This window comes from Biomphalaria glabrata, chromosome 5, assembly GCF_947242115.1.
Source record: "Biomphalaria glabrata chromosome 5, xgBioGlab47.1, whole genome shotgun sequence".
Lineage (NCBI taxonomy): Eukaryota > Metazoa > Mollusca > Gastropoda > Planorbidae > Biomphalaria > Biomphalaria glabrata.
The window spans coordinates 51,142,286-51,261,078 of record NC_074715.1 but is presented as its reverse complement, the minus strand read 5'-3'; the positions used below and the strand labels follow the sequence as shown (position 1 = coordinate 51,261,078).

General features: G+C 35.5%; 3 protein-coding genes across 3 annotated transcripts; 2 read left to right on the top strand and 1 right to left on the bottom strand.

The window, feature by feature from the left end:
* The first annotated feature begins 5,305 nt into the window (after positions 1-5,305).
* LOC106051907 (uncharacterized) lies at positions 5,306-37,411 on the top strand. The gene is made up of 11 exons (XM_056031126.1): positions 5,306-5,526; positions 8,742-8,885; positions 10,912-11,040; positions 12,026-12,217; positions 15,328-15,552; positions 18,986-19,162; positions 24,939-25,082; positions 28,191-28,331; positions 32,426-32,566; positions 33,009-36,606; positions 37,366-37,411. The coding sequence occupies exons 1-10, from the start codon at positions 5,454-5,456 to the stop codon at positions 33,188-33,190; spliced, it is 1,548 nt and encodes a 515-aa protein (XP_055887101.1). The 5' UTR covers positions 5,306-5,453; the 3' UTR covers positions 33,191-36,606; positions 37,366-37,411.
* Positions 37,412-38,895: 1,484 nt separating this feature from the next.
* LOC106050444 (dihydropyrimidine dehydrogenase [NADP(+)]-like) lies at positions 38,896-71,791 on the top strand. Its single transcript, XM_056030882.1, has 21 exons — positions 38,896-39,054; positions 51,439-51,549; positions 52,499-52,678; positions 53,574-53,735; positions 55,027-55,223; positions 56,422-56,503; positions 56,740-56,827; positions 57,058-57,165; positions 58,301-58,470; positions 58,983-59,193; positions 59,556-59,740; positions 60,919-61,134; positions 62,289-62,453; positions 62,573-62,641; positions 63,129-63,212; positions 63,585-63,705; positions 64,704-64,966; positions 65,963-66,142; positions 67,926-68,156; positions 69,069-69,183; positions 69,789-71,791. The coding sequence occupies exons 1-21, from the start codon at positions 38,989-38,991 to the stop codon at positions 69,923-69,925; spliced, it is 3,141 nt and encodes a 1,046-aa protein (XP_055886857.1). The 5' UTR covers positions 38,896-38,988; the 3' UTR covers positions 69,926-71,791.
* Positions 71,792-72,496: 705 nt separating this feature from the next.
* Positions 72,497-114,046, bottom strand: LOC106052058 (receptor-type tyrosine-protein phosphatase T-like). Its single transcript, XM_056029690.1, has 25 exons — positions 114,031-114,046; positions 113,421-113,549; positions 111,750-111,887; positions 109,912-110,043; positions 106,262-106,396; positions 105,178-105,318; positions 103,511-103,696; positions 98,321-98,423; positions 96,673-96,782; positions 95,411-95,574; positions 94,924-95,011; positions 94,713-94,789; positions 94,544-94,580; positions 93,752-93,849; positions 88,027-88,146; positions 87,450-87,595; positions 86,974-87,109; positions 85,899-86,045; positions 85,376-85,511; positions 84,580-84,653; positions 84,165-84,302; positions 83,132-83,293; positions 82,492-82,625; positions 82,201-82,336; positions 72,497-78,199 (listed from the first exon to the last, which is right to left on the bottom strand). Exons 1-25 carry the CDS (start codon positions 114,044-114,046, stop codon positions 78,041-78,043), a joined length of 3,042 nt encoding a protein of 1,013 aa, XP_055885665.1. The 3' UTR covers positions 72,497-78,040.
* Positions 114,047-118,793: the final 4,747 nt, after the last annotated feature.

Here is a 118,793-nt window from a genome sequence, read left to right as displayed (position 1 = left end):
ATATATATATATATATATATATATATATATATTACCAAGAAAAGATGTTTATTACAACACATTATGTCTGGTAAAAAAGTTTGTACACGTTATTTCACCTAATCTCACCTAAGCTGAAAATTTTCCACAATTATTTCATTATAATGAGTATCTAATTGATCTAATTGTTTTGTAAAGGGTTGGGGCCAATCTCTTATTCAAAGCCTCAAGAAAAAAACTACTTTAAAAAAAATTCCTTTAGTTTTGTATCCCTTGATGTTGCGTTCAAACGATAATATGAAAACTACTTATTAATTGTTGTTTTAAATTATGTCCAACTTATTTGCATAGTAAATAGATTTTCCTCTTTAAAATAAAAAGTTTTTTAAAAAATTTGTAAATGTAGTATTTAGTATAACATAACTTACATAATTTAGTAATACAATTGTAAAAAATAAATATTATTATTTTTTTTAAATCTAAAACTGTTTGCATAACTTTTTATAAACAATTGTAAATAGTAATTTCCCTTACTAAAACGTCTCCAGTGTTTGTTACTTGTCACGAGTCGAGTCTGTGACCTATTTCGACCAGTTTCTAGAAGCGAGTTCAAACCAGTGCAAGTGTCTAGCGTAAACAAGTTAATTTTAGGTATCCAATCAAAGAAAGAGGTTAAGGGAAAAAAAAAAGCACACGTCAGCTTCTAGAAGGTAAAAGTTACTAAATTAATTATGGGAGAAGCTTCCATGATTCTGGAATGTACGATTTAAAAAAGTATAAATCGGGGGAAAGTCAGTTAGACGGGGTCCTCGCATAGTAGTAGTTCTTGTAGAGCGATGGTCCTCGCTTAGTCCTCGATTAGTAATGGTTATAAGTTTTGTGATATTAGCGGGTCCATTAGTTAAAGTTTTATTAGTTGAAGTTGAAGTTATACTAAGTGAAGTTTCATGTATCTTTAAGTTTTATTTATGAAGTTTCATGTATCTTTAAGTTTTATTTATGAAGTATCAAGTCAAGTTGTTATTGAATTGAGAAGTCATTTTATGTGAAAGTTGAAGAAGTATTAGTAAAGAAGTTTTAAGAAAATACAGAGAGATGTTTCTTTCTTCTCTTCATATGAATTCATCAACTTATTAATACAATCCTCGGCATGTACATTACACTTATAAATAGTGAATAGTTGTAAAAATGTTGTATTTTTATGGAAAAAAATGCTTGCATAATTGATTTTAAAATTAGATTTTTTAGCTTTCAGAAAAGAAAAAAGTAACCCTTGCATCAGAACTTTGAATGATCTAAAATATCATGATGTCCGATTTCCATTTTCTCTTCTAGTTTTTGAGATCTAAATCTGACTAAAATCTTTTAATCCCATTTTATGACATTCTTAAGGATTTTTTTCCTGTGTGAAGATTTTCTGTAAGATAACTTATGTGTGATTTTGGAAATCGAGAGAGGGGTGATAGAGTGGAGCAGGAGGGAGAGAGGGAAAGACAGATATAAGAGGAAAGTGGGGAGAGAGAGGAGAGGAGAGACATGACCTCCAGTGGGCTACCACAGTTCTGCTCTAGCCTGTGTACTTGCACGTGGTGAGGATGTAAGAAAGGCTGACCAGTACGCATCCATTGCACCGTTCGCCAGCGGGGGGTCATACAGGCGGGTATGACTCTCCCGCTGAACGCAATGGTACATAATAGGTATATGCATTGCCCCTCCCGTGGTCTCGGTCTCCGGCCTGGCATAGGTCGGTGGAACCCATTGCGTTGGCATAAGGTACCTTGACATTATAGGTATATGGATTGCCCCTCCCGTGGTCTCGTCCTTCGTTGGCTTAAGGTACCGTGAACCATAACCAAAAAGGTTGTGATCAAATGATCATATAGTGGATAGGGTCTTCTGACATAAGGGGTTGGTGAAGAGACAATTCTTCATCCTGGCCACGGGATAAAATCTACTTCCGGGTCAAAAGGTTCATAAAAGGGATTCGTTTATCGCAAACGTTATGGACATCTCAACGAGGGGAAAGACAGGTGCCTCACGGAAACAAATCTAATTAGCAAGTAAATATTGTAGTATTGTAGATTTAATTCAGATTATCAATTATTACTTACAACATCACAGGTACCCCACGGAACCTAAACTAATTAGCAAGGAACAAGATGTAAATATTGTAGTATTGTAGATTTAATTCAGATTATCAATTATTACTTAAAACCTCACAGGTACCTCACGGAACCTAAACTAATTAGCAAGGAACAAGATGTAAATATTGTAGTATTGTAGATTTAATTCAGATTATCAATTATTACTTACAACCTCACAGGTACCCCACGGAACCTAAACTAATTAGTAAGGAACAAGATGTAAATATTGTAGTATTGTAGATTTAATTCAGATTATCAATTATTACTTACAACCTCACAGGTACCCCACGGAACCTAAACTAATTAGCAAGGAACAAGATGTAAATATTGTAGAATTTATTCATATTATCAATTACTAGATACAACCTTGTAACGATATGAGTGTATAAGTATATCAATATGTGTCAGTTCAATATAAAATATTTAATGATATGACCATTGCTTCTTTATACAATGTATTATTATTAAATCGACTTAGAATACAATGGACGATGATATTGAGTTCCCCAAGATCGTTGAGTCCATGAGTCACTTTTGACACCAGGCCATCTTAAATAAAGACTACATCAATAGAACAAGTGAAGGCATATAAATATGTAGGCGTTATCATTAATAACAACCTCTCATGGGAAGACCATCTTGGAACTCTGACAAAGAAAACAGCCCAGCGACTATTTTTTCTATACAAACTCACTAGCTTTAAACTAAATAAGAAGTTCCTTGACACTTTTTACGGCGCGACTATACAAAATCTGTTAACATACGGAATAACTTGTTGGCAAGGCAACGCCTCATCTAAACTGTTGCGACATCTACAAAACATCATTAAAAAAGCATCAAAAATTAAACTCACAACATTACCACATTTAAAGGAACTTTTTGAACAAAAGTGCCTAACGAAAATCGAAAAAATCTTAGAAGACAACGCCCACCCGCTCCATCAGAACTACGTCAGGTCGTCGCGAAGTGGGCGACTTCTGTCAATCAAAACAAGAACAGAACGGTAGAAAAGCTCGTTTGTATCTCACTCGGTCAGACTCTATCAACGCCACCCATTGATCAGGAAACATGAAAAAGACAAATATGCCTGTGTAGTCGCTGAATGAACTCTTTATGTTGTGTCTGTTTTATTTATGAGTATGTTTCCGTTGTGTTCTTTATATGAGAAAGAAGTCCTTGTAGTCACAACACATTTCCAAAAGGATCAATAAAGCAGTCTTAGTCTTAGTCTTAATGGTTGGCTTTGTATTTATGGGCCTAGGCAACTGAATGGTGAGACCTATGTGAATCTGCAATGTTCGACTGCAAATTAGACATGCTATTGTAGCCAGAACAAAGTTTATATCAACTCACGCTGTCTGTCTTTTTATCTATCTTTCTGTCTGTCAGTCTGATAAAAAGTGTGTACACATTATTTCTCCCAAACCCATTCTCGGATCATGTGAAATTTTTTTTTCGTAGACAAGACATGAATAAATAAAAAAATAAAAACAATTAATCTATTTATTAATGGTGATCACTTTTTCGTTTGATACCAACAAGTGAACTTAATCCTACAGTATTCACAGACACGGCTTAATATACGTTATTATATTCTGACCCTTCATTCTTGTGGAAGACGTTTATGTACTATAGAATAAGTTATTTATGGAGTTAGTGGACACCCTGCCCTTGCCAACTAGGGGTCGGGGGGGGGGCGCTGGGAGAGCGGATGCCAAGCATTATTTTCGGTGTTTAAAACAAAAAAAATGCATATTCTGAGGTATGTACAGCACATTATCCTGCTATTAAAATGTTTAGTTCAAAAACAAAATCTACTATTCACTGCATCTTATTAATGCATCCCAGCAACTGGTAGAAATATGTAACCTCTCTTGGCAACGCTAATGGTGAGTAGTTTGATTTAGATTTTATATCGAAAAGGGACGTTTTATCGTTAAAACCATCTGTTTTGGTGGGGGGGGGGGTTAAACTAAAAAATCTCTGAATGTTGTTTTTTTTCTAAAACAAACTCAAAACCACTTTAGCTACGTTCGTAGAATTTGGTGACTGTTGTTTGCATTAGAATAATATTGAAGAGGTTTTTTTTAACCACAAAACTATCTGTATGGGCGAGGGCATTAAACTCAGAACCATCTGGAGGGGTTTTAAACTTAGAACCCTGGGGGATGGTTAAAGTCACCCCCCCCCCCGGCTACACTCATAGAATTTTGTGTGTTTAGTTTGCTTTAATTTATTTTCGAAGAGGTGCTTTTTAGCTTCAATCCCCGCTGGAGGGGGTTTTAAACTCAAAACTATTTGGAGGGGATTTAATGTCTTGGGGAGTGGGTTTTTTAACACAAAGCCCCTCTTGGCAACGCTCATAGAATCTCATGACTGTCGTAAGCTTAAGTCTTATATTGAATAGGGGATTTTGTGGTAAAGAAATGTAGGAGGGGTTTTAAACTCCAAATCCCCTTTGTTACGCTCATTGAATTTGGCGACCGACGTTTGCATTTTTTTTTATAGGAGAGAAGGTTTTAACCTCAAACCCACCTTGAAGGAATTTAAACTCAAAACCCTCTTGGCTGCGCTTGGGCAAGTGATGATTTTAAACAAAATAAAAGCAAAAAATCAGTCACATAACTCCACTTCGGGGGGGGGGGGCGGGGGGGTTAAACCTAAGAACACAAACACCCTGGCTACGCCGATGGTTTAACTACCTTAGATAACTAAGCACGTTATTTCTGCCACACCAATTCTCCAATCAAATTAAACTTTAAACAATTATTTATTTCACCTAACAAAACATGAATCAAGGAAAAAAAAACAAAAAACAATTAGTCAATTAATTATTGGTACTTAATTATTTTGCTTGATATCGAATAAGGGTAATAACTTCTACATTACTGAGAGGTACAGTTGTAAGTGTGGAGTACTTTCCCTTAGATAACCTTTGTTTTGTTTAAAAAGACCATGTATTTGTTTTGTTTAAAAGACAACTCTTCCCGTTAAATGTCTAGAATTTGTGAATGTTGAGATTCGGACGTCGGCGAACTAAGGCTTGAAATAGTCGGAGATAATGTCTCCATGAGATGCTATTTTTAAGTTGCGCTTCTGTGTAAATGTCGCCACCACTCGCATACTTTGAAAGCGGATGTTTAAGCGCTTTCTAAATGAGTTTAATATTAACAGCAGTTGAACTGTCGGTTGTTATAACGCTACACTACATTCTCTGCGGCTTTACTTGTTAAATCACTGAGCATACCACACAGAAAGTCAACCCACATATGGATTACGACTGCTGAATATTCTTTGTTGTTGTTGTTTTTTCATCTCATTTTGTAAATAATGACGCAACTGGTTACCCGTAGAAAATTTCAGCTTACATTCACATTACTCTTCGTATTCTATCAATTTCCAGGTAAGGTTTAGAGAGTATTTTATAAATTCTGTAATTCAGTGATGCCCAACCTTATTCATCCTGCGGGCCATTTATATTTCCGACACTCGTGTCGCGGGCCACATGACCGATAAGGTACAAAAACGAAATGAAAATGACTTGAAACTATTTGATTAGAAACTTACATTAATGATTAGACATTGGAAGTTTTTCTTTTTTTTTCGCGTCCGAAAGTGGCTTCATTTCTCTACTTTAAATGTGAGCAACATTGTAGCTAGCTTTACCACCAACTCATTTTCTTTTCACTTTTTCATAACTTTCCCCATGAATCCTCCAATCTCCAAGTAGTTAAACAATCTTTTATTTGCGGCTCATACCAAGAGTGCCGTCATATTTGTTCATAATACTGTTATACATGTGGTTATTTTTTGAAACAGCCACATTTTATTTACAAATCAAATATGTTGGCATATTATCATGTTTCAATAGCAAAGATCAGTTCACTTTTCCTGGTAAATTCTACATTTAGAGTCCCATTTCGTAAACGAAAAATGATAAAGGTCATGCTACAAACCTATCAGAGAAAAGTGAGAGCCCTAACATTTGTAAAAATACATTTTTCAACTATTTTTTTATAAAGGGGGTATTGTCTACAATTTGTACTGACGTCTCAGCGGGCCGGATAGAACTACGTCGCGGGCCGGATCTGGCCCTCTGGCCGTACTTTGAGCACCACTGGTGTAATTAATTTTGATGACTTTTAAACTCCATGCTTTTAGCGGTTTAAAATTTACACACACACACACACAAAACAACTTAAAAATTAATAGGCAATTAATGATAGGCTAATGCTGTTGACGTATACAACCAAAGACGCTTGCGCTCCATCATGGACATACAGTGGCAAGACCGCACTACAAACAGCGATGTCCGTGCAAAAGCCGGAATGGACAGTATAGAGGGACTTCTTATGGTAGGACAGTTACGATGGGCAGTTCACGTAACCCGTTTGTCTTTTTTGGTGAGCTGAAAGGTGGTCGACGTAATTGAAACGGCTTAAATACTAGCTTAGGCGCTACCTTGCCTTAGCGGACATAGAAGAGAGCACCTGGCTGCATGCGGCTTCAGAACGAGACAGCTGGAGGTCACTCACAAAGGCCGCGGGATACACATTTGGGACCAAAAGAAAATCCGCTACCAAGGATAAACGTAGAAGGCGAAAAGAAAATCTAGCATTGGTTATTCCGGCGTTAGTGTGGCAAAATATGTAGGTCACGGTTTGGGCTGCTTTTTTATACAACCAGAATATTTCTACACATCAATATGTTTTTATTAGAACGAAAAGAGATGAATTTCCATTTGTAATTTCTTAAAAATAGGAAATTATACTAGATCTAGTTTTTGTTGATTTTTAACCAAAAGGGAAAAAGCTGATTTAGCTAAATGTAAATATTGTAATCTCTTATTAACATTTAAAAATGTAGTATAAATGTTTCAATGTAAAAATATAGCTAATTCTGATAGAGGAAATACAAATAATAGATACTTTTAATTTGATCAGGAAAACCTGTGACTTAGCCGAATTTAAGTCATTGCTTAATATGCATGGCTGAATGCAAGACGCGTAGGACGTAATCATCTTCTTTCTTGAAGTAACGTCTGTATTATATAAGATAAGAAGATAAGAGAAGAGAACCACTAAAAAAACAAGTAAACGTATTACGGAACTGTTGTGTTTTATGTTCAACTTGTGAATGTTGACTGAACTAGTAGTGTTATATGTAACAATATTCTTCATCTTAGGGTTAGAAAAGATGTTGAATTCTTTAAGAATAGAGTCTAGCTTTTTGCCCATTTCTTTTCCGGTATGTTTGTTTTTCAAACTTCTGTACGTCAAAACTGAAGACGAGTGTAACTGGATTGATCAAGTGAAGTGATGCCTAAAATACGGCCCGCGGGCCAAAATCCGGCCCGCGACGTTGTTCTATCCGGCCAGATGAAACGTCGGCACTAAGTGTAGAATATCGCACACACACACCCCCCCCCCCCCCCAAACCAAAAAAAAAAAGAATGAAAATGTGAGGACTCTCAATTTTTCTCTGACGGATTGGTACCATGACCTATAACACTTTGATGTAAACTCTACCATGTAAACAGATATATTTTTTTATGGACCATGATAATAAGTCAACTATTTGTTTTATAAAGAAAGTGTGACTGTTTAAAAAAATAGCAATATATAAACGCATTTTTTAAATAAATATGGCGGCGTTCATGGGGGTATTTTCCAAAAAGAGATAATTAAATTAAAAGACCAAACATACATTATACAATATTGTTATAAACCTGGTGGTGGCACAGATGGGGGTAGTGGTGTGTGTGTAGTCAGCCGACGCAAATCGCCCCAGGCCAGCGCTAGACGAGCGGTCAACCGTGACGAGTTACGACGATCGGCCGAGACGAGTGTCAACAAGAGAGTTAGGGAAGGATCGCCGACGTGAACATAGCTCAGGGGCGTCACGAGAGTTGTAGTCATCTGACCACCTAGAAACGTCGAGCGGCGTTCTGTCCGGTTCGAGAAGGCCAGTAGGGGACCCTATATAAGAGCGGAGGTGACGCAGTCAAAACTGTTGAGAAAAGGGGCTCAATACAGCAAGGTTCACGACAGAAGGTTCAGAAAGGAGGTTTACGACAGAAGGTCCACTACAGTCCGGTCGACTACAGCACAGTTCAGCGGTGTGGTTCTGTACGGAGCATTACGACGGTTCGGTGCGGAGTACTGTCAAGTACAGTTGAGACGGCTGGCGTCTTGATCTTGGTCTGCGATCGAGTCCGACACAACGAGCCTAGTGTGTGAAGTCAGTCCTGAACTGTTGAACCCAGTGCAAGCCCGGAACGAGACGGAGAGGCCAGTGCAAGAGTCGATACGGCGGAACGGCTATTAACAAGAGAGATATTTGTACAGTATACGTGCTGCCAATTGTACAGTATTGGCTGTTACTTATTCAACTATTAAAGTGTTACGTTACTTTGGAGCCCTGAGTTGTCAAGTTCTTTAAGTTGGTGGTGTATGGTGCAGTTTGCAGAGAGCCTGGATAGTGAGATTCGTAACAATATAACAAACTCTGAGAGATCTAGTTTACATAATAATTTTTTTAAGGTATATTATAGGCTACTTATGTCTGTAAACCATGTTATAAAATGATCCTTTAATTAACATATCCTATGCCATATAGAATGTATTGCTACAAAATGTCCAGAGAACTGGTTTGGATCGAGATGCCAGTACAAATGCCATTGCAGGGGAAATAATTGTACTAGTGAAGGATTATGTCCATTGGGCTGTCATGAGGATTGGTTCGGTCCTGAGTGCCAGTATGGTAAGCTGACTTCATATTCTAAAAAATTATAAAGTAAAAGAACTTAGTCAAATTTATACATAAATTTAGAATTTTTACAAAGCTAATATTAATTCACTCTGTTTGTCTGGTAAAAAGTTTGAACATGTTTTTTTCTCCCATTTCCCATTCTCGAATCAAGTTAAAACTTTACACAACCATTCATTGAAGCTTACAAGACTTGAATCAATAAAAAAATAACCAATTAGTTAATTAATTGTTGGTGATTAATTATTTTGTCTGATATCGAATTAATGGGAATAAATGCTACAAACAAAGCATTTAGGGTTTATTAAAAGAAATTTCTATAAATCAAATAAGAACATCAAACTAAAATGTTATTTTACCTTGGTTAGGCCAATAATACAATATGTATCCTCCGTTTGGGACCCCTCAACTCAAGAAAACATTAAGAAACTGGAACAGACACAAAATAGAGCAGTTAGATTCATAAAAAACGAATGTACACAAATGACTAGAGTAACACCTTTAGTAAAATCACTAAATTTAGAAAGCCTTCAGGAGAGAAGACCTATAAGTAAAGTAGCAATTATACATAAAACACTGAACCATAATCTTCAAATACAAAAACAAAATTTAATAAAATACTTAGAAAGACACTGAGTTAAAGGCACATTCCTCGTTCCATACGCTAGGACAAATTTATATAAAAGCTCCTTCTTCCCTAGCGCTATTAGAGCATGGAATGGGTTGCCTGAACTAACCAGGAAAACCAGTGACTTGGCAGAATTTAGGTCATTGGTTAATATGCATGACTATATGCATGACACGTAGGACGTAATCATCTTCTTTTTTGAAGTAACGTCTGTATCATATAAGATAAGATAAGATAAGATAATGAGACATATGGATGTATGTATGGATTTAATCCCCTTATTACGTTCTAACGTTTTTGTCCTCCACTTTCCAATGTCAAATCAAGCTGAAATATTTCTTTCATTTGACAACAAAACAATACAAAAACAAAATAATTAGCCAATTAGTTATTTAGGCGCCTTCGATTGGAAGTTTTACCAAAGGTGTACCTGTTTTCTTTTTTTTTTTCTTGTTTAAATCTATCAATAATTAAATATTATGAGAATTAAATGAACGCCGTTCTAAATTAAAACAAACAATATATTATACAATCTTCCATAGTCATAAATACCTCACTAGAAAAGTGGATTGCATGTCGGAGGAGTGAGTCTAGAGTTCGAATTCAGGTCGTACTTCTGTTTAAAAAAAAAGCAATCACAGTAAAATCCACCCAGACATTTCTTTCTGCCCCTCCCCCCCCCTTTCCGATTTTCCCATCTGGACCATATAAGTGATAGGCCATACAGTCCATACCCATAGACTTATATATTATATCTAGACTGGAAAGCTGGAAATACATTCTTATTCGCGACTGATCGATTCACAGACCTATACATATATAGATTTTTATGTACGTAAACTCTTTTTTCAGGCTCTAGGGCAGGGGTTCTCAACCTGTGGGTCGCGACCCCCTTGGGGGTCGATTGACGATTTGCCAGGGGTCGCCTAAGACCATCAGAAATATGGATTGTTTTTGTCTATTCCTCTATTGTTGTGTGGGTGGGGGTCGCGGCAGAGTGGGGGATTGTAAAAAAGGGTCGCCGAGATTAAAAGGTTGAGAACCGCTGCTCTAGGGGGAGTCGCCCCATTCAATCTTTTCTGTCTTAGAAAACTAATGATCTTTAATTTTCAAAGTTTAGATATAATGCAAAATCATTTCTCGGATATTCACCCCAATATAGGAAACAATCTGGCCAGTGATTCTTAACCAGTTTGCGATTTGCATTTCCAAAATAATCTATACATTGGTCGTTTTTAAGTAAATCGAACCTTGGTCAACAAAATGACCGTCCAAAGTGGAAAGTGACACAATCCTGGCATGCACCGTAAAATTGACAGTTTCTATACTTTGAAGCACACTCTGCTACACTAGTCAGATATTTGTGTTCAACTTGAGTTTCTTTAATTTCAGTCAATGTGGCCGACGGGATATCTGAAGCGGATGATCAAGGCTGTAACAGAGTTGAAACAATCCACTCAAAACTGGAAGTACGTTTCCGTTTAGAAACAAATTTCACCTGGATGAGGCTTCGATTCAAAGGTAAATAATTGTTGGTTTTTTTTAACAGCTGGGAATGTTATCCAATTGTCAGTTTCTTAAAATTTTTTAAATCTTTCGTTCAAGTATATTTAAAAAGTCGTTAATAGATTTTTTTTTGTAGTTGCTTTTTAGCATTGATAATGGTAACGTTTATGTGTGCTTATGTGTTTGAAGTGGAGTTACGGTTCAGGGAAACTAAAAAAAAATGCATTTGGTTGCTCTTTTAATTTCAAAGCTTTTATCAACTCACTCCGTCTGTCTGGTATAATGGTTTGTACACGTTATTTCTACCACACCCATTTTCTGATGAAGTTGAAACTTTGCACAATTATACTTTGACATAGACAATTACTAGTAATTATTTTTTTTTTGGATTGATATCAAAAAGGGTAATTAATCCTTCAGTATTCACAGATATAGCTAAATATGTAGTTTTTGTGCCCTTAGATAATTAAACGCGTTATATCTCTCACACCTATTGTAGATCAAGTTGAAGCTTTAAGCAATTATTTATTTATTTTACCTAACAATACATGAAACAATTTTTAAAAATATACAATAAGCAAATTAATTATCGGTAATTAATTATTTTATCTGATATCAAATAAGGGACATAGCTTCTACGTTTCTGTGAGATAAAGTTGTGGAGCTCTCTTCCTTAGATAAGTTTTGCTTTTAAAAAAAGATTTTTTTTATATTTTGCTTTTTTTTATATAATTTTGTTAATCTACCTTAAGCAGTGGCGCTAAATCGAGATGGCTACCTGGTTGTGTGACGGCTAGCTTTCGGACGTTGACACGAAAGACCCCAGTAAGAGCCCTGCCCTCAATCCCTCCCCTGCAGTCCTTCAGGAACCATGGGCTAGAACTTAATAATATTCATTCCCGAAGCAACATGTTGACCTTACAAAAATAATTGAATTGATATATAAATCTAGTTTTGTTGCTTTTTTATTAACAACTATTTTATTGATTTGTATTCACAGAGAATATAAAGACAGTCAACTTTCAGCTGCTAACGATGAATGATATTTGGACACCTTGTAGCAGTTCTGACATCCTCCAAATTGATGACGCAACTTTGGACATTTTCTGTCAGGACACAACTCATATTTCCAAACGTGTTTTCATCGAAGTCACCGCGGCTGTCACCTTGTGTTCAATATATGTCAGTGGAGGTACGCTCTGGAGAAATGTGTAAAATAAGTATTGAATAGGGAACGTTTTATCCATCCATCCAGCCCTTCGTCTTAACATCTTTCCATCATTGACGGTAGTTTAAGAAGTAGAATCACATAGATCTACGTAGCTCATAGCCTATAACATATTGTATTGTATATTGAGGCAACTCAACGAGGCACATATATCTTTATTTACACGACATCACAAGTTCATAAAACATCATCTTTCTTAGGCACAGTCTTTTCACTTTGGCTCTCAACTTGGGCGGAAATCGTTCTCTTCTCTTCCTAATGTTGACATCCTTCTCAGTCTAGTTTATCACAGTGCGCACCTTCTAGCTTAGATGTCGGTGCGCATGGCGTGAGTTGTAACATATTAATGACATGTTCAGAGTTTAATATTGTTACAGAACATAGTTTCTGCTATGGTTACTAACGAAGGGAGCACACTCGTGCATTACGAATAAGAGCGGGAAGCGGAAGTGAAAGATAGATAGATAGAGAGAACATGAGAGAGATCGAGAGATAGAAAGAATGCATCTATCTTAGCAGACATGAAGTGGATATTGTTTAAAAAATAGTTTTAGTACATCCGAGTTGCAAAGAAGCGTGGATAGATCTGTAAAGTATATGTCATCGATAAATGCAGTAATTATTATAAGTAATAATATATTGTGGCAGGAACAGGGGCCTACTAGCTATATGGGCATTCGGGCAAATGTCTTTTGGGCCGGTACCCAATTAGGCCGGTAAGGCCACCGAAAGGGCCGCATGAAGCAAGTAAATTGTTATAAGATTTAATAATATTCTTTTTAAAAGCAACACTTAGAACTTAGAGCGTCGTGATTAAAAAAAAAAAAAGAAGACATCTTATACACATTAAAGTCTAATACTAATCTAAAGCTCTGTCGTAAATATCCAACATCCGTGTATAGTTCTTCTAATAGACATCAATTCCTTATACATACTAAAAGATAAACAAGAAACTTAAGGCCTTTATTTCTTATAGAGATCGACGTTAGTGTGAATCTATTCGGATGAGTCTATAAAGGGACCAACAATAACGCTCCAAGTCCAGTCATATACGAGTTCATATTGGCCTGAATTGTGTTGTCGCACGATATCCCACATACCTAAGGGTAAAACTATATAATAATAATAATAATCTTTATTATCCATAAGGAATTTGTCTAACAATTTGTGCATTACACCACAATTTGATTAGGGCTTTTGAAGCCCACACCCAATGCCATGGATGAACGGACCATCCCAAAACAAATCAGGCTTGAATCCCAAGCCTGCGTCCCTAAACAAGAAAAATGCCTATTCCTTGAGACCTCCATTCACAATATTATATTAATAGCGATTTTAAAACTTCAACGCGAAGAATAAAGCAAATAAACAAGCTTACCTAATACTGGGGAAGAAGACAACAAAAGAAAGCTCCAGAAAAAGATCCGCCATTTGAAAAAAAACACAACATTCGACCAGGAAACATGAAAAGGACCAAGATACCTGTGTGTAGTCTCTGAATGAACTCATTATGTAATGTCTGTTCTATTTATGTGTATGTTTCTGTTGTGTTGTCTGCATATGAGAAAAGAGTCCTTGCAATCACAACAAATTTCCATAAGGATCAATAAAGCAGTCTTAATCTTAGTCTTAATCTTAGTCTTAGAGGACGACCATACCAACAAATAACGTACTCCAAATAATTCGAAAATAAAAGAAGCAAAAACTCTGCGCTAAATATTAATTTATTGAACAATTGAAACAAATATAAACAGATTCTCTAAGATAGCTTCAGTGCTAAATTTCAATAGAAGTCAATTGATAAACAATAAACTTTGGCATACGTGTATTTTTGGGGGAGACGGCAGCAGCACTGCAGCTTATATTTCCTGGTCGGAAAGAAGCAATCACAAATGCTTTTTTTTCGTAATAGGTTCATGAATACATACTTACTATCTACTCTTTAGGTATTGATTAAAAGTAATTGGACTAGTCCTCGAGACTTAACAAGTTTAATATTTATAATCACCTAGTTATGGTTTCCAGGCCACAAAAGCATCATGGGAAATAAAAAGGCGGACAAATTATCAAAAGCGGAGTCATCCATGAAACAGCCGGACAGATCAGTAAATTACACAATTTTAAATCAATGTTAGCCAGCAACCATAAAGAAAGTTGGATCTTTTTACAAAGAAATGACCAGGCCTAACAAAGCATCAATTTTCTTCATTGCAAAAAGCAATTTGCAATCTTTCAACTAAAATTAGAACAAACGTCTTTAAATTATCATCTAATCAGAATAAGCAACACATATAAATCCCGCTGTAGACACTGCGCCCACATTTACAAAACTATTGACCATATGCATTATGCAATGTATTGTGGAGCATGACACCGTTCATTGTCTTGTGATTACCGTACATTGCCTATTGACTACCTTACATTTTCTTGTGATTACCGTACATTGCCTTGTGATTACCGTGAAATGTCTAGTGATTAAGGTGAATTGTCTTGTAATTACAATGAATTTTCTAGTGATAACAATACATTGTCTAGTAAATACCATGCATTGCCTTGTGATTACCATATAATGTCTTATGATTACTGTGAATTGTCTTGTGATTACCGTGCATTGTCGTGAGATTACCAAACATTGTGACTTATTCATTATTAAAGTATATTAACATTTACTTTGCAATTGAGTGGATCATTTTGATTTTACATTTAAAAAGTAAAGTAAGTTCCTCTTTCAGACCTTGTGGTCTATAGGACAGATGATTTTAAGGTCATCTGTTTCTGTGGCCTACGGTTAACGAGGGTGTCATGTGGCCAGCACAACGACCAACCGCCTTTACTTTTCCCCAACTAATGTCAGGTACTCATTAGAGCTGGGTGGACCCAGAGGCGCCCGATGATCCCGAAATTAAAAATCTTATTTTTCACCAGGATTCGAACCCCGGTCCCCTGTTCGGAAGCCAAGCGCTTTAACGCTCAGCCACCGCGCCTCCTCTTTTTAACTTAGATTAAATGAAACTCTGTGATCCTGTGTTCTTTCTTTCCGTATTTACGATGTTTTGTTTGTTCTCGTGTTTCAGGTCGTAACGTCGCTCTGAAAGCTTCCACGGAACAATCACCGATTTTTTCCAATGGTACATACGACGAGTCTTTTGCAAGATCAGAGAACTCTGTTGACGGAAACACGTCACTGGAGTTCAAGGACAAAAGTTGTAGCCGAACCAAAGAGTCTAAACGAGCTAGATATGAAATTACGTTTGAAGAACTTCACACAATTCATGCATGCAGGCTTTATGCAAATTTCTGTAAGTTTTTAACTATTTAATAGATTACTTTGTCTTGAGAGAAGCGACACTCTTGGAAGATACCTAAATATGTACTAAGCAGAATAGTACAACTGTATAGAAACAAGGTTACAAAGACAGTTCGTGTGGAAACACAAATGCTAAATCGGCCCCCGAAATGGCCCGCTCTGACAGGTACAAAGGCAAGATTGAATTTTTTTTCAGCAATAATATCAGAAACTATGAACAACAAACTATAAACAACTAAATGCCAATCTTCGTCGTTACCAAATAGAAGAGACGTGCTCGTGTCGAAAGTGTTGCCGATTCTGTTGTATTGTTAGTTCAACTATCGACTTGATACCGCAGGTTATGAATGGCATTGTTAATATTCATATGTATTTAACTAACTGATGGTTATAAAGATGCGGTCCGATGTGAACCTGGCCTAACAGATGTTATTGAATGATTACCTAATTGATATGTTTTGTTAGGGCCAATCTATCATTCAAGGCCTCAAGGAAGAAACTTTTCCATTTGGTTAAATGTCTAAATAGGTGGTAGGTGGCTTAGTGGTTAAGCTCTTGGATCCAAACCGGAGGTTTCCTGGTTCGAATCTTGGTGAATACTAATATCTTTAGGGCGCTTTTGAGTCCACCCAGCTCTAATGGGTACCTGACATTATTTGGAGAAAGTAAAGACGGTTGGTCGTTGTGCTGGTCACATGACACCCTCGTTAACCGTGGGCTACAGAAACAGTTGACCTTTACATCGTCTGCAATATAGACCGCATGGTCTGAAAGGGGAACTTTACTTTCTACTTTCAGCGTTGCGATCATGAATACTGCAATTTACGTGTATAATATTGTTACGTATTTCTAAATCTTCTGGCTAAATGTATTAGTAGGCACACAAATAAAAACACTGCAAAGAACTTGACGACTAAACTTTCAGTTTCATATAACTTTAATGACTATTAACTCTAACAATTTATTACTGTAACATGTAGCGTAGAAGACTGTACAATATCTGTCAGTTTACAGTTAGCTATACTTCGTTGCAATTCATCTCTTCTCAACTTGCATAGAGTCGTATTCCACAGAACAGACCAACGACACACTTCCCAGTGTCGCTCCAGGTGTCCCAAAGCTGAACCAAGTCGTACTCAAGTCTACCGAATCAGAGCCGCACACGTCTTACATCGACTGTATCGACTGTAACGGCTCAAGTCCACTGTAGTTCGCTGTATAGACTTTTACGACAGTAGTCCACTCCAGTTAACTCTACCCTAGTTAACTTGCATCGAGTCATACACATTTCTCTTCAACTAGAGCCGCACACGTCTTACATCGTCTGTATCGACTGTAACGGCTCACTCACGACTGACTTTCACATTAACTCTCTGGCTTATATAGAGTCCCTAATCACTCCTCCATAGTTGCACAAACACTGCTAGTATCTTCTGGAACAACACGTGAGGAAACGTCACATCCTGTCTTTATTTATACATGTAGATTCCAGAGAACACCCGCTGCAGTGTCATCAAGCCGGGGTCACACGTACTGACCTCTATCTGTCACTGTTCATTGGTAACTGCCCCCTTCTTAGATCTGTTCGTCCCCTGGAACAACACGTGAGGACACGTCACATCCTGTCTTTGTTTATACATGTAGATTCCAGAGAACACTCGCTGCTGTGTCATCTCGCCGGGGTCATACGTTGACCTCTACCTATCACTGTTCATTTGTAACACTATGAAACAATGTTTATTAGTTGTTTTAAATTATGTTCCACTTATAAATACTAAATGGATTCCTTCACTTCTAAAAAGAAATATTTTTTCAAAATGTAGGCAGCTAGTCTATATATATATATATATAATTCTCTTCTTGGCTCAACAGTTTGGACAAGAAGAAGTAATGGAAAGATTACTCTTTTATTTCTGGAAGTCGAACTAGAGTTACCCCCACGTAACTTTAGCGGCGAAAAAAAGAGGGGGGGGGAGGGGAAACAAGTAGTATTCACCCGTCACTAAATAGCAGGGCCGGATTGAACTAATGGAAATATCACTCTTTTATTTCTGCAAGTCGGACTAGAGTTACGTAACTTTAGATGAGAAAAAAAAGGAGGGGGGAGAACAAGTAAACTACTCTGTATTCACCAGTCAGTAAATAGCAGAGCTGGACAACCGTTGTGGTGCTCTATGCAAAAACGGATTTCGCGGGACCAAGTTTGGGTAGGGACACAGATAATAATTTAAAATTAAGAGTTTGTATTAAAAAATAAATTCGTTTTGCATTTTATTCATTCTTTTATACGTACAGAATTACTTTACGAGCCTTGCGTGTAGCGAAGTCATACAGTATATCATAATAATTCTGTTTCCTATATAGATCACGCTCAATAGCAAGAATTACCAAATGTTTCAATCTATCTACGAGAATTGTTGACCTCGAGTATTTCTTCATTAGTTTGAGGTGCGAGAAGCTTCTTTCACTAGATTCCACACTTACGGGTATTGCATAATGCCGTTTTTTTATCGCGCGTAGGATTGGCATTTCCCATATTGAATGACACCCAAACCAACAATTTCTGTATATATATTACAGGAGATTTGTATGAGTTTTCAAAAGTTTTTAATAATTTCCGGAGATTTACAGGACTTTTTCGTTTATTTTGCAATTTCATGAGATTTCCAGGAGCTCCTGGTCACGGGAAATCTGTTATTAGTTATAAAATAGTTTAATTTGATAATTTATACACCTAGAATTAGCGCGTCCTATGAAAGTGAGGAGCCACTGCGGTCGCATAAGTTGCAGTGGTCTAGGGCCGGCTCTGCAAAATAGCGGCTCATGCTACGCCTTGGGTCGACTAGTATGACTTAAAGTACTTAATTTTATTATATAATTATTTTTAAAAATCTGTTTGAAAGAAAAAAAAAACACAAACGTTTGCATTAATGTGTTAAAAATATTCAAAAAATTAATCTCCCTCACCTAATAGTCTCCCTATTTTTATTTTTTTTTCCCTACAAATAGTGAATAGTTGTAAAAATGTTGCATTTGTATGAAAAAAACACTACTTGAATAGTTAATTTAAAAACAACAAATTTTTGCTTTCAGAAAACAAAAAGTAGCCATAGCATCAGCACTTTAAAAGATCTAAAATATCATGATATGTTTTTCAATATCTTTTATAGTTTTTTGAAATCTAAAAGGGACAGACGGACAGACCACATCAATGATATAGCGACTATTGCCGGTAATAGAAGAGGCAAAAAAATATTTAAAAAGAGGCAGAGAAAAAAACACCAGAAATATACAAAATGACAATTATTAATTAATTATTTCTCTTCTTTGTTTTTAAGCAGACTAAGGTGTCTTAGTCCAGCATAAGTATAATATATTATTCTTTATTTCACTTTGTCAACTCGTCACATTTTCTCCCACACCAGCTACAACATATAGATTGCACCTGAAAGATGCTAAAGGTGAAGTTTTTTCTGTAGCCTACGAGATGATATTGACAGGTACTTCAAACTATACAGCATTTGTCCCGAATGAACCTGCCAAAAGTGTTTTTCTTCGAAATAACAAATTTATTTTTATCTGTGAAATTGAGATTTTTGGGGGTAAGTAAACTGAATACTGTTTCTAATATTAGATGTACGTAGTTTGTTAGAAGATCTATTGATATTATAGCATGCAAATTATGTTGGGAGTAAGAGTAAAACACATACACATGCTTACTGGGGAGGCGATAAAAAAAAATTATATCCAACGGTCACTCCGAAGAGGAATTTATTTAATAATTTTGGACTTAGCTGTCATCTGTTGTATTTTTAAAGGATCTTTTTCCTTTGCAACTCCTCATGTGACTAAAGAGGCAAATCATTGATACACAGCTGCAGTCACAGGTTGGGCATTAGTAGTCACCAGACACCTAAGTATTTTTATCTTACTTTCTAATTCTGTTGAGTGTTCCATCCGCAATCCAGGACCCTTGCTTTATGCTTGCTCTTTAAGTCGATCTATCCAGTGCTTCTTTTTCCGTACTGTTTGTGTCGATTCTGAAGAGCTTCGTGTCGCGCATGCACACATCAGTGTATGTTAAAAGTGGACGAACTGCAGCTCTCCAACCTTCTGTTAGATCACCATACAAATTATCTAGTTGTAGTCAACCTTGCGGCATTATATGAACATGTCCAAGACATTTAGTGCCTGAACTGCTGATAACAGTGCTGATGTCCTGGAACCCTGCTCTTTGCAAATCTTCCTTGTTGGTTATTTTTTCTTGCCCCCTTCTTCAAAGAATCGACCTTAAGCATTTGGGAAGGAAGATATTTGCTTTTGTATTGATAGCCAGCTATGTATTGTTCCACACTCATTTCTGCAGCCGTGACACGGTCTTTATTGTCTTGGCAATACTATAGTTGGCGTCTTTGTATAACCCAATCATCTAGCTCAGTCGTGCTACATAGCCTGCTTCAGAACCTCCTTTCATTCAGATCTGTCTAGAGCTTTTCGTAGACATGCCCTAACTTTGAGTTTTTGTAGATCTGCCTCTTCAAGTCATTAATCCATCGTATAAATGATCTGCCATTGGGTCGCCTAACTTTTTTTGTTGTTGTTGTCGGTATACAATTTTTGCTCCTCTGTTCTCTGAACTTCTTTCAAGTTGACAAGCACAGTGCAATGTGTTCTTTTTTGTTTCAGTCACTATCCTTAGGTCTTCATATAATTGATGTATACATCTCTTGTCATCCATCCAGTTTCCTATAATATACTACCATAAAATGTTCTGAGTATTTACGTTTCCAAGTATTTAGTAGAGGTCGGTTGTCTTTGTCAGTATCCAGGTCTCACTTACATTGTTTGTTACTGGTCTTAATATGGTTTTATATGTCGTTTTCTTTGTTTTCCTTGATGACGTTTTGCTCTTAAGTAAAATGTTGCTGCTCTGCCCAGATAGTGAGAATGGAGCCACGAAAACAAAATGATCAACTGTTTCCAGACTTTGTGCCATTAATGGTCATGTGAGGTGCACTTCATCTGGTTTGAACCATCATTTTGGTCTTGCTTTGACTTATGTTTAAGCCATACTTCTGACATGCAACAGACTAATAGATTCAGCAGCAAAAGCTGCACCCTCCTTGAAGTGGAGTTCCCTGATTACTACGTTTCTAACTTAAGATTTTCTGCACTCAATCTAGAGTTGTCAAGAGGATCTTGTACAAAAAAAAAATCCATCTTCCTTGATGTCGATATAAGCATAATGCAGGAAAAGATTATATGCAAAAACAAAAGATTATGTGCGAGCATAAATCCCTGATGATACCGCTGTTAAAGTGATACCATAGACTATATATATACAGGAGTGCCAACACCAAGGGTAACTAAGCATAAGTTTCGTAACTCCAAAATGTGAGTCGAGTTACTTCCGGTATAAACTTATGACATTCACGATGTTTGAATGATGCTGCCAGCTTGGATAATATATTTCTCTTTCATCACATTTGACAATTTCTTTTTACATTGTATACTATTAATATGAGTTAAATAAACGATTAATGAAAGAGTCAATACAGTTTTGAGAGTATCATTTATTACTTAGGTAGCCTATAGGCCTATAATGGGTGATAGAAGTTAAGTCTGTGAGTGAGTCAATCTAAAAAAAAATAACAATAGTGAGTCCCTGAGCCTACACACTGACATCTTTACAAACTTTTATTTACATCTAGATTCTATACCTATTTTTTAAAATTTATTTGTAGTTTTTTTTAAAGATAGCATGCAGTATGCACTATATATATATAAACTAGTTAGAACACTATGTAAATGCTCTTTTTTTATCTTATCTTATCTTCTTATCTTATATAATACAGACGTTACTTGAAAAAAGAAGATGATTACGTCCTACGCGTCATGCATTCAGTCATGCATATTAACCAATGACTTAAATTCAGCCAAGTCACTGGTTTTCCTGGCTAACTCAGGCAACCCATTCCATGCTCTAATAGCACTAGGGAAGAAGGAGTGTTTGTACAAATTTGTCCTAGCATATGGGACGAGGAATGTGCCTTTATCTTTGTGTCTTTCAGAGTATTTTATTAAATTTTGTTTTTGTATTTGAAGATTATGGTTCAGTGTTTTATGTATGATTGCTACTTTACTTTTGAGCCTTCTGTCCTGAAGGCTTTCTAAATTAAGTGATTTACTCTAGTCAAATGTGAATATTCGTTTCTTATGAATCTCACTGCTCTATTTTGTGTCTGTTCCAGTTTTTTAATGTTTTCTTGAGTTTTCTTGAGTTGAGGGGTCCCAAACGGAGGATGCATATTCTATTATTGGCCTAACCAAGGTTAAATAACATTTTAGTTTTATGTTCTTATTTTATTTATAGAAATTTCTTTTAATAAATCCTAATGCTTTGTTTGATTTTTTTGTAGTTTCATCAATATGTGGATTCCATGACAGTTTTTCATTTATTATAACACCTAGGTATTTTGCGTTTTTAGTCTGTGTTACTGGTTTGCCATGAATAAGATAAGTGGAATTAATTTGTTTTAGTTTTTTTGTTACTCTTAACAACTGACATTTTTCTGGGTGGAAAGACATGCTCCAATTTGATTCCCATTTCTGTAATTCATCTAATTCTCTTTGTAAAATATCTGTGTCCTGTGTTGTTTTTATTGTTCTATATATTATGCAATCGTCTGCAAATAATCTGACTTTTGTTCCTGAAGTAATGCAATTTGGTAAATCATTTATGTAAATTAAAAATAGTAGTGGACCTAAGACTGTTCCTTGAGGTACACCAGAGTTTACTGTTATCGGTGTTGATTTAGAGCCATTTATTATTACAGTTTGTTCTCTCCCTATCAGAAAATCTTTAATCCACTGATGCAGTGGACCATTAATGCCGAAATATTTTAATTTTTTAAGCAAACTATGGTGGTGGACTTTGTCAAAAGCCTTAGAAAAATCTAGTAAGATAGCATCTATTTGTTCACTATTATCTAAACCTTTTGAAAAATCATCAATTAGTCCTATCAGTTGTGTTTCACATGATCTATATTTCCTAAAGCCATGTTGGTATGGTGTGAGGACATTATGTTTGTCTAAGTGGTTTATGATGTTGCTACATATTGTGTTCTAGGATTTTACATGTGATGCTGGTAAGTGATACTGGTCTGTAGTTTCCTGGGTCAGATTTTTCTCCTTTTTTAAATAGGGGGGTGACATTAGCTTCTTTCCAGTCCTTTGGTACTCTGCCCTGGTTAAGTGAAGCCTGAAAGAGTATTTTGAACACTGGGGCTAGCTCATTGCTTAGTTCTTTGAGTAATCTAGCTGGAATACCATCAGGTCCAGAAGCTTTATTTGGTTTGGTGTTGGCTAATAGTTTTTGAATTCCATTTTCTTGTACTACTATATCTTCTATGTTGTTTACTTGGTTCAAATTCAGTAATATGTCTTTGTCTCCTGGGGCTGAGAATGCTGATGCAAAGTATTTGTTTAGGATGTTTGCTTTAGTTTTATTATCATTATGTATTATGTTATGTTCATCTTTTAATGGCGCTATGCCTGTTGTTTCCATTTTCTTAGACTTAATGTATGACCATAGGTTTTTGTTGTTATCTTTAGATATTACATTGTTTATGTATTCACTCTGCAGCTTTAAGTTGGTAAATCAGATTTTGTTGTTATAAAAATCTGGCTATGTCTATCGCACTGTTAACAAAATTATGACCATAGACATAAATAAATATAGACTGGTCGATTAAAGAGTTTTATGAAACGAAAATTTGTGACTTGCAATTTTGTGTACTTTATTCTAATGCATTTATGAGCAGTATAAAAGTTAAGTATTCATATCTATTTCAGCCATAACCTATATAAGTATTACAATATTTTCACTAGTGTTTTGTTTAATATCTAATAATGAAGGTCATGTAATTTTTCATAATTCGGAAATCCGAATACAATAGATATACATGTTTTCAAGTTACATGAAGTTACTTCCTTCGGCCAGTCTATATTTTTTTATATCTATGATTATGACTAAGAAATATTTTTAACATAGTGTTTATCTTTAGTGATGGTTTCTTTATATAGTAAACTAATTCACCGGAAGTCATTCTTATAACACTACACTGCAACCAAGGACGCCTCGGTGTACGGGACTTATTTAATTGAATAATATTGGCGTGGTGCGCACAGTTGGCAGTCCTGTATATATATAGTCTATGGTGATACTTATTGAGCTCGTTAAATTTTAATGTACATTTTGTACCTCCATGAAAACAATTAATGAACTTAAGTAGTTCGGGAGGGTAGCCTATTTTTCTTAAAAGCTTCTTCTGCTGACCATGCCAAAAACTTTCGCCAGATCAACCAATACGATGATAGGGGTGTGTCTCTCTCAAGGAATTTCTCCTTAGAGAGGGTATCATGTCTTCTACCACTCCTGACTCCTCGTTGAGAATCTGGATTGACTGTAAAAAACTATCACATGCGACCTGGATAATGACTCTCAAGCAAATATTTTTGAAAACCTATGCTGAGGAGAGAGACAGCTCTATAAATGGATGTTTGCTTGGCCTCAATTACCTGTAGACAAGACACATTATCATTTAATCTGTTGATTTTCGTTTTTCCTTGTGGTATTATGGCATGGAATGGATTGCCTGAATCAGCCAGGAAAACCAACGACTCATCAGAGTTTAAGTCATTGATTAATAAGCATGACTACATTAACACGTGAAATACTTAGGGTGTAATTATCTTCTTTTTTTGTAAGATAAGATAAAGATAAGATAAAGATAAGATAAAGATAAGATAAAGATAAGATAAAGATAAGATAAAGATAAGATAAAGATAAGATAAAGATAAGATAAAGATAAGATAAAGATAAGATAAAGATAAGATAAAGATAATATAAAGATAATATAAAGATAATATAAAGATAATATAAAGATAATATAAAGATAAGATAAAGATAAGATAAAGATAAGATAAGATAAGATAAGATAAAGATAAGATAAAGATAAGATAAAGATAAGATAAAGATAAGATAAAGATAAGATAAAGATAAGATAAAGATAAGATAAAGATAAAGATAAAGATAAGATAAAGATAAGATAAAGATAAGATAAAGATAAGATAAAGATAAGATAAAGATAAGATAAAGATAAGATAAAGATAAGATAAAGATAAGATAAAGATAAGGATAAGATAACATAAAGATAAGACTAAGACTAAGACATACGGCAGTAGTGCGGCTACCTATATCTAGTGGGTTATACTTTTTGGTCAGATGGGCGTGTCTGTCCGCACACCAACGGGCCATGACTGCATCACACATGCTACAATCGGGGCAGATTAGCAATGTTTCTTATTTGCTCACAGATATCCTCTGTAACGGGAGCAAATATGGTCGTGAATGTGAAAAAGACTGCTTTTGTTTCGACCAATCAGAAAAGTGTAAGGTCAGTACAGGAGGCTGTGTGTCAGGTTGTCCTGTTGGCTACTCTGGGGAAGAGTGCAAGTCGGGTAAGATTTTCTACTTTTAGATATGTATTAAGTAGCTCTAGACCTCATCTAGTCTATACAAATTCGATTGGCCTGGTCATTTTGAAACGTTGAAATACGTATGGCAGATCTAGATCTATGGTCAATATCATATAGATACAAAGATAGATCTAGTAGTAGAATCTAGATTCTAGATCTGTTTTAGACAGAAATCTTGTAACACTCTAGACCAGTGGTTCCCTAACTTTTTTGTCTTGTAGACCCCTTGCCATGTTTTCTGGCTTTCGGTAGACCCCCTGCTTAACTTGCAAATTTTGCAAATTCATTAACATTTTATTTAAACTAATTTCTATCTGTAGTGAGTTGAAAAGAAAAAAAGTGATTGAAAGCTACATATTAAGATCTATATAGAGATCTATCTTTATTATTGACAAAATTCAAATTAAAGCCAATAAAATAACAATATTTATTGATGGAATCTCCAAACACACTATACATTTTTTTGTAAGTTTATCATTCGTTGCTTTGGATATTATGTTTCAGATAGGAATTTGTTGCTTTATGAAGTAGTGCTTCAAACACTAAATATAAATTAATTAATAATTTGCCTTAATTACCATTGTTAAAGTTTTTGCAAAGAGCAGTTTCTTGTGTATTTCTTGATCTTTCACGTCTGGCACAAATATTGAGTCCGCGAAGATTTTCTCACTAACAAGAGCAGGGGCATAGGCGAGCAACTGTCGCCTAAACCAGGAAGCTTCAAACATGAAGGCTCATTAGCCTTGGCTGGCTACCCACATAGCAGAAGTAAAACTGAATTCAAAACTTGTCTGCCTTAGAAATATACTCAAACATGGGAAAGGTTAGGTGGGTTAACCCTCAGGAAAACTAAGGAGCCGGTGACCCTTAGGCAGTTTGCAGCACATAATCACTACACCCTGTCAGAGCCGGTGACGCTGCTGATCCCAAACTGTATATATCTCGTTTGCAAAGAATTACATTGGATACCTTTAATTTTATAACTCATGCTACCGAAGTGCCCTTGAACTGTATTGTTGCTAAAAGAAATGTTTTTTAATAATATCAGATGTGGGTTTGTGTAAAACAGTTTTTAAAACTACAACGGCTGGTAAAAATCTAACTATGGTGTTTTCCGTATTTTGCTTTAAAAAAAAAAAAAAGTAAAGTTTCCCTTTCACACCTTGTGATGATGTTAAGGTCATCTGTTTTTTGTTTATTTTTGGCCAATGGTTAACTAGCTGGGTGTCATGCGGGCAGCACAACGACCAGATGCCTTGACTTTTCTTAACTTAAGTCAGGATTCCCATTAGAGTTGGGTGGTCTCGGGAGCCCTTAAAATCCTGAAATTCAAAATTTAATGAGAGTCTAACCCAGAAAACCAGGTTCGAAGCTAAGCGCTTAACCACTACCACCGCGCTCCCTATTTTGTTATAAGTAAAAAGATATTGTAAGACGTCCACAAACCATCATCTTCTCTTTATGGTGTTGAAGAGAGATTTTGAACTTTATCTTTGAATGTTCGAAAGAGTTTCAAATCTTTATCTTTTTATCAGTGTGACATTTGTCTCAGATGATCCTCCAGCGCAATTAGTTTCATATATTTATAAAAAAGGCAATGGGCTTGTTTGACAAAGAAGAAATGAACAATTTGAACTAATCAGCCGCTAGACAGTTGACATCTCTTTTGCTTAACATTACTTACATGTAGACAAAATGAAGTTATTTAAATAAATATTGAAATTAAATGCAACAATTTTTCGTTTGAATAGCAGGATAAATATTTTAAGAATTAACTTGGGTACAAATCATATCTTAGTGTGAAGAACTACATTAATGGAATTTAAAAATTAAAGTCACGACCTGCTTAGATGAAATCTACTGTCGTAGATCCCCGTGGACATCTCATAGACCCCAATTTGTTTTTTCACTTTCGTAGACCCATTGCAGGTCTTCATAGACCCCTGGGGGTCTATATAGACCACTTTGGGAATCACTGCTCTAGACACTAGAGGATCCAGAACTTTTGAGTGGGGGGGGGCGATTTTTTTCTAACCCTAACCCTAACACCCAGTACGTGGATGGGCCTTTTCTTGTCAGCTAGGGGGTTTGAAACATTAATTTTGACCCCAGGTTAAAGTTGACAGGTGTGGAATCGTCCATTATTTTTCACGTACCAGGAGAACAGCGTAGGCCAGGGCTGCGTATACGTCAAGATCATTGACAGAAACAGAGTGCAGATATGCACAAATAGAAAAGGAAATGTTAGCTATAGTGTTTGCAGCTGAACATTTTCACCATTATATTTTTGGAAGAACTGTGACTGTACAATCAGATCACAAACCTTTGCAAACTATTGTGACGAAGCCTTTACACAAGGTTTCACCAAGACTTCAGTTGATGATGTTAAGACTGTTGAGATATCAATTAACAGTAACTTACACTTCAAGGTTCAAAATGCGTGCGTACATCAATGGTCAATAACAGTACAATTCAAATGATGACATGGTTATTGTCAGGATTTTATTTATATTAATTACTGAATTATTATTAAATATTAATGTGTCTATGTATTACAGTAATTTTGAATTACAAATGTGTGCTTTATATTATTTTATAAATTGTAATATTTTAGGCCCAAATTCAGCCCGTGAGCCACACCATACACACTCTGTTATACATAAATTAATAAACGAGGTGCATGATGGTTTAAATAAAATTATGAATTTAATCTAATGATATATTTACAAATGAACTGATATATGAATAATTATAATGGTATGAATATCAATAGATATATATAATAAGATGTATTGGTCATTGTGCTGGCCACATAACAACCCTGTTAACCTCGGTCTTCAGAAATAGAGGATCAATACATCATCTTCCCTATAGATAGCAAGATCGAAAAAAGAAATTTCACTCAAATATCTTAAATTTATAGCGTAACAACTAAATTTAATTTATAGTCAAACTAGCAATTTAGCTAATACATGTTCTTACATACGGTACTAAAAAAAATATATAGAAACTTAATGACGTGTGCTGAATATTTATATATTGAAATCAAGTCTAGGATTTAGGGCTATATGTATGACAAATATTTTTCAGAATGTCCATCTGGTCTGTATGGTCAGAGTTGCAAACTAGTCTGCAGTGTAAATTGTGTAGGAATTAAAAACTGTAATCACATCAATGGCTCATGTCTGGAAGGATGTCGAGACGGCTACATGGGACATAACTGCACAGAGAGTAAGTTTGTATTTGTATTGAGATTGACTTGCCCCTGCTTCTTGCAGGTTGTTTTCTTTAAGGGTATAAAGGAGAGTGTACACCAGTGATGCTCAACCGAATTCAACCTGCGGGCCATTTTAACTTTCGACACGCGTGTCGCGGGCCACATCAATAAAAGGTAAAATAATGAAATCCAAATTCTCCAAAAACTATTTGAAAATATTGGATCTAGTATTAATTAATGGGATATTTAAAGTCATCATTTTTTACGCGTCTAAAAATGGGATCATTTCTCTACTTAAAATGTGAGCGACATTGTAGCTACCTTTACCACCAACTTATTTTCTTGTCTCTTTTTGATTAATATTCCCATCGACCCTCCAATCTCTAGGCGTAGTTTGACCAATCTGTTATACGCGGCTCAAACCAAAAAGGCCTTCATATTTGTTTTATAATGCCGCTGTATATGTTCTTGTTTTTGAAACAGCCAGACTTTCTTTACAAAACAAATATGCTGGCTAATTATCATGTTCCACAAAAAAAGATCCATTCACTTTTCTCGGTAGATTCCCATTTCATAAACTCATAAACGCACAATCGTTAAAGGTCATGGTACCAATCCTTCAGAGAAAAAGTGGAGGCCCTAACAGTTTTGAAGGGGTGAGGATTTGATTTTCTACTTTTGTGCCGACGTTTCGGCGGGCCGGATGAAACTACGTCGCGGGCCGGTTCTGGCCCGCGGGCCGTACTTTGGGCATCACTGGACTGTACACAATGTGTGGCAGAGAATATCTTACATGGGACGTAACTAATGAAAGATGAATTAAAAGAATTTATTTGGTCTTGATCTTTTAGATTTTAATCTTTACTAATCTTCTCAACCTAATATTTTAACAAAGAGAGTTTGTATCATATGCGTAACCTTTTTTTTTTTTTTTTTTTTTTGTGTGTGTTTGTGTGTGTGTACATAATTAAAGTTTATATTCTGAACCTTCATTTTTTCGAAAGACATTTATTGTACCCTAGAATAGATTCTTTCTGGAGGTAATGGAAAAAGTATACACTCCCCGCCATTGCCACTGGCAATTAGCCAGCATGGGGTCTGGGGGTGTGCTGTGAGCAATATTTTCGGTATTAAAAGCCAACGAAAAGCATATTCTGTGGAATCTACACTACATTATCCTGCTATTAAAAGTTTTATTTTAAAAACCTTATGTGCTATTCTTACTGACTTAGATCCTCCCGCGTTGTTCGGCGCATTGGGCGGATGGCTGCTTCCACAAAAATCTGTCACTGGCAATGTCTTAAGCCTCTTTGCACCTGCTCTGAGGACCTCCATAAGAGTGTGGCGCCAAGTTTTACTATGATGTTGGCGCTTTCCTCGTAATGGCCTCCATGTCATCGCAACTCTTATTATGCGTAATTAATTTTGTCTGAGAACAAATTATAGAGAATGAAAATGTGCAGGATACCTTTGCATACATGGACAACGTAACAGTATGTGGTCATGATAAAGAGTCGCACGATGAGAATCTGCAAAGATTTCTAGATGCTTCTAGAAAGTATGGGATCACATTTAATGAAGACAAAAGTACGATAGCCACTGACAAAGTTTGCCTATTGGGATACGAAATTTCTAAAGGCCTACTCAAGCCAGACCCTGAAAGATTCCAGGCTTTAAGAAACCTTCCTCCTCCTCATGATATGCGCTCACAAAAACGAATCGTGGGGCATGTTGGCGTACTACTCACAGTGGATCCCAAATTTTTCTAACAAAATAAATGTTTTGGCAAATAACACGTCGTTCCCTCTTTCAGAAACAGTAAAGACAGCCCTTAACGAATTAAAGCAGGAGTTAGAGAAAGCTGCCATCTTCACCATCGACTATACTCGACCTCTGACGGTTGAAACAGACGCTTCGAATGTTGCAATAGTTGCCACCCTCAACCAGGATGGCCGTCCCGTAGCGTTCTTTTCAAGAACACTCTCCAAAAGTGAAAGGCGGCACTCAGCAATAGAAAAAGAAGCCTACGCCATTGTAGAATCTTTAAGGAAATGGTATCACTACTTAGCAGGAAATCACTTTACCCTTGTCACGGATCGACGCTCTGTGGCCCTCATGTATGACAAACAGAGCAAAGGGAAAACAAAGAATGAGAAAATTCAAAGGTGGAGACTGGAACTGAGCTGTTTCCACTACGATGTCTTGTATAGACCTGGCAAACACAATGTAGCGGCTGATACGTTTTCTAGAAACGGGTTTGTGTCAGCTATGAGTTGAAATGAATTGAAACTGCTCAATGACTCTCTGTGTCATCCAGGAGTAACAAAACTATGGCATTTAGTGCGAGCGAAAAACTTACCTTTCTCTTGTGAAGATGTCAGGCTGGTTTACAACCAGTGCAGAATTTGTGCCGAAGTAGAACCCAGATATTTCAGTAATTTTAATGGAACTCTGATTAAGGCGATGCAGCCTTTCCAGAGACTAAGTATGGACTTCAAAGGACCGCTCCCTTCTACATCTCGGAACACATACCTGCTAACCATAGTTGACGAATTTTCAAGATTCCCGTTTGCATACGCCATTTCTGATATGTCGGCTTCAACAGTAATCAGATGTCTAGATAATTTATTTGGACCATTCGGAATGCCTGACAATGTATACTCTGATAGAGGTACCTCATTCATGTCAAGAGGGTGCAGGAATTTTTACACGAGAGAGGGGTGGCCACAAGCAAGACGACCACTTATCCCAGAGGGAACTCTCAAGTAGAAAGGCTAAACGGCTCATTATGGAAAGCTATAACCCTGGCCTTAAAAACTCAAGGACTCCCGGTTTCCAAATGGGAGCAGGTGTTAAACGAAGCCCTGTCCTCTCTTCGTTCTCTGCTCTGTACCGCTACAAACGAGACACCGCACGAGAGAATATTCAAGTTCTATCGCAGGTCCACCTTCGGCAAATCACTCCCGACATGGTTAACTCAACCAGGGAAAGTGTTTAAAAAAAAGGAGTTCGTGCATCAAAATATGATGGTACAATAGCTGTGGGGTAACTCTGTAAGTATCCTATAGCGATACTTGACCTCCTATATCGTTGTCCTTCACTATTATTTACATGTTTATGTTCCTATAACTTTTAGGCGGGGTGATTGTAGTGTAACTGAGTTGATTTTCTGCGTCCAGCGTGTCAGAAGGTCATGTCCAGTGTGTGTGTTTCATGTCTAGTGTGTGTGTGTGTGTGTGTATAATACTTCATCAGTGTTATGTGAGACGTGCTGGTTTCATTCACCATTAATGGTTACGTGAGGTGCAGTATTTGTGTTCTGATCTAGTATCTTAGTCTTGCTTTGACTAATATTTAAGCCGAACTTCTGGCAAGCGGCAGATAGTTTGTCAACCAGGGACTGAAGCTGAGTATCAGAATCAGCCACAGTAGCTGCATCATCAGTATACAGGAGTTCCCTGATGAGTAACTTCCTAACCTTGGTTTTTGCCTACAGCCTTGATACATTAAATAGTTTTCCAGAAAATCTTGTATGAAGAAATTCACCTTCGTTGATATCGTTGTATGCATAATGCAGTAGGCAGGAGAAGAATGTGCCAAAACAGAGTAGGTGCGAGCACACATCCCTGCTTGACACCACTGCTACATTGATACTTTTTCCATTGTGACCTTAGATGCAAATGTTTGTACCAATGCGTGAATCTATGAGTTAAGCTTGAGTTATTAATGAAGAAGCCTGTGACCTTTTTAATAAGCTTATCTCCCCTGAAGTTTTTCATTTCAAAGTGGTGAATTTTATTTTTTTTTAAATCTGCTTGCATATATAATTTTTAAAATTAAATGGTTCACTTTCGGAAATGGACAAATTAGCCGTTGTATCAGAACTTTAAATGATCTTAAATATTATGATGTTTGATTTTCATTTTCTCTTTTAGTTTCTGAGATCTAAACAGACCACACAAAGCTAATAGCGTCTATTCCCCTTTCGAGGGCCGCTAAAAAGACTGTTTTTATATAGTAAAGGTATCAAAAACAAAAAAAAAATCTAAGTTTCACCACAAATGGTTTATTGCATATATTTTTTTTTCTATGACCTAAATATTTTCAGAGTGCCCATCTGGTTATTATGGTTCACAATGCCAAGAAAGATGCAGCCTCAATTGCCTAGGAAATGAAAAATGTCACCATATAAATGGCTCATGTCTGGAAGGCTGTAAAGACGGATTCAAGGGACATAACTGTACTGAAAGTAAGTTGAAATTAAAAGAATATATTTGAATCTTTCAGCCATTAATCTTTATAACCATAACAACTAGACATAATATAGAGACTACGTCTTAGTCAGCTGGGATTAGATAATTTCAAGATCTTCTGGATGTCCACCAAGCTCTAATGGTCAACTTTAGTTGGGGAAATGTAAAGGCGCTAGCCACCATGACTGATTTTGTGTATAAATATTGATATGCTGAATGTTATCTACAGCACAGGATGTATTACGAATTCATGAGTTTGAATCCTGATTTGGGTTAATTAGTTTTTGCTTAAAGGAAGCACTGAAATCTTCTCCCAGATCCAACCTTCTCTACATGTCCACAAAAGAGCATGGACAATAGCTCACTGAAGATGTTCTATTCATTTATTTTACCAGAGGCTAGTATGTTGGGATATATAAATGACCTAAATATTTTCAGTTCATGTCGACAAGGGTCACTATGGTCAGAGTTTCCAACACTTCTGCAGTGTAAATTGTGCAGGAACTAAAAATTGTAATCACATCACTGGCTCATGTTTGGAAGGATGTCAAGACGGTTACATGGGACATAACTGCACAGAGAGTAAGTTTGTATTTGTACTGAGATTGACTTGTATTTGATTCTTACGATTTTATTTTGTTTTATTAAGCGAATGTATAAATATACTACCTTTTATAATATTCCAATGATCTGCTTTAAGATCTAGACTTAGATGACGGTTCGCAAAATATTCTATACTATTAATTTATTAAACTCTTTACTCTTTAACGACTAAGGCCTACATGCGGAAATACCAGAAGAGGTGTAGTCTGTTGAACATAGTCAACATGTAGTTCTCTAGTTCTCTAGTTCTCTATTTTTTTTCATTATACCGGTCAAACTAGAGTTTACCCAGTTTGGCCAACGAGCTTTTTTTTTTAAACCTATACACAAGTGTCACATTTCTAGGAAAATCGTTAAAACTGTTTTCTTGAAACGTTTCAAAACAATGAGGTTCCTGGTTCTGCCCACTCCGAATTTGTGACTTCAAAATAGTAAAAACAATCTTTTTCTTTACCTGTTTTTGTAAACGAAGCTTTAGGCTTATGTCGTTCATAAAAAAAGGGGGCTAATTTTTATCCTCTTGAAAATGTAAAAAATAATGGCTCAAAGAAAATTTAAAAGAATCTGTTTATCAATAGCTTGGATCTTATGTGGTGATAATATACAATGAAGTTGGAAAGGGATACGAGTTGTTTTGAAACTTCAATGACAGGAAATGATGAATTTCCTGGTTTCAAGACTAGACAAACACATCAACAAAACCCCTTTTAAAATGCTGCATTGAAATGTTGTTTTTTTTTATTTGTAATATTACGGACCGGCAATTAAGAACCTTGTGAACCAAGGGGACCTCGTGAGTAGTTGTCTCTTTTTGACAATATCCAGCAGGCCATCGTGGGTCCCAATGTCTTTGTGATCTTGTTTTGAATCTACTCTTTTGTGATGCAGTATATCAACTTTGCATGTGATAAATGGGATCCTTCTGTAGCTTCTCAATTCCATTGCAAGGATCCTCCTCTGTAGTTCTGCAGTTTGCGACCAGGATTTGCAAAGCATACAAGAATGTGCCCACGACCAAGAAGTGCACGGGTGTAATGCGTTATATTATCTTACACATTACAGAGGTGTTTTTTTTTTAAAGAATATAACTAAGCCCTATCGTATCCACGTGTTAATCTAGTCGTGAATGCCTTTGATTTTCCTGACTGATTCGGGCAAGAAAGAGCATATGGAATAATAAAATATGCCTTTATCTTTACTTAGTGTTTTGTGTTTGTAATGCATTCCTCTGGGGGCGTGGTGGCTGTGTGATTAAGCCTTGGCTTCCGAACCTGGGGGTCCTGAGTTCAAATTTAGATAAAGATTCTAATGTTGAATTTCGGTATTTTTCGAACGCTCATCCAACTATAATGGGTAGCTGACTTAAGCAGGAGAAAGTAAAGACGGTTGGTCTGACTTGGTCGTTGTGCTGGCCACATAACACCCTGCTTTTAACCGTTGGCCAAATAAACAGATGACCTTAACATCATCTGCCCCATAGATTGTAGGGTTTGAAAGGGGAAAACTTTAATCTTTTACTTTACTTTAATTCATTCTCTCTAGGTAAATGTAATTTCCATCACCGCTTATTCTGCTATATCTAAGTTAATTCGTGCTTTCTCCTCAATAAAAAAATATTTTCATCTGTTAATTAATGTGTAATTAAAAGCATTTCTTTTACAAATGTTAAATGAAACCCTTGTCGACATGAACTGAACCCTACTACACTTAAAAAAAAACACATCTTATGCTTCCCTTGTGCTTTGATAAATTTGACCTACCAAATCTAATTAAATGGTTTCATTTGTCTTACTTTAATACCCTTCTGTAAATGTAAACTTTTAGATTCACTCTTGTGCAAAACAACCTCTGTAATGTGGTAGATCATGGAACTATACTAATGGAACATCAGCTTTGAGTTTTTTTATAAGCGGAATGCCGTCGCGCATGTTTTTTCGCGCATCGTACCTTTTTGAGAAATCAATGATGATGCCAAAGAAGAAATTTACTCCACGAGCCACTTGGATCGACCTGCATTGAGAGTAAAACTTCCTTACATTATATTTGATTAGATTTAAAAAACTTCATCCATTTTCTGACTAACTGACTAACTGGTATGATAGATAAAATTTTCCTTAAAAAGGGATCGTCCCAAAAGTTTCATTAAAATAAATGTTTTCAGTACTTCCATATTTTGGTATTTTATACAGATACAGATTTTTTTAATGAACATGTCATCCTTATCATTTGTCCAGTGTAACCAAATCAGCCACTTTCCCGGTCAGTTGTTGTTCTTAACAGAATGTCAATAGAGAGGCCGGTCCTTTCTTTTCCATTGTCTAGCCAGTTTTCTTTGGACAACCTTTTTTTTTTCGTGCTTCCTCCACTGTAGATCTGTATCCTGAAGGATGATTTTTGGCAGCTAGGGTTACAAAATACTATATGACCGATCCGACCCAGTTTTCGTCTCTTCACAGTATTGAGGACTTCCTCCCTGGTCATGCATGTTAACCAATGACCTAAATTCTGCCAAGTCATTGGTTTTCCTGGCTTGGTCGGGCAACCCTTTCCATGTGGTCTACTAGGGTAGATATCTTATATCTAGATAGTATATAGATCTATATACGTTGTGATATAGATATATGTCTGGACCTTATAGTAACTATGGTTTAGTAAAGACAAATTGAGTAAAAAAAAATTAGATCTTAATATAGGCCTATTTAGACTATTTTAGATCTACTCTACATCTAGATGATACTGACAGTGATAATCATGATCCCCAAAGCGCGATTTATGATTAGATCTCATCTAATCGCTGGTGGAACTTAAACTTGAATGTTTATTTTGTATGTTTCTAACTTGCATGTCAATTTATTCAATTATGATGTAGATCTAGCTCAATGGACATCATTAACCATTCGTAAACAAACACCATTTAGCCACGTGATTCTCTATCTCTTCAATAAAAATTACGTAATACACAATGGCTATCACGTGAAACGTTTTTTTTTCGTTGTTTTATCAATATTATCACGTGGCTTTTCTCAAAAGCTGGAGTACTTACATTTGAAAACTATCTTTTCCATGAAAACTAAATCATAATATATGTTATAGTTGCTTTAAGATTAGTGCAACGTAAATCAAATCAACTTAATATCTGCTTTCATCTATAGTAATAATTCATAATTGAGGCCCACGGCCATACCAGTGTATACACATTAACTCAGTCGCTCATTTTAGGTACAGATTATTTTTAGAACGGCAAAATTATATAATTATACTTAATAACATATATATTTAGAATAATCAACACATAAATCGCAGATATTTAAAAAATTCATTTTGCATCCCTTTTTTTTTTTATTACCTAGATAACTAGCTGTTACAAGAAAGATGAAATTCTTGGACTCCTGCATCGCATCGCTATGAAAATCCCTTATGTTGCAAAATAAAGGTATTGGACCAATTTTAATGTTAAATTAGGCTGTAAACTTTGTACATATTTATGTATATCCTGTCATTCAGTCAACAGGTTTGGATTTAGTTGTTTTTTTTTTTTTAAACTATTATTTTGAGCCGCATTAAAACAAGATGGAGGGGCGGTGGCTGAGTGTTAAAGTGCTTGGCTTACGAACCGAGAGGTTCTGTGTGAAGACTGGGATTTTCAATTTAAGGCGCCTCTGAGACCACCCAGCTCTAATGGGTACCTGACATTAGCTGGGGAAAGGTAAAGGCGGTTGGTCGTTGTGTTGGTCACATGACATCCTTGCTAACCGTGGGCCACAGAAACAAAAAACCTTTACATCAACTGCCCCATAGATCGCAAGGTCTGAAAGGGGAACTTTACTTTTTTTTTAGTACAACAAGAATCTAATGTACTAAATATGGTAAAGACATTTAAAATTATATGGGGGGGGGGGGGAAGGGGGCATAGATTCTTTTGAAATAAAAGTAAAGTAAATCTCTATCAAACATTTGTAAATGATAAAGGACTTTAAAAATTACTTTCCATCATATTAGAACTCGACCTTTATGTTCTTTAACTTAAGATCTTGTATTTTATACTAATGTTGACAACACAAAACAGAAGTGAATGAAATACAAGAAAAATTATATATCATCAAAGCTATTTATGTCAGTGTTATTTCTTGTTATCTTGTTTAGTGGAGTACAATTTAAGTGACTATTAATTTCATTGATCATTCCCTCTTAGCTGAAAAGCCAGTGTTGTCTCTTTGAAACCTAAGCTTATTTTCTTGGTAAGTGGAAGTCCAGAAATTTGATTTTAAATACCTGTACTTTCCGAAGTGGCCGTCCTGTAGGCAAACCTTTTTGCTTAGCATGTCATATGTACTTGACACCACTTTTAAACATAATATGTATCTTCTGAAAATGCATGAGCACTCGTCACAAATGACACAAGTTCCTTGTGAGTTTGATGGCTTATAAGCATCTTATTTCTTTGCGTTATGTTATGGTCCTTCTCTATCCCACTGAGTGCTTATATTCAATCAAATACCATATCGTATCATGTCATTGCTTACAAAATCAAAGCAAGGATCGTTGCAACGTGTGTACAAGTCAGATGTCATCAATAACACTTGCAATTTTTTTTTAAAATGAATTTAGATTATTGATTGACTAGTAGCATACGCCGCTATTATGCAGGGCCGGTCTTAGGCCACTGCAACCTATGCGACCGAAGGATCCGCACTTTCATGGGACCCGCGCTAATTCAAGGTGTATAAATTATTAAATTAAACCATTTTATAACTTAAAAACAGATTTCCCGCGCCCTCCTGTCGATTTACCAGGGGCTCCTGGAAATCTCCCGAAATCGTAAAATATATGAAAAAGTCCTTAAAATATACGGAAATATATACACAAAAATTGTCATTTTGGGTTGTCATTCAATATGGAAAACCAATCTTACGCGCGGCATTATGCATCAGCCGTAATTGTTTAATCTGGTGAAACAAGCTTCTACCGCCTCAAACTAATGAAGAATTACTTGAGGTCAACAATTCTCAAAGATAGATTGAAACATTTGGTAATTCTTGCTATTGAGCGGGATCTATGTAGGAAACAGAATTTTTATGATATACTCTATGACTTATACTCTAATCCGTTTCGCATAGGGCCCCACAATGGTTAAGTCCGGCCCTGCTATTTACATATATATATATATACATAGTAGATTACTTAGATTAGTTCCTAGTCCAAACCTCCCACATGACAAAGGGGGATGGGAGCGGGCAGGGTTTGATAAATTTAAACGACAGTCATGCGCGCAGTCAGTCATCCGTAGTGTGAATACTACTCTTGTTAGGACTATCCACAGAAATAAGAGAGTGATCTTTCCTTTACTTCTCGTCCAAACTCTTGAGGGAAGAAGAGAATTATATATATAAATCAGTCGATCTATTTATAGGGTATAATCGGCATTGAAAATGCGTGAGCTCAATGTGGAAATAACCGTCAAGAAGTAGTGCAATTTTATTTGAAGGTCAACAGCCCCAACCCAACCCCAAGCAAACACGTTGAAACTGTTGAAAATTAATTACTGACTGACCGAATTTCCCTCTCCGTAAAGTCTACTGTAATACATTCACTTTTTGTTCCAATGATTTAAACTTTTACAACCTTCGCTCTGTTTCTTGGGGCAGGCAATGGTAGGACAGCGCAACCCAAAACAAGGTCATTACAATGTAAACTATACAAGAGGGGGGAAAAAAAAAACCCTTAAATCTAGTGGTAAGACTCAGTTGTAAACTCTACTGCCTTCGTAGCGCGTTTTCCAGAAAAAAAATTTTAACACGTCTGCAGTAGTGTGTGTATGCGTTATTGTGAGATATCAAACATGGCGTATAGTAATGTTAGCAGGGATTTGCCCGATATTGAGGTAAGGAAAGTATTTACGTCCTGGTTCTATTAATTAGCAGACGATTTGTTTCTTAAGTTTGTTGTTTTCATAGCTGCTTTAGGTTTGCCTGTTGTTAAAATGTTTAGGGAAGCTCGTGTAGCAAAAACATTCCAGTGCACACTGCAAGTCAGCTGATCTAGATCTAGGACTAGAAAATAGATGTTGCAGACGGCAATGTAATCTTGGTTTTTATCCAATCCTTAAATAGGTTTGAATTGTCAGATGCTAGCAGTACACCATTTATAATTATTTTATTTTCACTCTTTGTCTAGCATATCATTGCAATGGAAAACAAAACATGAGTGCTCATATTGAAGATTTATAAAAATGGTTATAGAGTCTAGGTTCTACACAGTTAAAATAACCAGTTCTTGCGGCAAGGGCGTTTAAATCACTGCCGAAAAAAAAGACAAAACAATGTTATTAACAAAATAGGTCAGAAAAGTCGTTCAAGGCCATGAGATGGGTCAGAACGTGGAAGGTGGAGGCACAATATGCGTGTGGGCTAAAAATAGACTTTGCTCACAAAACAAAGTGGGTCAAAGATTAGATGGACCAAAAGTGAGTGCTCCTATATTTAGTTTCTTACCACAGAGGCTCTTACACTGTACACCGCTTACCACACACGATGGCTTCCTGGTCGTGTGGGATTCCCTCTGGAATCAGCCTCAATGGTCCCGGGTTCGAACCCTGCCCGTCGCAATCCTCGCCGTTCTGGGGAAGTTTTTGGGCTAGGAACATCCGAAACATGTTAAACAAAACAAAACAAGACAATGACTAGTTTAAGCATATTATTTCATGTATCATTTGGTTTGGTTGTTTTCACCCAAATGATTGATATCTTATAGAATACAGACGTTACTTCAAAAAAGATGATGACTACGTCCTACGCGTCATGCAATTTATAAATTATATATATATATATAATGTGATAAACATGTTAGTTGGAATAATGTAGTTACTATCAGGGCCGGCCTTAGGCATAGGCAGCCACCTAGGGCCTCCATAGGACTAGAAATATTTTTGTAGAGAAAAAACAGCGAAACTTGGAACAGATTTAAAACATAGCAAAGCTCTATTGCTCTATGCCTGCTAGACTACCTCTAAGTTTTTACCATAACACTGGGTTTATTAAAGAAAGTTTAGATTTACTGGTTAGCCATGGGCGTAGCCAGGGGGGGGTTCTTGGGGTTCAAACCCCCCCCCCGAAATGAAATCCCCCCCCCTGGGATTAAGTGACTGATTTTTGCTTTCATTTGTTTATTTTAGGTGAGATTTTAATACTAAATCATCACTTACCACAGCACAGCCGAGGCAGTTTTGAGTTAAAAACCCTCTACCAGGGGGTTTTGAGTTTAAATCCCCCTACCAGGGGGTTTTGAGATTTTAAAAACCCCTATCATGGGGTTTTGAGATACAAATCCCTCTACCAGGGGGTTTTGAATTTTTAAACCCCCTACCACAGGTTTTTGAAGTTAAATCCCCCTCTTCTATAAAACAAAACAAAAAAAAATGCAAACAACAATCCCCAAATTCCAACAGCACAGTTGAGGAAGATTTTGATTTTAAAACCCCATCCAAAATTTACGATAACCCCATCTTCAATATAATAAAAGCAAATTATACACTCAAAATTCTATGAGCGTAGCCAAAGGGGTTTTGAGTTTAACCCCCCTCCCCCTTCCAGTTGGGGTTTGAAGCTAAAAAGTACCTCTTCAATATAAAAAAAAAGCAAATTACACACTATAAAATCTATGAGCGTAGCCAAAGGGGTTTTGAGTTTAAACACCCCTCCTCCAGAGGGCTTTTTCTTTAAAGTTTAAAACCCCTCCAGATGGTTTTGAGTTTAAAATTCCCCTACAGAGCGTTAAGAGTTGAAAACCTCTCTCTTCAATATTATTTTAAAGCAAACTACAGTCACCAAATTCTATGATCGTAGCTAAATGGGATTTTGAATTAAAAAAAAAACAAAAAAAAACCGAGAGATTTTTTAGTTTAAAACCCCTCAACAGATGATTTGACGAAAAAACTTTCCTTTTCGATATAAAATCTAAAGCGAAATACAGGCATGTAATTCCATGAGCGTAGTCAAGAAAGGTTACAATTTCTACCAGTGGCTTGGGCTCCATTAATTAAGTGTGAATAGTCTTCTGCCGAAATTGAAAATCATTAAATGTGTCTCAACAAAGATGGCTAAGACAGATTTTAGGAGTCAGTCATAGAGATCAGGTCTAAATCAAAGAAATCATATGCCGAACTGGGAGTTGAATCCTTAGTAAGGTTGTGACAGAGCGTCGCATGAGGTTTTGCGGGACATGTTTTCCGACAAAATGAATTACGCAAAAGAGTTGCGGATACAGCTTGCCGGAAAATGCGCCGAACGGCGCGAGAGGGTCTAAGTCAGTAAGAATAGCCCATTAGGTTTTTGAAATAAAACTTTTTAATAGCAAGATAATGCACTGTAGATACCTCAGAATATGCATTTTGTTGGCTTTCAATACCAGAAATAGTGCTCAGCGGCGGGGCGAAGCCCCGCGCTGGGGGAGATGCGAACTCCCCCAGACCCCCTTGCTAGCAAGGGCGGGGAGTCTACAATAAACAATAAACGTCTTCCGAAAGGGTCAGAATGTATTAAAGATTAATTATGTACACACACACATATATTTATATATATAATTTTTTTTTCGCGGGGGGGGGGAGGTCGGGGGGGGATTCCCAAAACCCTCCCGAAAAAAAATCCTGGCTACGCCCATGGGTTAGACTATCAATTTTAGAAGACCTGTTGGTGAAAAGTCGAGTCGTTAGATTGTGTACGGTGTATCGAAAGGCAAACAAATAGCGGATGGCTTGAGAAGAAGTGGCCAATCGGCTAATTTGATGGAGGAAGTCGTGAACACGGTCACGGAAGATGTAGGTTCAAGCCTTTAAGGCGAGGAGAGTTAGCGGATCTGTTTCGACTGTTCATCTTTAATGGACCTCATTCACCAATCGTAAACAAACAACATTTAGTCACGTGATCTTATTGATAAAACAACGGGGGGGAAAAACGGTCACGTGACAACCATCATGAATTGCACATGAGATCGTAAATTATATAGAAGAGATAGAGCACCACGTGGCTAAATGTTGTTTGTTTACGATTGGTGAATAAGGTCCATTAGCAGTTAAGAACGAGACGAGAACATATTGATTCATACAGATATGTTTTTAATCATTATTTTTTTCGTTGTTTATATTTATCTTTCATTTGGGGCCACCCAATTCACTTCGCTTAGGGCCTCCGATTACCTAAGTCCGGCTCTGTTACTGTGTACTATGTATTAATCTAATTAAATCTGCCTTTAAGACAAGAAATCCAAATAGGAACCCGAAAGTGAATCACCGCCTGCTTATTCAAGGGAAATAATACAATGTGTCTCAAAACGAGTACATGAAAAGGTCAAGGTAAATGCACGTAGCTTCTTCGGTGGCACAGATCAATCTGTTCAACACTACACAGTAAATTATGGACATGCAAAGGCGAAGCCCTTTCTTTTTTCCTGGAGTGATAAAAATGGGAAAGATAAGGGTAGGGTTCCCCTTTCAGAACTTCCAATCTCCGTGGGCAGTGTTATGATATGTATTTAGAGTAATTTTGTGTATCAATCTCGAGACAAAAAAAGAGTAGATAGAACTAGACAGGAAATACGTCATGTTAGGGGACGCTGGGAAGGAAGGAAGATAGAGACGCCTAGAGAGAAGACTCGACGACCATTTTTCCCTTGTCATTAAACGTTTGAAAAGTTTGAAAAGCGTACCTTAGTTATTTCAAGAGCCTCTGTAAAGCCGAGCAGCTGTGGGAACTCGCATAGGATAGCATAGTTCTGATTGGAGCACAACAGCAGATAATGTAAAGGTCATCTGTTTTTATGACCTACGGTTAACGAGGGCGTCATGTGGCCAGCACAACAAGGCTAGTAGTAAAAGTAATGCACCCCTTTCAGACCTTGCGATCTATAGGGTAGAGGGTAGGTATATGACACGTAAACGAGACCATTGATCTAATTACTACCTACTATTGCAAAGCTCTTTTTTTTTTTTTTTACTGTATTGCAATGCTCTATATCAGTGGTTCCCAAACTTTTTTGCCTCATAGACCCCTTGCTATGCTTTCTTGTTTTCGGTAGACCCCCTGCTTAACTTGCTAAAATTAAAATTTAAACCAATTAAAATAACAATTAATATTTGTTACTGGAATCACTAAACAAACTGAAATTTATTTTTTAAATGCTTATCATCCGTTGCTACGGAAATCATGTTTCATATAGGAATTTACTGTTCTATAAAATAGTCCTTCAAATATTAAATATTAATTAATTAATTTGTTTTAAGTATCACTGTCAAAGTTTCCGCAAAGAACAGTTTCTTGTGTATTTCTTGATCTTTGACCCGTGGCTCAAATATTGGGTCCAAGGAACTGTTTTTGCTATCAGAAGGGGCGAAGGTGAGTAACTGGCACCTAAATAAGCTTTGAGCAGGAAGGGCTCATTAGCCATGGCTTGCTACTCACCTAGCAGAAGGAAAACTAAATTCAAAACTCTGCTGCCTTGCAGTTATACCCAAACATGGGAAAGGTTTCGTAGGTCAACCCTGAGGAAAAAAATAAGGAGCCGGGGACCCTTAGGCAGTGTGCAGCACACAGCAGCTACACCCTGTCAGAGCCTGTGAGGCCGCTGATCCCAAACTGTGTATATATGTTGTTCGCAAAGAATAGCATAAAAAGCTATTAATTTTATAACTAATGCTATTGATATGCTCTTGAACTATTTGTTGCTTAAAGAAATTCTTTTAATAATATCAGATGTAGGATTGTGTAAATCAGTTTTTAAAACTATAGGCCCTTAACGGCTGGTAAAATTAACTTTTTTTCTATAGTTTTTTCCGTATGTTGCTATCTTCTTCTTCTTCTTAAACTGTCAGGTAGAGTTGAGCCTTCGGCTCTTGGAACTCTAGGCCAGCAAAAGTGAACAAGAGCTCCCTCTCACCGGCCTGAATGAGAACAGTGTACACTGTTCTGTCTGACGGGTGGGTCAGACTAGTGGCAAGAGACCGCGTACACTAAGACTCCCGCCATTTTCCTTTTCTATACCAGGCTAACAGTGCAGGACACGCCATTTATGTAACGGCCCCTTGAGGAACAGCGCCTGGATTGTGACGAGGTTGTGGGAGCTTTTTAAAACTGCGCGCAGTGCAATGAAGATGCTCTCGCACCCCCTTAGGCACCCCCACGGGAGTCTTGTTTTGCTACCCTTTAGCCTAATCGTTTCCTCCTACAATCGCTTCCACCCGGGCGCCACTATGAGGCAGGGCAGCATGCCCGGGGTATGTTGCTATAAGTAAAGAGATATTGAAGTAACGTCTGTATTATATAAGATAAGAAGACTCTCACAAACCACCTATTTCTCTATATGGTGTCGAAGACAGATTTTGTGGGTCTAATCAGAACTTTATCAGGCTTTGAAATCTTTATCTATTTTGTCAGGGTGACATTGTCTCAGATGATCCTCCAGTGTGATTGGTTTCATATCAGCATAAAAAGGCACGTAGGCAACCGCTTATTTGACAAGGAAGGAATGAAGACTTAAATAATCAACGCTGCACAGTCTGCATTTCTTTTTATTGAACATTAGTTACAAGTAGACAAAATTAAGCTATTTAAATAAGTATTGAAATTAAATACAACAATTTTTTTGTTTGAATAGCAGGATACATATTTAAAGGATGAACTAAGGTGCAAACCATATATTTAGTGTATTAAAGAGTTACGTTAATGGGATGTAAAAATTAAAGTCACGACCTTCGTAAATCAGATCTATTCTCTCATAGACCCCCAATTTATTTTCTCACTTTTGTAGACCCCTTAGAAGTCTTCGTAGACCCCTGGGGGTCTATATAGACCACTTTGGGAATCACTGCTCTATATAAACTCACTGTCTGTCTGATACAAATCTTGTAGGCCCCGAGACGTTAGTTCTCCCACATCCCATTCTCGGGTCAAGTTGAAACTTTGCAGAATCATTTTAAAAATGGAACCTATGTGTTCATTAATTAGTGGAAATTAATTTTGTTTTTATATAGAAAAGGGGGATAAATCTTGCAGTATTTTGATATACAGCAGTAATGTGAGGTTCTTCTTTTTATATATACTTTGTTGTTGTTCTTTAGTATTTAAGTATTTATTCTGAAATATAGATACTGGCTTTGAGCCAAAATCAGTAAACTTTAACAAGAACCAACAGAGAAAATACTTTTTTTTTTTTTTTTACAATTCTAGTAATATTCTATCATATTGTTTTTGTTGTTTTGTTTTGGTGATGATTAAAGTATCTTAATGAGTACCTATGTTTTTCCCCTGTGTTTTCAAATCATTGAAAGATCTGGATGTGTTGTTTCATTATTAAACCCGGAGTTACTGCAGTAGCCTACTCCAACATACGTAAAGAACGTATAGGTATTATTCCCACGCAAGCGAGTTAAACATGTTTTGAATGTTTCGGGTGTTCCTTCTAAGATGAAAATATTCTTTTCCATAGGTCCAAAGCTCCTGAGGGACGACGGGGGGGATGGCGGTGGGCCGGTTAGGAACCCGGGACCATGGAGACGACCGAACGACAGTCCAGCGCGCATACCGCACGACCAGGCAGCCAGTATGAGAAATTGTGTCCAAGTCTGCGTCTCAGCATGAGAAAGAGTGGACAAATTATTTCTTGACACAATTTTATATTTACTTATCTTTAGAGGAACCTGAGATGAACTCCTATTGAAAAAATCAGAGCAGGGAGGACTAGTCCTCCCGTAGTGCTCTGGCAAGAAACTTAGCCGTCCGGCGTAGTGCCTCTTAGCTACCATACAAGTCGAGTGACTGTTCAGACAAGTCCCCCCTTAGCTCGCGGAGCTGGGGACACTCGTACAAGACGTGCGACACTGTTTCGACGCTCTCTCCACAGTGACGGCATCGGGAGTCAAAGTTCGTGTGGAACCGGGCAAAGTATGCCCCAATAGGACAGTGTTCCGTTCTGCACTGCGCAATACTTAAGAGGAACCAGACATTTCTTCTGTTGCTGTTATCGATCACATGTCTAAGAAGCTGCTAAGGATCTTCCACAACATCTATCGTCTTCCCAACGAGTGCTCCTCGTCCAATCATGTGCTTCCTCGCCTCATCAGGTGCACTTCGCCTCATCAGGTGCACTTCGCCGAGCTGAAAGTTAATGGTTGTCAGAGCCTCGCCGATCGCAATCTCTGCATTTAAAGCTGCAGACGATGTGACAATATGGACCATGGTTGAGTCAGAGCCTGTCAACTCTGTTAAAAGTCTGTAGCCATTTGGCTATCCCAGGGTTCTTTTGACTCCGACCCATGAGTAGGCCTTATATGTAAAGATAGAACTGGACATGAAGACGTTGACAGTGGTATGGCACGTATAGGAATTAGTTATTTGTTTCATAAATAATGGAAGCTTTGACAATGACGCGACTAGTAAAAACTAGACTAGGCTTTGAGAAAGAATAATAAGGCTTGTCTTCGAGTCCGAAGATTAGTGAGGAATGCATTATTTCCCGTGGCTGCGCAGCCCGTGCTGTGACCTACAGGGCAAGCATAACCATTGTCCGCAGGTGGTCGATTTAGATTTTCTTTTCGCCGTCTGCGTCTGTCCTCGGCAGCGGATTTTCTTTTGGTCTCAAATGTGTACCCCGCGGCCTTTGTGAGTGACCTCCAGCTGTCTCTTTCTGAGGCCGCATGCCACCAGGTGCTCTCTTCTATGTCAGCCAATGCAAGTTGGCGCCTAAGCTGGTCTTTGAAGCGTTACCGTGTTGCGCCTCTGTTACGTCGACCACCTTTTAGCTCACGAAAAAAAGACTGCCTTTGGCATACGTTCGACTCCCATACGGATACGTGCCCTGCCCAGCGTAACTGTCGGACCATGCGAAGTCCCTCTATACTGACCATACCGGCGTTCGCAAGGACATCGCTGTTCGTAGTGCGGTCTTGCCACCGTATGTCCATGATGGAGCTCAAGAAGTAAGAATATAGAGAAATGAAAACAGACTACAGAGAGGCACCTTTTGTGAACGTAGAGATTTAGGCTTAGTTTGATAACATTCGACGGTTTTCTTCGTTATTATTAAACTTCCTATTCGACATTCACTAATCTATCAGCTTAACTGATATTGTTGACCTTTCGTATGTATTTGTTCATTTCGTTTATTGAGTGTTAGTCGTGTTAGATCTAGATCTAGAGTAGAGTGCCTAACTGGCATAAGACATAAAATGATAAGTCTAAAGTGGCATAAGACACAGCGCGGAAGCGCCTAACAAACAATAGTCTCCTGTAGCGCTTGTTTCTCAATTCATTGTGAGTTTCAGTCTACTAATTTTCATAAAGGGCCTACACTTTAAAGCTATTTGTTATTTGAATGTCAGGTTGTTTTTTAGGACCAATATAGAGTCCATCTGAGTTCATTTTTACATTAGGATTGTTGTCGGTAGGCCTACATTAGGATTGTTGTCAGTAGGCCTACATTAGGATTGTTGTCGGTAGGCCTACATTAGGATTGTTGTCAGTAGGCCTACATTAGAATTGTTGTCGGTAGGCCTACATTCGGATTGTTGTCAGTATGCCTACATTAGGATTGTTGTCAGTAGGCCTATATTAGGATTGTTGTCAGTAGGTCTACATTAGGATTGTTGTCAGTATGCCTACTGTCACAATCTTCAATAGTGCTACTGTCACAATCTTCAATAGTGCTACTGTCACGTGTCACTAATGGTGCCAGATGTCACGATCAGACTTGAACTATATTGCACTATCAATGACTGTGTTGCCGAGGATCTTGAAATGATCTTTCAATAAGATGATCGTATAGAAGTAGACAGATCTATGTTGATGATACGATCATATAGAATGTTGCCAATTGATAAGAGGATCATCTAGGTCTAGGCGTTACAACTTGACAAATATGATCTGAGTACGATCTAAATTCAATGAAGAAACTTCTCTTCGTTCAAAAACAATTACTTTAATTAATAACTTGAAAACACTATAAACAAAATAGTTACAATGCTTAAATGTACTTGAACCGATCTCTTCAATAATATATCTGAGTCTTGATATGAATAAAATATATATTCTTAACTACATACAAGTTAGATCCTATCTCTATGAATATCTACAACCGACTTTAGTACATCTTTACACTAACACGTTCCGTACAACACTGACTAGAAAAAGTATAAAGAAAAATAAAGCTTTGGGCGAATTGCCACGTGACTCATATCTCATTGCCGCTTGGTTGAGATCTAACCAATAAATGTAGCAACTACATAATAATTAATATTTTGAAACCAATGAAATTCATTTCGAAAATGAAACTAATACAAGGCTGGTTTTTCCCGAGGTCGTTGACCTTGCCGGCAGACCTGGGTTCCACGACAATTCGTTCACTGATATTTCGTTCACCGACAAATCGTTCACGACTTTTCGTTCACGCGACTATTCGTTCACCAGACATTTCGTTCACCCGACAATTCGTTCACGCGACTATTCGCTCACAGACAACTTGTTCACCGACAGTTGGTTCACGACAAATCGTTCACGCGACAGATCGTTCACGCGACTATTCGTTCACGGCACGGACAAATTGTTCACAGACAAATCGTTCACTGGATAGTAACATATTGTTAATTTTATATATTTTCGTCGCGTGTTAAATTTATTTACATTAAAACTTTTGTAGCTATTATTTCCAAATGCAACAAAATTTCTAGAGATCAGGTCTATTCCGAGTTTATTTAATTTCGTTGTTGTTGTTAATATTTTGTTAATGAGGACAGTGTGTGATAAAAATTATACTTAAAATATAAAAAAAAAATAATAAAAAGAGATCTTACAAGCTAGCTGAAAAATGTAAACGGGCCCTCACTTTACTATAGGTAACATTTTTACTTTCACCTTTAATATACCTTTACACCCCCCCCTCTTTTTTTTTTCATCTACCGGGAATCTACCCATTTATCTGTATACTCTAGTTAACACCTAGTGAAGTGCTAGACAGACTGGCTCCTCTGGAAGTAATAAAACTTTATTGGACATTGCCTATACACATGTTCAATCTGTTAACATTGAAAATATCTACTAGACACTAGTATAGTACTTTCCATCCATCAAGTTTAAAAGAGGTTTTGTTTTATTTTTATTTTAGTTAACTTGTTTCTATATGTGACCTATATATGTTGGTAGACTAATTTGATTGCTTGGACTTCAATAACAAATTTATTGAAACAATTTTATTTTGTTGTATTGCGATAAATTATAACTTTTTGATAGGGAACCAAAATATTTCCTAGTGTTGTATATGTAATTAGTTTGTTTTTTCGTAGATGTCTTAACTGATAAGTTTTAACCTTAGATCTGTATCTAGTATGTGACGTTCAGAGTTAAACAGTGAAACCATATATTGTACCAAATCTAGTACCATTGTTAAAAATCTAAATTATCTCTCGTAAAAACACTGAAAGGATTGTGGAAAAAATACTAGTGTGTCTGAGCTAGCCAGGAAAACCAGTGACTTGGCAGAATGCATGACGCGTAGGACGTAATCATCTTCTTTTTTTGAAGAAACGTCTGTATTATATAAGATAAGATTTGTTTTTGTTAATAAGATATCAATAAAATGGGTATGTTAATTAAACATCTGGACCGCTATTAACAAGATAAGCAAATATGGGTAGGTCGAACAAGACTACATGATGGACATGAGTGTAAAAGAAGAACTACATGTTGAAAGTAAAAATGTTACCTATTGTAAAGTGAGGTCCCATTTAAATGTTTCAGCTTGCTTGTAAGATCTCTTTTTTATTTTAAGTATAATTTTTTATCACATACTTTCCTCGTTAACAAAATATTAACAACAAACAAACAAAAATTTACAAAGAATATCGGATCGGGTTCGATCTCTAGCAATTTTTTGTTTTTGGAAATATCCAGTGAACGATTTGTCTGTGAACAATTTGTCTGTGAACGAATTGTTAGTGAACGATTAGTCGCGTGAACGATTTGTCGTGAACCAACTGTCGGTGAACAAGTTGTCGTTGAACAAGTTGTCTGTGAGCGAATAGTCCGTGAGCGAATAGTCGCGTGAACGAATTGTCGGGTGAACGAAATGTCTGGTGAACGAAAAGTCGCGTGAATGAAAAGTCGTGAACGATTTGTCGGTGAACGAAATGTCAGTGAACGAATTGTCGTGTCCCCCCTTGGCTGATACAGTGTACGTGACACCTACATTAGGATTGTTGTCAGTAGGCCTACATTAGGATTGTTGTCAGTAGGCCTACATTAGGATTGTTGTCAGTAGGCCTACATTAGGAAGTGTTTAAAGGGATTGTACTTTGTATCGCTTGGTATGAAACAAACAAGGCCGGATTTATCTTTAGGCAACATTGAACATAATTAAGGCATAGCTTATAGGGCTCCCAAGATATATTTAGCTTTAATGTATGATATTTGGACTTCATGAGGGCCCCATAGTAAATCTTATCTTCTATAATACAGACGTTACTTCAAAAAAGAAGATGATTACGTCCTAAGCGTCATGCATATTAACCAATGACCTAAATTCTGCCAAGTCACTGGTCACTGGATGGCTGCCTGGTCGTGCGGTTTGCACGCTGGACTGTCGTTCAGATTTATCGATGGTCCCGGGTTCAAACCCTGCCCGCTCCCATCCCCCGTCGTCCTGCGGGAGGTTTGGACTAGGAAGTAATTATCTTCAACTCTGAAGGAACATCCGAAACATGTAAAACATTTTACAAACATTTTCCTGGCTAGCTCAGCAACCCATTCCATGCTTTAATAGCACCAGAGAAGAAGGAGCTTTTGTACAAATTTGTCCTAGCATTTGGAACGAGGAAAGTGCAGATATCACAAATAGCTCTGGAAACAAATAAGTTTTTTAATATTCCAGTTATTTAATGTTTTTGATAGTAATTTTTTTCTCTCTTTATCTCTCAAAATCTTCTTATCTTATATAATACAGACGTTACTTCAAAAAAGAAGATGATTACGTCCTATACGCGACATGCAAAAAGACCAGGTCTTATATTCTTTTTCTCTTCTCTTCCTTCTTCTTCTCTCTCTCTCTCTCTCTCTCTTTCTCTCGTTCAAAGCCTTCTCTCTCTCGTTCAAAGCATTGTTTCTCTCTCTCTCTTTCTCTGTCATTCTTTCTTTCTCTCCCCTTCTCACAAAACCTAGCAATGATTCATAATTGCCATTTTAAATTTTAGAGTTCTCTATATTTAATAACCTACAAATTATGCTGTGTACAGAACCTGCTTGCTCTCAACCCAAGAGTCCGACGTCATGCAACAGTAGTTCCCAGTGATGCCACCAAAAAAGGAAAAGGACATTGGAAAAGAAATGACTCCAAGGAATGTTCTGTAAGTTTTTATTTCTATCACTTTTATTTTTTTTTTGTTAATATCAAATTCTGTTAAAGCTGGTATAGAACTAAATAGTTAGCCCTCTTGTTAATTACATTAACAGCACATAACTCTTATATGCTAGTTTCTGACTGACAAAATCAGCTGTTTGTTAGGACACCATACTGGAAAACCAACAGTCAGCAAGGGACACCACTGCTATATACTGAGTAGCCGTAACCTAAATAGCACACTTACAAACACTCTAAATTGGCCAGGTACTGTGTTGTCATGGATGTTGTCACTGGAGTCCCGTAGTAGGTTAGGCTATAAGTCCTGGCCTGTACGTTACTTCTGCTGCTCTTACACTAGCTTGTACATGTTTGATTTGTTTTAGAAGTTTCTTTGAATTAAAACCATTACACCCATGGGGATGGGAGGGGGTGTAGGCTGACAGGTTTTGAACCTGGGACATTCAAGATGGCAGTCCAAATTACATAATCAATGATAATCTACTACATGACTAGGCAATTTAACTATACTTATGTTGGTCTAGTCTTGGTAGTCTTGATAGTTGTGTATTCAAGTTCAGTGGCATAGCTAGGTATTTGAGGACCCAGGGAGCTTGACCTTTTTAGGGGTCTCTGCAATTTGACAATGGACATCATGACATATGATAATGTATATATGTCTAAATTCCAGTTGATACAGTATATAAGTAAAATTTAACACCATCATCTAGATCAGTGCTGTTTAGTATTTTTGATTTCATGTGAATAGGAAAACTACATGGCAGTGGCGTAATATTTAATCGAAAAAAAAATTAGGACATTCATTTGGGGGCTCCCTCAAGTGGTGGCCTGGGGGGGGGGACTTTTGAATATGGACCCCCCACCCTAGCTACCCCTCTGTTTAGGCTGAGATTAGATTATTGCTATATTTATATGATATTTGTTTTTTTCCCAAGTCTTGTACAAGTGAGTCTAACCTATATAAAAATTTTGATGACATCAAACATACAACTTTGAGTGAGAGAGGGGCTCTAAAGGAAGCAGCCAGGTGTTTGAAGTGTGCTGATGCCCCGTGCCAGAAGAGCTGTCCCACCCAACTGGACATTAAATTTTTTATTTCATGCATTGCCAATAAGGTAATAATTAGTCTCTGTAGTCCTAATCGATTTACATAAATAGGCCAGCTGGTAGAATGTTAGATTTTAAACAATGGCTTCAGAAACTAGGAACAACATCAGTAGCCTAGATCTTTTATCTTTTCTAAAGAATTCTTTTAAAAAAGAATATCACATACTAAGCATAGCCTATATATTATATATCCTTGTGTTCATTGAGTCATTTTTGCTATTTAGAAATTCTAGCTCATCAAAATCATTGAACTGGTTTTTGTCCAATTCAGACTACTTATTTCTAACTCAATAGGCACATGAAAAAAAAAATGTTTATAAGTTTGTCCTAGCTAATAAACCCAAAAATTTGCTTTCATCCGTGTGTCATATAAATGTGATTAGTTTTTTTAAAATGCAAAATTGTGGCTAACCTCACTGCTATTGGGATTAGATTCCTGTAATAGTTCTATGATATTAATTGTTTTTAACTAACTTTGACTAAACGTGAATTGCAAGATTACATGGCAGTGGCATAATATTTAATATCTAATGTAAAAAATGGCCTTTGTTTTTAAGGCATTGTCTTTCATTTTGAAGATTAAGGATGCATGGAGTATTTTACATGACAATACAAACCATGTTGGGATTGGCATATTTTGCAACATCTACTGCAGGCAAAGAAGTTGTCAATGGGAAATCTAATTATGTCGTCTTTTTGTCCTCTGTACCTTTCTTTTAAAGGGCCCTTGTTTTGGGTCTCAAATGTATCTCTGTCTCTTTTAGAGGCCACCTGCTACCAGCTACTTTCTTCTATATCAGTGATATCAAAATGTTGCCTGATTTCATCTTTATAGTCTTCTAGAAGTTAGCGAAATAGGTTTATATTATTGTTTTCTTAATTCATTGGTATTTCTTTTCACAGAACTATTATGGTGCAGCCAAAACTATTTTCTCTGATAACCCTTTGGGTCTGTCATGTGGTATGGTATGTCCGACTTCAGATCTCTGTGTCGGAGGATGTAACCTAGATGCTACAGAAGAAGGACCAATTAACATAGGTGGTCTGCAGCAGTTTGCAACAGAGGTTTGTACATTGACCATAGTTTGAGACAGGAAAGCATGAAAAAAAAAGATGTGACTTATTTCAAACATTATCTTAACTTATCTTATAAAATACAGACATTACTTTAAAAAAAAGATGAATATGTATTGTCAATCTAGTCATGCATGCTAAATAATGCTAATCAATGAATTACATTCTTCCAAGTGAATGATATTCCTGACTCAAGCAACCCATTCCATGCTCTAATAGCACTAGAGAGAAAGAAAACGCTTCAGGGACCTTCAAAGCTTCTCTGAAAGCGTTCAGCATAAACCCAGCTACTGGGAGACAGAAGCACATGACAGAGCATCATGGCGTCGCGCTGTGAAAACTAGCGCACAAATTGCTGATAAAAAGAGAATAGCACTGGCAGAAGAAAATCATCAGAGAAGAAAAGCAAGGCCAGCTGAAATAACCTGCCCAGTGTGCAGCCGAACATTCTGGGCTCACATAGGTCTCACCAGCCACACGAGGAAGCACAAAACACCAGTGCAAAGCCCTCAGCCCCCTGGATGACAAAAGTGGTCATTATCCAACCAATATGGACAAACTATAAGAGCGCTAGAGAAGGAGTACTTGTACAAATTTGTCCTAGCATATTGCTTGCAAACTGACTTGGATAATTGCCATATTGCTATTTATTGCAAAAATTGACCTAAACAAAATGGTCTTGTTTCTTCCATTTGTTTTACCTAGTAGGTTCCTTCTAATCATTATGTATGTAAATAGGAAATTGTCAAATTTGTGACTAAAAATTTACAAGCAAATCTATTGTTTAAAAAAAAAAAGAATGAAATTTTATTTTATTTCTAAACTAAATTTCTCCTTTATCTCTTTGTGTGTGTGTGAGAGAGAGAAACAAAGGACTGTGACATTTCTCTAATTGTCTTTTTTTTTCCATGTGAAAATACTTGCTTTTATCTGGCCATTTTCTTCTTAGCTATCAACAGATTATGTTTACATCAAAATGGTTCTGATCTACATATATGGATCATACAAAAACAAAATCTAATAAAATACTCAGAAAGACACAAAGATAAAGGCACATTCCTCATTCCATATGCTAGGACAAATTTGTACACTTCCCTAGTGCTATAAGACCCTGGAATGGGTTGCCTGAGCCAGCCAGGAAAACCAGTGACTTGGCAGAATTCAGGTCATTGGTTAATATGCATAGCTAAATGCATGACGTGTATGATGTAATCATCTTCTTTTTTGAAGTAATGTCTGTATTATATAAGATAAGATACCAATTCTATCCATGTATTCTCAGATGTTTAAAGAGATGAGAGTTCCACAAATCAGAGACCCAAGTCTTACACCACTTGATCAACTACCAGAAAGCTATAAATCTAAGATAGCACTGATTGGTTGTGGACCTGCCAGTATCAGTTGTGCCAGTTTCTTGGCCAGGCTGGGTTATTCTGACATTACTATTTTTGAGAAAAAATCATATCTCGGTGGGCTGAGGTAAGATAGAGAGTATTAACTCTTTGAGAATCACAAGATGTAGACAATATAAACCTCCGCTTCAAGCAAGGCAGCATTGAAAGAGTTAAAACATCTAACTATAGAATATTTGTTGCACAAAATATAATGAAATAGGTTCTAAAAGCTTTTGAGTATTTATTTTTAAGATTTTGATTGGTTGATTTATGGAATTATGAATATCATTTTTAGAGATAATCTCTCTTTGCTAGTTTTAATTTAGACCAATACATACTAATGCTCATTTAAGGCTAGCATGAGGTTTGGTCCTTTACAATTTTGGAAAGACAATGGCAGAGCACTTGGCAAGAAAACCAAACTCATGCACTCCTCTGGCATGATAATTTATTGAATGCTTACAAATCATGGACTTGTAACTGTAAAATTATGGAGGATGATCCTAGCCAGGGAATCAAGATGCTACATAGAAAGATTCTTGGTATCACCCTATCACAAATGAGGAAATCCAAAACAGGATCACAATGGCGAATGAGGGAATGGTGGCATGTAAAAAAAATACAAGCTAAGGCCGTATCTCAAGATTCACACGACTGGCCAAGGAGAAAATGAAGAGGCAGACAAAGGAAGGAAATAGAAGACATCAAGAATTGGAGTCTAAGAGATCTTCGAGTAATGGAGATGGCTAACAGATATTGAATGGTTTCCCAACATCTTCATCAGGAATAAACAAATTTAGCCAATTGAGATGATGTGACTTTCATAGCTAAAATAACGGAATCAAAATTAATTTGGCTTTAACATAAAAGCAAGGAAACCTACACAACAAATCCATATACTATCCATAAACTTAACCTGGTGGAAAGCATATAAATAGGTCCAAGTGTTAGAATATTTAAACAATTTAGCAGCCACAAAAAAAAAAGAATGTGCAGATTTTTACAGTAGTGAGAAAAATTTGAAACTTGCTACAGATCTGCACTTTAAAAAAAATACTTATGAATCTACATAAAGGGATAAAAAAAACAAATTGTGAAACTAATCAGAAGATGTGAATTCAATAAATTCCTTTAAATTTTTGTTCTCTGCTTTTTTTTTTTCATTATTTCCTCGCTTGAAGTAATTTACATTGTCTACGTCTTTACCTAATATATACAGTCTGATTTATTTCCCTGCAAACATATTGCAATAGTTTAAAATCTCTTAATGTTTTATTGTGCAGCTCCTCAGAGATTCCTCAGTACAGATTACCTTTTAGTGTTGTGAGTTTTGAAGTGGAACTAATGAAAGATCTTGGTGTTAAGGTGAACTTTTTTTTTTTATAAGCTGTTGTTTTTTTTTTTGGTTGAAGCATACTAACAAATAAGAATTATTCTTTAAATATACTGGTATACTAGGAATTGAAGATCATTATTTTACTTCTATTTACAATGCTGTTGTTTTTGTTTGTTTATGTAGGTGTCTATTAAGTTAACTTTTAGTTATGTCATCTTTACCTTTATTCAAATACTAATTTTTTATAGACCCATCTATTTCTTAGGTTATTTCTAATAGATCACTGGATCCAGATGACTTGACTATAAACAATTTAAGACAACAAGGATTCAAGGCAATTTTCTTGGGTTTAGGTTAGGATTATTTTAATATACTTTTTAAAAAAAATATATACTTCATTAATACATAAGTATTTTTTTTTTAATATTGAGCATTTCATTTATAAGTTGTTAGTTATTAACTTTACAAATAACAAAAAATTATCATTGTTATCTGTAACTGTTAAAAGCTCTATTATTTATGACTATTTGTAAGGTTAATTGGAAATAAATATACTCTTTGAAACCATGTTATCAATAAATAGGCCTCCCAGATCCCAAGAAGATAGAAATATTTCAAGAACTTACCCAAGGACAAGGGTTTTATACATCTAAAGACTTTCTACCACTTGTTTCCCAAGCTAGCAAAGCAGGTAGGATTAAGTTAGGCCATCCCATTAGAGCTATACTTCATTTATCATTCATCATTATCAGTTAGCTAAAGGTGTATTGTAAAATTAAGATTGTTATCAGTTAGCTAGAGGTGTATTGTAAAATTAAGGTCATTATCAGATAGCTAAATCAATGTTCTGGAAGCTAATTGTGACTAGTGAAATTTGTCCTTGTGGAGTTTCGCCATAGAATGCCACCCATGTCTTTCAAAGCTTGAAATGTCTTTCAAAGTTTGAAATGTCTTTCAAAGTTCTATTGAGAGGCCCAAACAAAACACTGGCCTCAAACACCCCTATAGAAAAAAAAACTACATAAAGAGTTGACTTATCTGAAAACACTGTGCAGTTCATCTTAGATGAAAACATGGAAAGATTATGTGACAAATATAGACTGGTCACCAAGATGTAAAGACAGGTATTGCTATCAATGTGTAGAATGCTGTTCACCAAAATTCAGAATGCTGTGTTCGTGTGTCCTGCAGCTATGCTTAACAAACATAAATGGTACAGATTAACTTGAGTCCAACTGTAGCAGACAAAATATTTATTTAATAATAATAATATACTGCAACTTCAAGCATTCAGTTTCAAATCACTGGTTAAATGAGAAATGGCCTGAACACCTTCATAGTAGCAATATAAAATAATGAGTGTAATCCAAAATAAGTGCATTTACATCTGCATCTCAGCGGGCACAAACTATTCTAAGTCCTCTAGAATAGGTGTACATACAATTTCACTACTAAATCATGTCCACATCACAGTGGGTAACAAAATATGTGTACAGCTCCGAGTACAACAAACTTCTGACTGAAATTAAGTTTAATAATTCTTACTTCCTCTTTCTGTTCAAAGGTTTTTCTCTTGCTTTTCACCTTCTTAACACAAGGTGAAGAAATAACAGATAATGTCAAGCGAGACTGTGACAGAACACAGAAGACAAATTTGTTCGCTTTACTAGCAATTTAAATAATTCACTCATTACTTTTTAATATTTAAGTTATTGCATACAGTTACTATATTTCAGAAGACTTTATAAATGATTATTACTTGACAATTTGCACCTTTTTAAAAAATCTAAGACTTAGATCTTTATGATTTTGTTGTATTTCACTAGGTTTGTGCAGCTGCAAGTCTCAGCTACCTGATCTCCATGGCAATGTGGTCGTGTTGGGGGCTGGTGACACAGCGTTTGACTGTGCTACATCAGCGTTGAGATGTGGGGCCAAAAAGGTTTTTGTAGTGTTCAGAAAAGGTTTCACTAATATCAGAGCAGTTCCTGAAGAGGTAAACATAATTAAGTAAACATAATATGTGGCTGAGTAAATTAAATGAAGAGTGAGCTATGATAGATTTGTCTTTTTCAAGCACAATCTCTTTTTACAGTAAAGGTAGCTAGTCATTGTGATGGTAAAATCACAAAATCCTGACACAAAGGGTGATTCTTTATTTCTAGGATCTTGTTAGCTTTTTTATAGATGTTTGTCTCAAACAACTGCCCAAATGGGGTTTGTTTTTTGTTATATTTTCTTTAAGCTTCTTAACCTTCTATCTTGATCTTTTTCTAAGTATTTCTAAATTGTGTTTACATCAATATCTCTAAACAATATTCAAGATTTTCAAGTCTAACATTAGACACTCTTATCTTATCTTATCTTACAAGCTCTCTTTGGGCTTGTGCACTGAAGCATGACAATTTTGTAAATAGAAAATAGATATGAATTATTAGTTATTTCTTCAGATGTGCTTTTTTTAAATTCACAAATTCTTCACCATTATTCTTGTTTGTGTTTGTTTAGATGGAGTTGGCTAAAGAAGAAAAATGTGAATTTCTTCCTTTCTTGGCTCCGAGAAAAGTTCTTGTCAAAAATGGTCACATTGCTAGCATGGAGTTTTTACGAACTGAGCAAAATGAAAATGGAGATTGGATTGAAGATGAGGATCAGGTGATCAAACTGAAAGTTGATTTTGTTATTTCAGCTTTTGGTTCAGGGATTACAGACTCAAGGTGTGAGTATCAAGTATTGTTTGTTACATCCTACATGAGATAACTTAATTTAACTACGGAACAATTATTTGAGTCACTATTTTAAATCTGTGTCAAATGTCATGCCAGAGTTTTTTAGTCCCAGATAGTACTGGACAGATAAATGAAAGAAGTTAATGCAGAAGTTAGTTAAATCAGCTTAAGGTTTAAATAGATCAATTAAATTTTACATTAGAACTCATAAACATATTAAAAAAAAAACAAGATTCAAACATCTACAATATGTAAATAAGCAGTTCTTTTTTTTTTTTTAAGAATGGGCAAATTTATGTTATCTTACGAACTAAAGTAATGTATACTGTATTGCATTTTTTTTGTCTGTTAGTGAAGGAAGCTATGAATCCAGTTAAGATCAACAAATGGGGGCTGCCTGATGTGAATCCTGAGACTATGACAACCAGTGAGCCTGATGTGTTCTGTGGTGGTGACCTCGCTGGTGTGGCTCAGACGACAGTAGAATCTGTAAATGATGGCAAGGTGGCATCCTGGTTTATACACAGATATCTTCAGGTAGTTACGCTCATGGCGTTAGTCTTATCTTCTCATCTGTCTCTTGTCTTACATCGTAGGGCTGCTTTGACAGTTCGTGTAACCAAATCCCTCCACTTTTCCCTGTCAGCAGCTGTTCTTAGAAGGATATCAAGAGAGAGGTCTGTCTATTCTTTTATGTTAGCTATTCTTTAGACTACCCTTACATCACACTCCCTCCACTGAAGAATGACTTTTGATAATCAAGTGAGTCATTACCAGACCAGCACAGTTTTACTACACTGAATTAAAATATCAGTTCAAATACTATGGCCTCCTTCAGTCACGAATTCCATGAGATGAATGCCTGGGCATTAGCTGTGGTCGGAACGATGTTGCCTACACATCAGTTCCCCCCTCTCCACGCAGCTGATGTATTCAAAGGAACGTCAGTGTCGATACAGTTTGGGGTCAACGGCATCGCAGGTTCTGCCAGGGTGTAGCACTGGGTGCTGCAAGCTGCCTAAGAGTCGCCAGCTCCTGATTTTTCCTCAGGGTTGACTCCCGAAGCCTTAACCAGTAAGCTTCGGGCAAGAGGGCAAGAAGGAATACTCTGAATTCAAACCTCTGTTGCCTTGCAGTTCAAATACAGTGCATATGAAATAAAGAATTTAGTGTGCTCTGAGCACATTCTTACAATTAGATACAAACACAAGTAAACAGAAAGAAAGAAATTTATATTGTAAAGAATCTCACTATCCAGGCTTTCTGCAAACTTCACCAGATGACACCACCAACTTAAAGAACTTGACAACTCAGGGCTCCAAATAACATAATAGTTTAATGTCAAATAAAACTTCACAGCCTATGCCATTGTACAGTAATGGCTGTGATTTCAATAGTGAGATTCATTATAACTGGTGTTAGAAGTGGGATCTGAACCCACGCCTACAGTAGTAGACTACAATAATCAGGATGTCGCAGAAGAAGAATAGAGATTCATTACATTATGGTAAATCACATTGACCTTTTTACAATATGATAAATCACATTGACTACAAAGAGTATGTGATGATATGGTGTGTGCACAGCTTTTATTGTGACATTCTAAGATTCTCTTCTTTCTGTCATATCTATAAAATCCTAGTACATTTACTGTAATGATACATATAATTACTATGGTTTTCTTGACTAGATTTTTAACATTTTTTAATCTGCAGACTTTGTACAATTTGAGCACCCCAGAAATACCCAATCTTCCAAATTTCTTTACACCAATTGATCTGGTGGATGTATCAGTGGAAATGTGTGGACTTAGGTTTCCTAATCCATTTGGTTTGGCCTCTGCCACACCTACAACAAGTAGCCCAATGATTAGGAGAGCTTTTGAAGCAGGCTGGGGATTTGCTTTAACCAAAACATTTTCACTAGACAAGGTAAGTGCGTATTATATATTTGCTTTTAAATAATTATCTAATTTTGTTTTCTTATTATTACACAAAATGGGTTAAGTGTTATAAATGGTTTAGTTCCCTTTCAAATGGAGCTTCAGCTAGAATCTCGGCTCGAGCTGACCTGTAGTTGCTGAGTGCCTAAAAGAAAATGGCCTCCTTCTTCTGACACCTTCATCACTATCAGGTCAACAAAAGAAAGAGATGCGACCAGAGTGCAATGATCATGTTATTGCATGAAAGATGTGCTATGCAATAGAATTTTTTTTTAAAAACTAGTTATGGCCCCTTTATTCAACAGCTGTGCCATGTAAGTTTTTTTTTTTTTTGTTATTGACAGATAAATATGATAAAATCGTGTGTAACATAGGGTCTGGAGCTACATTAACTTAAGGTGTACATTTTATGAAACATAATGTTAACTAAAGCAGTGGTACAACTTGTTATTGCATGAAAGATGTGCTATGCAATAGAATTTTTTTTTAAAAACTAGTTATGGCCCCTTTATTCAACAGCTGTGCCATGTAAGTTTTTTTTTTTTGTTATTGACAGATAAATATGATAAAATCGTGTGTAACATAGGGTCTGGAGCTACATTAACTTAAGGTGTACATTTTATGAAACATAATGTTAACTAAAGCAGTGGTACAACTCAATAAAAAGCCATTTTTCTTTAAATAAAATGTCTAATGTTTTAACACTAAAATGCCTTGCCATTTTAATTTTGATTACATTATTTCTTTAAACTGAGAATTGTTTTTTTCATCAAAGTTTAAGGATTTTTGAAAATGCTATTTGACCATGCGTATAATGTGAAAATGTTATTAGAAAATGTGTATATTGTGAAAATGTTATTAGAAAATGTGTATTATGTGAAAATGTTATTTGAGAATGTGTATAATGTGAAAATATTATATTATAGAATATGTATAATGTGTTGGTTTGTAGCAATGTGAAAATGTTATTAGAAAATGTGTATAATGTGAAAATGTTATTAGAAAATGTGTATAATGTGAAAATGTTATTTGAGAATGTGTATAATGTGAAAATGTTATTAGAAAATGTGTATAATGTGAAAATGTTATTTGAGAATGTGTATAATATGTTGGTTTGTAGCAATATTTTTCTCTCTTCTCTAGGACATAGTAACAAATGTTTCTCCCAGAATTATCCGAGGTACTACTAGTGGCCAACTGTTTGGTCCTGGACAAGGGTCATACCTTAACATAGAGCTAATTAGTGAGAAGACAGCTGCTTATTGGTGTCAGAGTATCACTGAGTTGAAAAAAGACTTCCCAGCTAACGTAAGATTCAGTAAACATCAATATAAACACTAGGCCTACTTGAGGTAAAAAAAAAAACTGGAAAAGGGGGGGGCAAGGGTGCAAACAGCATGTCATCTTTTTTTTCTCTCACTTTTCAGATTGTGATAGCCAGTATTATGTGTGCATATATAGAGGAGGACTGGGTGGAACTAGCCAAGATGGCAGAGGTAGACACAATTGCAGAAAATTTAGATTTTTAAGGTCACTGCATAGATATTTGAAATGTTAACTTTGATCAATCATATTATTAATTTGATTTATTAAATCATAAATAATTCACACCAGGTTTGTATTTTTATGCATTTAAACATTTTTTGAAAGAATTAGAAAGAAATTTCCCTTATTCTTACCAGAAATTGTTTCTATTATTTGAAAATATATTTACATTTGCTACATTGGTAATCATACTACATTATCATCTTGATAGCACAACTTTTCAAAACTCTTTGTGTGTCTCGATTGACACATGAAATGTGTAGGGCATAATTATCTTCTTGTTTGAAGTAACATCTCCAATATATAAGACAAGCTTTCGACATGTTTCTGCTATTTTGGTGTATTGCACAAATTATAAGACAAATTTCCTTACAGACAATAAAGATTATTAATTATTATTATTATTATTATTATTAGTAACCTTTTATTTCCCACTAGGCTGCTGGAGCTGATGCACTGGAATTGAACTTGTCCTGTCCCCATGGAATGGGTGAAAGAGGAATGGGCCTGGCCTGCGGACAGGTAATGTAGCATTAATAAAGGCCATTTAAATAAATAAACATTCTTGTTTGTATACATTGCACACGTAATTCAGCGGCGTAGGTAGGGATTTGGTGCTTGACCTCTTTAGGGGCCCCTGTGTTTGACATTTCATATCATGACTTAAAATAATGGCATAATATTCAATGTAAAAACAAATTTTGGACACATGTGGGAGCCTCGAGAACTTTCAAATTTGGACCCTCACCCTAGCTACACCACTGACATGATACATACCAGATAACGTATTCTTTTTTATATTTATAATAGCTGGCTGCACCAATTTAAAAAATAGCTTATATGATTTTGTTGTATATGATATTTTCTTACCTGTCAATGTTTTATGGTCCCCAGAAACCCGAACTAGTCAGAGATATTTGTTCCTGGGTGAGAAAAGCTGTGAACATTCCATTTTTTGCCAAGCTTACACCCAATGTCACCAACATTGTGGATATAGCTACAGCTGCTTATGAAGGTAGGAATTTTTCATTTAAGATAACATAAAGTAGATTATTATGACTAATTAGGAAGAAAAAACAAACTTGTTTTTAAAAATAATTTGTTTCAAAGTTTGCTGAAAAAAATGCATTCATGTGTACAACTTTAGCAAAAGTGTGGCAAAAGAGCAAACAATTAAATAACAAAATTTTTTATTCTAATTGTGGTGTGTGTGTGCTAACAAAAAAGGCAACAAGAATATTAAACAATGTAATTTCATAATTATTTCCATACCAAGACTTTTTTTTTTAATAGAGCATGGCAACTTTAAAAAAATATTTATGTCATAGATTTTTAATTTGTAAATATTTATGTCTTTAAAATGTAAAATTTGTTGGAAATAAAGTCTATAATAATTAGCTGAGAAAAAAAGGATCTAGATTAGGGAAAAGTAAAAGTGCTTATAAATGTGTAACACCCTCATAATTAAGGCTATCCAGGATTCTTGATGTGGAGTCGAAACAGAGTGGTTAAGCACTTGGTTTCCTGAACTGAGGGTTTTATGATGCCTGAGCCATCTACTCTATTTTGCCCCAGACATACATTGGCAACTGTAATGAATGCCTGACATACATTGGGAACTATAATGGGCACCTGATATACATTGGTCAAGTAAAGGCAGTTGTTTGTTTTGCTGGCCACATGACGCCATAGAAACAAGTTTTACATCATATGCCCCCATGGATAAGTTCTGTAAAGGTTACTACCCTTTTTACCTATGTTTTTGTTTTAAAATATTAGTTTACTGTGCACTATTAATCTTTATGCATGCAAACAAAAGTTCCTTATTCCCCAAAAAATTTATTTAAGCTTTATTTGAAATGTTTTTCTTTATATTACATTCAGTTTAGGTGTTCACTTTTACAAAATGTATAATTTAAAAATCAAATACATATCCTTTTAAATCAAATTTGTACATTCTTATGATATTTATTTTCTTGTGAGTAAATGTGATCTTGTAAACTATGTTATCAGGAAAAGCAGATGGTGTCACAGCTACCAACACTGTCTCTGGCTTGATGGGATTGAAAAGTGACGGGTCACCTTGGCCTCATGTGGGCAAACAAAAAAGAACAACTTACGGAGGAGTTTCGGGAAATGCCATCAGGCCCATCGCCTTGAGAGCAGTGTCATCCATAGCTATCTCCTTACCAGGTTTTCCAATATTGGCAACAGGAGGCATTGACTCAGCAGAAGTTGGATTGCAGTTTATTCAGGCTGGTGCCTCTGTCTTGCAAGTAAGTTGTTTTCTACTTTAAAATATTTATTTTGTCATTTTTTTTTTTTTGTGTGTTTGAAATAGTAGTACATAAAGTTACAATCATTTTAGAAATGTTATCCTTAAAAACAGACAAAATCATTTAGATACATAATAATAATGACAGGAAATTTTCTAACCCCAAGAACTCACAAGAACAAATAGGATACAAGAAGCTTAGATCATTGTATAGATATAGTTGCTACACTAGTGGTATTTCTTTCACTTCATTAGACCTCACACCCAGGAATGCCCTATCATTCTGAAAGATCACTAGTATCAATCTGATTACATATAATTTGTAGAAAAACAATCTAAATAAATACAGCAGTTAATTTACGTAGGCCCCACTGAAGGACTCAGAATAAATATGGTATTGTATTATATAATAAGGATATCTGCCTGACACTTTAGTAGGCCTATATGGTCTGGACTGTTGTCATAAAGGTATGAAATTAGAGCCCTATCTGCAGGAGGTTTAGGGTAAGAATGTAATTGTCTTTATTTCTGAAATAACTGTTGAAATAATATTGTAACCAATCTATGGCAAGCAACTCAACAACGAGGAGAAAAAACAACGAAACAGGTTTAATACTTTCTCAGCTGCCATACCTAACCAGAAGTAAAACTCTTGAGTCTCCCAATGGTCCATTCATATCCTATGCTAAATAGTGTCCTCTTAAGAGCTGAAGGTGCATAGTTCATTATTAATGATTATTAACAAAATATAATAAAATACTCAGAAAGACACAAAGATAAAGGCGCATTCCTCATCCCATATGCTAGGACAGATTTTTACAAATGCTCCTTCTTCCCTAGTGCTATTAGAGCATGGAATGGGTTGCCTGAGCCAGCCAGGAAAACCAGTGACTTGGCAGAATTTATGACTAGATGCATGATGCATAGGACGTAAGCATCTTCTTTTTTTGAATTATATAAGATAATATAAGATAATGCATTATTTCTTGTGTGCTAGGTTTGTAGTGCAATTCATAATCAGGACTACACTGTCATTGAGGATTACATTCTGGGACTCAAGACATTACTGTACTTGAAAAGTATTGGTCATTTTTCATCTTGGGACGGACAAAGTCCACCTACCATAAAACACCAGAAAGGAAAACCAGTTTTAAAAGTGGCTGACCTTGTAGGCAAAGTAAGTTCAAGATTCCACACATGGACCACATATTTCTGTTTTATACAAACACCATATTATTCTACTACTTAATTCTACAAACATATCACTCACCTATATCTGTTTTACTCAGACATCATATGTTACATGACCAAGATAGTTCTAATATATATCAGGCATTCATTACAGTTGCCAGCACAACAACCAACTGCCTTTACTTTTTGCCAACTAATGTCAGGTAGCCATTAGAGTTGGGTGGACTCAGGGGTGCCCTAAAAATCTCAAAATTCAAATTCCTAGGCTTCACTGGGATTTGAACCCAAGACGCACCCAAGACGCACACACACACACTCCCCCAGTTTGATAGCTAAAAGTTTACCGCACAGCCACCTACATGACCAAGATAGACTTTGCAATTTGTTTCTGTTTCTGTTTTACAAAGACATTGTTTTTTTACATTACCAAAACAGACGTTGCAATTTATTTATTTCTTGAGTGGTCTGATTGATCACATTCTATACCTTGCATATGTCAGTGATTTATCGTAACATTAGACTATTAGTTCATCTATATTGTTGTTACTATTGATAGTAAAAAAGATTTTTAACAACATCCAGTGAGTCAAGTGTAACATTACATAATGTTCTACTTTATTTCACTTTTTTTCACTCCTTAAACCCTCACTTCATCGAGAGAACAAAAATAATTTATTAAATTGTAGCAGAAATATTAATCCATTTATAGATAGTATAAAATAATTTACAAATAGAAGAGCAAAACCTAATAAAATACTCAGAAAGACACAAATAAAGAGGCACATTTCTTATTAAGTATGTTAGGACAAATTTGTGCAAGTGATCCTTCTTCCCTAGTGCCATTAGAGAATATTATGGGTTGCCTCAATCAGCCAGGAAAACCAACGAGTTATCAGAGTTTAAGTCACTGATTAACAAGCACGACTAGTATGACACATGAAATGTGCAGGATTTAATTATCTCTTTTTTTTAACTAACATCTGATAAAATAAGCTTAATTGGTGGATGCCTAAGTTTATCTCCTATACTGACTAAATTCTCTTATTAATGTTTAGTAAACCATATATGTAGAAGATAAAACTGTTGTGAATGTCTTTTGTTAACCCATTAGCTCCTTCTGCAGTTGGAAACATTTTCCTGTTTTTGTCCTAAACCGTTGTAGAACGTTTCTAAAACCCCCTATTCAATATACTTGTTTTAAACTTTTTAAAAAGAAGATTTCTTCTAGTCTCGTTGCATGATTACCATCATTTTGGAGATTACCGATGCTATTTTTAATATAAAAGGGAAGGATTTTATTTTGTAAATAATTTTTCAAACGAACAGGCCCATAGCCCCAGTGTATAAGCCCCCCACATGGGAAAATGAGTATTTTTGAAGTTTTTTTATATTCTAGTGGTATTAAACGTATTATTTTTTAAAACTAGACATATAGTTCTATTTTTTAAAGTTGTTTGTTTGTTTATATGTATTAGATCTTCAATTTGATTATTTTTTCAAAATACATATTTTTTAGGATTTTTTAGATACGGAGCTTGCTTAGGACTTTGGAAGGGGTTTTTTCAACCGGATATAGGAGCTATTGAGTTAAAGCCCTTAAAAAAAATTAAAGAAAAAAAAACTTTATTCAAAATTGTGTATCCTCCTGTTCAGGTGTTCTGGAAGTAGATTTTCATAATAAGCATCATGACTGGATAGCTTTTGTAATAATTGGTGAAGCTTGGGAATATATTTCTTTGTTTTATTTAAATAACTTTTTTATCTTGCAGCCTCTGCCATCATTTGGACCATATCAAAAACAAAGGGAAGCCATCATAGCTGGACTAAAGAAGAAACTAGATCTGCTGGAGGATGACCAAAAACCACCACCACTAAGGCCAGCATTGTCACCTGAGCAACCAGTGCCCAGAGTGGTTGACCTGATTGGTAAGGCAGTAGACAAAATCACATCCTACTCTGAGCTGGACAACACTGACCAGGTCATAGCGCTTATTGATGAGGTATGATACTAGGAAACTAACTGTTGAACTGTGAGAATTTATACATTCTCATATTTCCTTCACGTTATAATTTCTTGAAGTAGTTTTTGTAAAATTCTTGCATGTCAGCATTAAGATGCAATAATTATTTTAAGATTGCAATGAAGCTATTGCGAAACAAATGTCTATCATGTCTCTAGAGAAATTTTAAAATATAACTTGTTTAAAACAATCTTGAAAGATTCATGGTATTTTAGGTTTACTGCTCTTATCTATGGAGGCATGCTGGCTGAGTGGTAAAGCACTTGGCTTCTCAACCAGGGTTTAAATCCAGGTGAAGACTGGGAGTTTTAATTTCGGGATCTTTAGTGTGCTTTTGAGTCCACCCAGTTCTGATGAGTACATTACATTTTGTTCAGGAAATGTAAAGGCGGTTGTTAATTGTGTTGGCCACATGACACCCTCATTAACCATAGTCCCTGAAGCAGATGACTTTTACATCATCTGCTCTAAAGATAGCAAGGCTTTGAAAGGAGAACTTATTCTTATCTTATAAATTTTAGACATTTCTTCAATAGAGAAGACAATTACACATACTAGGCATATTCCTGTGCTAATGTAGTTGTGTTAAATAGAGACTTAAACTCTGCTTAGTTATTGGCTTTCCTAACTTAAAAAGAAATATCAAAAAGTAATACAGAAAATTGTTTTTAATTATAATCGTCTTTATTATCTATAAGGAAATTTGTCATACAATTTGGCATTATAACAAAAGAAACATTATAACTATAGAAAATGGAATATATGTTCACACTAGTTTCACACAGACAGTACATGTGAAATGTTTATATCAAATAGCAAAATATATAATGATTTGATCACCAGGGGAACAAAGGAGTTTTTGTGTCTAACTTTTATGTGATTTGTCTTCAGGACATGTGTATCAACTGTGGTAAATGCTACATGACCTGTAATGACTCTGGCTACCAGGCCATTTCCTTTGACTCTGAAACTCATTTACCTCGAGTCAACAAGAAAGATTGTACAGGTAAATCATTATTTAGTGATTAAAAGACATTTACAAATTTAATTTAAAACTATTGTTTTTATGGTTTACATTTTGTTTAGGAAACTGTTCTGGCACTTAATAACAATTGAATTGGACACATTTTAATAGAAAAAAAAAATTGGAAGCATCAAGTCTGCTGAGTAGATCAAGTAAAGATTGCATTTGTTTGTGGTCAATATATACCTAGGGTTTTGTTCAACCCACACTTTATTTTCTTATTTGGGCCACTTCTCTTCATGGTCCAAGGGCTGATGATGTAAAGCTTATACATTTTTAAAGCAGATGGTTAAAAAAAGTGTGTCATTGAGAAAATGGTTTTAACTATATGAACTAATTTTAGATACCTATTAGAGTTGGGTAGACACAGGAACAACCTTAGGAGTTCTTTCTTCAAAATCTCTGTCTGCAGGATTCAGGTTTGAAATCTGCCAGTTTATAAACCCAATGTTTTACCACTTTGCCATTGTTATTTTTTGTAACGAGTTTAAAAGCGTTTTAAAAAATCTCTTATTTTATCAAATATTGATGATCTATGTAAGTTTTTTTTAGCTTCTGTCATAATCACGCCAATCGTTTTATTCCAGGCTGTACTCTGTGTCTCTCAGTTTGCCCCATTGTTGATTGTATCAAAATGGTTGCTAGAGAAGATCCTTACATCCCAAGACGTGGAATACCTCTCGGAACTAAACTAAATTTTCCCCCTGCTGTAGTCGCAGTTTAATTGACTCAGCATAAATGTTTTAGCTTGTTGTCATGCACCAAATGAAATGTTATTTCTATCTTGTTGGATCCACAAAATTCTGTTCTATTGTTTATGTACACAAGAAATTTCAATATGGCTGTTGTTGTTTTTGGTTCCTTTGTTGCTGCTATTTAGAGTACTTGTTAAGAAATTATATTCACATAGTTTTCATAGCTTTACCTTATTATAAAGACATGTGACTTAAAGTAGATCTATTAGCCTTTTTCACAGATGTGGGTAATTTTTATTTCTTAATGATAACACAAAGTCCTAGAGAAGAGAGTTTATAATAATGTTATAATATATTGACTTTACACATTATATTTAAAACATTTTTAATTCATAAAGTTAAAAATGCTTAAAATATCTTTTTACTAAAATTATGTTAACAAATAATTATCTGATTTATTTTGTAAAAAAATTATTTCATTTGTTTTAACTCATTGATTAAAGAAGTTGTAAATTATAAGTTGTAATTTTTGTCATGATTTTGTTTTGATAGTTGTGTTGTTCAGGCTATCAATTATACTTGACAGTCTTTTAAATGATGCTTACAAACATGAAATGTTACACATTGTATATGATTATCAGAACAAAAGAATTGTTGTAGTAAGATTACTTTTTTTATAATCTTCTTATCTTATATTGCTGTGGCATTTTACGTCTCGAGAGACGATCTTTTCCCTTTGCAACTTTTTGTGTGACTAAAGAGGCCAATCCTTGATACACAGCTGCAATCGCAGGTTGGGCATATATAATCACCAGGCGCTGTTGCATTTTCACCCTTCTTTCTGCTTCTGTTGTGTATGACATCTGCAATCTGTGACCCTTCCTTTATGCTCTCTCTCCATGTGGATCTGTCCAGTGCCACCTCTTCCCAGTTGCCAGTGTCTTATATAATACAGACGTTACTTCAAAAAAGATGATGATTACGTCCTACGCGTTATGCATTTAGTCATGCATATTAACCAATGACTTCACTGGTTTTCCTGGCTAGCTCAGGCAAACCATTCCATGCTCTAATAGCACTAGGGAATAAGGAGTATTTGTACAAATTTGTCCTAGCATATGGGACGAGGCATGTGCCTTTATCTTTGTGTCTTTCAGAGTTATAATTATGAGACTGTATCCATCTTGTTACAGAAATAGTTTTATTTTTGCATATATGAATGATTATTATGTTATTGTTATGGCCTCCATAAGTCTCAAAATGACTATGGATAATCACAAAGAAATTAAATGATTGCCTGGCCATTAGATATGGTTGAACATTATCGCCCACACAGTTTTCCCATCTGCAGATGTGTCCAGTAGAACGGGAAGTGCTGATACAGTTTGGGATCAGTAGCATCACAGCTCAGCCAGGGTGTAGCACTGTGTGCTGCAAGCTGTTATGTGCTTTGGTTTATTTTTGTCAAAGAAATATTTCACCATTGTTATTTCTCAATATTTGTTCGAAAAATCTCTATATGAACCTTCTGCAAAGCTAGTCATCAGCAAAATATATTTGTAAAGTCAAGCTTCTTTGAGTTTCAATTATAAAGGCAATTGCCTTATCACTTAAATCTAATTAATATTTACTTAATTTTTTAAATTACTATTTTAGAAATAACAAAACTTATTTGAAACTGGAAGATTAGCCAGGCCCTTTAATTTTGATAACAATCTGATTTCCCTTAAAAACTTCTTCCAGGATTTCACTTTTTTTTTCAAATTGCTGTTGTATAATAAATATTTCATGCTGTAGCCAAGTCTGTGTGCTAAGGTCTAATCTCTTTTGTGGGCATGTGAAAGGTAGTGGTATCTGGGAGAGATATCCATGCTGCCATTAGATGCAAGCACAACTCAGCTTAAGTTGAGATTGGAATGCAAGCCCCACATAAAAGTATTCAAGGGGGTTAATGCCACTTGACTGCACATCCCACAAATTTAGCTGTATAGGCCAATGATTTCTGATTTGTTTACATTCATAGTGTCGCTACCTGGTTTTTCGTGTAGGTGTAGCGGCGTGGGTACGTCCGTGTGATGTAGGTACCTCTTCTGGTACGGCTATGACACACCTCTTAGCGATGTACTTTATTAGACGCACTAGATTTGCAAGTGCGCAACATTACTAATATGCTAAAGTCTCCAATGACACATACAGAATTACTGGTGAACACAGTGGTAGCAGACGTGGAATTTATTATGTATATAGATGAATTACAGAAAATACTGGCGACTTCAGCCGTCACAAAATATACACCAATGAATACTGGCTGTTCATGCCATGTGGAATGAGTAATCACATCAATGAAATGTTCAAAATATAAATCCAAAGAAAACTCTCAAGTTAACATTAAATCAAATTCATTACGGTACATATTACAGACAGAGAAAATCGTACATCCACTCTCTGCTGGAGTTCTTCACTAACTAACTTTTACCCTTATTTCAGAGTCCTTTAACTTATTCACATAACCTCGTGCTTGCCTGCACGGAATGTTACAATAGGTGACTGCGTGTCACTTCATGTCACAGAGGTTCTAAAACTGGACTGTGACACATAGACAAGTCAACATTATAGTTTTATGAGTAAAATATTCAATAGGCAAACATTGCAAGCATTTCTTAATGTTTTTGTAACTGCAGTATTATGAACCCCTTAAAATATTTCCATGTTAGTATATTATACAAAAAATGTATAAGATGGCAATAAGAAACTTCCATTGCTATTTGTGACCTACAACATAGTAAATACTGAAGTCTATAAGTTGATATTACAAAAATTAACAACTTATTAAAGGCTTTCTCATTTTTTCATTTGGTTCTGAATTATAAACAAAGATATTTAGGATATATAAATTCTTTTGTTTAAATTTTACAAAATGACTGCTGAGTTCTATATTGGTTTAGTACTAGTTTATTTTGTACAATATTTAATATTATACTGGTACATTCATGCTAGGCATATTATGACATATTTACTTCTCTATTTTGTATTATGATTATAACCAAAAGAAAGATTCTCAAACTGTATTCCACTGTTTCTTATCTCTATGCACTTTAAATACCAGTATCTTTTATTACATTGTAATGTTGTTTAGACGTTTAGCTTTCTTTGTATGATGTAATCCAAGCATTAGCCACTATATAGTGTAATCATATAGCATTATTTCTAAGCATGATTAACATTAGTGCTATTAAGAATTGACAATGTGTTACATGTATACAGTTCTTATAGGTGCTTTGAGATATCATTATTGGACCTCATTCACCAATCGTAAACAAACAATATTTAGTCACGTGATCTATTGATAAAACAATGAAAAAACTGTCACGTGACAACCATCATGAATTAAACATGAGATCATAAATTATATAGAAGAGCACCACGTGGCTAAATATTGTTTGTTTACGATTGGTGAATGAGGTCCATTGTTAAAAAGAAGCTTCTGACTTTCACCAATGAGAAGATGTAACTTCCCCTGCTCTGTGGACCACAAGGGTGTATCTCATTGAGAGAATTGGAACAGCTGCTTCTTGATCAATGGCCTATTTACATACATGCTAGCCGTTTGTATAATCTAGCTAAAACTGTGCATGAATTACCTCTATATAATCTCATTAAAATATTAGAAAAAAACAAAACATTTTTGTCTTCCAGTTTTGTGAGCATTTATTTTAAGCAGTCATTTTGAAGAAAAATAACTACTTGTATGGCTCAAAGAGAATGCTTTAATTTAATAAATGTGTAAACAATCATAAAGTTTATGACACAAAATATAAAAAAAAAGTGAGTGCTTCTAAGTTTTACAAGACAAATCTAAACCAGGTTTAATTGTAGAAAAGTAAAATACTTTATAACCTGTTAAAAACTTCACTGTAGATAACCCTAGTGTTGTAAAATACCATCTTCTTTTTTGAAGTAACGTCTGTATTATATAAGATAAGAAAATAGAATCATCATCGCCTTGGGAAATTTAGGTATGTTGTAATGTTGATAAATCAATTATATAACAATGAATAAAGAGTCCATGCTGTTTTTCTTAAGGCTTTACTCTACAGTGTACTAAAAGTATGTAAAAAGCTGTCATTGAATCTTTGTACAAATGATATAAAAATATTCAACTTTTACAAAAGCATTTATGTCACACAGCAAGGTATGAACAAAATAAAAAAAGGAAATGGCCAACTACAAAAAGAATACAAGTAAAAAAAAATGGTGTCATGCTTAGGGATGAACTCAGTGCTGCTAGCAGAGAAATGTAATTGCCATTTCTAAAACAGTCTACTAAAAACATTGCATTAAAAAAGGGTTAGCTCGTTAAAACCTAGAATTTACTAGTTCAATCACAAATATCAGAAATGTAATTTGACTAAAACCTAATTAGGCTGACTTAAATTTATTCATTGTAATTCTTGTGATTTAGAAAGTTATTGGATATATGGATTAAAGTGTTCAGAATTTCTATTCCTGAATAAAACCATTTGAGAACAAGTTCTAGCGTACAAGAACACTGAACCGCTTGATTTATTATCTCAACAAAAATAAACTTAAAGTATGTAAACATCTTCAGATTTATTTTCACTTGATAATTAAAAACTATAATCCTATAATGCAATAACCTAGATTGCTAAAACAAGAGATTCTTCAACAAAAAAAATTCAAAAGGCTATAAAAATAAATACCCGCAGCAAACAGGAACAGCACCAGTAGTATATGTCTGAATTTGATAACACTTCAGAGGAATATTAAAAAGGAAAATAGTGAGTTGGTCACAAAACAATGAACCAAACTTACAAAATACTAAATATTCATAGTTTTAAGACTAAAACTGCTTTATTGATCCTTATGGAGAATGTGATTCTAAGGGCTCAGTGGAAACAAATCCACTGAGCCCTTAGAATCACATTCTCCATAGGATCATTGATCAGGGAACATGAAATGCACCAAGATACCTGTGTGTCGCTGTCGCTGAATGAACTCTTCATGTTGTCTGTTGTATTTATGTGTATGTTTCTGTTGTGTTGTCTTTATATGAGAAACGAGTCCTTGTAATCACAACAAATTTCCGTAAGGATCAATAAAGCAGTCGCAGTCTTAGTCTTAGTCTTAGTCTTGTCTTAGTCTTAGATTTTCTATACAAGCCTGATAAACCAAAAGCCTCCTAATTCCATGACTTAGCTTTATTTTTCAGTTTCTGCCATTCAAGGATTCCCATACAAGAATGGCCATGTCTAAGGTGCACATCAGACTAACTTAGCAGCTTACATTACAAATCTTATCATTTAAACCACAATATTTTTCTGAGTATTCTTGCTAACAGTTCACTTCTGTGATGAAAGTATTTTTACATTTTGACAAATTCAGGTCTCATACTTTGATGATGACAGCAAAACCCTGACGAAGATCTTACATAATTGCCCAAACCTCTTGCTGGATGGGGTTCAAACCATTGAGTCAGTACAGAGTGCAAAAGGACCAGGTAGACATCTGATGTATCAAGATCCATCCATACATATTAGAAGGAAAAGCTAATTGTTTTTCATATTATTTTCTACCATTCCAGACTTGCTGATTTCTGTCTCAACAGATTCTGGGATTCCACATGCATTTCATTTGTATGAAAACGAGCATTACAAACAACCAGGTCATATAAAGATAGAATTTCAGCTTGTCAAGCCCTCACTCTTGAGTTTAAAGATGAAATTGTTTCTTTGTTTGTCAGTTAAGTTTTGTAACTTGAGCCTGAGCGTTAGTCACATAGCAAATTGAATCATGCATCAATTCAATGATCAGGTTTTAGGCATTTCAAAATTCACATTAAATTAAACTATTTATATACAAATAGAATTATGTGTTACAACAGAGATCAACAATTTTGTACCTAAATATAATTACTCAATGAATAAATACATCAACATGAGAAAGGTTTTAACAGAGCATTAACAAAACTAATTAAAACATTGGTTCACTAATAATGTCTTTAAAAGAAAACAAATTTAAAAGCAAAATAAAAGAGAAACAACTAGGCATGTCCACTTATTACGTACACATTAGACTTAGACCATCCCACACCCTTTGGCTTATAGGGCTTTAAGGTTTCTATGCACATATTGGTCATATGCAGCTTCTAAAGACTCTTCCTTTCTGAAATCCATAGATTTTAGGTCTTCTAAGAAAATACAATGCTGGTATATGGCCTTGTTTTTGCTTTGTCCAATTATTTGAAAAATATAATTAATATCCCTTTCTTACAATAGGCAAGCAAAAAATTAAAAAACTGCTGTGATACTTCCTTTAAATTATTTGTACAAAAAATAATAAAGGTTATCTTCACAAACAATCATCTCTCAAAAAAAAAAAGGGGTGACAACTATGTTTTTGAATGAGGTATACATACAACTATCTTTGTACTCTATGTCAAGTTCATCTCCAAAATAATTGTTTCATGGTGACCATGACCTTACCACTAAACATTTCTGCTGCAATATGAAAGTATCTCAATCATTTTCCATTCCCATTATTTCTTCAGTAGACTATGATGAAAATTGCTTTATTGATCCTTAATGGAATTTTCTTGTAATAACAAGGACTTTATTTCAATTCAAAACAAAAACATTCCACTAAAGAGACACAAAACACAGACAAGTTCATTGAGTGGCTACACAAACTTCTCGATATTTTGTTCATGTTCCCTAGTCATTGTGTAGCACTGATACTGTTTCAGAGAGTAACAAACATGTTTTAGTACCATTTGGTTCTAGACTTAATAGACAGAAGTTGCTGAAATTTGTTTCCTATTTCCTCCCTTTTTTTAATATCCACAAATGCAAAGATCACACACTATTTATTTCAGTATAATAATATTCAGAGACGCTGTGACTGAGTGGTAAAGCGCTAGGCTTCTGAATCTGAGGTCTTGGGTTTAAATCCTAGGGATGACTGGGATTTTAAATTCTGGGATCTTCAGGGCGTCTCTGAGTCTGCCCAGCTCAAAGGGTACCCGAGAATAGTTGGGGAAAAGTTAAGCCGATTGGTTGTGATGCTGGTCACATGACACCACCATTAACTGTGTGCCACATAAACAAATGATCTTTACATCATCTGCCCTATATATTACAAGGTATGAAAGGGGGAACTTTACTTTTTTACTTTACAAGAATTTTCAGCCATTATCCACATATCTCTCTGATGTCTTGTGACCTGAACCAGACAGTTTACACCACCATACAATATCACAAGCATCTCAAGTTGAAAAACACTGGTAAGCCTATAGAGAAAATGTACACTAATACACTCCATAGTTCATAGCATTTGGTTCCGCAAGGTTTTCATTGCTGGAAGTGGTGATGGATGTAAGCACTCCACTACCTATAAAATGCTTCCTAATGGCATGCATCTAAAATAGCCTCTGACAACCAGTCCAACTCCTGCCTCAGATATTGAGTTCGGCAGAACTGTTCTCACTAACAAGAGAAGGGGCAAAGGCGAGTAACCTTAAGCTTTGGGCAGGAGGGGCTCGTTAGCCATGGCTGGCTACCCACTTAGGAGAAGGAAAACTCTGAATTCAAACCTCTGTTGCCTTGCAGCTATACCCAATCATGGGAAAGGCTTCAGGAGTCAACCCTGAGAAAAAATCAGGAGCTGGTGACCCTAAGGCAGTTTGCAGGACCCAGTGCTACACCCTGGCAGAACCTGCAATGCTGCTGAACAGAAAATTGTATCAGCACTGCCTTTCCTTTGGATACATCATCTGCGTGGAGAGGGGGGAACTGATGTGTGGACGACATTGTTCCGACCAAAGCTAATGCCCAGGCATTCATGAGATGATCCATAATTGCTTCGCGACTAAAGGAGGCCATAGATAGATTCATAGCATCATGGTGCAGAGAGGAAGGAAAAACAAAACAACTTTTCCATATGGAAAGACCAGCTCAACAGTATGCACAATTACAATTTAAAAAAGTAGTAGATATTAAAATTAAGAAAGACAAATTTAATATAAAAATAGTGAAATAAAAATGCTTAATGAATAAATAATTTCATTATAAGAATTCATGGCCTAAAACAGTTTAAGTAACAATAACATGAACATCATAGAGGTGTTTCTAAACCCTGGAGTTGACATATATATTTGTATCCTCCTTATCAGTCGGTTCATACGCTGGATTGATTTTGCCCTTTTTCAAAGTGGATCCCAAGTTATAATAGACTCTATCACTTTCACTGTACAGCTTGAGAAGTGAGTAGACAGTCTTATACTGTTCCTGCAAGTAAAACACAAGAGAAATATTTTTACTGTGTGAATAAATAATTTTTCACTATCCAAGTAGATGCAAAACAAATAAAAGGGACGTCGTTATGTTATGACTCCTTCTAACTTGAGAGACCTCAAATGCACCTCATCTTCACTCAAGGGTCCATTCCTAGAGGCTTAGATAAAATGATCATATGCAGCCTGGTCCACCTACCTAACTTGCTAGTGTAATCCAAAGAATCGCTATGCAATACGTTTGGAATGAAGTCACTTGTCAATTTAGTTAGCAATAAATATAAATGTTTTTAAATATAACAAGATTACAAAGAGAGTTTGTGTTACACAAACTCAGAGGCGGCCCCCGTCGAAATCGGATCCCTGTCGGATCTGCATATTCGCAAATAATATTCAAGAGGTGATTTAATTTTGATGTAAAATGTTTTACACGTTTCGGATGTTCCTTCAGAGTTGAAGATAATTACTTCCTAGTCCAAACCTCCCGCAGGACGACGGGGGATGGGAGCGGGCAGGGTTTGAACCCTGGGCCATCCATAAATCTGAACGACAGTCCAGCGCGCAAACCGCACGACCAGGCAGCCATCCGATGGTCAAAAGTAATAATGTTTCAAAGATTCATTTGCCGTAAATTTAAATTTAATAAAAAAAATAGTAGATTAGTTTTAATATATTAAAACATTACAATATTGATCAAAACGTTTGGAAATGAAAATCTACACTTTTTTTTACACTTTAAGTTTAGAAATTGAAATTCTACATCTTAATCTAGTCTATTTTAGTCTAAACTAGATCTAGAAATTCTAGATCTAGACTCTAAAATAATTTTAATTAGAATATAAATCCAGATCTAGATATACTGTAATAAAAATCTAGATCTAGTTTAAAAAATCTAGATTAGATCTAAATCAAGATATCATTCCTTTTTTAAACGCGAGTCACATAACGAGGCTTAATAAACATTACTATACCGAGTTCTTTTTTCATTTCATTTGAAGAATTAATTCCATATAACGTCAGAGGGAAAAAAAAACACTACGTCACACGGCCTAGCTAGACTAAAAATCGCCTTCATCTATAAGAGCCATTTATCGAGTGTTCATAGACTTTGGTGCACCGAGCGCGTTCTTTAAGCATTTCATTTAAAGAATTCATTCCATATGACGTCAAAGGAAAAAAAAACACTACGTCACACGGCCTAGCTAGAATAAAAATCGCCTTCATCATTACGAGCCTTTTATCGAGTGTTCATATACATTGGTGCACAGAGTGCGTTCTTTTAGCATTTCATTTAAAGAATTCATTCCATATGACGTCAAAGGAAAAAAAAACACTACGTCACAAGGCCTAGCTAGACTAAAAATCACCTTTATCAACACGAGCCATTTCTCGAGTGTTCATAGACATTGGTGCACCGAGTGCGTTCTTTTAGCATTTCATTTAAAGAATTCATTCCATGTGACGTCAAAGGAAAAAAAAAACACTACGTCACACGGCTTAGTTAGACTAAAATATGTTTTCATTAATACAAGCAATTTTTTCGAGGGTTAATAGACATTGGTGCACCGAGTGCGTTCTTTTAACATTACATTTAAAAAGTCCATTCATATGACGTCAAAGAAAAAAAATTCCATTACCTCACAATAGGCTAGTACCGGTACCATAAAAAAAATGTCTTTATTTACACGAGATATTTAACGAGGGTTCATAGACATTGGTGCACTGAGTTCTAATAGATATTATTTAAAAAGGATCAAAGCCACATTGTTTTTGCGTTTTGTCTGTCAGTCGGTCTGTCCGTTATCTTGATATAAAAAAAACAACTAAAAGTTATTAAAAATTGATTAACCTTTATTTTACGTTTCAAAACATCGCAATAATTTTTAGGTATGAACACAATTGAAAAGTTTATATAATAGATTGTTCCGGATGTTTGTATAAATAGTAAAAGAAAAAGAGAATTTCAGATAAATGTAATACCGTTAATTAAATTTTTTGGATGGTCTCGTATAAAAATTAGATGTACTACAGCCACGTGGAGAGATTTTCATACCTTACTTTGGTGTTCGGATTCTGTTTTCCTTAAAAATCGGAACATAATATTAACGATAATTAGATTTTTTAATGTCTTAGGTAGAAAGTTAAATGTACTGTAAGAGAGTAGTGAGTTAAAATATTTTTCATAAAAATCCGTAAAAACATTATTTCGTAAATGAGAAGATTATTTGTTTATTAATTAGAAGAGGGAGTTCAAACAATTATTTGGCGTTAGTAGATTTTTAAATAAATTCGGAAATTTCTGGCGACGATTTGTAAGAAACAAAATCCGTAACTTTCTTTATCGATTACAAAACTTCTATGTTATGTTTTACAAGAAAATTAAATGTATAAAAAGTAATTTTCAGTAATCAATTCTAGTAAATTACTTTTTTTAAAAGCCTTATGTGATTTCAAACAATCATTAGGCATAATTCATGTTTTATAAAACAATATCCGGAACATTTTTACACTTAATGAAATATAAGTCAGTATAGAGATTATGATTTAGCATTAATATGCTATTTACATAAAAAACGGAACAACATATTATTGATAATGTGTTTTTGCAACGTTTAAGCATGGAAATTGAATGTAATATAAGTTAGAAGAGCAAACAAACATTTGTTGGCATTGATTAGTTTTGCACAAAAAAATCCGGAACAATCAATTTTAGATACTTAAAACTATTGAGATGTTATGGGAGGAACATTAAAGGGTAAATCAGATTTTCAATAGCTTTTAGAGTTCTAGTTTTTTAAATCTAATCGTGACGGACAGACCAACCAACAGACAAAACGCACAAAAATAAGCTTCTTTTATTCGGATGGGGGCACTAAACAAAAAATAAATAAAATCTGATTTTTAAAAAAAGTTTAAGGAATTGGTTTAGCACCTGATCATGTTGCGACGTTACGCTACTGCACGAAAATCGCTGCATTAAAAAGTCCATTTAAAAAAATGTGCGTGATATTTACATACAAAGTGCATTATTAGCCTTTATAAACAAACAGAAATGTTTTCTTTTAATTTTAGCAGCTAGTTGACCAGAAAAAACGTCTTTAACTATTATTTGTATTTGTTGTAAACATTTCCTGTACATTTTAAAAATATATTTGACTTAGTGATACTGAAAATACACAAAAATTGTCCATCTTTGTTAGCATACTGTAACATTGCCTCCCTTACATTTACCTAATTGTTTTAGAATTGGTGTATTTTTATGAAAAAATCGCTTGCATAATTAATTTTATAAATTAAACGGTTTGCTTTTAGAAAACCAAAAGTAGCCGTTGCACCTAAACTTTTCAAGCCGGATTTAATGATGAAATAATATTTTTCATATCTCTTCTAGTTTTCGAGATCTGAGTGTGACAGACGGACAGACGGACATTTTGCACAAACCTAATAGCGGCTTTTTCCCCTTACGGGGGCCGCTAAAAAAGGTTACCTAAAAATTTTAAAGTTTGTTATGAAACTTTCCCTTAAAGAACCCTAACTAAATACTTTTACCAGTCCATTTCTTCCCCTAAGTAATGTAAAGACCAAAATATCTTGCAGTAATTTATTTGATATAGACATTTGTATACTAACATTTTTTAAACCACTGTGAAATAGAATTTCTTAAGTGGTAAAAACTGAAATTTATAATTTTGAAACTTCACATTAAGGTAAAACAAGTACAATATGTTATAATTTCAAATACCAATTATAAATACAAGAATATTATTTTTTAAATACATTAGGGGAGGTATTCCCCACTACACAAAACTCAAAAGAATTTTTCACATATTTGTTATCTTTCTTGCATTTTACCTTATATATTGTCTCCCTTTACATAAGAAAATTTCCAAAGAAAATTATTTTTTAATTTTTTATAGAATTTCAAATTGATAACTTCAAGAGTACCATGGCTCAGTAAGATTATGTTACAAACTATTTACTACAGCAGTAACTCACCAGGGTTGGAATAACCTGTGGTCGAATGCTTTTAATAGCTCCGACAACAAGTGGTACAGTAATGCTGTGATCATGGTCCATTCTGTCCAGTAATAGAGACAAGACACAAGCTAAGCCACTGAAGTCTGCCCCATTTCTATAGAAAAAAAAAGGATAACTATAAATGGACTAAAAAAATGTAAAAAAAAAATAATGAAAATATTTTTTTAAACAACCCAAAAACTATTAAAAACATCTGCTCTCTCATAATAACTAAGTAATATTTCACCGAAAAAAATAAAATCATTTTACCTACAAGTGTAGACAACTCTGCCAGTTTTTCTAGATATGTGTGACCTAGAATATAAAATGAACTCAAGTAACTTCTGCGTGTTGATGACTGTTCCTTTAAATTGAAGATGGGTGACAGTTTGCTCTTCTATATTCTGAGATTGAATCATAAATGATTACAATTATTTTCTTCATAACTAAGTCTTATTTCTAAAACATCAACAGCAAATATAGATATGGCAATCCATTAGACTAAAATTAAATTTCTATTTCCAAGTACAATTTAGTATTAAATAGAAACAATTAGAGTCTCAGAGTACCAGCCATATAAAAATTACCCTAACAACTGAACTGTTCTTCATAATTAGCCTTATTTCTAAAACTTCAACAATAAATATAAGCAATCTATTGAACTAAAATTAAAATTCAATTTCCCAGTCCAATATTAATATCGAACAGAAGTGATTAGAGTCTCTTGAGTCCCAGACATCCCAAAATTATCCTAACAACTGAACTCTGGGGTCAGCAGCCAAGAAATTAAACCATTTGCTTTCACATTCTAAAAGATTGCCTTCAAGCTGTGTTTATAGTTAGTCCAATTAAAAACAAAATTAATCCAATGCCTAACCAGTGAAGCCTACATGAAAACAATGAGACTTACTGCTATAGAACTCTGAGCTTTGGGTTTCTTCTTCTTGATGATGGTGAGATACAGTGTCTGTTCATCCCAACAGCTACATTTGGTGACAGGACCTGATCGAATGTCAACACTTCCACAATGGAGGGGTTCACTTTTACTGGCCGGCAGATAGCTGCCTATAGTCTGATAGGGAGGTTAGACAACATTATAGTAGAATACAAAAAGAATTTAAAAATATAACACTATTAGGATCTAAATATATATATACATGATAAAACATGCAGCCAGGTTGTATAGTAGGTGCTCTGGACTGTCATTTTCATGGTCCAGGGTTTGACCCCTGCCCACAGCCCTTCCCTGTAATCTTGCAGGAGAATTGAATACAGATTTGATCATCTTCAAATCTGACAGAGCAACAAAACATGTAAAACATTGAAACTTATATGTGGTATTTATGAATCTTTCGTACCAAGTACAATAAATTACTAGACATTAGCAACATTTTAGTATAATCGCCTTTTCAATGAAGTGGATTAAAAGTTTAAGTTTACTCTAATGACCCAAATGAGGTTCATTAGAATAATCTTTAAAGGAGGTTAGTGTATCATTGTTGCCTTTTGATATCCCTTCACATGATCGGTCTTAGTTCTCATTTGTTCTCTCTAGTCTTACTTTGTTTTTAGCCTGGTACTGTGTCATGTATGAATGTTTTGGAAATCGAAACGTAACGACTGTATTTTATAAGATAAGATTAAATAGTTTGAGGGTTTGACTCTTTCCCAAATGTTTTTAATGTTATTTGTATGGAATGTTCCCAGAAATGTCTCATTTCTAGAAAAAAAAAAAATTATTCCCTAAGCCAAACAAAGTAAAGGACAATAGAGGATGTCACAAACTGGAAGTACAGTTCAAATTCATAATTATAAATTTCAAGTTCTGAATAATTCAAAAGAAATCTACTTTTCAAAGAAAAAAATTAAATAGATTAACTTAGTATAATAATAATAAGACTATTCTTTGAGGTCAAGTATATAATATTAAATAAACCTCTTACTGTGTCATTGTCCTTCATGTCCAGTTCAAAGGCAATAATAAGAGTAGCACTATTTTGAGATACTAGTCTCCAGAAGTCATTGACTGTTGTAGGCAGGGGTAGTTGGGTTATGAACTGATCCTTGGATTTGGTAAAACTCTAATTAGAATAGAACACATTGAGATAATGACAGAACTCTGCAAGTCCTGGATTTATTTACAAATTAGATTAATAAAAAGAGAGCAATAGAGAAATATGTTTATATATATATACATATAATACTAACTAAATGAAAATAATTTTGTAGACATGTTAAATAAAGATAATTATTTCAAAGCCAATTTGCTTATATATATATATATATTTATTACAAATTGAAGTTAGATTGTAAAAGTTTTGACAGCTTTCTTAAAAGACTATGAAAGTAAAATCTTACTGGTACAGTCACTGCATTGATGTAATCTCCTTGATCTTTGAGCTCTATCTGTAAAAATGGTCGACATTTATCTTCTGGAGAAAAAAAAAACAATTGCTAAATTCAAACGCAGAGAAGTGATAATAGTATAGTTTGTTTTGTATACTAGTTACTTTCATAATTTTACCTTTTTCTATAAATGAGAAAGAAGGACATTGAACCTAAAGTAATTCAAAGCTTAACTTTATCTGAGTTGTGTTTGCTAAATATCAAAAGGCAACAAAAAACTTCTAGTTAACCTCCTACTCCATAAGTTTAAAAAAGAGATTGGACACGAGTGCACTAAGCAAGCTTAACTTGGTTTAAATATAGTACTATGTTTGTTTTGATAAATTTTACTATGAAAAATATTTATTAAAATATTCACATAATACACAAAAACTGTTGTACATTAATATATAAACATTTAATTCAATCTGCACTGTATCTAATTGTCTTAATCTATTAAATCTAACAGAAGGCAGGAGAGAGCTGCTGGTCATCCACTTTTACCGTATACGGATGTATATGAACTGGATCGATCCACATGGAGAGCGAGCATAAAGGAAGGGTCCCGTTTTGCAGATGCCATACACAAGAGTAGAAGAAAGAAGGGTGAAAATGCTACAGCACCTGGTGATTACATATGCCCAACCTGTGACTGCAGCTGCAACTGTATCATGGATTGACCTCTTTAGTCACATGAGAAGTAGCAATGGGAAAAGATTGTCTCTCGAGACGTAAAATGCCACAGACATTAAAGTCAAAGCACACTAACTTGGCAAGATGTTGCTAAATCTGTTTTTCACTTTGTTCCCTGCACTTTTGCTGTTGATGTATAAGCTAAATATACTTCCTCCTGATCCTTCATCATCTGTAGTGTCTCTGCTGTCAGCACAAATATCACACACAGCCTGATGGGTAATGAAACAAATTCATAGCAACATTAAGTATTACATTTATTAGTATGTTTGCTAAAAATATTAATTGTCTAATGAAAATCACACAAAAAAAAATCATTCTTAAAAAAATAGAACAAGTGTAGCCAAATGGTGTTACGTTTTTAAATAACTATTCCTTATAGAGTGTTTCTTAAACTGTGTTCCACGGAACCCTAGTGTTCCACGTGGCCAGAATAAGTGTTCTAAAAAGTTAAAACTACTAAAATAATTAACTAGTAAACCACTATGTGAATTAATCTCTCTAAAAAAAATAAGCAAAGTGTTTTGGTAGATACTCAGAAGCTGCATAGTGTTCCATCAAGGAAAATGTTTGGGAAACACTGTGTCAGAGTCATTTACCTTAAATTCTTTTTCAAAGAAAGTTTGTCCAGAGGATGTCTTGGACTCTAGATGTCGTAATTTATCCTGAATTCCACTGGCATGAACTGTAGTGTCTAAGCAGATGACAGCCACAAGAGCTGCTTCATGGAGAAACATGTACTGTTCCTGAAAAATTAGGTGATAAAACTTAAAGTATAGTATATATATATATATATCATTTCAAAAGATCTGTATTCAACGTGTAGATCTAACATGCTAGACCTACCTGGCAGGTTTTTGATTAGGCCTACTTGTTAAATAATATGCTACAACGTATGTTAACTAAAAAATTGGTAGTTTGATGCCAGTCAAAGTGATTTATAAATCTCAAAGTTGTATGATATAGTTAATCTATTTGATTTGAATTGTTTGATAAACTTTAATTTATTAGTATTTATTCTGATTTGTATTAAAACAAATGTGACCTTATCCTTACTAAGTTCTGATTTCTACGAAGTTAAATAAAATATGGTAATGCAAAGGCCAGGTAACAATATTGACTTTTTGTTTTAGATCTAGATGGTCTAGGTAGATGTTAAACTGTGGCTAGGTGATAGGGCTATGGTTCAAGTCCTCCTCTGGGCTTATCTATAAATGCCATATTTTCTTCCCCTTCTTCTCTCAATAACCTTGCTGCCTTAGTGCTGCTATTATTAGATGTTACTTGTCATGTTTATTCATAAGGCCAAGTGCTAATGAACTTGGCTTGGCTACCTAGAAGGGGGGCTCGAGGTTCGACACCCGACTCGGGCAGAGGCAGCACGGAAAACCAACTCCTAGATACCCCCCCCCCCAACTGGTCCACAAATGAGATAGGACCAAAAGTGCTCTGAGCATGCTATAAGCATGAAAGTAGCACTATATAAAAGCTATAATAATAATCATTTGTTTCAATACTAAAAGCTTTAAACACCAAGTGAGGACTTTATGATAGCAATCTATTCTGATGTTGTTTTTATAATAAAAAATCTTTAAAAAAAAAAAAAAGCTTGCAGAATGTGATAGAAAGTTCTACAATATAGAATCCCACTAGATAAACTTGTATCACACTGACCACAGTTTGAACCATGTTCACTCTATCCTGCCTCAACTTCACAACTGTGTTGTAAAAATCCATGCAGCCAGTCTCTTTAGCTTGACCAATCAGATTGTGAAGTGCAATGAATGTTCCAGAACGACCAACTCCAGCACTGAAAAAGAGAAAAACACCATTAGAGTTTTGATTTAATGTAATGGAGAAAATAAAACAGTACTTGAGAGTTAGTTTCTAAGTTGTATTTACTGAAGTTTTTTTTTATAATTACACAGAAGCTAATCTTTACATTACTTGTAAACTAACTTTTTAAAAAAATAAATAAAACAGGTATATAAGAAGTTCTTAAATAGCTTATGTGTATTTTTCTGTTGTGTTGTCTTTATATGAGAAAAGAGTCTTTGTAATCACTACAAATTTCTGTAAGGATCGATAAAGCAGTCTAAGTCTTAGTCTTAGAATAGCTTTCTCTAAGAAACTGGAAAAGGAAAGTCTACCTGCAGTGAACCACAACAGGACTTTGTGTAGGGAACAATGACACTCTCTGTTCAAAATCAACCAAACTCCAAGATGTAGGAGGCACACCTTTATCTGGCCAACAAGTGAAGTGAAACTGAGTGCAGAAATGAGAACTCTCCCCTGGCTGGAAATAAACAATGATTTTGTAATTAAATGAAAGTAAATTGTTTTTGCAGCAGCAATAAAATGTTTGTAAGAGAATTAACAAAAATTTAAAAAACATAATAAATTAAATGGATGGCTGCCTGGTTATGCAGTTTGCGTACTGGAATGTTGTTTTGATTTTTCGATGGTCCCGGGTTCAAACCCTGCCCGCTCCCATTCCCATCGTCCTGTGGGAGGTTGGGACTAGGAAGTAAATTATCTTCAACTCTGAAGGAACATCCGAAACATGTAAAACATTTTACAATTTTTGTTTTATTTCTACAAAGTTAAATGAGATTCTTTTATGGACAATGAATTACCCATTTTAATACTTTTTCAACTCCATATTAATACCCTCAAAGCAAACAACTATAAGGCTCAGTTAATTTGCACATCTGTATATGTACCAACCTTACTGATTTCCAATTTTCTAATCACAAAGTCTGCAAGAGTATCAGTACTTTTCAGCTTGACCTTAAACTCACCAATTTCTACTTCATGATCATCTGGCCAGTACTGCTCACACTTTTGCTGCAAATTAAAGGACAGGATCAGAATCTACTGTAACTGCAAAGTAATTTATAAAGTCCTTCAACAGACAGTGAAGTACTGATCTTAACTCTTTCTCTCCTAACTGACGATACCAATGTTGATTCCACTAGAATGTGGTAAATAATTACGGAGAGAAAGAGTTAAAACTTTGACAACTTAAATGTTAATCCACTATTGCTAAAACATGATTGAATACAAAAATGGTTTAGATACAGGAGGAGAGAAGATACGATTTACAAATAAAAATGAAAAAAAAAGCACAATAAGTAAACATACATGATTATGTTGATATAACACTAAAAAATGACAACTTGAAAATAAATCAACAAAGAAGATAAACTGTAAAGCAGATTACCAAAACTTAAACAGAAATTAGAATTGCCAGAGAAAGACAAATCTGTATACTTCACTTTGAATGGTGTGATAAAAAACTGATAATTAAACATGGTTCAATGTGTCTGACTGGCGGTGTGGTATGGAATCTAGACAGTCACTTTGAGGGCCCCATCGACTGCCATCCCATGTCATCCCGCGAGAGGTTTGGGCTTGGATGTTGTAACATAATAGTAATATATGTACATTTGCACACTAGCGCGTCAGTGCAACACCGCTTGTGTTTACGTAATAAATGGAGTTCCTAATATGTCTTCCCTCTTAAACACTAGTTTGTTATTTGTGTAACACGAATATTCTACATGGTGTCAGAATAAAACTTAAAAAGCTGTCCAGACAAAGGTTTTTATTAATCTTATAATGGCTTCTTTTTATTTTGAGCAACCAATCTTGAATTGGAATGCTAAAGATCTGTATCAAGAGTTTATAAGATTTCAACAGCAGGTGAGCTTTTGTTTCAAAGGACCGTTAGCTGGTGCCGATAGTAAACAAAAAGCCGGATGGCTGGGAATGTGGATAGGTCAACAAGGCCGTGAGGTTTACAAAACTCTAAATATTACTGATAGTGAAGAGGGAGATCCGCAATTGCTATTAAAGAAAATAGAAGACCACATAAGGCCAAGACAAAATAAAAGAGTGTCTAGATTTAGAGCACATCAGAGAAAGCAGGTAGAAGGAGAAAGTTTTGATAACTTTGTTAAAGACCTAAAGCTTCTCATTATGGACTGTGAGTATGACAACCCAGACGATATGCTTATTGATTTGATCATTAGTGGAGTCATACACGAAAAGGTACAATTAAGACTTCTTGATCAGGGACAGAAGTTGACCCTTAGCAAGGCAATAGAAATTGGACAACAATATGAGATGTCGCAAAGCCAAGTGAAAATGTTTAGGGGCCAAGAAGTTCTAGCGATCAAGAGAGGGTCACACAATGTACTCAAGCAGAAGTCTAAAGACAACTCAGATAAATTATGTAGTAAATGCGGCAAGAACCACGAAAAGGGAAAATGTCCAGCAATAGGAACCACATGCAATTTCTGCAAGAAGAAAAACCACTGGTTTCAAATGTGCAGAAAAAGACGCAACGTCAATCTAGTAGAAGATGACAGTCACAGTGATGAAAATATTATACCTGTTAGCACTGCAAGTAGCCAGTATAGAAAGGGTAATATTGAGAACATCAATGTCGTCGAAGACAAGTGGACTGTAAAACTAGTCGTGCATGGCAAGACATTAATTTTTCGTATCGACACTGGTGCAAGATGTAACATTCTTGTCAAGTCAGAGTTTGAAAAGCTCAAAGACAAAGTAAAACTTGCTTATTCAGCAAAGTCGCTCAAGTCTTACTCTAATCATGTTATTAAGACTTTAGGAGCAGTAGTGCTACCTTTGAAAAATAATATCCAAGAGGTGAAAGCAAGGTTTGAGGTAGTAGACATTAGTCAAGAGAACATTTTGAGTGGTGACACAGCAGAATGTTTAGGACTACTACAACGGATAGACAGCATAGAATCCAAGGCAGAAGACGAGTTACAAAGAGAATTTCCTGAAATGCTGAAAACAACTGGAACACTGCCAGGAGAATACAAGATTCAGTTACAGGAAAATGCTAAAGGAGTTATTCATCCACCACGTCGCTTAGCAGCAACAAGCTGATGGATTTATTACTGCCGTACATGAACCTACTGAATGGGTTAGCTCCATGGTTGTTTCGTTCAGGAATGACAAAGTGAGAATATGTATTGATCCAAAAGATCTCAATAAAGCAATCAGACGGGAACATCACCCGATGAAAACTATTGAAGATGTGATCACTAATATTCCAGATTCGAATATATTCTCAGTTCTCGATGCCAAGTCAGGGTTTATGCAAATAAAGCTTGAAAGAGAATCTTCATTTCTCACAACTTTCAACACACCTCTGGGAAGATATAGATGGTTACGATTACCTTTTGGTATCAAATCAGCGCCAGAAATTTACCAAAGAATTATGGATGAAATGCTTCAAGGAATTGAAGGAGCATATGTCATCATAGACGACATTCTAGTAGCTGGTAGAGATGTTGAACATCATGATCACATTTTGAAACAAGTCATGCAAAGAGCAACGGAGTACAATCTAAAGCTGAACTATGACAAGTGCAAGATAAGGCAAAACAGAGTACCTTATATGGGCCATATCTTGTCAGAGAAAGGTTTAGAACCAGATCCAGCAAAGATAAAGGCAATTATTGACATGCCAGCTCCTCAAGACAAAGATGGAATCAGAAGATTTCTAGGTTTAATTCAGTACCTAGCAAAATTTATTCCTAATCTAAGTCAAGCAGATGCTCCAATACGAAAGCTTCTAAAAGATGATATAGAATTTCAATGGAATCATGAACAAAACAAGAGTTTCAAAGAATTGAAACATCTTTGTACAAACCCTCCAGTTTTAGCATATTATGATGTCAACAAGAACGTAGAGATAGAATGTGATGCAAGTACAGATGGACTGGGAGCAGTATTACTCCAGGAAGGTCGTATAATTGCATACGCATCAAGAGCTCTCACCGATACAGAAACAAGATATGCTCAAATTGAGAAGGAAATGCTCTCAATTGTGTATAGTACAAGCAAATTTCACTGCTACATATTTGGTAAAGAAGTAACAGTTTATAATGATCACAAACCTCTGGAGCAAATCTTCAAGAAACCTCTATTGTCAGCACCAATGAGAATACAGAAGATGCTAATAAGACTACAGTGGTATGATCTGAAAGTCTGTTACAGAAAAGGCAAGGAAATGTTTATCTCTGATACACTTTCTCGTGCACATCTACCAAATACTGATACACAGACATGTGAATTTACAGATGATTCAGTGCATATGATCTCTGTAAGTGATTCGAAATACAGTGAAATTAAAGACTGTACAAGCAAGGAACTTTCAATGCTTCTGGAAGTAATTATGACTGGTTGGCCAGACACAAGAAGCGAGACTCCAATTGAAGTCAGGCCGTATTGGGATTCAAGAGACCAGTTATCAACTTCGGATGGTATTATATACAAAGGTCTGAGAATAGTCATGCCACCAAGCTTACGTAAATACATGCTAAATCTGATTCACAAGTCTCACTTAGGAATAGTCAAGTGTAAGCAGAGAGCCAGAGAAGTCATGTATTGGCCAGGCATGAATGCAGACATTGAAGTGACAGTTAGGGATTGTAGCAGGTGTGCTGAACATCAGAATCAAAATGTGTCAGAACCGCTGATGCCTACCAAGACACCAGACCTTCCATACAGCATGGTTGGGTGTGATCTGTTTAACTTTGAGGGTAAAAAGTATGTGCTTCTAGTTGACTACTTCTCAAAGTTTATTGATGTCAAAGAACTGTCACAGGAAACTACATCAGATATCATCGAAGCAATGAAGAGTATATTCGCATGCCATGGAATACCTAGAAAGTTAAGGTCAGATAGCGGGCCACAGTTCTCTTCAAGGGAATTCCTGAATTTCTGTAAATCATACGGAATAGAGCATGAAATGTCGAGTCCTCATTTTCAGAGTTCTAATGGTGAGGCTGAAAGAGCTATTCAAACAGTGAAGAAACTTTGGAAGAAAAGCGAAGACAAATTTCTGTCGCTATTAGACTACAGAACTACTCCACTGAGTAATATTAATTTGTCGCCAGCACAATTACTCATGGGACGCCGACCCAGAAATTTGTTACCTTCTAGCGAGGAAATACTCACACCTAAGACACCAGATCTCAAGGTGGTGAAGAAACACTTTGACTCCGAGAAACAGTCTCAGAAACATTATTATGATAAGAGGAAAGGAGTTAAGAGTCATAATCCACTACAAGACGGAACGGCAGTCAGAATGCAACTTAATTCTAAGTGGAAACCAGGAACAGTAGTTTCGAAGCATTCTAAGCCTAGATCATATAATGTCAAAAGTGGAAATAAGGTCTACAGAAGAAACAGAAAACACATCAGAAAGTCTTCTGAGAAAGCAAACAGATTTGACAACAATTATGACTTTCCAGATGACATCTCAGAACAACCAGAACCACTAGATCTAGAGAGTCCAAGATTACAAACTACACTAGATTTTGAGCCGCCACTACACACTGCTTCTTCTAACACCTCTAGACCAAATGAACCTTATGTAACACGCTCAGGCAGAATAGTTAACAAACCCAAGAGACTTGATTTGTGATGAACTGATTAGACTTTTTAGTTGACTAGTTTGTTAGTTATTCTGATAAATAGATTTTCTAAATTAAAGAAGAGAGATGTAACATAATAGTAATATATGTACATTTGCACACTAGCGCGTCAGTGCAACACCGCTTGTGTTTACGTAATAAATGGAGTTCCTAATATGTCTTCCCTCTTAAACACTAGTTTGTTATTTGTGTAACACGAATATTCTACAGATGTATCAATCATCAAATCCAAAAGAAAATTCAAAATATGTCCCATGTGCCAGCACAAATTTGTACAAATACTCCTTCTTCCCTAGTGCTAATAGAGCATGGAATGGGTTGCCTGAGCAAACCAGGAAAACCAATGACTTGACAGAATTTAAGTCATTGGTTATCATGCATGACTAAATGCATGACATGTAGGACATAATCATCTTCTTTTTTGAAGTAACGTCTGTATTATATAAGATATGATAAGATTTAAACAGTCACAGTGCCAGCAAAATGTGAGCTTCACCAGATTTAACATTATTTCAGACATGACTAAAAAGAATAAATGTCTGGCTTACAAATGAAGAGACATTATCTTCTGTTACTTCTGTTAAACTTATAATGATCATGTACCATTACATAAGAGCATAGTTAATAACAAACAATACTGCTGGGGTTTTTTTTTGTCCAGGCTTTTGGAAAATATCAGAGCCTCTGAAGCCCTCACTCACTGATAATGAGTTTGAGTTTAGGCACATAGGCACAACAACAAAAGAACCCATATTTTTTAATTTGTAATTTATAAAACTTAAGATTTTTCTTTAAACATGAAATTAATGTTCACAAAATATTGAATAAGCAAAAACTTTCAAAATATGTCAATAACTTTTTACAGAAAATCCTACAACAGACAACTAATAAAATTATATTTCAAATGATATTAACAATAAATTACATGAAAACCACTAATAATGGTATAGAAAATAAAAGACTAATGAGTTTACTTTGCCTTCTTCCATCAAGTTGGTCAGCATTACAACTTTATCCACTTTGTATTCCCACAACATACGCACAAAGTCAGCAATGATTAATTTATTAGGACCTGAGAAAAACATTGAGCTTATTCAAATAAATGCTAGTTGTTTTAAGTATTAGAATTGATTGTGAACATTTACATCACAACAGAATAATCAGAAACACTAAATATAAAAAAAAATAAATGAATGAATGAACTCATTATATATTTAATCATACACTTAGAATTCTCTATCAAAAACCATTTTTACAATATATTGTTTCAAAACAACTATTGTGAACTCTGTCTGCTAACCCCCCCCCCCCCATGCCATCCTGCAAGGAGTTTGGGCTAGGATGTAATAATCTTCAATACTGAAGGAAACAAATGATACTAACAAGTCAAATACTGTTCATACCAATCTCTGCACACGTGTGAGTATGGGCACTAAGTGAAATTAGATTTGTTTGTTTGTTATTTTTTGATATGCTATGGAATGTATTTAAGCAGAGTTTGGGTCACTAATTAACATGCATGACTATATTGACACATGGAATGCATAGGATGTAATTATCTTCTTTTTTAAGTAACCTCTGTAATCTATAAGATAAGCATACTTGAAGAATGAGCCAAGATTGAAAGTTGGCCATAAATAAGTGTTATCTATAATTGTAAATTGCTATAATTGTGTGATGAACATTTGTATGTGCTTTTACTTTACACATCACATTTAAATGTTTTTCATGAATATTAAAATTTAATAAACCAAATATCTACTTACCTTGTGATGCTATAAACTTTTCATCATTTTTATAACTCTGTTGGTATGAAATAAAATTGGAGGTAGTTATTTTATTTCAGAATGAAGTAAGCAATTAAACAAAAACATGCAAAGACTTTTCAAATAGTTATTACTTCTAATGTAATTAATCTAGCCAAAAAATACTTACTTTGATAAAAGAGGCATTGATATAATCACCTTGGTTTTTATCCACGTTAGTTTTTAAGTGAACTCTGGAGTGATCATCTAAATGAACAGACCAATGAACATAAATTTTTGAGGATCTATTCATGTATCACACTTTAACTAAGGAACACTATAATCTAACCCCAATATTTATTTCAGCAGATTGATATTTTATGCAACATAATTGTACTCACATGCAATAATGTTTTTGTATCTGTTCTTGTGTTTGTTCTCAACGCTTAGTCCATCACAAGTTGTAGCACTGGCATTGGCTGGAATTTTCTTAAATAAATTAAATACCCAGGAAGTTATTCACTTAATATTGTTCTTAAATTTTTATACATGAACTAAGCTACCACCATATAATATAAACATTTCCGATATATAGGGCAATGTTGTTTTTTCATATCAGCTGTACAGAAGACTCGATGCTGTTTTTTTTTTATTACTTTCTATGGCCAATACAATATGATTTAAATGAAATAGTATCTCATATTTCCCCAAATTATTTGATGTCAGGGAATTAAGCAGGGTTGATCTAGAAACATCTGGGACACAATAATTAAATAGGGACCTGAACATTTCATTCAAAGGTCTGGATTTTTTAAATTCTGATTCCTAATTTCCTGCTTATGTCCCCTTAAATGTCCACAGCATTGTGCAGCTTAATTAGAATTTTACCTTAAATTGTTCTTCAAAGAATGTTTTGTTGTGAGTCCTGACATATTCTTTTAAATCTGTCGCTTGTATTGAAGTCTTATTCCCATTGTCTGCTCTGTTTGGGTACGTGACATCACCAGGGGATGGCATTGGGTCAATAATGTAAGTTGGTTTCTTTTTCTGTCCTAAGATTTCAAATAGTGATACAAAGGTTTATTGCTTATATTCAGTTTCTGTTTTTTCATAAGAAGTAAATAGTGTTTGAAACAAAACATGCTAATTGTGTAAAACTGACAAAACAAACCAGAGTAGGAGAATCTAGGCCTAAGTAAGAGAAAACTTGTCTTATATCTTGATGTTATTTTTCTGGAGTGCCTAATAACAGTATAGTGTTATCAATAATTGTCAATTATTATAATTGTATGCTGTATTGTATGCTAATTGTATGGTGTTAAATTTAAGTTAAATGTACAGTTACTATACATCTCACTTCTTTAAATAAACGTTTTACAGATGCCACTTCAAAAAAGAAAATAATTATGTCCTATGTATTTCATATGTCAATTTAGCCATGCTGAATGGCTGATTCAGGCAACCTGTTCCATTCTCCAATGGCACTAGGGAAGAAGGAGCATTTGTATCTAGCATATGGAATAAGAAACGTGCCTCTACCTTTGTTTCTTTCTGAGTATTTCATTAGGTTTTATTTTTCTATTTGTAAATTACATTTTAGTGTTTTATATATTATAGCTACTTTATTTTATTCATCTGTCCTGAAGTGTCACCAAGTTTAGTAATTTAAATAAAGGTGTTACTCTAATCAAATTGGAATATAAATATTACTGCTCTATTTATGCTTTCTTGAGTTGAGGGATCCCAAACAGAGGATGCATAATTCTAATATTGGCCAAACTAAAGTTACATAGCATTTGAGTTTTATGTTCTTGTTTGATTTGTAAAAATTTCTTTCAATGAACCCAATTATTTCGTTTGATTTTTTAAAATAATTTCATCAATATGGGGATTCCATAACTTTTCATTTATTATTACACCTAGATATTTTGAGTTTTTAGTCTGTGTGACTGGTTTACCATGCATAAATTAAGTAGTTTGTATTTGTTTTAGGTTTTTTTCACTCTTAATAACTGACATTTTTCTGGTTGGAAAGACATGCTCCAATAGAAATTGTCATGTTTAAATCTGTCATGGTTGTGCTCTAAATTTTAACTTTACCACATTGAAAAGGAGTAACAAATGATTTTTTTTAAAGCTTTACTTTGTACCTCTGGAGTTATCAGGTGCCTTGGACTGTAGACCTGTAGTACGAACAGCTTCAAGATTGTGAGTTGCCCTTCCATTGCCAAATACATTTTCAGTCTTACTCTTTCTTTTCCTAGAGCGAATGTATAAAAGCAGATATTTGTATGCATCTTGAAATATTTGAGCATAAATCAAATGAAAGCTATTAAAGCAATATTTGTAATTATGAACAAATAAGCTCAGGATTTGTCCCTAACATTTCACTACTATAAGTAAGATCATTACATAAGTGAGATCATTACATAAGTGAGATCATTATATATGTAAGATCATTACATAAGTGAGATCATTATAAAAGTTAGATCATTATCTTAAGAAATGTAGTCCTATATATAATGGAGCAGAAATGTAAAGTAAAAAATATATAAAGTAAAATAAAGACCTTGCAATCTATACGGCAGATAATGTAAAGGTCATCTTTTTCTGTGGCCCATAGTCACCAAGGGTGTCATGTGGCCAGTACAATGACCAACCACCTTTACTTTTCCCAACTAATGTCAGGTACCCATTAGAGCTGGGTGGACTCAGTGGCGCTCAAAGATCACGAAATAAAAAATCCCAATCTTTACCAGGATTTGAACCTGGGACCCCTAGTTAAAAAGCCAAGTGCTTTATTGCTAAGCGACAGCCCCTCCAAAGAATATACAAGCAGTAGAGTACATAATCATTGGAGAGGGGCACAAGACTACTTTTTTACCTTCGGAACATTTTATTTTTACAACTAGAGAATATAGGTCAGTGATTGCAGTGCCCCTATTCTATCTGAAGTGGTCTGCTCTAGTCCATTCTATTATTATAGCCTAAAATATACTAGATCATTTTGATCCATAACCATTGATTTTTTAGTCTTTGTAAATTAAGATTTGCATTTCTTGTTAAACATTCAAGTTGTAGACCTATGTCTAGTTACAAGGCTAATTTTATTTTTGGACTGGAAACATGAGGGAATAAGAAAATATGATTTACACATAGATACTCTGCATCTTCGGAATTTTACAAGTAGATATATATATACATATATATATATATATATATATATATATATATATATATATATTAGATCTTAAGTATTTAGGTTCTAGATCAGGGGTTCTCAACCTGTGGATCGCGACCCCCTTGGGGGTCGATTGACGATTTGCCTGGGGTCGCCAAAGACCATCGAAAATGTGGATTGTTATTGTCTTCTCTTCTATTCTGTATGTGTGTGTGGGGGGCAGGGGGGTCGTGGCAGACTGGGGGATAGTAAAAAGGGGTCGGCGAGTATAAAAGGTTGAGAACCGCTTTTCTAGATCATACTCTCTTCACTTGATATAGATCATCAAAATATTGATCTTATTTACAGATGTTGACATTGTATATCTATATTTACTCTACATTCTATATAGATTAGATTTAAATTTGTATTCAAAATCAATGCTAGTATACATGATAAACATTGTTTTGTAAAAAATAGTTTCTTTTACTAAAACAAAAAAAAGTATAAATTTTCATATAGCTGTTAGACCTAAACTTTTAAGAAATGGACACCTTTTTCTGAATCTCAGAAGAAAAAAAAATAAAGACTAGATTTTGACCTTGACCTAGTCTTAAATATTTAGAGATCTTACTCACTTCCAAAATAAAAAGCCAATAACTGCAACAATCAGCAAAATAATGATAGCGATGATTGGCCCAGCAATAACACCAGCTGATGCAGTGTTTGAACTTGGAGAAGCTACAAAAAGAAAACAATAAAATGATTGCTTTTTAAAGTCACTCTATAATTAGATATAGAGACCTACATTACATGGACTAGATCTATTTAAATGAAATCCCCAAGCTGCAAATTTTGGAGAAGGTCCAAAACATTTTAATTTCTGGGCCTGTGTGCAGGTCTGGCCTTAGGCATATAGGCCAACTAGGCAGCCGTCAGGGGGCCCACCAATTGGAGGGGGGCTTCGCACAGGACTCAGATGTGTTTAGAGTAAAAATTGCGAAACATATGGATCAAATCTCAAACATATATATATATGGCTCCTTATCTACTAGCCTAGCTTTAAGTCTCTACCATAATTCAAGGTTAATTGACGAATGTTTAGATTAGATCTACTTGTTAGGCTACATATCTTAGAAGATCATTGTTTCTTCCTTTAGGTGACATGTTAGAATGGTATTTCTAGTGATGAATCGCCCATGAAGCATATGAATTTAACTTATTTGTTGATTCAGATATATGCGCAGGAAGGTTTTTAATTCCTTGCGCATTTTTAGTGTTTTTTTGTTTTTTTTTTGTGTGTTTTTTTTTATCTTTTTCATTAGGTACGACCATATTACACAAGGCAGGCCCTGCTGTGTACAATATTACAGAATAGACCCCCAATAGAAACCTAATATATCCAGACACTAGCGCAAGGTTTCTCAAAATGTTTTCTGCAATAGAACACTACGTAATTTCGGAAAATTTAGCGGAACACTTACGTTATATGATCACTGAAGATTTAATTACAAACACTGATGTTTAAAATACAATTCCATTTAATTCACATGAACAAGAAAACTAACAAAAGACTGTCAACACTTTGAACACACTTGAGAAAAACACGTGAACACACTGACCACTAGAACAAGGGAGACTACAGGAAAACAAACAAAACACACAACTTGTCACTTGGCTTGTTTAGATTGGATTCAATAATGTAAAAATGAAGACATATTTGAAAATGTATAAAAATGTTTAGTTAGTCTATAAATTGCAGCTTAATTCTTTACTAAAACAAAGTATTACATAATTGTATTTTTTTTTAAAGGCTATATTTGTTAGTTTCTAAAAGATTTGACTTGACTCTTATCTTATATAATACAGACGTTACTTCAAAAAAGAAGATGATTACGTCTGTAATTTATAAGATGAGATTTTAAGAGTGTAAATTTCAGACGTTCCTTTCGGAACAGTGGACACCAGGTTGGAGGAGGCTTCAGACATTGCCAATGACAGATCTTTGTGGAGACAGCTTTACTCATGCATATTAACCAATGACCTAAATTGTGCCTAGTCACTGGTTTTCCTGGCTAGCTCAGGCAACCCATTCCATGCTCTAATAGCGCTAGGGAAGAAGGAGCATTTGTACAAATTGGTCCTAGCATATGGAGAGACAAATGTATCTTTATCTTTGTGTCTTTCTGAGTATTTTATTATATTTTGTTTTTGTATTTGAAGATTATGGTTCAGTGTTTTATGTATAATTGCTACTTTACTTTTAAGTCTTCTATCCTGAAGGCTTTCTAAATTTAGTGTGTTACTCAAGTCAAATGTGAATATTCGTTTGTTATGAATCGCACTGCTCTATTTTGTGTCTGTTCCAGTTTCTTAATGTTTTCTTGAGTTAAGGGGTCCCAAACGGAGGATGCATATTCTATTATTGGCCTAACCAATGTTAAAGTTTTGTTTTATTTTTGTATAGTTTCATCAATATGTGGATTCCATGACAGTTTTTCATTTATTATAACACCTAGGTATTTTGTGTTTCTAGTCTGTGTTACTGGTTTACCATGAATAAGATAAGTCGAATTAATTTGTTTTAGTTTTTTGGTTAATCTTAGTTACTGACATTTTTTCTGGGTGAAAAGACACACACACACACTCATACACAACTTTGTCTTAATAAATTGTAAGCTTAAAAATAGACCAACAACTCTGCGATTTGGACCTCCGATTGGTGTGGGCCTCGCACAGGACTAAAACAAATTCTTTTTAGAGAAAAAATTGTGAAACATGGATGAAACCTAAAACATAGTAGAACTCTGTGGATCTATGTCTTCTATTCTAGATTTATTGTCGAATGTTTAGATCTATATGTTAGACTGTATGTTACAAGGCCATTGTTTCTTCCTTTTGGTGAAATGTGGAAACGTTATTTCTAGTCTGGTGATCATGAATCATCAATGAAGCATATTAGTGCTATCGGCGCTATATGAAATTAACTTATTTGTTGAAGATATAGATAAAGGAAGGTTTTTAATTTATCGTGTAATTTTCGGTCTTAATTTTATGTTTGTCTATTTCATTTGGGGCCACCCTATTTACTTCGCCTAGGGCCTCCCTATTTGCTTTGCCTAGGGCTTCCAATTAGCCTACCTAAGGCCGGCCCTTCGGAAGACTTGACCAAGACAACACAGGAGGCGTTGTCTGAATATGGGGACAGGGTATCTCACTGCTACACACTCTTACATGCTGCATGATTGTCCGGAGTTATTGCAGGCAGCTCTAGTGAAATAGTAGTGCAACTATAAATATAATAGACCAGAACGTCTATAGATGTATACACAGTCCCTAGCCAGTGCGAAGTCCATGTAGATAAGTGTTGTTATTGGTCGTTGACTTGTACCACCTAACTGCTGGTAGACACCTTTTGTGAACTAACTAAACACTTTATTTATAGTATAAGCAAAATCAACTTGTGATCAAATGAAATAATTGTAATGGACTTTAGTAATGATGTCTTTAACAAAATCTAACTCACTAACACAGCCTTTCAGTCTCGCGTTCTGGAGTCGTCTGTCCTAAGACCAAGCGATGACAATGCCACCTATGTTGCATCATTCACAACCAATCGCTAAACTCTTCCCACCGTCACCATAGAAACAGACACACACACTACATAACAATAAGTTAAATCTTTCTATAAGCAAGTTTGATCTTTCTCTTTGCTAGTTGAAATATCTTCAATTAGTGTGTTATCAAACAGAATTAACAGATAATTTTTAGAAACCTTTCAGAACACTTGCTACCGTTTTAAGGGCAATGCCTAATGGCCTCTTTCAGATTCACTAATGTCATTACTGAAGAGATCCGTCATTGAGTTCTAAGTATTTTCTTTAATATTCCACTACAAGAAATGTGCCGTGTTTAGGCCACGGTGCAAATGTTTATTTTGGCGTCCTCCGATTAATGAACTTGACTTGATCGTTAAGAAACGCTAGAGTTTCGATTCGAAAGGCATGAACTTAACCATCCTCTTATAAATAATGACTAAAGAATAAAAATAGTTTGTCTATGTGTTAAAGGTTTTTGTGGGAAATAAATTACGATAACAGATTTAGAATTAGTATATTTCTTCTTCTTTTAGCAAACTTTTGAGAAAAACACAACGACAAACAGGCATTTTTTTTTCAAGGCGTGGCTTTAGTTTTAATGACTACCTGGTCATTAGTCTCACACCTGTTGTTTATTTCTGCCACACCTCTTTCATTGGCCTACGTAGAGAATGATTATATTAGATCTCTTTCATTTAGCTTGTCTTGTTAAGAAAGGCTAGAATAAATATGTTAGTCTACATTTATTCGCTCGCAATGATGGCAATCAGATAACAAATATGTGGCCTCAATTACCGGTACGGACTTATTTTCTTCAAGTTCCTGCTTCCATATGTAAACCGTTATGTTTTGAGGCAGTGCTGTTGTGTGATGCCATGGCATTGATCATTGAATATGAAATGTGAGAGATACGTGTAATAGGTCCCTCCGCCCACCTTCCACCCAGTTTCCAGGTCCCATGAAGTTTTGATTTGAATCATCATCATCATCATCATCAAACTCCATTTGAGTGAGGGCTTGAGAGGCTCAAATCCACTCTTGCAAAAGCCCTGAACAGAAAACCTGCTGTCTTGCGTAGTGCATAAATGTCGCCATACAGGTCGAGAATTTTTGGTTTCCCAGACCTGTCGAGACGGAGATCAGCGAGTCTGGGGCAGTCAAACAGAATATCAGGCACGGTTTCCTCTTCCTCCCCGCAGCGGGGGCACCGTGAATCGAAATTTGGCCATAGCCGTGAGAAATATGAAAATACAAAGACCGATCCACTTTAGAGTTGGTGGCTATGTATGGTGAACAATGCAAGACAAACGGCATTGTCGTCAGCGGTCTTAGATAGGACAGACGAATTCAGACTGCCAGAGTGAAAAGACGTGTTCATGTAGTGAGTTCGATTTCGTTCAAAATACAATTCTATATTATTACCACTAAGAAGTTTTTTAAAAAGTTTTTACAACTTAAACTATATTACGCCTACGGCGGTTTAGTTGTCTACCAGCAGCTTGGTGCTACAAGTCAACGACCGTCACCAACGTGTTATTAATGCAATATTTTTAAACATTCTTTAAAAAAAACAATCTTATAAAAATGGGAACTCCGTCCTTAAAACTATAGGTCTACCTACAAATAATGTACACGTTTTTTCCCTTATTTGATGTCAATCAAAATAATTAATTATCAATAATTAATTAATTGACTAATTAAGTATTTTTGTTAATTGATTCATGTTTTTTGATCGGAGAATCATTTAGGGGACTTAACCCAACAAAATTAGCCATATCTGGAAATACTGAAGCATTAGTTTCCCTTTTTGCTATTAAAGAAATAATTAATTACCTGTAATTAATTGTCTGATTGGTTACTTTATTTAATTGATTCATGTCTTGTCTATGTCATTTTTACTGATTCATGTCTTCTCTATGTCTAAGAATAATTGTGCGAAGTTTGAACTTGATCTGAGAATGGGTGTGGGAGAAATAACGTGTACACACTTTTTACCAGACAGACAGAGTGCTCTGATATAGATCTAAGTTTGCAAAAGAATAGTTGGCATAGCCGTGAACATACAGCAAAAGGCAATTTAGAATATATACACTGCGGAGCCGACTGATTAGTAGATTAGGAAGAGGGGAGATACAACGTAAGGAATGGGGTTTTAACGAGTAACATTAATAACTAAACTGTAAAGTATTAATTTTATTTACACAATTTTTGTATCTTTCATATTCTTACCTATTAGGCACGTTTCCCCCTCGTATCCACTTTGACATCCTGCCAAACAACGGCCATCAACGTTGTGGCATATCTTGAAAGGCGACACTGTCACGGTGGCCAGTGTTGAGGCTGGGTCTGGCTCCGTTTTACAGTACTGGCTACAATTAGATTGACACCCAGCACCGAACGTGTTTGGGGCGCACTCTGTTGTGTGTTAGAATAACAGACACAATCTTTGTACAAATAACAGACAAAATCTTTGTGAAAGTAACAAACACAATCTTTGTTAATGATACTGTTGAAACGATTTTCACTAGTTCAAAATTGATTTTAGAAATTTAATACACATTCAAGTAAATTGTCAGTTGTGTAAGCGTTGTAACAGTTGCACACTAGCGCGACAGTGCAGCACCGCGTGTGCTACCAAATAAATGGACGTTCCAAATAGTTCTCCCTAACTGCCACGTAATCATATGTGTCATGGTAGTCAGAAAACGCAAACATGTTTTTCTACACAATTCTGGATTTATCTTGTTTCTTTAAAAACAGTAAAACTAATAATGTCTCTTGATGATCGGCAGTTTTCTACTTTTAACTTGGTAGGAAATGTATAAATAGAGTCAACAATCTTGTTGTGGAAGGTCCATAAGTTGATGCTGAATCTCAGGGGCGGACTGGCTATATGGGCATTTGGGCAAATGCCCGGTGGGCCGTACCCAAATGAGCCGGTAGATCCACCGAAATGCCTGATCGAAGTCACTATGGCACATATCAAGTTGTTAAAGGTTTTATAATATCCTTATTATGTTATTATTATTTTTTTATAAAAGGCCCTCTGAGCGTCGTGTTTAAACAAAAAGTCTTTCACAGACATTACAGTGTAATACTCTTTTAATCAAACACATTTTCCGAAAATAAAATGTAGAATGTAGACAGTGCTACTAGTAGGCTTCATCTTTTTAGGGCCTACATAATTGCTGATTTAAAAAGACGCTATATTGCTTATTAAGATATAGAGTTCACTGTATGCATGCATATCGATATATTATCAAATTTAACAATGATTTTTAAGCACCGATACACCTAGACATGGATGCCCATCACATGATAGAGAATTTGTGGGCCGAATTTTATAGAAATGCCCGGGCCGATTTTGACACCCAGTCTACCCCTGCTGAATCTATTTAGGCCTATGTGGATTTATTATTGAATTATATGGTGCGATTCTAACGCACAATATTGTTAGTGTTATTATTACTATGATTTCAAATTAACTTGCTGCAGTATAGTTATACTCCGTGAGGATTTTTATTGGTTCTTCACTAATTCAAATATCCGCAGCCACGCTCGGATGTCGAGTCACTAGACCTAGTGTTTACAGAATGGCTTTCACTACCTAACACAAGCGTGACACTCACAAAGACTTGGCTTGTTGTGAGTTATATTGCACAGTTAAGAATGGGACGTTGTTTGTTGGAATGTACGAAAAATATGGATAAAGGGAAATAAACAATTTAAAAAGAAAAGGTATACAGGGGCGTTAAAACTAGACATTGGCGCTAGTAAAAAGTGGAACACTTTTTTTTTAATGTCACACTTTTTTAAAACCATGCATTTTAATTTTACTCTATTTTTCATTATTTGATATTGAAAGCATTGCATACTAGACTCTAGACTCTACCTACCTTTTTGGCAAGTACTGCTTTGGTAGCCATCCACACAAGGGCTAAGACAGCCACCGTCTGCTGAGTTGCATGACTTATCTCCCCCACAGTTTGTGCTGCAGGATTCGGTGCAGCCTTTTCCGAACTTGAACTGTGGACAAGCTGCGAAGTGAAGTGCTTCGTAAATCAAGTTTGCATATACATCTTTACAGACATCGAGAAGTCTTCTTAAGTTAAAAGAAATGTTAATTAGATCTATAAATCTCTAGAAAGTCCACCAGAAAATGCAAGATAACAGGGACGTAACTAGGAATTTTCCAATGTTTGGGGGCCCGGGGGACGGGCTTGGTCTCTTTGGGGGCTCCTGCATTTTGCATAATAATTCATTTTTAATGTAAAAAAAAACACTCTTTAGGGGCCCCCCTCACGTGGGGGCCCGGGGATATTTTCAATGTCTCGTCTCCCCTTCCTCCCCCACCCTAGCTACGCCACTGGACAAGACAGATCTTTCATGTAGCGTTGTCATTTATCACGGTTGTCCGCTCGCCTAGAGCTGGCCTGTGCTATGTGTGTCAGCAGATTACACACACACGATTACCCCTATCCGCGTCGCCACAACAGATATAGGCCTAACAATAATTGTTAACTTTCTCATAATTAAGTTTCAATAAACCAAAAACAAATTGCAATAGTTTATGTCTTCTTTTTTTTTGTGCATAATACATTCCAGATACTTTTGGTTTCTTTTGGAATCGGGGAAGAATCTGCTGGTTCATAAAAGGGATTTATCTCGAACCTTTTTGGGCATCTCGACAGGACTGGATTAGGGAGCGGCAAACTTTGTCACAGTTGATGCTTAAGAATGCATCGGTTTTAGGGCTATCGTTCAAGGCAGCTTTCTTCCTCTTTGTCTTATCGGGTGCCTCAGTCCTTTAGCTCTCGGCGAGGATCGTACCAGCACACAAAGTCTGTCATGATGCTGTTCTGTATTGGTCAATTTCCTTCCACGTATAGGCCTATAATATAGCTCTATGGGAAATTGGGGATTGGACGATATGACAGACCAGTTACTTTGCACTATAATTGAATTAATATATAAACTTACCTTGGTCGCAGAGATTGCCAATTTTCCCAGGAGGACATTCTAGACAGTTGCCATTGACGTTATTGCAGGATTGGTTTAGACAATTACTGCTGCATGTTTCAGTACAGTTGGCGCCATGAAACCCAGTCTGGCAAGCTGGGAAAGTACAACCCTAGTACTTAGTTATTTGAGTAAATCTACGTCTCCTTCAGTATTCTGAAGTCTTGGTTTTTAAACATAGTGGGAACAAGAAACACAGGATCGATTAACTTAACTAGAAGCTCACTTGCTATTTTGCATCCCATTTTTTAGAACATAAAAATGTTTCAGAGTTCTCACACTCAATAGACAAATGTATAGCAAACACAATATTGAAAGAGCTATTAGCGATTTAGACTCTTAGGTCCCACATTTTTAATACACATTATACTTTTGCAAGATGATTCAAGATTAGCACTCCACAGTCAGATTTGTTTTCAATATTACTGTTACCGAGTCTTTTATGAAGGGCTCTGATGTTAGCATGCAGTAGAAGTAATTCAAATTGAAACAAAAAAGTGTTATGGATTGTTTGCGTGTTTCCAAGGTGATAACGAAGAAAGGGAGAATTTATTGTTAGTTATATAGAGAGAATAATATTTTAATCATTTTAATGTGAGTCTTGTAGAAAGGTGCATCATTCTACAAGACTAACATTAAATATTAATGCTCTCTACCTCCCTCCCTCTCTCTCTCTCTCTCTCTCTCTCTCTGTCTCTCTCTTTCCTCCAACTAACAATAATTACTCCCATTCTTCATAATCACCTTGGAAACACAAACACACTCAATAACAATTAGTAGAATAGTAAGGTAGCCGTGGGCCCAGAATATGATGCTGGGCTACCTTCACGTCGGTTGAGTAGCCTGTGACGAAAAATAAATCTAGTCATACTATAAATTAATACATTTACAGAAAGGCTCTTCAATTCACGTACCACATTTAGGTCTGCACTCAATTCAGTAAAGACTTCTTTCAAGTAGGCTAAAAAATCAAATACATTACATATACGTGAATTCATAAAGGCAATTTCTTTTCCTTTTAAGGGCTCACGTGAGCCACAATAATCGAAGCCTTGACGCTTTAACCTCTTCGCGCCACTTACGATCGAGCCGAACCTGAACTTTTAAACTGGTCGGTACGAACCGAACGAACTGCCCTTACCTTAACCGAACTGAAACAAGGTTTAGGAATATCCTAGTAAGAAAAAAATAGTTTTTAGCGACTTGATTTGACAGTCATTTTTAATGCTTGGAACATTCATCTGCCTTCTTTAGCTGGCCGTGTCCTTGACATCTTGTGTCTGCCTCTGCGTCTATTTGGGTTGTCTTCCTTTGGTGTCAACACGATGGGTGCCGTACCATTTAATATTTGTGAGTTCATGAAATGGGAGATTAGAAGAAATAAAAAGTAGACGCTGAATGTAGACTCTACCAGGAAAAGTTGGGACAGATCTTTATCTTTTGTGGAGCATAGAGATAGCGCTGTTTGTGGCTGTTTCTAGAGAACGTAACATTAAACAGAATTATGAAATCAAAAACATAAATATGACGGCTTTCGTAGTAGGAGCCGCGAAGATAACATCTCTAAGTTACATCACAGATTAGAGGATTGACAAGAATATTTATCAAGAAGAAACAAAAAAAAATGAGTCGGCAGTAAGGGCAGGCTAGAGGTGCTCACATTTTAAATAATGAAATGAAGCCATTTTTCGACGGCGAATGCGTAAAAAGAGGGGGCTACTTCCTAGTGATGGAAGAAATGTCATGAAAAGAAAAATGCAGTTGAAGCCGCCGCCCTTTTTTTCATGAAAATAGATATGTTAATTTAAAACTAAGAGATACAGCAGCAGGGTTCAAAATGTTTTCTATTGCCGCCAACAAATCTGATACCGCTCAACTCTTGAACGTCATTTTAAAATCACAAAAGACATAGCTGTTATGAGGAGCGAGAATGGGACCACCACTGGTAAAGACCAGTTCCTAGAAGTTTCAGACATCATGGAGGATGTTACTCTTATTTGTGAGAAATTAGTTGGCGTGACAACTTATAGCACCAGAAGTATGGCTGGAGGCCATAGCAGACTGGCAGCAAGAGTTATTTTAAAAAAAAACTGAACCTCTGTGGCAAGGTGTTTAATCAGAACCATGGGATGCTATGTTCAGCTATGTAAATTTTATAACATTTCAAGCGTTGAACTAGAAAATTTCTAAGAAAGTAGAGTCCGAATATGAAGACGTTTTTGTTTTTTTTACAGTGAAGTGCGTGAATGGTTAAGCGGAGGAAAGGTTCTAAATTTATTTTTTTATTATATGAGACTTAAAACTGAAATTTTTGTGACTTATAAATGAAAACAAGTGACCCTCTGTTGTGGGATTTACCTTTTTTTTTTCAAGTGACTTTACTTCATATCTCAATGAACTAAATAACAGAGTACAAGAAATACAAGTCGATTCAGCATGTATAAGCGCCTTCTAAACGAAATTGCAACTCGAGATTTAGCAGGTGGAAATGGGCAATTGCAAGACATTTAGCAGGTGGAAATGGGCAACTGCAACTCGACATTTAGCAGGTGGAAATGGGCAACTGCAACTCGACATTTAGCAGGTGGAAATGGGCAACTGCAACTTGACATTTAGCAGGTGGAAATGGGCAATTGCAACTCGACATTTAGCAGGTGGAAATGGGCAACTGCAACTTGACATTTAGCAGGTGGAAATGGGCAATTGCAACTCGACATTTAGCAGGTGGAAATGGGCAACTGCAACTTGACATTTAGCAGGTGGAAATGGGCAATTGCAACTCGACATTTAGCAGGTGGAAATGGCCAACTGCAACTTGACATTTAGCAGGTGGAAATGGGCAACTGCAACTCGACATTTAGCAGGTGGAAATGGGCAATTGCAACTCGACATTTAGCAGGTGGAAATGGGCAACTGCAACTCGACATTTAGCAGGTGGAAATGGGCAACTGCAACTCGACATTTAGCAGGTGGAAATGGGCAATTGCAACTCGACATTTAGCAGGTGGAAATGGGCAATTGCAACTCGACATTTAGCAGGTGGAAATGGGCAACTGCAACTTGACATTTAACAGGTGGAAATGGGCAATTGCAACTCGACATTTAGCAGGTGGAAATGGGCAACTGCAACTCGACATTTAGCAGGTGGAAATGGGCAACTGCAACTCGACATTTAGCAGGTGGAAATGGGCAATTGCAACTCGACATTTAGCAGGTGGAAATGGGCAATTGCAACTCGACATTTAGCAGGTGGAAATGGGCAACTGCAACTCGACATTTAGCAGGTGGAAATGGGCAACTGCAACTCGACATTTAGCAGGTGGAAATGGGCGAAATGTTGTGTAGTTAACTCACGTCTAGATTCAGTGCATCAAAATGGTGCCACATCTGCGCAGCGAGATTTTCAGAATTTAAGTCAATGATTAACCTGCGTGACTAGATTGGCCTAGGAACATGCGTAGAACGTAATTTTTTTTTTGTTGAAGAAACATCTATATTTTATAAGATAAGAAGATAAAGCTTTAAAAATAACTTCGTAAGACTTCGTGAGACTATGTAAGACTTCGTGAGACCCCGTATGCCTACTCAGCCAATGAGAGCGTATGACTTACCATCGTTGCATGTGTCGCCGATGTATCCAGGCTCACAGCTACACGATCCAACAACTTTATCACACGTCTTATCTACACAGTGACTTGAACATCTTGATGTGCAGTTGTTGCCATAGAAACCTTCATCACAAACTAGGAATAACAGTCAATGCGTTACTTAATATTCACACAACCTTTGCCCTTGACATCTGGTGTTAATTGCATTTCAGACAATTTTGTTCTATCTAAAAAAAAAAAAATTCTAACTCAACGATTATTTGAACCGCTTAAGAATTTTTCTGATCTCATCATCTTTTATATATTTATTTCTATTAACAATCAAATGTCGTTTGGTATTCGCTCTGGACAGTCGTCTAGATCAGCGGTTCTCAACCTCTTATGCTCGGCGACCCCTTTTTACAATCCCCCACTCTGCCGCGACCCCCCACCCACACACAAACAGCAATAGACAATAACAATCCATATTTACGATGGTCTTAGGCTATCCCTGGCAACCTCGCGATTCACAGGTTGAAAACCCCTGGTCTAGATGGTTCCTGGTTAGAGCAAAGCCTGTCCTATTTGGGCTATGGTGTGATAATATTCGATTCTTAAGGAATAATCGAAAGATATAAAACAAAACAAAGATCGATATTATATCCATATTTTAACAAAATGACAACGTATTTGGACAATAGAAATAGAAGTATTCGTGATAGCCCTAATAGAGGCACACATTCGATGCTATAATTAAATAAAAATTAAAAAAAAAAAATGTCCTGATCAAGGTTCCGCTCCTCTTAGTTGAACTGCTGCTGTGTTAATAATCTGTTTTGTGGATTTTTTTTTTTACAAGATCTTCGGGGCTCGCAAAGACCTTCCTTCAGGGAACAGTACCAGGAAAAAGAAGAAGAGGCAGACAGAGAAAGCGATGGGAGGACAACATAAAAGAATGGACGGGCCTGCCATTGAAAGAGGTTCTAACTAAGGCAAAAGACAGAGAGGAATGGAGAAAGACGATCGACGAATCTTGCATTGTGCCCCAACGGTCCAACAGACTAAGGGATAGGTAAAGGGAACTCAAGATAAAGCATCATTCAACAGCGTTTCTCTGAAATAATGATTTTTTTTCAGCTATAGTTTCCAGATGTTTCGTTTCACGCTTCACAGCACAGCAGACTACAAGAGCTCTCCTGGCGTAGGAGAACTGACCGATGTAAACACGTCCATTGTTAAAAAAAAATCAACCGTGATATCATAAATGGTGATATGAGTCGACCTAAAGAAAGGACTGTGTGTTTTTGAAATAGAAATAGAATAGAATAGACAAGGGAAAAGGGAGAAAATGGAAGAGTGTATTAGGGTCCAGTTAGTCTGGAACATTTGAGGACCAGCAGAGGTAAAACTCGACAGATATTCCAGTTCAAGCTGTATACAACATTTATATTCAGACATTTCGTACTGCCAATTTTAAACGATTTATTTGTTGTTTTTTCTTATTATTATTTATTACACTCATTAAAGTGTCACGTAATTTGAAGTCCGGGTTGTCAGGTTCTTGAATTAGTTATATCATTTTGACCAATGTTTATAGAGAATGGTAGCAATATCAAGTAAAAATGAGTGTGGCTACATCTTAGTTATATCATTTTGTCCTGTGTTTATAGAGAATGGTAGCAATATCAAGTAAAAATGAGTGTGGCTACATCTTAGTTATATCACTTTATCCTGTGTTTATAGAGAATGGTAGCAATATCAAGTAAAAATGAGTGTGGCTACATCTTAGTTATATCACTTTGTCCTGTGTTTATAGAGAATGGTAGCAATATCAAGTAAAAATGAGTATGGCTACATCTTACCATCTTCACAGTTAGGAGGCTTGAAGCCGTCAATGCAGCCTCCAGTGCACGCTCCTGACACAGCATCGCACGAACCAATTGAACATTGGTAGCTACAGAACCTCTTGCAATCTTTGCCATAAGAGCCGAAATCACAAGCTGTATAAATGTTATACCTCAATAGTATTAGTAGAAAACATAGTGACGCCTTGGTAGTCAAAATCTTTAGCAATCAAGAGCCATAATTAATACAAAGGAGGGCAACAGTTAAAATGTAAAGCAAGCAAAATATTATTTTTTTTTTAAAAAAAAAAAAAGCTTATTTAAGGGGAAGAACTACACAATTTTACAAAAAATTTTTAAATTGTATTCATGTTTTGCTGTGTCCAATACAGAATTGTTTAAAGTTTCAACTTGATACGAGAATGGGTCTGGGGGAAATAATGTGTACAATTATCTAAGAAGACCAAATCCCCACTTATTTAGCCTTATCTATGAATACTGAAGGATTAATTTCCCAAGTTGGTATTAAACAAATTAATTATCAGTCATTAATTGACTAATCGGTTTATTTTCTTATGGATTCGTGTATTGTCTTCGCCAATGAATAATTGTGCAAAGTTTCAACTTGATCCGAGAATGGGCGTGGTAGAAATAACGTGTACAAAATTTTGACCAGACAGACAGAGTTTACATAAGTTTTGTAGAAAATGGGGTCAGCTATTTGAATATTTCAAATGTGCCAAGTTCATACAATTGTTAGGCTTCAATCGGCTAAATTATATTAAATACAATAAATTAATATAATAATAATAATAAGGCTTGTGTTCGAGTCCGAAGATTATTGAGGAATGCAGTATTTCCCGTGGCTACGCAGCCCCAGCTGTGACCTACATATTTTGCCACTTCCAGGGCAAGCATAACCATTGTCTGTCGGTGGTCGATTTAGATCTGCAATCTTAGTCAATTCATCATAGCAAGGTATTTTTTTATTTGACGTAGATTTATTGTTTTCATATCTTTACGAGTCCAAGAAAAGACGAACTCATTTTTGCGCCTGTGTCCGTTCTAGTTTTTGTAGAGATTACTAAATTACAAAATCTTGATTCTTATCATTTGGATGTGTTTTGGTGCTCAACTACGAAACGGGTTGCACTGTGGTGTAAGCATGCATCCGTAATAGTTTTATACACGTTTTGATTAGCAGCTTATATCCCACAAAGGACTTCAAACAAACTTAGTTGATTTTGTCAAAATGTATATTAGGTCTAAATATTAAGTTCACACTAAATTTGATTCTAAAATTTATAGTTTCAAATAGCAAGACCAGCCCACGATAGCAAAATGTTATTATTATTACTTAACACAAAAATACAGTAGTTGTAGTAGTACTAAGCCTATAAGAACTTTTAAGCAAATGTGACTAAAGTTGTTTTTAATCGTATAGTTCCATATACATATTTATTATTAAACTCATAAAGGAAAAAATGCAATCCGGCACAATAAGAAAAATTGGTATAATTTAGCTTAACTATTTAATTATTTTAACTAATTTAGCTAGTTTTACTAAAATTGAAAGATTTTTCCTCTGCGCTTAAAATTGTAAACGTTTTTTAAGGGAAGTCTAACAAGATAAGGTTTAAGTTCTTAGTTAATGAAGGTAGATTCTAGCTATCTGTAAGTAAGACAGACCTTTGTCACATTTAAACCCTTTCCAGCCTGGAGCACATCCTTTGCAAATACCGTTAGTACAAATGCCGTCTGCACAGTTCTGTGGGCATGGATCAGTGCAGTTGGGTCCATAGAAACCCGCAGGGCATGCTGTAACAACAAAACAAAAACTTGAAACGCAGCTCAAATATTTAGGGAACAAAACAAAGAAGTAGTTGTTATTTTGAAAGATTAGCATCTGTATTCAAATAAAACAGAAAATCTTCACTTGACAACGTAATCTACAGCCAGTTGGTTTATAAAGTAGAACAGGGAGGTAACTGAAAATCACTTCTGCACATTTGAGTAGCCAGAGTTAGCTTATAAAAACTACAACAATAGACTCGCCATAGACTTATATATTTATAAATGAGACTCGCATTTAAAAAATTGAAGTTAGCATTTAGATCAATAAACTTTCTTAATTTTATAACTAATAGCAACAAAAAGACATTGATTAGAAATATGGACAGTTTTCTTCCGAAGCGAGAACAGACCCAAAAAAAAAGTTATATTTTTATGTAGAAGGTTCTTTTAGGAGAAATCTTAGAATGAACATACCCAAGCCTACGGAACTAAACATTCTACTTACAGGCAGTTGTCGACATCCCGAAACTATAAAATGTTCACTGAAAAAAAGTATTTTGTCTTTACACATAAACTGACAACAAGCTACTCGCAAGATTTAAATGGCAGTCACCTAAAAGTAACTTAATTGATTAGTTGATACACTTTGTTTTTATATCTATAGTAGGCTACACAACCAACTCCGCAAGATTGAATAATTAAGTACACATTTTAAAAAAAAATATAATCCTCAAAATGAATATCAGATGTGAAAGTCCAGTGGCTGATATTGTTTGACAGGTCTCCGTGAGCTGACCATGTACACATGTCAGTGTGCAGATCTCAGGTAAGTTTTCAAAGTGTGTCGTGGAGGAGCTACTAAGGATTGATGACAGCGTTCGATTGGTTGCGGGCATTTTTTTGACCATTCCGATCAGCTGACTGTTTTGATAGTCGTTAAGTGCGCTGTACAGTAGAGAAAGAAATGTAGGCTACATCTCAAATTTTCTTTTTTTTAAGCTTCGGCTTTATTTTTTGTTTTGTTTTTTTAGTTTTGCTCATTATTCAGACTTTTTTTTTCATCTTTAGAAATAAACAAATAAAGATTATGGCATCAAAGAATACTGTCTTCTTCTTATCTTAAATGATACAGACGTTACTTAAAAAAAAAAGAAGATGATTACGTCCTACGCGACAAGCATTTAGTCATGCATATTAACTAATGACCTAAACTCCGCCAAGTCACTGGTTTTCCTGGCTAGCTCAGGCAACCCATTCCATGCTCTAATAGCGCTAGGGAAGAAGGAGCTTTTGTACAAATTTGTCCTAGCATATGGGACGAGGAATGTGCCTTTATCTTTGTATCTTTCTGAGTATTTTATTAGATTTTGTTTTTGTATTTGAAGATTATGGTTCAGTGTTTTATGTATAATTTCTACTTTACTTTTAAGTCTTCTATCCTGAAGGTGTTACTCTTGTTATGAATCTCATTTCTCTATTTTGTGTCTGTTCCAGTTTCTTAATGTTTTCTTGAGTTGAGGGGTCCCAAATAAAGGATGCATACTTTATTATTGGCCTAACTAAGGTTAAATAACATTTTAGTTTTATGTTCTTACTTGATTTATTGAAATTTCTTCTAATAAACCCTAATGCTTTATTTGTTTTGTTTTTTTTAATATTTCATCAATATGGGGATTACATGACAGTTTTTCATTTATTATAACACCTAGGTATTTTGCGTTTTTAGTCTGTGTTACTGGTTTACCATGAATAAGTGTTGTCGTCGTGACACTTTGAAAACAAAAACACATATCCTTCTAATATTTCTAATACGAGGTCCTTGTAGTACCGGTTTTGAATAGCACTAACAAATCAAACATATAGGCCTACAAATGTTTTGTATTTAAAGAAAGCCTTAACCACAAGATCAAAACCAAGAAAAAAAAACAATAATGTTTGACAAGAACCTAAAATACTTTTGAAGGTTTACATTGAATACTATACATAATCGACTTCCTGGGGTCTTGAGTTTAAATCTCGGTGAAGCCCGGGATTTAGAATTTCGAGTTTTTTAGGGCGCCCCTGGGGTCGCGGTGGTTGAGTTGTTAAGCGCTTGGCTTCCGAACCTGGGGTCCTGGTCCTAGGTTCGAATTTCGGTGAAGACTGGGATTTTTAGGGCGCTCTGAGTCCACCCAACTTAATGGGTATCGACTTAAGTTGGGGAAAGTAAAATAAAAGCGGTTGGTCGTTGTGCTGGCCACATGACACCCTGCTCGTTGACAGTTGGCCAAAGAAACATATGACCTTTATATCATCTGCCCTATAGATCGCAAGATCTAAAAGGAGAACTTTAGTTTACTATATATATAATGAGGCCCCCAAATCCCTAATTACGCCACTGCCGCAGTTATTACATAAGGAATGAGTTGACCCTCTAAATCAGTAGCGTAGCAAGGTAAACCAGTAGCGTGGCAAGGTAAACCAGTGGTGAAGCAGGTGCAACAGTGACGTACAAAGGTTAACCAGTTGGCGTAGCCAGTGGCATGGCATGGTAAGCCAATGACCTAGCTAGTCAAACCTGTGACGTAGCAAACTACTCGTGGACCCCGGGGTCTAAGAATATGATGATATGGCACCCCCACCCTTCTAAAACTCGAAGGTTGAAAGTGACCAAAAAAACGAGTTCTTCTGTACCAGTACATATACAAGAAGATTCTCCAATGTTTCTAGGACGTACATGTGTATATGTGAAATCTTGACTATTGACAAAATATTGTTCTATATCCATTTAGAGTTTATGCCAAAATATTGCCCTTTGTCCATCTATTGTTTATCAGCAGTTATCAGCTTTATATCTTATCAATGGATGACGTCGGACATGTGACGTGGCAAGGAGCTATACGTCTAAACTGCCCACATGTTGTGGCGTCACGGGTCAGTGTTGAGGCCTTATAAAACGATTTGTTTTCGGTTTAAGTCATTGATTAACATGCATGGCTAGATTGGCACATGAAATGCGTAGGACGTAATTATCTGTTACCTATAAGATAACGAATTATGGTAGCTTGGCAGGCCTATAAAGGCAATCTTAATTTATTTTTTAAAATAATCTATTCCAAGTATTTCAGTTACAAATAGATATTTAATTTCAATTGACCACAGAACTTTCAACGTGAATACGCTACTTTCAAGGAAGACATTAAGACTAATCTGTTCTAAACTTTTTTTTTAGATTAGTTTGTGATTTCAACTCTCGTGTTTAGGCCTATGTTTGTATAGTGTTATCACTGAGTCTCGAGCCTACATTATATTTGTTAACAGCGATCTATACAGTAAATTATTATTATTATTACATACAAATATCAAACAGAAATTCAGCTTTGTTTATTTACGTATTTAGGCTTTTAAAAAAATGAAAATCAATTAGATTTGACAGTTCAAAACATAGATTCATTAGTTTGTCGTTTTGGATCGTCTGCGGAACTACAGTAGGCCTACAAACGGTAATGAGTGTAATTCTTGCCTCTAGGGTCATGTGACAAGGTGTGGGTGATTGATTTCTGTCTTTGCTTTGAATGACGCGAATCCACTTAGTTTAACATTAACACATTTCTGTACACGAGCTACAAGTGTATGCTCATACGTCTAAGCTTCAAACAACAACACATCCCATATTACAAGCAAGCTGTTTAAAACTTATATTTCTTTCAGCTGTATAGACGGTACTATCGGCCTATTTGTAAGCAACGCATGCTGGGTAATTAGTCTAAATCTAGTAAAGTAAAAAAAAAAATAAAGTATCCCTTTCAGACCTGCGTGATCTTTTTGGGCAGATGATGTTAAGGTCATCTAGTGGGGCGGTTTAAATGTTATATTAAACAAAAAATTATCACTGCTTATCTTATAAATTACAGACGTTCCTTATTAACGGAACATCATTACGTCATATGTCACTCTAGCCGTGCATGTAAATATACAGTACAAGAGACAAACTCTGCTAAATCATTGGTTTTCTTGGCTGATTCAGGCAACCGCAGGGACGTTCATATTTATAAGGCCCATATCTTATTAATACTTTGTATTGACCTAATCTATAGGGTTACATTTTGAGAAGAAAAAAAATATATATAAAAAATTTTGAAAGATAAACATAAAAACTGTTTCTAGGCCAGTCTTCGTCGTTTTAAAGTGACATCTCAGAAATAGGTACTCCCCCCCTCCCTTTTCCCGAAACATCTCATGTTGCTAAGAGATCGACCCTGACATGGGTCACATATAGGGTCGTGCGGTTTGCGCGCTGGGCTGTCGTTCAGATTTATCGATGGTCCCGGGTTCAAACCCTACCCGCTCCCATTCCCCGTCGTCCTGCGGAAGGTTTGGACTATGAAGTAATTATCTTCAACTCTGAAGGAACATCCGAAACATGCAAAACATGAGATGAATAGAGAAAGATGGTCGACAGATCAACTATACAACTATTCAACAGACCAAAGCATATAGGTGTAGGTCAAACTATTTAAGTGATTTCTGAGAAAAAAAAAACAACAACCAAGTATACAATATATATAGATTTAACTTTATTCAGTAACACCTAGACCAATCTACATGTAGATGTATGGCTTAAAGGAATCTCTTCAAAACATTTGACAAAACTAAAGATATATTGAAAAGGGCCAGCAAATAACAAATGATTATGCATGAAAAATTCATATAAAACACTTCTTTTTTTTTACGTTTCATTTTAAAAACTCTTTTTTATTATATTGTGTAATATACAATAAAGTTGAAATCGATACATTATGACATTCACTGTTATAACCTAATACACTTACACATTTTGTTTATCTATAATATGATGAAAAATATTATTTGCTTCAAAATAATATAAATCACAGGTGCATTTAAGTAGAGTAAAACTTTTTTTTTTGTTTTAAAGCTAATGCTTATTTACTGGAACAAAATTGAGTGAATTAAATATCAATTAATTGTATTCATATTTATAATAAAAAGTAAACATTTTGTATTATTTACTGGCTTAAGTTAACATTAAAGGGACACCATCTCATTTAATCTCTATTGGATATTGTGTATAAGCCTAGTATGACGTGTTTATTGTTCTTAGTAGTCAAATCAAACTATAACTTGGTTTAATTGTTTCAGTTCACAACAATCTGCAAATATTCTCTTCTTCTCATAATTTTTTTAGCTGAATGCTTACTGAAATTAAGACAATTATATAGTTCCCCTTTCAGACCTTGTGGTCTATAGGGCAGATGATGTAAAGGTCAT

What these genes read in the sequence shown, in the direction of transcription:
- LOC106051907 (XM_056031126.1), top strand. Translation starts at nt 5,454, where the DNA reads ATGACGCAACTGGTTACCCGTAGAAAATTTCAGCTTACATTCACATTA. An exon ending in TTCAATATATGTCAGTGGAG is followed by an intron (nt 12,218 to 15,327) that starts GTACGCTCTGGA and finishes CTCGTGTTTCAG; the next exon opens with GTCGTAACGTCGCTCTGAAA. An exon ending in GGGACATAACTGCACAGAGA is followed by an intron (nt 28,332 to 32,425) that starts GTAAGTTTGTAT and finishes AAATATTTTCAG; the next exon opens with AGTGCCCATCTGGTTATTAT.
- LOC106052058 (XM_056029690.1), bottom strand. An exon ending in ACTTGATGGAAGAAGGCAAA is followed by an intron (nt 88,147 to 93,751) that starts GTAAACTCATTA and finishes TTTAATTTGCAG; the next exon opens with CAAAAGTGTGAGCAGTACTG. An exon ending in TCTTTGAAAAAGAATTTAAG is followed by an intron (nt 85,512 to 85,898) that starts GTAAATGACTCT and finishes ATTACCCATCAG; the next exon opens with GCTGTGTGTGATATTTGTGC.
- LOC106050444 (XM_056030882.1), top strand. Translation starts at nt 38,989, where the DNA reads ATGCGTTATTGTGAGATATCAAACATGGCGTATAGTAATGTTAGCAGG. An exon ending in TCATATCTCGGTGGGCTGAG is followed by an intron (nt 55,224 to 56,421) that starts GTAAGATAGAGA and finishes TTTATTGTGCAG; the next exon opens with CTCCTCAGAGATTCCTCAGT. An exon ending in TGAAAGATCTTGGTGTTAAG is followed by an intron (nt 56,504 to 56,739) that starts GTGAACTTTTTT and finishes TCTATTTCTTAG; the next exon opens with GTTATTTCTAATAGATCACT.